The sequence below is a fragment of the Somniosus microcephalus genome, chromosome 22 (assembly GCF_052327205.1).
Source record: "Somniosus microcephalus isolate GS21.2 chromosome 22, FLI_Smic_1.0, whole genome shotgun sequence".
In the NCBI taxonomy this organism is placed as follows: domain Eukaryota; kingdom Metazoa; phylum Chordata; class Chondrichthyes; order Squaliformes; family Somniosidae; genus Somniosus; species Somniosus microcephalus.
In genome coordinates, this window is record NC_141008.1 from 31,818,634 (window position 1) to 31,962,812 (window position 144,179).

The following is a 144,179-nucleotide window of genomic DNA, read 5'->3' on the forward strand; positions in this document are numbered from 1 at the left end:
TGCAGATGTGGTTGCCGTGGATCAGACTGGGGTCCACCAGATCCCACATGCTGCAGCTGCAACACATCACCTGCCCTGCCATCTCTATTGTATTTTGTTTAACTAATTAGGTTTTCAAGTTTTGAAATATCACTCAATTATCTATGTATAGTTTTACTCTATGATATCGGCTCTTGGTTTAAACCAATGTCCCAGTTTAGAGAAAAAGAGAAAATAGAAGGATTAGAGGGGAGTTGAGGAGAACTTTTCTCACCCAGAGGGTGGTGGGGATCTGGAACTCACTGCCTGAAAGGCTGGTGGAGGCAGAAACTCTCAGTGCATTAAAAAAGTTCTTGGATATATACTTGAAGTGCCGTAACCTACAGGGCTACGGGTCAAGAGCTGGAAAGAGGGGTTAGGCTGGATAGCTCTTTTTTGGCCGGCACAGATAGGATGGACCGAATGGCCTCCTTCTGTGCTGTAAATTTATTCTGACTTTATGATTCTATAGGAAAGCTCCAAAAATACATGCAATGGACTTGTAAGTACTTCATGATCCCTTTAAGTAGCGCTGGTGGGAAGTCCTTCATGCTGTTTAACGTTGTGTTCAGCTGTGCGAGATTAATACAGGGCATCGGCTGGATCGTGGCGTTCAAAAATGGAAGCGACGGCGTCAAATCAACTTTGCACACTGATTGACGTCATAATCTGCCTGCTTTGAATGCTATCAGTGGTTGCTATGTGCGCACAAGAAAACCCTTTTACCAAGATGGCATCCGGCGCACTTCCCATCGGAAATGTGCGCGCACATCTTGGACGCCATTTTTAACTATTATGAGGCTATGTAGCACCTAAAAATATAGGCGCTATGGAGCCTAATTTCTCCCCCATAATCTATAAGCATAGAATCAGCTTCTGAGTGTACATCAACAATACCCAGCTTTATCATTGCACCAACACTCTCAACCTCTTTAGTTTTGCTGTTCTTTATGCCATGGCTGCCCAAACTGAAATCGTGGATGAGCCAGCGCTTTCTCCAGCTCGACACTGGCAAAACCAAGTAATGCTTTTGGGTGTTCTTGTACACGAATCACAGAAAGTTAACATGCAGGTACAGCAAGCAATTAGTAAAGTAAGTGGTATGTTAGCTTTTATTACAAAGGGATTGGAGTATAAGAGTAAAGGGAGGGAAAATTCAGTTGGTTAGCACCTCCCATTAGCGCCTGCAGCTGGTGCTAATGGGGTGCTGATGCAGTAGCGTTGGGGTGAATCCGGCGGCGCACCCCAAATCTGGATCCCCCCGTTGTGCTGCCAGTACGAGGTGCTGGCGGGGACTTCAACGCCAGGCAGGTTGTGACATCAGTGAGCATGCAACGCTCACTGGGCGCCCGATCTGCCAATTTCATTATGGATACTTATCTTTGCGCCTCGACCAGACAGTGACAGGGAGAGGAGGCGCACAGCTGCAGGACGTCGGCTCCAGGGACGTTATTTAAAGGCAGCTGCATTAATCACACCCAGCTGTCAGGGCAGGTTAGTTTCTGTGGTCTCTTGTCAGTTTCAGCTCGTGGATGAGCTGGCATGAGTAATTTCAACATTCTTCTTTATCATCATTGTTCTGGCATATCAAAAATGGTGGGGAATCAAGGGTCTAATGAGGGTGATTAACTTAACATAATTAATATAACTGGAGAAAAAGTACCTGAGAAACGAATGGGACTAAAAGCCGACAAATCCCCTGGACCTGATGGCCTACATCCTAGGGTTCTAAAATAGGTGGCTGAAGAGATAGTGGATGCATTGGTTTTGATCTTCCAAAATTCCATAGATTCTGGAATGGTCCCAGCAGATTGGAAAGTCGCAAATATAACACCGCTATTCAAAAAAGGAGGGAGAAAAAAAACAGGGAACTACAGGCCAGTTAGCCTGACATCAGTCATCGGGAAAAGGCTGGAATCGATTATTAAGGAAGTGGTATCAAGTCACTTAGAAAATAATAACATGATTAGGCAGAGTCAACATGGTTTTATGAAAGGGAAATTGTGTTTGACAAATTTATTAGAGTTTTTTGAGGTTGTAACTAGCAGGATAGATAAAGGGGAACCAGTGGATGTGGTATATTTGGATTTCCAAAAGACATTCGATAAGGTGCCACATAAAATGTTATTACACAAGATTAGGGCTTACGGGGTTGGGGGTAATATAGTAGCATGGATAGAGGATTGGTTAACAGACAGAAGACAGAGAGTCGGGATAAACGGATCTTTTTCAGGTTGGCAGGCTGTAACTAGTGGGGTGCCGCAAGGATCAGTGTTGGGGCCTCAGCTATTTACAATCTATAGTAATGACCTAGATGAAGGGACCGAGTGCAATGTATCCAAGTTTGCTGATGATACAAAGCTAGGTGGGACAGTAAGCTGTGAGGAGAACACAAAGGGCAGAATTTACATTGAGGAGTCAGGTTGGAGGCGGGACTACAACTTTCGGGGTTGTAGTCCCGCCTCCATCGAGATGCGGCCAATCCACGCGATTTTAACTTGATTGACCTTGTTGAGCCAGCAGATTGGAAAACCGCAAATGTAACGCCACTATTCAAGAAAGGAGGGAGACAGAAAGCAGGGAACTATAGGCCAATTAGCCTAACATCTGTCATTGGGAAAGTGCTGGAATCCATTATTAAGGAGGTAATAGCAGGACATTTAGAAAATCATAAGACAATCAAGCAGAGTCAACATGGTTTTATGAAAGGGAAATCGTGTTTGACAAATTTGCTAGAGTTCTTTGAGGACATAACAACATAACAAACAGGATGGATAAAGGGGAACCAGTAGATGTAGTGTATTTGGATTTCCAGAAGGCATTCGATAAGGTGCCACATAAAAGGTTACTGCACAAGTTAAGAGCGCACGGGGTTGGGGGTAATATATTGGCATGGATAGGGGATTGGCTAACTAACAGAAAACAGAGAGTCAGGATAAATCGGACATTTTCCGGTTGGCAATCAGTAACTAGTGGGGTGCCGCAGGGATCAGTGCTGCGGCCTCAACTATTTACAATCTATATTAATGACTTGGATGAAGGGACCAAGTGTACTGCAGCCAAATTTGCTGATGATACAAAGATAGGTGGGTTAGCAAGTTGTGAGGAGGACACAATGGGTTGGATTTTACCAGCCCCGAGGAGGCAGGTATGGAGGTGGGACTGCCGGAAAAGTGGTAGAATTTGGGGGCGGGTAGCAAACCTGCCCCCAATCTGCCTCCGTGCCCTCTTGCCAGGAAGCAGGAAGCCATCCCGCCCCGGGTCCCGTCTCCTTGGAGGCGGGAGGGATTAAAGCCTATTAACTCCCTATTAGCAGGTAGTTAATAGGCAGAAAATAGGATTACCCCATTTTTTATCCTGAAGTGTGGGCTTCCCAACCTGGGGGAACCCCGTTGGGGTGTAGGTGGTGAGTGGGAGGTCTGCGGGGGTCGGAGGGGTCTGAAAGTGCGATGTAGAGGTGAGTGATGGGTGCAACTGTGGAGTGGTAAGTAGGTGAGGTGAGTGTAAAGTGTTAGAAAATGTTAAGTTACCTTCATTTCTACCTACAGCCTTCAGCCGCTGTGGAGCCGGAGTCCCGACATCTCCATTGTAGAGATCACAGACTGGCTGTTGCATCCTCTGAACCAACAGCCAGCTGATTTCTGCAAAGTAGAAAGGTTTGATGAGTCCTGAACACAAGGCCTCATCAAACTACACAGAATGTTATTGTTTGGCAGCTTTACAGAGCTGTCAAATGATGACATTCCTTCTTTCAAAAATTCTTGACAGATGACACGTCATACGTTGACGTGCTCTGACACTGACTTCCCCCTAATTGGCCTGCTGAGCCTGCCGGGCGGGCTTAACAAGGTCAATCAACGGAAAGTCCCGCTGGTTGGCCAGAAGCTGATGGAGGCGGGACTGAAACACAGCAAACAGCAGTCCCGCCTCCAACACGTCTCCATTCATAAAATCCAGCCCATAACCTCTATTTATGAATCCAGGATCCCATAAGCCTTTTTAACTGCCTTCTCAACATGCCCTGCCACCTTCAATGATTTGTGCACACATACCCCCAGATCTCTCTGTTCGGGTACCCCCTTTAGGGTTGTAACCTTTAGTTTATATGTCCTCTCCTCATTCTTTCTACCAAAATGTATCACTTAACACTTTTCTGCGTTAAATTTCATCTGCCACATGTCTGCCCATTTCACTGGTTTGGAGTATAAATGTAGGGAAGTTTTGATGCAACTTTACAGGGCGCTGGTGAGACCGCACCTGGCGTACTGCGTGTAGTTTTGGTCTCCATATTTAAGGAAGGATATACTTACATTGGAGGCAGTACAGAGAAGGTTCACGAGGTTGATTCCTGGGATGAAGGGGTTGACGTATGGCGAAAGGTTGAGCAGGTTGGGCCTATACTCATTGGAGTTTAGAAGAATGAGAGGTGATCTTATTGAAACATATAACGTAGAAGATTCTGAGGGGAATTGACAGGTTGGATGCTGAGAGGATGTTTCCTCCAGTGGGGGTATCTAAAACTAGGGGGCATAGTTTCAGAATAAGGGATCGCCCATTTAAGATGGAGATGAGGAGGAATTTCTTCTCTCAGAGGGTTGTGAATCTTTGGAATTCTCTACCCCGGAGAGCTGTGGAGGCGGAGTCAGTGAATATATTCAAGGCGGGGTTTGACAGACATTTGAACTACAAAGGAATCAAGGGGTATGGGGAGAGAGCGGGAAAGTAGTGTTGAGGCCAAGATTTGATCAGCCATGATCTTCTTGAATGGCGGAGCAGGCTCGAGGGCCGATTGGCCGACTCCTGCTCCTGTTTTCTATGTTTTTTCTTATGTTCTTAAGTGCAGGAAGGTGGAGTTGAGGTAGAAAATCAGCCATGATCTTATTGAAGGGCCGATTGGCCTACTCCTGCTTCTATTGCTTATTTTGTTATGACCTTTGGCAGAAACATCTTTTCTTTGTTCTTAACTCCATCCTCCTCTTGGCTGCTTGCTCAATCAGAACCTGCGGGTACATTACCTTAGTGTCCAGTTCATCTTTGTAAAGGGCCATGTGGCAATTCAGTACATTTGCTGTAAAAGTGCAAATTATTCCAGTAACATTGCACTGCCTTTTCTACCACTTTCCCATTATCAGAGGAACGCATGTCCAATATTTGGTGTGGTGCTGTGTGTGGGGTTGCATAGAAAAAATTGTGTGACAGAATAGAATGGGACAGTGTTCATATGGGACACCACATGACTAATCTCAGTTGGGGTCACAAAAGCCCAAGGCTGTCTTTGAATGTGATGTGTTTCCATTCCTCACATCAGCTATCCTATGTCCTCTTGGAGTGAGATTGCCAATTTAATGCCAGATGAAAAGAGCACTAATTTAATGGCTGGTTTTGTTGCAGTGGTTAACCTGTGTACCCCAGCCCAGCAGAGATTACACACAAACCATCAGAGGGATATTGCAGTAGATTTTATTGTAACCAGAGCATTTTAAACATTATAAAATACAGAATGAAACACCAATTTCTGTTAACAGTCAGACATGTACCTCTCATTACATTTTCACATATCACCTGATTTTCAATCTAGGCTCTGGTTCCTGCCCATGGCTGGCATCCAGGGTGACAAAAATAAAGTGTCACATAACCGTCACAAAATTACACTGCTCTTTGAATTAGTCAGAACATTTGAATATTGTTATAAATGCAGTGAAGAAATCTGTAATTTCTGAAACACTAAGATCCAGCCTGGTATAAACCTGAGAGTGGCCTTTGAGCGTGGTTTTATGTGGTGATTCTGGTTCTTTGAGCAGTGCAGTAACAGCCAAGTGACAGTTCACAGGCCTGGGCTACTCTGCATTCTAAGTCTGTCTGTTTCACACAGAAATTCAGCTCCCCACTCTCAGAAGTCTTCCCCAAAAGAGTATTATAGGTAAAGTCCCGATACACAAAAAAAATCTATCCCAATCAATTTACTTTCTTGTAGACAGGCCAGAGACACTTTCAAAGCAGAGGGCACCGAGATAGGTCAGAGTGATGCACAGACTGACAGAGTAAGAGCCGTGTCTATATAAGGCACTCAGGGCTTCTCTCCCTGCACAAAGGTGAAGGGTCACCCTGAGCTCATCAGCTTTAAGCTACTTCCCTCTATGTCCCCGCCTACACACATTGTTTGGTTTGATCAGAATCTGAGAAGACCTGCAGTTGCCGTTGCAAAAGGGGTACCAGTAGATTGAATTCTTTACATTCAGTTTAACCCTGTAACAGTTATTAAACCAAAAGCCGCCCTTGTAGGAATTTGCACAGTTCAAACTTGACCTATCCTGGTCTCGGTCAAATGTTGAAAACTTCATGTTATCATGTATGTAGTTGTTCCCATATCCCATCATAGCATCGCCTGCATTTCCTGAGTATCTACCTAGATCCAACTTGTAACCATTTGCTTCATTCCCTATAGCGAATGACTCATAATCAGCATAACGTTGAACATTCCTTACATTCCTCAGCAAGAACTTTATTTTGTAAGTTCCCTGACTTATGATCTTATATATATATTCATTTCCCAGCCAGTGATCCCGAAGGATATTGCCAAAACCGTACTTGTAAGCCGTCCAGTATTCTGTCCAGGTAATTTTAGAAAGCCGATTGTTCCTTTGAATCATGGTCCATCCACCACCGTCTGTACTCATGTCACAATACACCACAATGGGGGGGCTTCTGCTGGGCTGGATAACGTAAATTCCACTTCTACCTCTGACACCACTGCAATCCTTGGGATAACCTGCAACATATAAGATCACTTGATGATGAAAAGAGAGAGAGTTGAGGGAAGCGGAGGGAGATGGAAGGGAGGGAGGGGATGAGGGAAGGAGAGGGGTGAGGGAAGGGGAGGGAGAGGGAAGGGAGGGAGAGGGAAGGGGAGGGAGAGGGAAGGGGAGGGAGAGGGAAGGAGAGGGAAGGGGAGGGAGAGGGAAGGGGAGGGAAGGAGAGGGGTGAGGGAAGGGGAGGGAGAGGGAAGGGGAGGAAGAGGGAAGGGAAGGGAGAGGGAAGGGGAGGGAGAGGGAAGGGGAGGGAAGGGGAGGGCTGAGGGAAGGGGAGGGAGAGGGAAGGGAGGGAGAAGGGAGGGAGAGGGAAGGGGAGGGAGAGGGAAGGGGAGGGAGAGGGAAGGAGAGGGAAGGGGAGGGAGAGGGAAGGGGAGGGAGAGGGAAGGGGAGGGAGAGGGAAGGGGAGGGAGAGGGAAGGGGAGGGAAGGAGAGGGGTGAGGGAAGGGGAAGGAGAGGGAAGGGGAGGAAGAGGGAAGGGAAGGGAGAGGGAAGGGGAGGGAGAGGGAAGGGAGGGAGGGAGTGAGGGAAGGGGAGGGAGAGGGAAGGGAGGGAGGTGTGAGGGAAGGGGAGAGGTGAGGGAAGGAGATGGAGAGGGAAGGGAGGGAGGGTGTGAGGGATGGGGAGGGAGAGGGAAGGGAGGGGTGAGGAAAGGGGAGGGGTGAGGGATGGGGAGGGAGAGGTGAGGGAAGGGGAGGGGTGAGGGAAGGGGAGGGAGAGGGAAGGGGAGGGAGAGGGAAGGGAGAGAGGGGATGAGGGAAGAGGAGGGAGAGGGGTGAGGGAAGAGGAGGAAGAGGGGTGAGGGATGAGGAGGAGAGGGATGAGGGAAGAGGAGGGAGAGGGGTGAGGGATGAGGAGAGGGGGGAGGGAAGAGGAGGGAGAGGGGTGAGGGAAGAGGAGGGAGAGGGGGGAGTGAAGAGGATAAGAGAAGGAGACGGAAGGGTGGGGGTGCAAGAGAAGGTGAGGGAAGGGGATGAGAGGAATGAAGGGAATGAGGTGGATGTAGTGTATGTAACCGTCCACCTTTAAGAGAACTATTTTAGGTGTGGCACTACTTTATCCTGGCTGCTGTATACTGTAATACCGACGGTGACCACACCGGTATATAAGTGCTGTGGCAGAATTTATTGGGCAGATTCGCCCTGATCTTCGAATAGTAAAGTCCTGTTTAAGTTACTCTTGTAGTCTGTGTATTACTTCGCTATACAACCCACAGACTTTACAGTGGCGACGAGTTCGATCTTACCCTGCGGCAACAATACTTCTGAAGAAGTAAACGAGCGTCGAGAAGAGGCACCCGCCCTCGTCATTTTGCTGAGTGAAAACTCGAGTCAGCAGACCAAGAAAGGAGGAAGATTTCAAACACGAAGTCTTCCATCAGCAACAGGCACGGATTGTCCCTTCTGCCACGGTGGTGAGTGAGCCGATCAACACAAGAAGCAAGTCGGCCACGGTGACTGTGAGTAAAGGGAAAATAGAAACAAATAAACGGAGGATAAGGGCGGTGCACTCGACCACGGTCGAGGGGGAAAGGAGCCGGACAGAAGTCGGGCCCAGAGGCACTGAGACTGGGGCAGCGTGGAGCAGAAGCCGCGGTACAAGCGGGCTGGGGAGCGTCGTGAGACGACTAGACCGCGACGGCGAAAAAGGCCGGACAAATACCGCGACCACGAGGCGCTGCGACCGGATCGCAAGGCGTGGGAAGAGATAAAAATAAATAAACCGCGGAGAACGCAGCCGCAGCCGGGGAGGAAGCACCGGACTGCGAGAGGCTGGGAGGAGCGATTGGGTGAAAAAGGTCGGACAGTGACCGAGGCCACGAAGCGCTGCGACCGGGATCGTAAGGCGCGGGAAGAGATAAAATAAATAAATCGCGGAGAACTCAGCCGCAGCCGGGGAGGGAAGCACCGGACTGCGAGAGGGCTGGGAGGCGCGATTGAGAGCCGCGTTAGCGGGAGAGACAGAGCCCGAGCGAGAGCCGCGCGAACGGGAGAGACAGAGCCTGAGAGAGAGCGAGCGAGAGCCGTGCAAGCGGGAGAGACAGAGCCCGAGGAAGACTGAGCGAGATCCAGCCCAGCGGCTGAAACTGTTCGCCGTCAACGGGTTGTACCCAGAGCCGGTTGCCCGGCCGAGAGAAGGGAACGCGCTGAAGCCGAAGAGCAGGCTGCGAACCCCGAAAGCCAGCGGCTGTCGCCCGAGGGAAAAGCTTACCCCTCCCGCCAGGGGAAGAAAAGCGGGAACCGCCATCTTGAAAGTGGGCGGGGAAAGAAGATAAGCGCGGGAAACCGCGGGAAGCCGCCAGTAGGCGGAGAAACAGACAGAAGCGGGAACCGCCATTTTGAAAGGGGCGGGGAAAGAAGATAAGCGCGGGGAAACCGCCATCTTGGAAAACATTAAAAAAAAGAGTTAAAGAAATATTTCATTGTTGTTTATCAGGGAGGTGAAGATGCCTAAGCGTGGTAACATCAACGATTTCGATTCCGAGGTAGAAGATTGGGCCACGTATGTAGAACGCATTGAGATATATTGTGAAGCCAATAAAATAGAGGATGATGATAAAGCTATAACCTTGCTAAACTCGATGGGGGCGAAGACATACGGGCTATTGAAGCATCTTCTAGCACCAGTTAAACCGGCGGATCAAACCTTCGATAATATTGTTGCTGTTCTGAAGGACCACTTGAACCCCACACCGCTGATGTTGGCGGAACGATTCAAATTTTATGCGAGAACGCAACGGAAAGAGGAAAGCAACGCGGAATACTTGGTCGAACTGCGTAGGCTAGCGAAATACTGCCAGTTTGGAGGAAATCTGACAGAGGCATTGCGAGACAAGTTCGTGTACGGGTTGTCGAAGGAAGGAACGCAAAAGCGACTGCTCGAAGAGAACGACCTTACACTGGATAGGGCTGTCCTTATTGCGGCATCACACGAAGCCGCAGTGAAAGGAACTGCGGAAATGCAGCTGAAGGCAGCGGTCCTCAGTGTGGATCAAATTACTTCGGGTGCAACGAAATGTTATCGTTGTGGGAAGACAACACACGACCAGAACCAATGCTGGTTTAAAAACCAGGACTGTAGGAAATGTGGCAAACTGGGTCACATAGCCAAAGTATGCCGGTCAGGGAAGAAGACCAACAACCAAAAAAAAAAGCCATCACAGGAAAAGTACAACAAAGTACACAAGGTGGTTGAGAAGAGTTCAGATGAACAGAATTCGGATTCAGACCCAAGCGGCCAGGAACTGGGTAGTCTGAGAATTCATAATGTGAGTAAGGAAGCTGACCTACAAACTATCTGGGTCATGCTAAAAATAGCCGGAGTCCAAGTGAGAATGGAATTGGACACTGGATCAGCCCTATCAGTCATAAATCGAAGGGATTACAACCGGCTATTCTCACATATACCCTTGAGAGATACCAAGTTCGTATTGCAGACATACACGGGGCATAAAGTATACCCCATGGGAAAGATAAGAGTCAAGGTGAGAGACAGGGGCAAAGAACACCCCGGAATGGACTTATACGTACTACCTGAGGGAGGACCACCACTTCTAGGACGGGAGTGGATCAAGAAAATAGACATGGAATGGCACTACCTCAAAGCAATAACGAGTGAGGACTCGGGGCAGACAATCAGCTCAGACTCTGAAACGGATGACGATAAGACCAGCCCAAGCATGGAAGACAAGTCTAAAATGAACTTGCTGACTAAGGTTGGTAGAACGAATGTGGGTATAAAGGCTTATGCTCCAGAGGAGAACAAAGTTTCAGAACAGAATTCCTCTGAACAACAACAACATAGCTTGACAGAGAATTCTGAGTCTGTTCAAGTTACAGACATATATATTACTGAGGAACATCGAGCTCGAACGCAAACTTATTTCAGATTACGACAGCAATTAGAACAATTGAATTGCCGTCTCGAGCAAGAGATGAAAGCAATGAAAAAGTTCTATGATACCGAATGGGAGAATCTGGAAAGACAACAGAAGCAGCTGGGGAAGAAAAGGGAGCAGGAGCACACAAACCGTCTGCACGAGGAGGCCAAACGAATCAAAGCTGATTCGGCTTCTGAAGGGGCGTGCTCCAATCCGGTGGAACAAGATGTGCCGCAACTGAAGGTGCTGGTTAGCAGGTTGCAGGCAGAAAAAGCTGAGTTGGTCGACATGACTTCCGAGCTCCTACTGAAGTTGGGTGCAGCATCACCGGACGATTCATTTGTGGAAATTCGAATGAGGGGGGCTGCGGATGATGGCGAAGTAGAAGCAGCAAAGGAGCCCCAGGACAAGGTTCTAAACAGCCCTGCAGCTAATGGAAAAGGGATGAGGACAGAAGAGTTAACAGTCAGCCAACTCCTCCAGGGCAAGGTTATAAACAGCCCTGTAGTTAATGGAAAAGGGATGATGGCAGAAGAGTTAACAGTCAGCCAACTCATTCATATGCTGAGGGATAAAACTCTAAAATGGGAAAAACTTAAATACGAGCCTCAATCTTCAAAGGGAAGGGAGCTCTCAAAAGTCTTTGGAAGAGCTGAGGTGGCAACCCAGACTGAGAAGTCTGCAGCAGAACAGCCCTTGGATGCCAAAAGTACGCTGACGCACGGCAATGTAGAACAACAGAATACTGAAACAGCTACTTCAGTAGAGGGATTGAATAGGCCGATCAATCAATCTCCGAATGAAGTTGAAGTATTGAAATCACAAATGAGGTCATTAGTAAAAGACTTGCAGGAAGCCCAGAAAAAGCGGGATGAATCTGAACGCATGATGAAGTCTCTTCAGGACAGATGTCGGGATTTGGAACAAAAGTCGGCTAACGTCCAACTGGGTAAGGAGGAAATAGAAGACCCTCTCGCTGGCCTAGCTCAGGACGACACCGAATATTACCATGATCTGTTGAGTGACACTGAATATTACGAGGACCTGGTCTGCCCAGCTTGTGCCGAGAACTCCCAAAGTGCCGAAATCAGGATGAATCACTTAAAGTCTAAGGAACATAGGGAGATGGTGGCGTTACAGCTGGCAGCTGACAATGGAGCCCCGAGAGTCTCCAAGAAGCAAAAAAGGAAAAGACGAAGCAGAAGATGATAACCATCTGAACCATTATTACCTCTACCCGATCACACACGTGGTCCCCCGAACGGAGCCAAATCAGTTGGAAAGTAGGAAAATTTCCCAAGGCAATCCAACTGTTTTTTGTTTTTTTTAAAAGTCAGCAATGCTGGTTCAGAAGTGATGGAAGTAAAGCTGTTAAGTCTAGGGAAGGACTATGGGATGAGTCCCTCTAGCAAGGTGACCCGACTACACCACGGAGGCGTGGTCCGGACCGAGTCAAGAAGATCAGAGACTGAATCTGTGAACTGTTTCCCGCAGAGACTGAATCTGTGAACTGTTTCCGCAGAGACTACCTCTGTGAACTGTTGTAACATAAAGTTGGATATGTTATGATGTTATGTTAATGGGGAATAAGTATGTTGTAAGCTAAAAAGGGAGGATTGTAGTGTATGTAACTGTTCTACCTTTAAGAGAACTATTGTATGTAACCGTCCACCTTTAAGAGAACTATTTTAGGTGTGGCACTACTTTATCCTGGCTGCTGTATACTGTAATACCGACGGTGACCACACCGGTATATAAGTGCTGTGGCAGAATTTATTGGGCAGATTCGCCCTGATCTTCGAATAGTAAAGTCCTGTTTAAGTTACTCTTGTAGTCTGTGTATTACTTCGCTATACAACCCACAGACTTTACAGTGGAGGAGTGAAGGAAAGGGACAAGAGAAGGAAAGGAGTGGGGGAAGGGGCTGAGAGGGGAGCAGGAAGAGGAGGGTAGGTGGCGGGGGTGAGGGAAATGGATGAGAAGGAAAGAGGGGGGAAAGGGGCTGAGAGGGGTGAGGGATGAGGATGAGGGGCAGTGGCAGGGGAAGAGAGTAGGAGAATGGAAGGTGCAAGGCAGGAGAGGGGAGGGTGGGTCAAGGTAATAAGGAGGTGAAGGTGGGACAGGGGAAGAGGGAGGAGTGGGTGAACAGGGGAAGAAGTGTGGGAGAAGGAATGGGGACAGAACATGAGGTGGATTGAATAGGGAAAGGGAGGGGAGAGACAATCAGCGATGGGAGAAGAGGAAACGGGGAATGGGGTGAGGGGAGGAATGGTGAGTGGAGGTGAAGAACATGGATATGGAGAGAGGAAGGGTAGGATCAGGTTGGAGGGGGATGGGTTGGGCAAGGAGGGTAAGAATGGTGGAGAAATGAGGGCAGAATAGGGGAGATGAGGGATAGGGGAGAGAAAAGGGCAGGTTGGGTGAGAGGTAGGAGGAACCGAGACAGGACAGGAAGAACGCAGGGAGCGGGGAATGGATGGGGAAATAAGGGACAGGGCTAAGGAGGGTAGTACGGGAAAGAAGAATGACAAAGAATGGCAAGCTGAAAGGAGGGCAGAACGAAGGAGCGGGGAGAGAGGAGTGTGGAATGGGGAAGATCAGAAGAGGGGTGAGTGGAGATGGAAGGGGAAGAGCATGGGGGAAGTGACCAAGGGAGGGAGGTGAAAGTGGAAAGGGAGAGTCTACCTCCGTGGCAGTCTGCAACCCATTCAAACAAGGGGGGTTTGCTGGTGATAATTTGGGGTCAGTGGGGAGGCGCGTCCAGTGGATGATTTCAGTGAAGTGCCAGGGGCCAATTTGTACATTGCCACTGGGGAAAGTCATGGCCTCATATTCACAAAGCTACCCCTGGCCAAGCTTTTAACTACAGGAGATGTTTTTGTCCCGAACCCAGGAATCTCTTACAGGGGCTGCAGCGATCTGCACCTCAACTCCATTTACCAGCCTTTGCTTCATAACCCTTGAGACCCTTACCTAACACAAATCTATCGCTCTCAGTCTTGAAACGTTCAATTGACTCAGCATCCACAGCCTTTTGGGGGAGAGTTGCAGATTCCCCCTATCCTTTATGTGAAACAAATGCAACTTGATTTCACTCCTAAATATCCTGGCTCTGGTTTTAAGATGATGCCCTTTTGTTGTGGATTCCCCCACCAGAGGAAATGGTTTCTCTGTATCTAACTTATCAAATCCCTTTATTGTTTTAAAGATCTTGATTTCAGCACCCCTCAACCGTCTAAACACAAGGGAATACAAACCAAGTTTATGCAACCGGTCATCATAATTTAACCATTTAAACCCTGGTATAATTCTGGTGAATCTGCGCTGTACCCTCTCCAAGGCCAGATATCGCTCCTAAGGTTCGCTGCCCAAACTGAACACATTAACCCAGATGGGGTCTGACCAAGGCTCTGTTCACTAAAGCATCACCTCCTCGCTTTTGTATTCCAAACCCCTTGAGATAAAGGGTAACATTCCAGTAGCTTTTTTGATTACTTTTTGAATCTGTGCACATGCTTTTAGTGATTTTTGTACATTTTTAAAAATTCGTTGATGGGATGTGGGCGTCGCTGGCAAGTCCAGCATTTATTGCCCATCACTAAATGCCCTTGAGAAGGTGGTGGTGAGCCGCCTTCTTGAACCACTGCAGTCCCTGTGGTGAAGGTACTCCCACAATGCTGTTAGGGAGGGAGTTCCAGGATTTTGACCCAGCAATGCTGAAGGAACGGCGATATACTTCCAAGTAAGGATGGTGTGTGACTTGGAGGGGAACTTAGAGGTGGTGGTGTTCCCATGCACCTGCTGCCCTTGTCCTTCTAAGTGGAAGAGGTCATAGATTTGGGAGGTGCTGCTGAAGAAGCCTTGGCGAGTTGCTGCAGTGCATCTTGTAGATGGTACACACTGCAGCCACGGTACGCTGGTGGTGGAAGGAGTGAATGTTTAAGGTGGTGGATGGGGTGCCAATCAAGCGGGCTACTTTGTCCTGGAGGGTGTCGAGCTTCTTGTGTGTTATTGGAGCTGCACTTATCCAGGCGTGGAGAATATTCCATCAGACTCCTTACTTGTACCTTGTAGATGGTGGAAAGACTTTGGGGAGTCAGGAAGTGAGACACTCGCTGCAGAATACCTAGCCTCTGACCTGCTCTTGTTGCCACAGTATTTATGTGGCTGGTCCAGTTAAGTTTTTGGTCAATGGTGACCCCAGGATGTTGATGGTGGGGAATTCGGCGATGGTAATGCCGTTGAATGTCAAAGGGGCGGTGGTTAGACTCTCGCTTGTTGGTTATAGTCATTGCCTGGCACTTGTGTGGCACGAATGTTATCTGCCACTTATCTGCCCAAGCCTGAATGTCATCCAGGTCTTGTTGCATATGGGCATGGACAGCTTCATTATCTGAGGAGTTGCGAATGGCACTGAACACTGTGCTCCTTCAATCAGTCGATCGCGATCGCAGGTTGGGACCAGCGCGGGGGGGTGGGTGGTGGTGGTGGCATCGGTGGTGACCAGAATATTGCGGGCTGGCTGAAGGAGCGGGAATGAGGGCAAGACGATCGCAGGCCGGCCAGGACCAACACGGGGGCGGGGGGGGAGCCAGGTGAGGATCGGGGTTGTAGGTTAGGCAGGGACCCTGGATTCAGGAGTTTAGTGCGATGGTCACTGACACTTTCCAACCATTTGAGAAAGATATATTTGCTGATGAAGGTCTGTGTCCACAGCATCAATTTCTCCTGCACCATTTGGTATGACTCACACAGCGTTCCAGCATTAGTTGGTATGCATGGCAGCTGCAGCCATTTAGCCTAATGCGCACGGCAACTGCAGCCTTTAAAGAGTCACTGTCGTCTGCTAACATCTCTTGAAGTGTCAGCCTTGAAATTATATTGTGGGTTAATCAAGTAGCAAAGTTTATTGCATTTGTTTGAAAGTCTTTATCCACTATTTTACTGGAAGTATTAACCTATTTAAAATAAATAGGTTATACTGTGGCTAAAATAGTGGAGATAAGAATTTCAGACAATTGCGTTGTTTTCCTACGCTGTTATCCTGCAGTGTAATTCCAACATCATGCAGGCGTATGGCTACTACCATTGTAGTTCTGACCTATTCAGATTGTCTATTCTCACAATCGGTTTTTTGGGTGAGGTCAGCCAAGTTTAGTCATTATCTCGTAAGAGTGCTCATAATTTGGAGAAAATACTGACCTCAAATACTAACCAGAACCCCATATACTAACCAGATGTAGGTGGCCTTCGGAAGGTTCTGACGGTCCTGTTTTGTTCATCCAACATATGCATGTTATTGATTTTTTCTTCTTTATCAGCTGCAGCACCCAACGCAAGAAAAATGATTGCAGTCAAGGCAGAACCTGAGATTTACAAAACAAACAAACCGCATTAATCAGAATCTTACCAATAATGAGACAGTTGCAAAAATCAGGGAGAGACGCTAAGAGTCAGAGAGAGAGTGAGAGTCATAGGGAGAGTCAGATAGAGTGACAGCACAAGAATGAGAGCAAGAGACGGAGAGACAATGCACGTCAGAGAGAGATAAGATTCAGAGAGAGTGAGTACGAGTCATAGAGGGAGAGGCAGTGTGTGTCAAATAGAGGCAATGCAAGAATCAGAGCAGGAGAGGGAGGGTTAGGTGTTAATTTAAAATGCTAAAAGTTTCAAATCCAACCCACCCACTTCTGGTTATAATGGAGGCAGGGCGGGCAGCCAATCCACTCTCAGGAGGTGGGTCGGTCGGTAAAAGCTTTTAAGGAGGCTGCGTGCATCCATTTTAACACGATTTCTATTTTTATCTAATGTCGGCTGGTTATCCCTGGCCTTGGGAACGTGGCAGGTAAAGGCAGGTGAGAAGGGCTGGTTCCATGAGGTAAGCGCCGTTACAGCACGGCTTGTTGGCCAGGAAGAGAAGGAATGTATCCTCCAGGTTCATCAAGCTACCCTATAAACGCCACCGCCCCCCTCCCCTCACCATATGATCTGTCTGACCCCGATCTTGCTCCGCCCCACCACAATCTTTTCTCTCCCACGATCTCCCCACTCCCCCTGCGATCTCTGAACCCACCGCTCCTCCGCCCCCACCACCCCTAGACCTACCGGTTGCAGCCCTGTGTCTGTCAATCAGGCTGGGTGTTGGGTGGGACACTTGCTGAAACAAATTAAAACACGCCCTGGATTTAAAACTCCACGGCTATCGGGGAAATCTATACTTTCAGGTTTCACAATCATAACTCCTCCTTCCGCTCTAGAATCGATCCTTGGTAAATATTGGGGCCAAAGTGAGAGAGAGAGAAAGAAATACTGTAAGTCAGAAAGAGAGAGTGAAACAGACAGAAAGAACAGAGTAAGAAAGAAAGAATGAGCGAGAGAGACAGTGAAATTACATGTGAGGCAGCCTGAGGAAGTGAAAGTTGGAGAGTATGGAGTTTAATAACAGGTTTATAGAATAACATGCTAATTTAAATCCATAGATTAGATTAACTAAACTTTCCTTTTTAGCTTAAATTTAGATTTTAAAGACAAAGAGGTGATCTGCTCATTGTGCTGGTATATTACAGCTTTCATTGTCCTCAATGTGAGCAGCAGAGAAGGCTGTCTAGATACAGTGGGTGCAATTTTCTTGTGCTCATCCTTCAATAGTTTGTGTAATTGAAACAACAAGCTGATGTCCTTTATTTCTGCCACTTCTCTTCTCCCTTTCTGCTCTCCTGAAGGTGTTTTACACTCCCACAAGCACCAGTCACCATCTGGTATCTTGCCCGAGTGGGTCATCCTTTATGTCTGAGCATAGTCAGTGAATTCAATAGGTCATTTCACTGCGGGCATCAAAGCCCTTCCCAATTCTGCCCTTATTGACATTGGCACTTACCTGTTGGATAACAGGTACAGGAACAACTGATTCTCCCCTTTATAACCCAGGGGTATTTGAGGCCAATTACAGCTCCTACTGCCCTGCTCCTGATTGCTATCCAGCATTCTTGCTGGGAAGTGCTTGTATTTGGGGATGTTGGTGATGACAGGATTGGGCTTGACCATGATGTCCTGCACAGTGAAATAGCCTACTGACATTCATTGTGTGGACCAACACGTGAAGAATGGTCTCTTGGGTGAGGTACTGAGGTACTGGGGATCGATGCGGCCTGTAAAATGCACCCCGCAAGAGTCAACAATGAGAACAAAATAAAACTCAATTTTAAGAATGTTTTCTTTAGCAGTATACACAGAAACTCGGACTCACCCATTTTGGTTGCCATCCTGTCTCCAACAGCACGGATTGAACTCAGCGCCAAATGCTCTGCATTTTATCCAGTCTGAAACCAATGTATTTGCATAGACACACCTACACATTACTTTCTGCAGTCTGCCCAGTGCGCACACTTGAGATATTTGGTAATTTGATATTGACACCGGGACAGAACCTGCTGAACAATCATTTTTTTAACTAGGTTGTATGATTAACCCTTTCAGCACCACAGTCATGATTGCTATTTGTTTCCCAACCTTCCTTGTTCTCTGGCTTATGCTGTGGCCTGGTTCCAGGGTACCAGCCATCTTCTGCCATCACACACAAGTGGCGAAGGTGAAATGTCTCACTGGAATAAAGATGTCTGGGGAGCGTGTGGTTGGATCCATGGAGTCTTAGAGGAAGTGAACCAGCGATGTGATTAGAACCCAGACCTTTACAACTTTATATCACTTAATGGATGATTCCTTTGCCCTGAATTAGTTGACATACGAAACAGATCATCGCCTGGCACAATGAATCAACAATAATTAAGCTCAAGCAGGTGGTTCTAAGGCAGAAGGGTAAGGACAGGGTAAGATGGATCGACGAACTTATTCTCATTTTTATATTATGCAATGTATGGGCACTGTGTCATCCATCATATTTATTAATACACTGCTTGTGTAAAGAAGACAAAGAGTTAATGTGCAGATTGTCAATTCCAGATGTGATATGTTTCTCATTTTCTTCCACCACTCAACATCCTAACCTGTGTAACACCAGAGAAGAAAGAAAATCACCGAATCTGTAAAGAATAGAACTGAGCATGAGCACAAGGGCGGCGAGCATGAGCACAAGGGCGGCGAGCGTGAGCACAAGGGCGGCGAGCGTGAGCACAAGGGCGATGAGTGTGAGTACAAGGGTGGCGAGCGTGAGCACAATGGCGGTGAGCGTGCGCACAAGGGCAGCGAGCGTGAGCACAAGGGCGGCGAGCGTGAGTACAAGAGCGGTGAGCGTGAGCACAAGGGCGGCGAGATTGCGCACAAGGGTAGCGAGCTTGAGCACAAGGGTGGCGAGTGTTAGATCCGTGTATCTTAATGTTGTGTCCTTCAATAATCAGACAAGAGACTGCAGGGAACGATCAGGAGGTGTTCACTGAATGAGGGTTACTCTAGAACTAATTGTACAGATCACTACTCAGGGTTTATATACAGGTGTGGTCACTGCCGGTACTACAGTATACAGGAGCTGTAAAAAGTAGTTCTCCCCTTAAAGGTACATACATTACAATTCCTCCCCTTTTAGATTAACAGTCCATAACACTCATTTAACAATTAAATATCAAACTAATTACAATTAACACTTTTAACATGCAACATTAGCTGAAAATAGTCTATTTATAAATTCAGTCTTTGGGGAGGCTTCCTGATCCTTTCTGGATAGCGCCTTTCCCGAGTGTCTTGCTCTTGGTGCGGAGGCGATTCTGGCCCCCTGTCGTCGGTTGGTTCATCCGCTTCCGATGCTACCTGTACGTCGGGTTCATCACCAGGTACGTATGGGCGAGACATGGGGTTGACTCGTTCCAGTGACTCTAGGATCTGGTCAGCATTGCGTCTCACAATGTTCTCCCCAACATCCACTGTGTACATTAATGGCCCCTGCCGTGTGCATATCGTTCCTGGTTGCCATTTCTCTGTTCGGTAGTCGCAGGCCAAGGCTGGTTGCCCTACATTGAAGCTCCTTGTCAGCTTCTCATTGATGTGCTGGAATTGCTTATTCTCAACATCTCTTCATACATTTGGTCTGAGCAAATCCAGACGAGATCTCAACCTTCGGTTAAAGAACATCATGGCCGGGGCCTGGTTGGTGACTGCATGTGTCGCATTTCTGTAGGCTAACAGGAAATTGTCCACCTTATGCTGCAGTGGAATGTAGTCATCGCACATGGCCTTTACTGCTTTTTTAAAGGTTTGTACGAACCTCTCAGCCAATCCATTTGTGGCTGGATGATGCGGGGCGGATGTGTAATGCCTTACCCCATTCCTTTTCATAAATCTTCGAAACTCTTCGGACACAAACTGTGGTCCGTTATCAGAGCAAATCTGCTCTGGCAAGCCGTTCCTGGCAAAAATGGTCCGTAGGACTGCAATAGTTTTCTCCGTGGTGGTGGAGGACATTTTGATCACCTCAGGCCATTTCGAGTGCGCATCCATGGCTATTAAAAACATGGAGTCCATGAATGGACCAGCAAAATCAATATGCACCCGTTGCCATGGAGATGAGGGCCACTCCCATGGGTGTAGAGGGGCATGTGGTGGTGCATTTTGGACCTTCTGGCATCCTGAGCAGCTCTTTGTCAGGTCCTTGATTTGCTGATCGATCCCTGGCCACCACACATAAGCCCTAGCAAGGCTTTTCATTTTCACCCCTCCCAGATAACATTCGTGAAGCTCAATGAGCACTCTCTCCCTTAACTTGGGTGTAATTACCACTCGGGATCCACACATCAAGGTCCCCTGGCATACTGACAGCTGTTCTCTTCTGGATGAGAATGCTGGCAACAGTGAGTCGCCATGTGCTGGCCATCCCTTCACCGTCAAATCATATACCCGAGACAGTGTCGGGTCATTTCAGGTCTCCTTCTCTATACCAGCGTTAGTTACTGGCAAGCATTCAATTATAGTCGAATGAAATATTTTGACAGGATCCACTGCTGGTGCTTCCTCCGCAGTAGGCAGTGGCAGGCGTGATTGCCCATCAGTGTTTCCATGCTGTTTCGTGCCCTTATACTCGATTTCATATTGGTGCGCCCCTAGAAAAAGGGACCATCTTTGTAGCCGTTGCGCAGTCATCATCGGAACGCCCTTCTTTGGATTAAAGATGGAGACAAGTGGTTGGTGGTCAGTCAGCAAGGTGAACTTCTGCCCATGCAGATAGTGATTGAACTTTTTCACTCCCCACACTAGGCTGAGGGCCTCCCTGTCAATCTGGGCGTAGTTACGCTCGGCTGAGGTTCGTGACCGAGACGCAAAGGCTACTGGCCTCTCCGAGCCGTCCGGGAAATTGTACGACAGCACCGCTCCAATGCCATAGGGTGATGCATCACACGCCAACCGAATTGGTAGTGCTGGGTTGAAATGAGCCAACACCTCTTCTGATGTGATCAATGCTTTGCTCTTCTGGAAAGCTCGTTTACATTCGTCACTCCACTTCCATGGTACCCCCGTTTGCAGTAGGGTGTTCAGTGGGTGTAGTACGGTAGACAAATTCAGCAAGAACTTATGGTAATAGTTCACCAGCCCGAGGAACGACCTCAGTTGTGACACATTTTCCGGTGCTGGAGCCTTGACTACTGCCTCAATCTTTTCAGGGGACTTATGTAGCCCCTCTTTATCAATAACATGGCCACAATACGAGATCTGCTTCTGGAAAAACTCGCATTTGTGGCGATTAGCTCGGAGCCCATATTCCTTCAATCTAGTGAGCACCTGCTCCAGGTTGGCGAGGTGATCACTGTCATTTTCGCCCGTGACCAGGATGTCGTCCAAATAACACTGGGTCCCTGAAATCCCTTGCAGGACTTGTTCCATTGCCCTTTGCCAAATAGCCGGAGCTGATGCTACCCCGAACACCAGCTGGTTGTATTGGTAGAGACCTTTATGGGTGTTGATCGTGAGGTATTGTTTCGAGGCTTCTTCTACCTCCATTTGCAGGTACGCCTGGGCCAGATCAATCTTAGTGAAGCATTTCCCTCCAGATAGCGAGGCGAAAATATCTTCAATCTGCGGAAGCGGATATTGTACAGTGTGAAGGACTGGGTTCACTGTCACCTTAAAGGCCCCACAGATGCAAGCCTTCTTTGGTTCCCCAGGCGTATTACTCAACGACCTCTTCATTACAGGAACGATGGGTGTAGCCCACTCGCTCCAGTCCACTTTGGACAGTACTCCTGAACATTCCAAACCTTCCAGCTCTGCTTCGACGGCTGGGCGGATCGCATAAGGTACCGGTCTGGCCTTAAAAAACTTTGGGCTTGCATTTTCCTCTATTTTGATCGTCGCTGTTATGCCTTTTAGTGTTCCGAGTCCCTGCTGGAACACTTCTTTTTTGACAGTCGTCCAGGTGTGACGTCGTCATCCTTTTTGGCATCTACAGTCAGTGCTTGTATGGAATGCCAATCGAGCTGTATCTTCCGGATCCATTCACGTCCTAGTAGTGGTGGTCCTCCATCTGGCAATACATATAGGTCCATTTTTGGTGTTTCCTTGCCGTTATATATAACGTTCACCCTTATTTTTCCTTTGGGGTAGACTTTTTGCCCCGTGTACGTCTTCAAGACAATCTTTGTATCTCTCAAGGGTATATGTGAGAATAGCCGCTTGTCGTCCCTTCGGTTTATGACTGTTAGTGCTAATCCTGTGACCAATTCCATTTTCATTGGACTCCTGCTATCTTGAGCGTGACCCAGATAGTTTAGTGATCCTCCGTTTTGATCACATTATATAGTTTCAGACAACCCAGCTCCTTGCTTCCGGAGTCTGTATCACTTTTCCGTTCGTCTGAACTACTCTCCGTCACCTTATGTACCTTCTTGTACTTCTCCTGTGGAGATTTCTTGCTGCTGGTTTTCTTTCCCGACCTGCAGACTCTTGCTATGTGTCCTACTTTTCCACACTGTCTGCACACTTTGTCCTTGAACCAGCAATCCTTATGGTCGTGTGTTGTTCTGCCGCAGCGATAGCACTTCACTGTTCCGTATGAGATTTCATTTGTGCCATATTCTTGCGGTCTCCATTGTATCGCTGCCGCACCCCGTGCTGCTGCTTCATGTGATACTGCAATGCTGAAAGCCTTGTCCCAGCATAAGATCCTTTTCTGATAGAAGCCGTTTCTGGGTTCCTTCACTTTGAAGCCCACACACAAACTTGTCCCTTAAAGTATCTGCTAGTCCCGTTCCAAACTGGCAGTGTTTCGATAGCTTGCGCAGTTCCGTTAAATACTCAGCATTATTTTCATCTTTATGCTGGTTCCTTTTGTGAAACTTAAATCTTTCTATCAGCAGCGGTGTGGGGTTTAAGTGGTCCTGTAGGATTGACACTATGTTTTCAAAATCCTTTTCTACTGGCTTCTCTGGGGTTACTAGGTTTTGTAGTAAGCCATACGTTTTTGCACCCATTGAATTCAACAGTACCAGCGCTTTCTTGTCATCTGGCACTTCATTCGCCTTGCAGTATACTTCTATGCGTTCGACATATGTCGTCCAATCTTCGACTTTATTGTCGAACGCTGTGATACTGCCACTCTTCGGCATTTTTGGGTGTGGTTAGACTGGCTTAAAATGGCATCTCCTGCGCTTTCTTTTCTTCCCCGCTGCGGCTTAAAATGGTGTCTCCCACGCTTTCCTTTCTTCCCCGCTGACGCTGCTCGGCCCTTGAACACCGGCTGCGCTCTGCGCGTTTTCCTGCGTGCCTCTCTCTCCCATTGACGCTGCTCGGCTCTTGAACACCGGCTGCGCTCTGTTCTCTTTCGCCTCTCTCCCCCATTGACGCCGCTCGGTCCTGAACACCAGCTGCGCCCTGTGTGCTCTACCCTCTCTCTCTCCCCCGTCGATGCTGCTCGGCCTTTTTCTGTGCCGTCGGTCGGCTCTAGCCGCCACTGTCCGGGAAGGGTCTGTGCAGTACCTGTTGCCAGCCCGTTTCGCTGGACCACCGTGACTGGAAAGCCAAGCCTGGCTCTCAACAGCCTCCCCTGTGATGCTCAAATCTCCGCTGGATGACTGGGGGGTTGCCCGTGGTCGACGCCTGTGCTTCTGGACTCGGCCTTCTTCCACTGTTCTCCAGGAGCGAATCCCTGGGAGGTGATGCAGAGTTGCAGGTAGGTTTGAATCTGCTCGTCGCCAATGTTAGATCCGTGTATCTTGATGTTGTGTGTCCTTCAATAATTAGACAAGAGTCTGCAGGGAACGATCAACAGGTGTTTACTGAATGAGGGTTACTCTAGAACTAACTGTACAGATCACTACTCAGGGTTTATATACAGGTGTGGTCACTGCTGGTACTACAGTATACAGGAGCTGTAAAAAGTAGTTCTCCCCTTAAAGGTACATACATTACAGTGAGCGTGAGCACAAGGGTGGCATGCGTGAGTACAAGGGCGGCGAGTGTGAGCACAAGGGTGGCAAGCATGAGCACAAGGGCGGTGAGCGTGAGCACAAGGGTGGCGAGTGTGAGTACAAGGGCAGCGACCATGAGCACAAGGGTGGCGAGTGTGAGCACAAGGGCGGCGAGTGTGAGCACAAGGACGGCGAGCGTGAGCACAAGGACGGCGAGCGTGAGCACAAGGGCGGCGAGTGTGAGTACAAGGGCAGCGACCGTGAGCACAAGGGCGGCGAGTGTGAGCACAAGGGCGGTGAGTGTGAGCACAAGGGTGGCGACCGTGAGCACAAGGGCAGCGACCATGAGCACAAGGGTGGCGAGTGTGAGCACAAGGGCGGCGAGTGTGAGCACAAGGACGGCGAGCGTGAGCACAAGGGCGGCGAGTGTGAGTACAAGGGCAGCGACCGTGAGCACAAGGGCGGCGAGTGTGAGCACAAGGGCGGTGAGTGTGAGCACAAGGGCTCCTACCCACCTCACCCACGAAGCCTCAGATCTCCGATGCCCCCTCCGGCCTTCTGACCCCGTCCCCAGCCTCGATCCCCCCTCTGGCCTTCCAATCCTCAGCCCTTCCGATCCTCGGCCCCCGACCTGCTCTCTGACCTCCATCCTCAGTCCCCGGCCCCCAACCCCCTCTTTGGCTGATCCTCGGCCCCCGGGTCCCATTCCGGCCTTCTGATCCCTTTCCCACTCCAATCCCCGGCCTTCCTACCTCCGCCCGCCCTGGATCTCTGGCCCCCTCTGATCCTTGGCATTCGTATCTCCCCCCCAGATTTCCAGTCTCCTCCGACCCCTGCCTTCCTACCTCCCCTCCCCGATCTCCATCCCCTCCAATCCCAGACCTTACTACCTGCCCCACCACGATCTCTGGCCACCAAACCATAGCCTTCTTACTTCCACCCTCACCACTCACCGATATCAGATCCCCCCTCTCTGCTACACGCCTGGCCAGCCAACCTCTAAATTAGGAATCAGAGAAATAAAATTTTAATCAGGCCCTGCCGTTAAATTCAACAGGGCCTGAGGGAAACCTATTTTCCCGACTGCATTTCAACACCCGGTCCCTACCCACCTACAAGTTAAAATTCCGATCATTGTGTATAAATTAGGAAGCTATTTACAGGTAAAATTGGCACTCCATTCAGCTTCAGGTCATTTGTCATAAATCATGAGCTAGATGGCAAAGTCAATAACAGGTTTTCAGTACAGTATTACACCGCCCTTAATGGCCTGAGTTCATGTCATATTGAGACAATTGACTGAAGTTGTCAGGGATACATTATCATAATATGATGGGTATCACACAGAAATTAATTGTCCACCCTAAATTCTTTGTTGAAAACAACATTCCAGTAACAAGGAAGACATTTCTGTTTTGATTTGAGGTTTTTCAGGTCTGACAGTAAGGAAGGTTTTAAATAATCCATTGGGTCTCAGGTCAAGGTATTTGAATTCTGTTTTGAAATTTCTTTGGGTGTGGTGCCATTTATGGTTAAATGAACAATACACAAATCTATATTTGTCAATACATTAAAAACAGTGACAGGTGCACATTTCCTGTCCCTCTGGTGTCACACCACTTGTGTCATACTCAGGCATTTAAAACATTTTTTAAAATTCTTTTATGGGATCAGGGCGTCACTGACAATGCCAGCATTTATTGACCATCCCTAGTTGCTCTTGAGAAGGTGGTGGTGAGCCGCCTTCTTGAACCGCTGCAGTCCGTGTGGTGAAGATACTCCCACAGTGCTCTTAGGTAGGGAGTTCCAGGATTTTGACCCAGCAACGATGACGGATTGGCAATATACTTCTAAGTCAGGATGGTGTGTGACTTGGAGGGGAAGTTGGAGGTGGTGGAGTTCCCATGCGCCTGCTGCCCTTGTCCTTCTAGGTGGAAGAGGTCACGGGTTTGGGAGGTGCTGCCGAAGAAGCCTTGGCAAGTTGCTGCAGTGCATCTTGTAGATGGTACACACTGCAGCCATGGTATGCCGATGGTGGAGGGAGTGAATGTTTAAGGTGGTGGATGGGGTGCCACTCAAGTGGGCTGCTTTGTCCTGGATGGAGTCGAACTTCTTGAGTGTTGTTGGAGCTGCACTCATCCAGGCAAGTGGAGAGTATTTCATCCCACTCCTTACTTGTGCCTTGTAGATGGTGGAAAGGCTTTGGGGAGTCAGGAGGTGAGACATTCACCACAGAATACCTAGCCTCTGACCTGCTCTTGTTGCCACAGCATTTATGTGGCTAGTCCAGTTCCGTTTCTGGTTAATGGTAACCCCTAGGATGTTGATGATGGGGGATTCGGCGATGGTAATGCCATTGAATGTCAAGGGGAGGTGGTTAGATTCTCGTTTGTTGGAGATAGTCATTGCCTGGCACTTCTGTGGCGTGAATGTTACCTGCCACTTATCAGCCCAAGCCTAAACGTCGTCCAGGTCTTGTTGCATGCGGGCATGAACTGCTTCATTATCTGTGGAATTGTGAATGGCGCTGAACACTGTGCAGTCATCAGCGAACTTCCCCATTTCTGACCTTATGTTTTAGAATGACAGTAAAAAGATCTACAGAAATTCTGTGACCGTGAGAAGGGGGTTACTGGACTTTAGCATGACAGTAAGAGCAATGCTCACAGGGAGTGCTGGTCAGGCCACAATGACTGATTCTTTATCCATTTAAATTAAGTGTAAAAATCAGACACTGTGAACGTGATTTGCTAATCAGGACACCCTGCGAGTACCACACCTTGCTGGGAGAACCCACTCATGGAATCAGCCCTTATATTTTTCTCCTCATTCAGACAAAGAGCATATCTGTTTTTCCCTTAATCTCTTCACTGCCCTCAATCCACATACTCATTTAACAGCACTCCAATTTCCCTAAATATAACTTAAATTTCCTGCTGCCTCAAACTTTTTTCATTCTGTACATTACACGCATTTCTGGGACGACATCCCCCGCCTGCCCCCCGCGGCCACGCCACTCCCACCTTTACATTTTTTGGGTGGCTGACCTTTGTCAGGGAAATTCCACAATACTGTAATGTATTAAAAATTGTGAGGCCAATTTTCCTGGGGCACCGTAAGTGTGATTCACCCGGAGTCAGTGACTAGCGGGCCCATTTCCCGCCAAGGGTCATCTTAATCTTGAAGGCAACCTGTGGCCAGGCACCACACATTGTGATTGAGCGAAGAGAAGCAGGGACAAATGAGAAAAACTCTGCAGAAATTCATCCTAAAGTCTCAGACTGAAAAATTAAATTAGTCATATTCAGGGACTAAAAGCAAATTGAACCAATGGAATGAGTGATGAGAATGAAATTGTTACAGTTGATGACTTGATTTAATGTATAACTGAACAACCACAGTATACTGTGAGAAGAATCTGACCAGGAGCAACACTAAAATATATTTAAATGGTATATGTCATTTTTTATAGTGCAGATGCAATTACTGCTGAGTTGGAAGGCAACAGCCGAGAATGGCCAGTGAACAATGTATTGCCCTCACCATCCAGGGTAGGAGGGGCGCCTTCAGCATTCACATCCCTTCAGGAATTTCTGTATTAACATTTACCAGTAGCTTTTCAAGTAGAACAGAATCTCCATCGATCTGTTAGCTGATGTAATTAACATGTTTTTATTTTGGTTTGTTTTCCATACTGTCAAGTAATCAGCTGGAGCAATGGCCACCGAACTCACGCCTCAGGTTGACAGACGTGGTTCCCGGTCTGTGTGAATCCCGTGGCCATACAGGGAAGTTTAGGGGTAGAAAAGGCTCTTAAGTGCCTGTAAAGTACCTCATAATGATTTCAATTGGGTCCCCCCACCCTCTTGTGCTGTACCCTGTGAGTAGATGGTTGAACTTGCAAATGCATTAATTACTTATATCATGCAGTGTGATTTCAGTCCAGTGTTTTCCACAGAGGACGCAAACACTGGGTCAGGACAAATGAACATTCATCATCTTATCACAATATGCACATTGGGGTCCCACAGGGAAACATGCTGGTCTCGACTCCGTTTTATTCACTTTACAGATGACAATCAATGGCTCCCTTCCAATTTGAAAAACAAGTCGTGACTCAATCACTGCAAGCAGAAACGGGCAGAATTGGACAGCGTGTGAACAATTGAAGGGAGATTTTCCTCTTTGTTGTGCCTGGGGAACATTACATTTCCGGGAGCAAAGCAGGGGATATTGGGACAGAAACCCAGTGGGGGAAATTTAATCCCCGAAACAGGTGGGTTTGGGTTGAGACGTAAAAAGTTACAAATCTTAATCCTGTCTCCAACCCACCCACTTCCGGTTTTAACGGAGGCAAAATGGAGGGATGGGCAACCATTCCGCTCCCAGGGGGCGGGTTAGCCATTTAAATATTGTAATGATGCTGCGTGCCTCCTATTAACTGCCATTTTAAATGTAACACTGGTGGCCGGATTTCCCGGGCCTTGGGGAAACCTGGCAGCTAAAGGGAAGCGATGACTGCTGGATCCAGGAGGTAAGTGCCTTTCTACTTACCTGCTGGATCCAGTTTACCTGCTTTACCCACCCCCCAGCAATCGGACCACCCCCGATCCTTCCGATCTCCCCACCAACCATTCCAATCTTCCCTCCAGCCTCCGATCATCCTCCGATCTCCCCGCTAGCCTCTGAGACCACACCTGGAATACTGCATACAGTTTTGGTGTCCATACTTAAGAAAAGACATACTTGCTCTCGAGGCAGTACAAAGAAGATTCACTCGGTTAATCCCGGGGGATGAGGGGGTTGACATATGAGGAGAGGTTGAGTAGATTGGGACTCTGCTCATTGGAGTTCAGAAGAATGAGAGGCGATCTTATTGAAACATGTAAGATTGTGAAGGGGCTTGATCGGGTGGATGCAGTGAGGATGTTCCCAATGATGGGTGAAACTAGAATTAGGGGGCATAATCTTAGAATAAGGGGCTGCTCTTTCAAAACTGAGATGAGGAGAAACTTCTTCACTCAGGAGGGTGGTAGGTCTGTGGAATTTGCTGCCCCAGGAAGCTGTGGAAGCTACATCATTAAATAAATTTAAAACAGAAATATACAGTTTCCTAGAAGGGGAATTAGGGGTTACGGGGAGCGAGTAGGAAATCGGACACGAGGCTAGGTTCGGATCGGTCATGGCCCTGTGGGTGGCGGAGCGGGCCCAGGGGCTGTGTAGCCTGGTCCTACTCCTACTTCTTGTATTCTAATTCTGTGTTAGATTTCAGGAGATGGTTCTATTCACAGGGATTAGTGGAGACCTCGGGAACAGGCTGCCAGCTAGGAGTCCTTCAAGAGTAAATTGGGCCTGTTCCTGGCTGGGGTGGAGATCACCTCTTACAGAAGGTAAGTACTGCAGGAAATACAGGGACAGAGTGATCTCCTGGACGAGTTTCGATCGCCTAGATAGGACGGAGAGGAATTTCCCAGATTTTTTCTCCCAAATTGGCCATTGGGTTTTTTATCTGGTTTTTTGCCTCTCCCGGGAGATCACATGGGTTCGGGTGGGATGGAGAGTGAAAGTAGATTTGAGGTTAGGATCAGATCAGCCATGATCTTATTGAATGGCAGAGCAGGCTCGAGGGGCCGGTTGGCCTACTCCTGCTCCTATTTCTTATGTTCTTATCTCCCCTCTGGCCTCCGATCTCCCCTCTGGCCTCCGATCATCCTCCGAACCCGGCCTCCGATCTCCCCTCTGGCCTCCGATCTTCGACCGACCCCAGCGTACGATCTCTCCCCACCCCCTGCTCCGGAGCTCGATCTTCCCCCGACCCCGGTCTCCAATCTCCCCTCTGGTCTCCGATCTCCCCTCTGGTCTCCGATCATCCTCCGAACCTGGCCTCCGATCTCCCCTCTGGCCTCCGTACTTCCCTCTGGCCTCCGATCTCTCCTTTGGTCTCCGATCATCCTCCGAACCTGGCCTCCGATCTCCCCTCTGGCCTCCGTACTTCCCTCTGGCCTCCGATCTCTCCTTTGGCCTCCGTACTTCCCTCTGGCCTCCGATCTTCCACCGACCCCAGCGTACGATCTCTCCCCACCCCCTGCTCCGGACCTCAATCTTCCCCCGACCCCAGTCTCCGATCTCCCCTCTGGCCTCTGATCTTCCCCTCCTGCGTTTACAATCCCTCCCTCCCTTCCCTCCGCTCTCCGGATGCGGCCTGGTGCCAAAGCGTACCCGCCTGCCCGACAGTCAGCCAGCCTCTCAATCTGGCTGGCTGCAGCTGGGAAACAGAAACCAAAAATAGTAATCAGCTCCTACCTTTAAACTCGGCAGGACCTGAGGGAAACCCTTTCCTCCGGGTTTCCAGACCACAAAACTGCCCTCCCGCTCCCTCGCCACCTCGAGATAAGATCGGGGCCATTATGTCAGATATCTGCCCCCCGCAACATTGCCCTGAGATTCCCTGGGCATCCCCCAAATAAACATCACTGGGCCGGCGGACAGGAGGGTCTGCAGCGATCCCTGGAGAAGCCCAAGAAGAAAAGCAGGCAAGTGGTCATTTAATTTTAATATTTCCCCATCTCCCTGGATGACCTTTGGGCCTTGGGAACTTCTGGCTGCTGCTTCCCAGGCCATACAGATGACCCAGACCAGAATAATCATGAGCACAACTCCTCCGGTATGCTTCACATGCCTAGCGAGGGACTGGAGAAGGAAATTGGCCCTATGGTGCTATCATTGACACAAAGACCAAATCAATAACTGTGTAGAAGCCACTAGAAGGTGCATTCTTTAGAGAAACTCTTTCTTCTTAGTCTTACTCGTTGACAACTTCTGTAAAACAAAATATGCCAAATATGCAATGGTCGAACAAAAGGAAAGCTGTTTTGAGGTAATGAGGAAGTTATGATAGATAATAATGTATGTAGAAGAATGCAATATAATTTATTGATGTGCCAAGAAATGACACCTGAAAATACCAGCAATGTCCTGTAACATTTCTTGCGGGTATTCCATGACCTAAAATTTAGTTTCGGTAAATGATCATACTCCCATGGGAGTGTAAACGTGGCAACAGTTCACCCATCATTGAAATACAGTAAATGTGGTGGAGCTACAGAACACATGACTGAGACAGGGCAAAAATATTACACAGCTCATTAATGCTGAAAGATACAGGGCCTCACAGATATAATATTTGCAATATTACCTTTACAAAATTTGCTTAAGGTGCAAGTAAATCCCCTCCCCAAAAAACAGTTACTGTAACCCAAACTACCCACTGTGGATTTCAGTGTCTGCATCAGAATCAGCTTTATTCTTCCTCCGTCCCAAAACCTCTTATTCCTTAATCTCAGTTATTTATGAAATGTGTCTTTGTCCCATAGTGAATTTGTGATGCACCACGAGCCAGTCTGGAGCTGTACAACCCCAGAAAACCATCGTATGGGTGGGGATGCAGTGGTCCCCATGTTTTCAATGGAGCTACTCTGGGACAGAGAAACAGCTCCTATCCGTGAGGCTGTGGAACGTCCTGGCTGGCAGGGAAGGACACCTGACCTGAGAGGCCTACCTACAGGAAAGAAAATAGGTTTTTTTAAAAACAGAAAGTCAGTCCCTGTTTCAAATCAGATTCTGTTCCTTTTACCATATTTACTATTCTATCTATAAAAAATGTTGAATTTAGGTCTTCTGTTCATTCGATTTTGCCCATTGAGTGCGTGTTACCTGTTAGGAGTCTAATTGGTTCATGGGAATCACGTGATTCACGTCTCCATTTCTCTATTAGCGGCCTGATTTGTCCCTGAAAGTCACGCAACCAATGCTTTAATAACACCTCTAATAATCTGATTGGTCTGTGATAACCATATAATCCACGATGTAAACTTGCTCAATTTTGCTTTCTTCCAATGATGGCGAGTGCTCTTTCACCTTTCCTCTTCCTGTGCCTGCTTCATACCTTGAGCTCACTAGCCCAAGGCTACAGATGTCCCACTTTGGGAATTCCAGCTGTCAGTCTCTTCCTCCCTGCCCTCCCCAGTTAATTAGAGCCATTGGCTTGAGCTGTAAAGGGGCAGAAACTCAGCCTCCCTTTGCTGTCTGCACCCTCCTGGCCAGCCAGCTATCTCTCTCCGAGCCTGGCCTCCCACTCTATCTCTCCCACCCAACAGCAACTTTAGGCCCAACCTCCCATTGCCCTCATCCAATGTTAAAATACTTTTTACAAAGAGAAATATATAAAAGTCAAAAGGTGAAAACTCAAAATAGATGCAAAGAATCATAGAATAGTACAGCACAGAAGAAGGCCTTTTGGCCCGTCGAGTCTACACTGGCTCTTTCGAAGAGCAATCCAGTTAGTCCCACTCCCCTGCTCTTCCCCATATCCCTGCAATTTTTTCTCCTTCAAGTATTATTTAATTCCCTTTTAAAGGCTATAATTGAATCTGTATCCACCACCCTATCAGGCAGTGCATTCTGAATCCTAACCACTCGTTGTGTAAATGTTTTCCTCATGTCGGCTCTGGTTCTTTTGTCAATAGCCTCTGGTTATTGACCCTTCAGCCATTGGAAACAGTTTCTCTTTATTTACATGATGATCTAAACCCTTCATGATTTTAAACACCTCTATGAAATCTCCTCTTAGCCTTCTCTGCTCTAAAGAGAACAACCCCAGGTTCTCCAGTCTATCCATGTAACTGTAATCCCTCATCCCTGGAACCATTCCAGTAAATCTCTTCTACATCCTCTCCAAGACCTTCTTGTCCTTCCTAAAGCATGGTGCTCAGAATTGGAAACAATACTCCAGCTGGGGCTGAACTAGTGTTTGATATAGGTTTAGCTTCCTGGCTTTTGTACTCTCTGCCACTATTTATACAGCCCAAGATCCCATATGCTTTATTAACTGCTTTGTTAGCCTGTCCTGCCACCTTCAAAGGTTTGTGCACACATACCCCCAGGTCTCTCTCCTCTTGCATCCCCTTTAAACATGCACGATTTAGCTTGTATTATCTACCAAAATATATCTGCGTTGAATTTCATCGGTCTTCTGTCCACCCATTCCACCAGGCTGTCTAAAGTCCTCTTGAGGTCTATTACTATTTTCCTCACTGTTTACTACACTTCCAAGTTTTGAAATTGTGTCCTGTACACCTAAATCCAAGTCATTAATGCATATCAAAAATAGCAATGGTTCTTGTACTGAACCCTGGGGAACACCACTGTATACCTGCCTCCATTCCGCAAAACAGCCATTCACCACAACTCTGTTTTCTATTCCATAGCCAATATTGTATCCACGCTGCTACTGCCCCTTTTATCCCATGTGCTTCAATTTTGCTAACAAGCTTAATATGTGGTACTTTATCAAACGCCATTTGAAATTCCACCCTCCAAAGTCCTCGAATGTAATAATCAGATGCACATCCTGAGGCTGTAAAAAATTATAGGTTTATATTGTCTAAGAGGCAGCCAGTCTCAGGATCATCCCTATAAAACCTGAATCATCACAATGCTGAAAGCCAATTGTCTAGTGAGAATGAACTTTAAAAAAACTAAGGGATTTTCTTGTATTCCAGACATACTCTGTTAGAAACAGAACTACCGGGTCACGGGATCCTTGTTCTACTGTCAATAATACGTTTATTAAAAGTACATTATTGCAAACAACCAGCATTTTAAACCAGGTTCATATTTTATTACAATGTGGAAAAGTTAGTTCTGACTTGAACCAAATTCACAATCCACCTCAAACCAAGTTTCTCCCGTGCACACATTCTACAGCAGTGAGACATTTCCATTCCTGGTTACTTCATTCTGGGGCCTCATAGACCAAGAGGGTTGAAAGGTTAATAAGAAGTGTCAGTTTCCACTGAGCCTTGTGTATTTGAAATAAATTTTACTGACACAATCCTACAATCGGGTTTGTATGATTTGTACCAAACCTGGAAAAAACATTGCAAAATGGAAGACAAGTTTCACCCTTTTTAGGGAAAGGGGAGGGGTATGTTGAAGGCAAATAGTCTTGTTAGGATCAAATTGGCTCCACCATAACAAGGCTGGTAATAGTAGAACGGAATCAAGCCAACCCTCCATAGCAAACTAGGTTACCCAACACCTGAGCCAGACAAGTCTACAGTACTCCAAGGCACTGCTGATGATTGACGTGCCAACCTGGCTCACCGATGGGAAATGGAGGGTAGACCTGTCACTGAGGGTTGGGATATTTCCCATTGGTTCCAAATAATCCTGCAAACCAAAGACTTAATGCAAGATGGTCCTTCCCAATTTGGAAAAGAAGTTGTGACTGAATCACTGTAAGCAGGAGTGGACAGAATTACACAGCGCATGAACAAATGAGGGGAGGTTTTCCTCTTTGTTGCGCCTGGGGAACACTCAGTTTCCTTTCTGTCTTTCAAGTGCAAGGGTCCTGTAGAGAGGAATGTGGGCTTTCTCAACCCAGTTCTTGTGATAGAAGTTTAATTCAAAGATATCATTAAGTTGGCTGTTGGGGAAATGGTAATGTCACACTGCTGCAAGTTCTTTTCTGACATTGGGATTAAAAAACATGTTGAGGTGCTGCAGGAAGAAGCTTTAGTCCAAATCAAATCCATGTTATATCTGACTTGGAAATGTTTGTGGCTGACACTGGGTGTGAAAAGTAGAAAAAATTTTCATTCCTCAGTGTTGGTGTCCCTCAACTGAGCACAAAATTCTACAAACATACAAATTTAACAGTCTTGTTTATTACCTCAACAATTTCCCAAATGTAGAAATTACCAAAAGATTGGTTGTGATGGAACTTTCTGTTATTATTCTTTGTTTTACTCCCCATTGAATGTGGTGATGACTGGTGACGACCATTGTTTTGCACCAGTTATGCACGGCATGGACCATCTGTGACCTGGACACTGAAGGGGGGTCATTTTGACTTTGTGTCATAGTGCAGAACGGGTGATAGCGAATTGGCATCACATTAAAATAGAAATCAAAATCAGGAGAGATGTAAAATGGGCTGTCAATTCACTATTGTAGTGTATGTACCTTTGGGAGCGGGCTGCTTTTGCAGCTCCTGTGTGCTGTGGTGCCGGCAATGACCACACCTGTATATAGGCCTTGAGCAGGCATCTGTACTGTTAGTCTTTAGACTACCCTCCTCCAGTAAACACCTGTTGATTGTTAATCTACAGCCTCCATCTAGTTATTCAAGAACACCATACCTTAAGAGTTACGGATTCAACAGTGGCGACGAGGTCGATTCGAATCTACCTGCAACTCTGCATTTCCTTCCAAGGATTCGCTCCGGGAGGACGGTGGAAGAAAGTCGAGGCCAGAAGCACGGGCGTCGACCACGAGCAACCGCCCAGTCATCCGGCAGAGAGAGTGAACATCGCAGGGGAGGCTGTTGAGAGCTGGGCTTGGTTCTCCAGCCACGACGATCCAGCAACAGACTGGCAACAGGTACAGCGCAGACCCTTCCCGGACAGCGGCGGCTGGAGCCGACCGACGGCACAGAAAAGGCCGAGCAGCGTCGACGGGGTAAGAGAGGGTAGAGCGCACAGGGCGCAGCCGGGGGTTGAAGACCGAGCGGCATCGATGGAAAACAAAGAGAGGGTAAAGCACAGCTGGGGCTCAGGGCCGAGCGGCGGCAACGAGAGAGGCGCACAGGAGAACGCGCAGAGCGCAGCCAGGGCTCAAGGGTGGAGCAGCGTCCACGGGGAAAAAAAGGGAGCACGGGAGACGCCATTTGAGCCGCGGAGAAGAAGGGAGAGCGTGCCATTTGAGCCGCGGAGAAGAAGGGAGAGCGCAGGAGACGCCATTTTTGAAGGCGCAGCGGAGAAGGGCAAGCGCGGGAAGAAAGGAAAGCACAGGAGACGCCATTTTGAGCCAGCGGAGAAGAAGGGAGAGCGCGGGAGACGCCATTTTAGAAAGTCAAACCATACCCAGGGATGCCGAAGAGTGGCAGTGTCACTGCGTTCGACAATGAAGTCAAAGATTGGGCGACATATGTGGAACGCATTGAGGTGTACTGCAAGGCGAATGAAGTGCCAGATGCCAGGAAAGCACTGGTTTTGTTGAATTCCATGGGTGCAAAAACATATGGCTTACTGCGAAACCTAATAACCCCAGAGAAGCCAGTGGATAACGATTTCAAAAGCATAGTGGAAATCCTACAGGACCACTCAAACCCCACACCGCTGCTGATAGCAGAAAGATTTAAGTTCCACAAAAGGAACCAGCATAAAGACAAAAGTAATGCTGAGTATTTAACAGAATTGCGCAAGCTATCGAAACACTGCCAGTTTGGAATGGGACTAGCAGATACGTTAAGGGACAAGTTTGTGTGTGGGCTTCAAAGTGAAGGAATCCAGAAACGGCTTCTATCAGAAAAGGATCTTACGCTGGACAAGGCTTTCAGCATGGCAGTATCACACGAAGCAGCTGCACGGGGCGCTGCAGAGATACAACGGAGACCGCAAGAATATGGCACCAATGAAATGTCATATGGAGCAGGGAAGTGTTATCACTGCGGCAGAACAACACACGACCAGAAGGATTGTTGGTTCAAAGACCAAGTGTGCAGACAGTGTGGAAAAGCAGGACACATAGCAAGAGTCTGCAGGTCAGGGAAGAAAACCAGCAGCAAGAAATCTCCACAGGAGAAGTACAAAAAGGTACATAAGGTGATGGACAGTAGTTCAGACGAACAGAAAAGTGATACAGACTCCGGAAGCAAGGAGCTGGGTTGTCTGAAACTACATAATGGGTCACGCTCAAGATAGCAGGAGTCCAAGTGAAAATGGAATTGGACACAGGATCAGCCCTAACAGTCATAAACCGAAGGGACTACAAGCGGCTATTCTCACATATACCCTTGAAAGCTACAGAGATTGTCTTGAAGACATACACGGGGCAAAAAGTCTTCCCCAAAGGAAAAATAAGGGTGAACGTGATATACAAAGGCCAGGAAATACCAAAAATGGACCTATATGTATTACCAGATGGAGGACCACCACTACTAGGACGTGAATGGATCCGGAAGATACAATTAGATTGGCATTCCATACAGGCACTGAAGGTTGAGGCCAAAAAGGATGATGACGTCACACCTGGATGACTGTCAAAAATGCTAACTGACGCACAAGAATTGTTCCAGGAGGGACTCGGAACACTAAAAGGCATAACAGCGACGATTAAAATAGAGGATAATGCAAGCCCAAAGTTTTTTAAGGCCAGACCGGTGCCTTATGCGATCCGACCAGCCGTCAAAGCAGAGCTGGAAGGTTTGGAACATTCAGGAGTACTGTCCAAAGTGGACTACACCCATCATTCCTGTAATGAAGAGGTCGTTGACTAATACGCCTGGGGAACCAAAGAAGGTCCGCATCTGTGGGGCTTTTAAGGTGACAGTGAACCCAGTCCTTCACATGGTACAATATCCACTTCCACGGATTGAAGATATTTTCGCCTCGCTATCTGGAGGTAAACGCTTCACTAAGATTGATCTGGCCCAGGCGTACCTGCAAATGGAGGTAGAAGAAGCCTCGAAACAATACCTCACGATCAACACTCATAAAGGTCTCTACCAATACAACTGGCTGGTGTTCGGGGTAGCATCGGCTCCGGCTATTTGGCAAAGGGCAATGGATCAAGTCCTGCAAGGGATTTCAGGGACCCAGTGTTATTTGGACGACATCCTGGTCACAGGCGAAAATAACAGTGATCACCTCGCCAACCTGGAGAAGGTGCTCACTAGATTAAAGGAATATGGGCTACGAGCTAATCGCCACAAGTGCGAGTTTTTCCAGAAGCAGATCTCGTATTGTGGCCACGTTATTGATGAAGAGGGGTTACATAAGTCCCCTGAAAAGATTGAGGCAGTAGTCAAGGCTCCAGCACCGGAAAATGTGTCACAACTGAGGTCGTTCCTCGGGCTGGTGAACTACTACCATAAGTTCTTACCAAATTTGTCTACAGTATTACACCCACTGAACACCCTACTGCAACAGGGGGTACCATGGAAGTGGAACGACGAATGTAAACGAGCTTTCCAGAAGTGCAAAGAATTGATCACATCAAAAGAGGTGTTGGCCCATTTCAACCCAGCACTACCAATTCGGTTGGCGTGTGATGCATCACCCTATGGTATTGGAGCGGTGCTGTCGCACAAATTCCCAGACGGGTTGGAGAGGCCAGTAGCCTTTGCGTCTCGGTCACTAACCTCAGCCGAGCGCAACTACGCCCAGATTGACAGGGAGGCCCTCAGCCTAGTATGGGGAGTAAACAAATTCAACCACTATCTGCATGGGCAGAAGTTCACCTTGCTGACTGACCACCAACCACTTGTCTCCATCTTTAATCCAAAGAAGAGCGTTCTGGTGATGACTGCACAACGGCTACAAAGATGGTCCCTTTTTCTAGGGGCGAACCAATATGAAATAGAGTATAAGGGCACGAAACAGCATGGAAACGCTGATGGGCTATCACGCCTGCCACTGCCTACTGTGGAGGAAGCACCAGCAGTGGACCCTATCGAAATATTTTATTTGTCGATAATTGAACGCCTGCCAGTAACTAACGCGGCTATAGAGAAGGAGAACCGAAATGACCAGACACTGTCTCGGGTATATGATTTGATGGTGAAGGGATGGCCAACACATGGCGACTCACTGTTGCCAGCATTCTCATCCAGAACAGCTGTCAGTATGCCAGGGGACCTTGATGTGTGGATCCCGAGTGGTAATTCCACCCAAGTTAAGGGAAAGAGTGCTCAATGAGCTTCACGAAGGCCATCTGGGAGGGGTGAAAATGAAAAGCCTTGCTAGGGCTTATGTGTGGTGGCCGGGGATCGATCAACAAATCGAGGACCTAACAAAGAACTGCTCAGGATGCCAGAAGGTCCAAAATGCACCACCACATGCCCCTCTACACCCATGGGAGTGGCCCTCCTCTCTATGGCAACGGGTACATATTGATTTTGCTGGTCCATTCATGGACTCAATGTTCTTAATAGCAGTGGATGCGCACTCGAAATGGCCTGAGGTGATCAAAATGTCCTCCACCACTACAGAGAAAACGATTGCAGTCCTACTGTAGTGTCCGTGTGTTGATAGAGACACTGAAGACAGGAGTTGGTTCATAGGTGTTTACTAAGCAAAGTCTGGGGGGGGGGGGTTCTAACGGATATACACAATATACAGGCTTATATAGCCCGAGTGGCCATTACCGGCATTACAGCACACCTGGGGCTCTTAAAGGCACATACACTACAATTCCTCCCCTTTTAGTTAACCAGTACATCATATTTTAAGTAATTATTAATTACATGTTATAAGAAAAATAATATACACATTGCTGTAGTTAATTAATTATAAGTCAGTCTCTCAGGAGGCTTCCTGACTCAGTCCGGATAACGCCTCGGGGGTGTAGTAGTTTCTGGTGGTGTAGTAGGTTCTTTTGGCAAGGCTGATTTGGCTTGAATGCCAGTGTCGGGTTCATCGGGTTCCAGTATCACTGGATCGGAGGTAGATATGGGTATCTCTACTTCATCGTTAGACGTATAGAGTTGTGGTGTAGGTTGTCCCTTTTCGGATGACTTTATGATTTGGTCAGCATGGCGCCTTATTATGCTTTCTCCGATGTCCACGGTATACATCAGTGGTCCTAGTCATGTGCAGATAGTTCCAGGCTGCCATTTCTCGGTACGGTAGTCCCGGGCCAAAACTTGTTGACCTATCTGGAAGGTTCTAGTTCGCCTTTCATTCATGCCTTGAAACTGCCGGTTCTCCACGTCCCTTCTGATGTTGGGCTTGACCAAATCCAGCCGGCATCTTAGGTTTCTATTGAAGAACATCATGGCGGGAGTTTGGTTGGTAACCATATGTGTTGCATTCCTGTATGCGAATAAGAAGTTATCCACCTTGTGCTGAAGTTTTATGTCTTCATTACCCATGGCCTTGATGGCCTTCTTGAAGGTCTGGACAAACCTTTCAGCCAATCCATTGGTGGCGGGATGGTATGGGGCGGACGTGTAGTGCTTAACCCCATTGTTTTTTAAGAACTTTCTGAATTCTTCGGACACAAATTGCGGTCCATTATCAGAACATATCTGTTCCGGTAGCCCATTCCTGGCAAATATGGTCCTTAATACTGTGATGGTTTTTTCCGTGGTGGTGGAGGACATCTTTATTACCTCCGGCCACTTGGAGTGTGCATCAACCGCGATTAAGAACATTGAGTCCATAAATGGACCAGCAAAGTTGATGTGCACCCTTTGCCAGGGAGATGAGGGCCACTCCCATGGATGTAGAGGGGCTTGTGGTGGAGCGTTTTGGACCTTCTGGCATCCTAGGCAGCTCTTGGTCATTTCTTCGATGTCTCCATCGATACCTGGCCACCATACAAACGCCCTAGCTAGGTTCTTCATTTTCACTCCACCCAGATGCCCCTCGTGAAGCTCCTTTAGCACTTTATCCTGGAGTTTGGGTGGAATCACCACTCTGGATCCACACATCAAGGTTCCTCGGCACACTGACAGCTGTTCTCTTCTTTGCGAGAATGCTGGCAACAGTGGTTCGCCACGTGCTGGCCATCCCTTCACTGTTAAATCGTAGACCTGAGAGAGAGTCGGGTCATTTCTCGTCTCCCTTTCAATGGCAGAATTTGTTACTGGTAGACATTCCACTATGGTAGAGTGGAACATCTCTACTGGGTCTACTGTAGGTGCCTCTTCTACCGTTGGCAACGGTAGGCGCGATAAACCATCAGCATTCCCATGCTGTTTTGATCCTTTGTATTCTATGTTGTATTGGTGTGCCCCTAGAAAAAGGGACCACCTCTGTAGCCTTTGCGCTGTCATAATGGGAACACCCTTTTTAGGGTTGAATATGGAGATGAGGGGTTGATGGTCAGTCAACAAGGTAAATTTTTGTCCGTGTAGGTAATGGTTGAATTTCTTCACTCCCCATACCAGGCTGAGTGCTTCCCTGTCGATTTGGGCATAGTTACGCTCAGCTGAGTTTAATGAGCGTGACGCAAAAGCTATCGGCCGTTCTGAGCCATCAGGGAATTTATGGGATAATACTGCTCCTATGCCGTAAGGGGATGCATCGCACGCCAGTCTGATTGGCAGTGATGGGTTGTAATGAGCCAAAAAAATTTCAGATGTGATTAAGTCTTTGCATTTATGGAAGGCACGTTTACAGTCTTTGTTCCATTTCCAAATCACTCCTGTTTGTAGAAGTTCATTAAGAGGGTGTAGAAGAGTTGATAAGTTCGGTAAAAATTTATGATAGTAATTTATTAATCCCCGGAAGGACCTTAATTGTGAAACATTTTCAGGTGCTGGGGCTTTTATGACCGCTTCAATTTTTTCAGGTGACTTATGCAACCCTTCATTATTAATTATGTGGCCACAATATGATATCTGATTTTGGAAAAATTCGCACTTGGGGCGATTTGCTCGTAGGCCCCGTTCTTTCAGCCTAGTGAGCACCTGCTCCAAATTGGCAAGGTGCTCGTTGTCGTTTTCTCCTGTTACAAGGATGTCGTCTAGGTAGCATTGAGTCCCCGGAATCCCTTGCAGCACTTGCTCCATAGATCTTTGCCAGATAGCTGGAGCTGATGCTACTCCAAAAACCAGTCGATTGTACTGGTACAGGCCTTTGTGTGTGTTTATCGTGAGATACTTTTTAGAGGCCTCCTCAACCTCCATCTGTAGATATGCCTGTGCCAAGTCAATTTTGGTGAAACGTTTCCCTCCGGATAGTGAGGCGAAAATATCTTCTATCCTCGGAAGAGGATACTGTACTGTGTGAAGGGCCGGGTTTACAGTCACCTTGAAGTCTCCACAGATGCGAATTTTTCTCTGTTCTTCAGATTTATCATTATTTAATGCTTTTTTCATGACTGGAACGATGGGTGTTGCCCACTCGCTCCAATCTATTTTGGATAATACGCTTGCCTTTTCCAAATTCTCCAGCTCTGCCTCGACTGCTGGACGAATTGCGTATGGCACCAGTCTTGCCTTAAAAAATTTGGGAATTGCTGCATCTTCCACTTTTATTGAGGCGGTGATGCCTTTCAAGGTTCCTAGTTTCTCTTGAAACACTTCTTTGGCATTGGCCAAGATGTCTTTTAATCGTTCAGGTATGATGTCATCATTGTTTATTTTCTTACTGGTCACCGTCAGTGCCTGAATGGAGTGCCAGTCTAAACGTATCTTTCTGATCCATTCACGTCCCAACAACGGTGGACCACCATCTTGTAGAATGTATAAATACAACTTTTGTATTTCTTTGCCGTTGTATACAACAGGCACCCTTATTTTTCCTTTGGGGTATACTTTCTGCCCCGTATATGTTTTTAAGATAATGGATGTGTCTTTTAGAGGTATATGCGAAAATAGCCTCTCGTAATCCCGTCGATTTATTACGGTTAGAGCTGATCCTGTATCTAGCTCCATTTTAACAGAGGACCCTGCTATCGTTAGGGTAACCCAAATGGTTTGGTAATCATCTTTGGCAAGTACATTATGTAATTTGAGACAGCTTAGTCTCTTGTTTTCGGAGTCGCTATCGCTCTTCTGGTCTTCGGAGCTACTGTCCGTCATCATTTGTACCTTCCTGTACATTCCTTTATTAATTTTTTTTTTTCTGTCTGTGGATTTATTTTGTCCAGATCAGCATACCTATGCAATGTGTCCAATCTTTCCGCATTGCCTGCATGCTTTGTCCTTGAACCAGCAGTCCTTCTGGTTATGGGTGGATCTGCCGCAGCGATAACATCTTTCGAAACCCTGTGTCATTTCATGGGTGCCGAAGTTCTGTGTCTTTCGTTGTATCTCTGCAGCTCCTCTTGCTGCTGCTTCGTATGATACAGCCATACTGAAAGCTTTGTCCAATGTTAAATCTTTTTCAGAAAGCAGCCTTTTTTGTGTTCCTTCACTTAAGAGACCGCAAACGAATTTGTCTCGACGATAATCTGCTAGTCCTGCCCCGAATTGGCAGTAGTTTGATAGCTTTCTTAATTCGGTTAGGTAATCAGCGTTACTTTCATTCTTGTGTTGATTTCTCTTGAAGAATTTGAATCGTTCCGCTATCAGCAGCGGTGTTGGGTTTAAGTACTCCTGCAGGGTATCAACAATTTCTTTAAAAATTTTTCCTTTGGTTCGGCTGGAGTGATTACATTTTGTAACAGCCCGTATGCCTTTGCGCCCATTAGGTTCAGCAGTACTGAAGCTTTTTTTTCATCTTCTATTCCATTTGCAGTGCAATATACCTCTACTCTTTCCACGTATGTGGTCCAATCCTCTATTTCGCTATCAAAAGCATCAATATTGCCAGACTTAGGCATTTCATAAAAGATATGGCGCTTCCTGCACTTTCCCGCCGCTGCTGCTGATGACAACACTGTTTCCCGCGGTTTCCGTTCTTTGTTTTTTTTAATTTGTTTACAGTTGGAGACTTGTTCCCGCCGGACTTTCTCTGCAGGTCTGAACGCTGACCTGCTTGCCGCGCCGGCCATCTCCCGAGTGCTCCCTCCCAGTCCGTTATTGCTTGCCTCCGATTTCGCTGCCTGTCTCAGCTGTAGAGCCAGCCGCTGGAGCCCCAGCCTGACGCCCAGGAAGGATTAGCGCAGTACCTGCCACTAGCTTGGCCAGCTGGTGAAACCACAGCTTCTCTCACTTTCTTGAGTCTTCTGGACGCCCGAGGAATCGATGTCCTGGAGGTGCTGCCAAATTGCAGGTAAGTCCGTTTCCACTTCGTCGCCACTGTAGTGTCCGTGTGTTGATAAAGACACTGAAGACAGGAGTTGGTTCATAGGTGTTTACTAAGCAAAGTCTGGGGGGGGTTCTAACGGATATACACAATATACAGGCTTATATAGCCCGAGTGGCCATTACCGGCATTACAGCACACCTGGGGCTCTTAAAGGCACATACACTACACCTACGGACCATATTTGCCAGGAACGGCTTGCCAGAGCAGATTTGCTCCGATAATGGACCACAGTTGGTGTCCGAAGAGTTTCGGAAATTTATGAGAAGGAATGGGGTAAGGCATTACACATTCGCCCCGTATCATCCAGCCACAAATGGATTGGCTGAGAGCTTCGTACAAACCTTTAAAAAGGCAATAAGGGCCATGTGCGATGATGACATTCCACTACAGCATAAGGTGGACAATTTCCTGTTAGCCTACAGAAATGCGACACATGCAGTTACCAACCAGACCCCGGCCATGATGTTCTTTAACCGAAGGTTGAGACCTCGTCTGGATTTGCTCAGACCAAATGTGCGAAGAAATGTTGAGGATAAGCAATTCCAGCACATCAATGAGAAGCCGACAAGGAGCTTCAATGTAGGACAACCAGTCTTGGCCCGCGACTACCGAACAGAGAAATGGCAACCCGGAACGATATGCACACGGCAGGGGCCACTAATGTACACAGTGGATGTCGGGGAGAACATTGTGAGACGCCATGTCGACCAGATCCTAGCGTCACAGGAACGCGTCAACCCCATGTCTCGCGTACCTGGGGATGAACCCGACATACCAGTAGCATCTACCCCAGAAACAGTAGCAGCGGAAACTGATGAACTAACCGACGAAAGGGGACCAGAATCGCCTCCACACCAAGAACAAGACACTCAGGAAAGGCGCTATCCAGAAAGGATCAGGAAGCCGCCCCAAAGACTGAATCTATAAATGGACTATTTCAGTTAAATGTGCATGTTAAAGTGTTAACTGTTATTTGAATGTTATGGGTACTGTTAATCTAAAAGGGGAGGAATTGTAGTGTATGTACCTTTGGGAGAGGGCTGCTTTTGCAACTCCTGTGTGCTGTGGTGCCGGCAGTGACCACACCTGTATATAGGCCTTGAGCAGGCATCTGTACTGTTAGTCTTTAGACTACCCTCCTCCAGTAAACACCTGTTGATTGTTAATCTACAGCCTCCGTCTAGTTATTGAAGAACACCATACCTTAAGAGTTACGGATTCAACAACTATCACTTGAATGAATGGGTGAATAGTGATTTTTATTCTGTAATTTATGACTTTTTTGATAAATTTGGTTTTGCATTTGGATTTGATGTTGGTATTTATCTTTGGAATGAAGTGAGGGCAAGAACAATCAGTGTGCAGTAAAGGAAATGAATGTGATGGAGGTTGTAAGAAGAGATGTGAGGATTTGGGGCTGTTGGTGAATGGGGAACGGGAGATCTGACTTGGTTCAGCTGCTCCTCGATGAGCTGGTCTCTGAGAGCTCGGCAAATAGGGGCTCTCTTGGTCACTGCCTCTCCTCCTCCTTTTCTTCTACTTCCTGCTTCTCCTCCTGAATTTGTTGGCCCATAGGTGATGGTAAGGGCTGGTCCCTCGTGATAGTGAAGTTGTCGAGCATGCAGGATACGATCACAAATCTAGATGCTCGCTCAGGTGTCACCACAATGAGGCTAATCAATGCTTTCCTTCACGGTTAGCAAGCTGGAGGCGATTTGCATCCCAGAATTTTGTAAGCCAGAGCCTGTATGGCAGCTGTCTGAGCTTCCATCAGAACTGTCACCACAGGCTCCATGACTGAGGACCCTGCTGCACTGTGTATAGACATCACCACATGCTCCATGGTTGACTGCATTGATTCAATGCCATGCATGATAATTCCAAACAAGTTGGAGGTGGCCTCCTCCACATGCTCCGACACTGCGCTGGCTTCCTGGCAGGCTGTCCAATTCATTGAGCAGTTGGTGGTGCACAGACATCAGCCTTCCGTTATAGGTTAGGCCCTGGAGATCTTCATCTGTGCCCTCTACAGCAGGGCAAGAAAGCAAGCTCGCCCTTCGGTGCCAATTTCTGAGCTGGTGCTTGCAAGGGTACGCTCCAGTGACTTTGAAAGAATTCTCCTCCTCTTCCTCTGCTCCAACTGGGCCTGTGACACAGTGGATCTGGAAACAGAAGAGTGTGCTAAGAGTTAACAGTTAGTAGTAATGGAAAGCAAGAAGAGATGAGCGGCAGTTCAGAGCGGTACCAGGTAATGCAGTGTGTGTGAGTGAGAGTTCAGTGAGAAGAGTAAAGAAATGTAATATGGCTGAAAACCCTGCGGAAGGTATTCTCCGGCCTTACCATACTTCTGGCTCATCCTCTGGCCACTATATTTATGGCAGCCTCTTATATTGGGGAGAGCACTTGAAACGATGCTGGCCCTCCTCCTGTGCCCGTCTATTCTCTATTATTGTGCGCCATCTTGTCCTGTAAGAAGAGAGGGTTAGTGTGTACGCTGCTGAAGAGTTGTGAAGATGTACATGTCAGGGTGGAACAGTGTGGATGGTGTGTGAAAGTTGCCACAGGTGTGGGAAAGTGAGGGGAGTAATTGTGAGGACAGGTGCCGAGTGTGCAGCAGCAGCAGAAGGAGGTGCAGTGATTGGAGGAGAGTGATGGGAATCAGGGGAGACAAGTAGCTGGGGCTGCAGGTGGTGCAGAGCTGAGCAGAGAGTAAAAGTGATGTGAGTAGAACTCTTACCTTATCAGCTCCGGTCTGATCATTGATTTTTTCTGCTCTTTCGACCAAAAGACTGTGGATGCTGGGTGAAATAAAAATTTCGAGAACGAGACCGATAGATTTTTGTTAGGTAAGGGCATCAAAGGATATGGAGAAAAGGCAGGTAAATGGAATTGAGGTACAGATCAACCATGATTTAATTGAATGGTGGAACAGGCTCGAGGGGCTGAATGGCCGACTCCTGTTCCTACCCCACCCATTGACCCCACAAACTCCAGCGGGATCAGTGTTGAAGGGTACTGACTGGTTCAATCCCAGTGTTACTGCTGTGGATTTTCAGCCGCAATCTGTTTGATAATATTCTCGGACTGCAGAGGGCTGTGAATGCTGAATGTTTGAGTATATTCAAGACTGAGATCGATAGATTTTTGGACTCTAGGGGAATCAAGGGATATGGAGATCGGGCGGGTAAGTGGAGTTGAGGTTGATGATCAGCCCTGATCTTATTGAATGGCGGAGCAGGCTCGAGGGGCCCTATGGCCTACTCCTGCTTATATTTCTTATGTCCTTATATAACTATATACTTAACACATCTGACAAAGTAGAACTGAACTTTCCTAACCTGACAGGAAATTTAAAACCTTCCTTACTGGAATCCTCTGAAAAACCAACAAGATAAAAATAAAACCTTACTATCCTCACAATGTTCTCTTAAGGAATGTAGCATGTTGAGATTTTTAATCAAGTCCATCATTTTAATCTCATTGGTTTCCTTTTTGTTATACGGAACACACCCTGAAAATTTGTGACAATGCTGCATATCTATTGGAGGAATTTGCTCTCTGTCTCTGTTGTTTGGGAAACAAACTCAACAGCCATTCTGCACACAGTGAGGCCCCACAAACAGCAAAGAGTGGATAAATGACCAGTTAATGGCCCTTAAATTAGCGTGGGAAAACGTGCGAGGTATTTGCTGTGCTCGGGGGTCGCGGTGCGCAGTTGACCTGCGCCATTTGTGAAAATACAGGCAGCACGTAAAATCCTTGCTGCCTGCTCATTTCCATGATGGCTGTGTGCAGCCAGCGCTAGCCGCGATGATCATTGGCTGAAAGCATAAAGGTGGGGTGACCGATATCAGGAGGCCACAACGCCAGTTAAAGGCAGCCGGCATCTCTTAAAGGGGAGGTGCATTCTGCCTGGAAGAACTGTTGTGGTACCTGATATTCAAATGGATGAAGCAAGGAGAGAACAGGTACGGAGGTTCTCTGATGCCGCATTGGAGACCTTGATGCAGGAAGCGGAAAGGAGGAGTGTCATCCTCTTTCCCCAGGAGCTTTTGGAAGGGGAATAGTGTTAAGTCTGTGTGTTCCAGTTATGGTTCATATGAATCACTGCACACAGACCACAAGAATAACTTTAACAGGTCTTTACTAGTCGAAGGTCAGGGCTGAACTGCCCAATAAATCATTACACAGCACTTATATACCGGTGTGGTCACCACCGGTATTACAGTATACAGCAGCCAAGATAAAGTAGTGCATCTCTTAAAATAGTTCTCTTAAAGGTGGAACGGTTACATACACCACAATCCTCCCTTTTTAGCTTAACAGTGTATATTTCCCATTAACATAACATAATAACATATATACACAACTTCATGTAAAAACAGTTCACAGATTCAGTCTCTGAGGAGGCCTCCTGATCCGAGACGGATAACGCCTCGGTGGTGTAGTAGTTTTCGGTGGTGTAGTAGGTTCTTTTGGCAAGGTCGATTCGGCTTGAATGCCAGTGTCGGGTTCATCTGGTTCCAGTATCACCGGATCGGAGGTAGATACTATGGGTATCTCTGCTTCATCATTAGGCGTATAGAGTTGTGGTGTAGGTTGTCCCTTTTCGGATGACTCTATGATCTGGTCAGCATGGCGCCTTATTATGCTTTCACCAATGTCCACGGTATACATCAGCGGTCCTAGTCGTGTGCAAATAGTTCCAGGCTGCCATTTCTCGGTACGGTAGTCCCGGGCCAAAACTTGTTGACCTATCTGGAAGGTTCTAGTTGGCCTTTCATTCATGCCTTGAAATTGCCGGTTCTCTACGTCCCTTCTGATGTTTGGCTTGATCAAATCCAGCCGGCATCTTAGTCTTCTATTGAAAAACATCATGGCGGGAGTTTGGTTTGTAACCGCATGTGTTGCATTCCTGTACGCAAACAAGAAGTTATCTACCTTATGTTGTAGATTTATGTCTTCATTACCCATGGCCTTTATGGCCTTCTTGAAGGTCTGGACAAACCTTTCAGCTAATCCATTGGTGGCGGGATGGTATGGGGCGGACGTGTAGTGCTTAACCCCATTGATTTTTAAGAACTTCCTGAATTCTTCGGACACAAATTGCGGTCCATTATCAGAACAGATCTGTTCCGGCAGCCCATTCCTGGCAAATATGGTCCTTAATACTGTGATGGTTTTTTCCGTGGTGGTGGAGGACATCTTTATTACCTCCGGCCACTTGGAGTGTGCATCCACCGTGATTAAGAACATTGAGTCCATAAATGGACCAGCAAAGTCGATATGTACCCTTTGCCATGGAGATGAGGGCCACTCCCATGGATGTAGAGGGGCTTGTGGTGGGGCGTTTTGGACCTTCTGGCATCCTAGACAGCTCTTGGTCATTTCTTCGATGTCTCCATCGATACCTGGCCACCACACAAACGCTCTGGCTAGGTTCTTCATTTTCACTCCACCCAGATGCCCCTCGTGAAGCTCCTTTAGCACTTTATACTGGAGTTTGGGTGGAATCACCACTCTGGATCCACACATCAAGGTTCGTCGGCACACTGACAGCTGTTCTCTTCTTTGCGAGAATGCTGGCAACAGTGGTTCGCCATGTGCTGGCCATCCCTTCACCGTTAAATCGTAGGCTCGTGAGAGAGTCGGGTCATTTCTCGTTTCCTTTTCAATGGTAGAATTTGTTACTGGTAGACATTCCACTATGGTTGAGTGGAACATCTCCACTGGGTTGGCAACGGTAGGCGCGATAAACCGTCAGCATTCCCATGCTGTTTTGATCCTTTGTATTCTATGTCATATTGGTGTGCCCCCAGGAACAGGGACCACCTCTGTAGCCTTTGCGCTGTCATAATGGGAACGCCCTTTTTAGGGTTGAATATGGATACCAACGGCTGGTGGTCTGTCAGCAGTGCAAACTTCTGGCCCTGCAGGTAATGATTAAACTTCTTTACTCCCCACGCAAGGCTGAGAGCCTCCCTATCTATCTGAGCATAGTTGCGCTCAGCGGAGGTCAATGATCTGGATGCAAATGCGACTGGCCTTTCCAAGCCATTTGGCAACTTGTATGAGAGTACTGCTCCAATACCATAAGGAGAAGCATCACAAGCTAAACGAATAGGTAGCGTTGGGTTGAAGTGAGCCAACACTTCCTCTGAGGTGATCAATGCTTTGCTTTTGCGAAAGGCCTTCTTACAGTCCTCGCTCCACTTCCATGGTACTTCTTTCTGCAAAAGAGCATTCAGCGGGTGCAGCACCATGGATAGATTTGGCAGAAACTTATGGTAATAGTTAATCAACCCTAGGAACGACCTCAACTGGGATACATTTTCCGGAGCGGGAGCCTTCACAATAGCTTCGATCTTGTCAGGTGACTTGTGCAGCCCCTCCTGGTCAATGACATGACCACAGTACGAGATCCGTTTCTGAAAGAACTCACATTTCTGGCGATTAACTCGAAGTCCATATTCCTTCAATCTGGTGAGCACCAGTTTCAAATTTGCAAGGTGTTCCTCATCGTCATCTCCTGTAATCAGGATATCGTCCAAGTAACATTGAGTGCTTGGAATTCCCTGTAATACCTGCTCCATGGCCCTCTGCCAAATTGCTGGAGCCGAAGCCACTCCAAAAACCAGTCTATTATATCGATACAAGCCTCTGTGCGTGTTGATTGTGAGATACTGGCACGACTCTTCCTCAACTTCCATCTGTAAGTACGCTTGCGCCAGGTCTATCTTGGTGAAGTGTTTCCCGCCAGACAATGAAGCAAAGATATCCTCAATCCGCGGAAGCGGATATTGCACCGTGTGAAGCACCGGATTAACTGTGATCTTGAAGTCTCCACAGATGCGGACCTTCCCTGGTTCCCCTGGCTTGTTACTCGATGAACGCTTCATGACGGGAACAATGGGCGTGGCCCACTCACTCCAGTCCACCTTAGACAGTACTCCTGAACGTTCTAGCCCTTCCAGCTCAGCTTCCACAGCAGGTCGTATCGCATAAGGTACCGGTCTGGCTTTGAAAAATTTGGGGTTTGCATGTTCTGCAATCTTGATTTTTGTCTTAATTCCTCTCAGTGTTCCCAGTCCCTGTTGGAACACCTCTTTAGCCTCATCCAATATTCTGGACAATCGTTCAGGTTTGACATCTTTTTTTCCGGAATCTACCGTTATTGCATTTAGGGAGTGCCAGTCCATATTTATTTTCCTGATCCACTCCCGTCCCAGAAGTGGTGGACCTCCCTCAGGTAGTACATATAAGTCCATTCCTTGGTGTTCTTTGCCCTTGTGTATCACCTTGACTTTTATCTTTCCGATGGGGTATACTCTTTGCCCCGTGTATGTCTGCAATACTATCTCCGTATCCCGTAGGGGAATATGTGTGAATAACCTTTTGTAATCTTGCTTATTCATGACCGTCAACGCCGACCCGGTGTCCAATTCCATCTTCACTTGAACTCCTGCTATCTGCAGTGTGACCCAGATAGTTTGTAGGTCAGCTTCCTTACTCACATTGTGAATTCTCAGACTACCCAGTTCCTTGCTGTTGGAGTCTGAATCCGAATTCTGTTCATCCGAACTCTTCTCAGCCACCTTATGTACCTTTCTGCACTTTTCCTGCGGTGACTTATTGTTGCTGGTCTTCTTTCCTGACCGGCATACTTTAGCTATGTGACCAAGCTTGCCACATTTTCTACATTCCTGGTTTTTAAACCAGCATTGGTTCTGATCGTGTGTTGTCTTTCCACAATGATAACATTTCACTGTACCCAAAGCCATTTGATCTACGCTGAGTACCGCTGCCTTCAGCTGCATTTCCGCAGTGCCTCTCGCTGCGGCTTCGTGCGATGCTGCAATAGTGACAGCCTTATCAAGTGTAAGATCATTCTCTTCAAGCAGCCGCTTTTGTGTTCCTTCTTTCGACAATCCACACACGAATTTGTCTCAGTGCCTCTGTCAGTCTTTCCCCAAACTGACAGCATTTCGCTAGCTTACGCAGTTCAATTAAATACTCCGCGTTGCTTTCCTCTTTCAGTTGCGTTCTCGCATAAAATTTAAATCGTTCCGCTAACATCAGCGGTGTGGGGTTCAAATGATTTCTCAGGACAGCAACAATATTAGCGAAAGCCTGATCCGCCGGTTTAGCTGGTGATAGAAGATGCTTCAATAGCCCGTATGTCTTCGCGCCCATTGAGTTTAGTAAGGTTAGTGCTTTATCTTCATCGGATATTTTATTTGCCTTACAATAAATCTCTATGCGTTCTACATACGTGGCCCAATCTTCAACATCGGGATCGAAATCATTGGTGTTACCACGCTTAGGCATCCTCGAAATCTTCTTGAGAAACAAAAAGAAATTTTTATTTATTTATTTTTTTTTGTTTCAAAATGGCGGTTTCCCGCGCTTGTCTTCTTCCCCCGCCTACGAAAATGGCGGCTTCCCGCATTTGCCTTTCTCCCCCGCTGGCTGTAATGGCGATTGCCGTATTGCTGCGTTCGCCCTCCCCAGCGGTTCTCAAATCGTGCCTCCCAGCCCCTCTTGCAGTCCAGTCCTTTCCCCCGGCTGCGGCTGAGTTCTCCGCGGTTTTTTTTAAATTTTCTCCCGCGCCTTACGCTGTCCCGGTCACTGCGCCTCGCGGCCTCGGTAGCTGCCCGGCCTTTTTCACCGGTCGCGGTCGAGCTCTCTCTCGACGCTGTTGCGTCTCCCAGCCCGCTTGCAGCCCGGTCTTTTACACCGGCTGCGTTTGCATTCACCGCGGCTCCCGTGCCTTACGCTGCCTCAGTCTCAGCGCCTCAGGCCCCGACTTCTGTCCGGCTCTTTTCCCCGGCCATGGTCGAGTTCTCCGCCCTTATATCCTCCGTTTTCCCTCCCCTACTTCACAGCCAACGTGGCCGACTTGCTGCTCGTCGCTGAGCGGCTTACCCACCACCGTGATAGAAGGGATGATCACTGCCTGTTGCTGATGGAAGGCTTCGTGTCAGGATTCTTCCTTCCTCTTCAGACCCGAGTCTTTTCTCAGCAGGATGATGAGGGCGGATGCCTCTTCTCGACGCCCGTTAAACTGCCTTGGATGTATCTCTGCCGCAGGGTAAGATCGTACTCGTCGCCACTGTTAAGTCTGTGTGTTCCAGTTATGGTTAATATGAATCACTGCACACAGACCACAAGAATAACTTTAACAGGTCTTTACGAGTCGAAGGTCAGGGCTGAACTGCCCAATAAATCATTACACAGCACTTATATACCGGTGTGGTCACCACCGGTATTACAGTATACAGCAGCCAAGATAAAGTAGTGCATCTCTTAAAATAGTTCTCTTAAAGGTGGAACAGTTACATACACCACAAATAGGACACCACAGGTGCCAGCTCACCCTGGGTGAGGCCGCATACTAGATCCGGTGCAGAGGACTCAAATGCAGATTTCGGTGGGCCAGGCTACCAGAGAAGGCTAAAGGGCATACATCAGGAAATGCTTGGTGAACTGGACAGCCTGTCAGAGAGATTGCCCACAATGTGACGGAGCATGGAGGAGTCACTCTCCAACATGGCGCAAGGCTTTGAGCAGAGCATGGAGCCCATTCATCCCAACTTAAAACTAGTGGTGAGCTCCATCAGCAATGGGGTGGAATCCACTGTATTGAAGTGTCTCACGAGAACTCTTGACAACTTCCATGACAGTACAGGCTGCTGCCTTGTAAGCTCAAATGGCTGCCATCTTGGCTCTGGGGCCCACAGTTGGAAGGGGCTTCCAGGGCATTACAACACTCCAGCACGGTATTTTGTAGCAAAGTACTAAGAGGGCTGAGCCACCGCTCCAGGAGACGGGATGACAGCATGTCTGTCACTGCCTTTGCTGGTGCCATCCAGCTAGCCATCCCAGACTGCTGCAGGCATGGCTGAGATGGTCCAATCTGCAGTAAGCCCATCTAGGCCCAGAGCTGCTCGAGGTAGTCCTCCAAGCCCATCTTCAGTGTCCTTAATGGAAGTTCAGGAGCTTTCTACCTCCCAAGCTGCAGCCATTGGTGAAACACTTCATAGAGGCACCAGGACAGGCAGAGGATCATAAAAGACAGGCATTAAGAGAATGCACAAGTGTGAATAGTGATTTTAATCTGTAAATTATGACATTATTTATTTGATAAATTTGTTTTGGTTTTGGTTTTGATCTTTGTCGTGAAGTGAGAGTGAGACCAATCCGTGTGCAGTGAAAGAAGGTATGTGATGGAGGTTGTAAGAAGAGAGGTGAGGATTTGGGACTGTTGGTGAATGCGGAATGGGAGATCTGACTTGGTTGAAACGTTCCTCAATGAGCTGGTCTCTGAGAGCTCGGCAAATAGGGGCTCTCTTGTTTGCTGCCTCTCCTCTTCCTCTTCCTCCTTGTTCTTTTCCTCCTCTTCCTGCTCCTCCTGAATTTTTTGGTCCATAGGTGATGGTAAGGGCTGTTCTCTCGTGATAGTGAAGTTGTGGAGAATGCAGCATACGATCACAAATCTAGATACTCGCTCAGGGGTGCAACACAAAGAGCTCCATCTGTGATTTCCTTCACGTATAGAAAGCTGGAAGCAATTTGGATCACAGAATTTTGGAACCCAGAGCCTGAATGGCAGCAGTCTGAGCTTCCATCACCATAGGCTCCATAAGTAAGGACCCTGCAGCACTGTGTATAGACGTCACATGCTCTACGGTTCAATGCCATGCATGATGACTCCACACAAGTTGGAGGTGGCCTCCTCCACACTGTCCGATATTGTGCGCTGGATTCCTGGCAGGCTGTCCAATTCAATGAGCAGTTCACAACCTTCTTTTATAGGTTAGTCACTGGAGGTCTTCATCTGTGCCCTCTACAGCAGGGCTAGAACTCAAGCTCACCCTCCGGTGTCAATATCTGAGCTGGTGCTTGCAAGGGTAAGCTCCGGTGACGATACACCTTCAAGAGGACTGTCCTCCTCTTCCTCTGCTCCGACTGGGCCTGTGACACGGTGGATCTGGAAACAGAAGAGAGTGCTATGAGTTAACAGTTAGTAGTAAGAACATAAGAACATACAAAATAGGAGCAGGAGTCGGCCATATGGCCCCTCGAGCCTGCTTCGCCATTCAATAAGATCATAGCTGATTTTCAACCTCAACTCCACCTTCACGTTTGATCCAAATATCCCTTAATTCCCTTAGGCCTAAAAATTCAGTTGCTTTGCGCCTCCCGTTAGTGCCCTAAGAGGCGGTGCCGCCAACGCCTCCCGTGAAATTTAGCGTGAGGTTAGCGGTGGCGGTAACCATTAGCGCCCCGCGGCAATGCGCCACTGGCAATGACGTCATCGCCGTGCGCAGTGCCCCGGCCCCGGCCTTCGGTAGCACTCCCTGACTTACCGCCGGACGCTACATCCGACGGGGTCAGGGGGATCTACCTACGGCTGGGGCAGCGCTAATTAAAGGCGAGGTGCCAAGCGGCCATTTCTGTTGCTGGCCGCCTGCCAACACCAGCCTGCTTTGCCGTCCCCGGCCTCCTGACCAGCCCCCCTGCAGAGTGCCGGCTGCGCTCTGTGAGCCCGGCACTTCTCGAGTGCTAGGCTCCTTTGCTGGCACTCCGATCCCTGGTGGCCCAGCTGGGCCCTGGATCACGCTGCGCAAGGCCCCTCCCTTTTAAGAAGGGGAGGAAGGCCTGCAGTACCGCGGTGTGACTTGCCACAGCACATGGTGCCATGACATTCCCTCGCAGCACCCCAAGAGGGAGGTGGGGCGCTTCCAGTAGCACCCCGCTTCCTTCTTGGGGCGCTACCGATACATTTCGGCTACGGGGGCGCTAATTTTTTCAGGGCACTAAAAGTAGCTCCCCGGTGAAATTAACGCCCCAAAGGGGGCGCAACTCAATTTTTCCCCCTTAGAGTCCAAAAATCTTTTCGTCTCAGCCTTGTAATGGATAGCAGGAAGAGATGAGTGGCAGCTCAGAGCAATACCAGGTGATGCAGCGTGTGTGAGAGAGAGATCAATGATAAGAATAAAGGAATGTGTTCTCCGGTCTTATCCCGCTTCTGGCCCACCATCTGGCCACTACATCAACGGTAGCCTCTTACATTGGGGAGAGCACGATGCTGGCCCTGTAAGAAGTAAGAGTGTGTTCGCGTTTATCCTGCTGAAGGGTTTTGAAGATGTAAATATCAGGATGGAACAGTGTGGATGGTGCGTGAAAGTTGTCGCGGGCGTGGGAAAGTGAGGGGAGTAATTGTGAGGACAGATGCTGAGGGTGCAGCAGCAGGAGGAGCTGCAGTGATTGGAGGAGAGTGATGGGAATCGGGGAGGGAAGTAGCTGGGGCTACAGGTGGTGCAGAGCTAAGCAGAGAGTAAGAGTGATGTGAGTCATACTCTTACCTTAAATGCTCTGGTATGATCAGTGAACTTTTTTCGACACTACTGCTGGGTCAAGGGTGCAATGTTTTCACCTGCTTTCTCGACCAAAAGGCTTTGGATGCAGGGTTAATTGACAATGTTAAGACTGAGGCCGATAGATTTTTTTTAGGTAAGAGTATCAAGGGATATGGAGCAAAGGCAGGTAAATGGAGTTGAGGTACAGATCATCCATGGTTTAACTGAATGGCGGAACAGTCTCAAGAGGCTGAATGGCCGACTCCTGTTCCTATCACCCTAACCTATCTTCCTACCTCCTCCCCCAAATATCTGGCAGGCACAAGAGTTTCCAGTAGCATTAGGCAGGCTGGTACCCAAGATGCGCGCATAGTGGTGTAGGTGTTCGCCAGCCCTATACTAATGAGGTGCCCACCCATTGACCCCACAAACTCCAGCGGGATCAGTGTTGAAGGGTACTGACTGGTTCAATCCCAGTGTTACTGCTGTGGATTTTCAGCCACAATATCTTTGATAATATTCTGGGATTGCAGCCCTGGATTCCATTTAATCACAGCTAGAGGTATCACTAGTGGAGGGCTTATGTAGTTTTTGTAACTTTTTGTGGTTTTGCCAGGGCGCCGGAAGTACCGCCCCGGAAGGAGTTGCGAACGCCCGCCGGAAATTCAGTTTCAGCGCCCCAGACGGAAGCACAACGCTACTCGAGGCGCCCCGCATCCCTCTTGGGGCGCTGCAACTGAAAATCGCAGCGCAACGTGCCGCAGCGTGGCACGCTGCGGTACTGCAGGCCTTCCTCCCCTTCTTAAAAGGGGAGGGGCCTGCTGCAGCGCGATCAGCAATTGCGAGTGCCAGCAAAAGAGCCCGGCACCGAGAAGTGCCGGGCTCTTGGGGGACAGCCGGCACAACGCGGGGGGGGGGCTCAGGAGGCCGGGGACGGCGGCGCGGAGAGGTGCTGGCAGGCTGCCAGCAAAAGATATGGCCGCCCCGCACCTCTACCGCCGCAGGTAGGCCCCCTTGAACCGGTCGCAAATTGCGACTGGCGTTACAGCAGGGGGCGCTACCAAATTTGGCGATCGGGGCGGTAGCGGGGCGCTGCGCACACTGATGGCGTCATTGGTGGCGGTGCAGCGCTACCGGCTAACGCCGCCATTAGTGCCCCGCTAAATTTCACGGGAGGCGTGGCCAGTGGCGCTAAGCCCACTGAGTGCCCTCTTTAGGCGCTAACTGGTGGCACAGACCACCGAATTTCTAGGCCTAATTGTTTTATTGGGAAGTTACTGTGGAACACCTCTTCGAGTCACTGTAATGACACATTTTCCCTGATACTAATTTTTATTCAGGGTCCTGAATTACGAGCACCATTATCGGTGTGCTTTCTTAACTGTTGGGAAAAGCTTTGCATGTATAAACTGAATGTTACATTGTTGGCCCGCAGTATACCTTTTCTCTAAGTCCATGACCCCCTTTGCAAATATTTCCCACACTAATTCTATGCTCCTATCACACACCAACACAGAGCATTGTCTTACCTGTGCCCCACAACACTGACAAAAGACAAAAAGCACCTGCAGAGCTGCATTGGTGAAACTGACTTTACCTGGCAGTTTCATACCCCAACCCACGAGTTGTGTGCTGTGGCCCAGTGGATTAATTACCTTTTTGCTATTGAAACCATTAGTGGGGTTGTTATCTGCTTCACAAGCATTGTTTATTCATGGAAGCTGAGGAGCGATCAATTCCCATCACTCATAGGAACAATTTTGCAGAATGACAATTTTGCCACATGAATTCAGCACACACCCACTGACCAGCTATTATACCATAGAAAGTTTGGGCAAACAGAGAAAGCAATTGGCCATGATGTTACCTGATTCAACAACGACAACTTGTATTTATATAGCGCCTTTAACGTAGTAAAACGTCCGAAGGCACGTCACAGGAGCGTTATCAAACAAAATTTGACACCCAGCTACATAAGGAGATATTGAGGCTGAAAACAGGAAGCTTGGTGAAAAGAGGCAGGTTTTAAGGAGCGTCTTAAAGGAGGAGAGGTGGAGAGGCGGAGAGGTTTAGGGATGAAATTCCAGAGCTGAGGGCCTAGGCAGCTGAAGGCACCGACACCAATGGTGGAGCGACTAAAATCGGGGATGCACAAGAGTCCAGAATTGGAAAAGCGCACATATTTCAGATAGCGGTAGGGCTAGAGGAGGTTACAGAGATAGCGTAAGGCGAGACCATGGAGAGGTTTGAAAACAAGGATGAGAAATTTAAAATTGAGCCGTTGCTCAACCGGAGCCAATGTAGGTCAGCGAGCACAGGGGTGATGGGTGAACGGGGCTTGGTGTGAGTTAGGACACGGGCAGCTGAGTTTTTGATGAGCTGCAGGTTATGGAGGATAGAAGATGGGAGGCCAGCCAGGAATGCATTGGAATTGTCAAGTCTCGAGGTAACAAAAGCATGGATGAGGTTTTGAGCACCAAATGAGCTGAGGCAGGGGTCGAGTCGAGTCGGGCGATGTTACTGAGGTGGAGGTAGGTGGTCTTGGAGATGGAGCAGATATGTGGTCGGATGCACAGCTCAGGGTCCAATATAACAAAAAGGTTGTGAAGAGTCTGGTTCAGCCTCAGACAGTGCAAACATTGGGCCTATCCGCAGGAAAAGGATCAAATTCAGATTCGAATAACTACAGACCAGTATCCTCACTGCTAATTATAAGCTTATGGAAATTATATACCAAATGAATAGTGTCTTGGGATATTTTCTATGTTGAAGGCACTGTATAAATTTAAGGGATTGCTGTTATTATTATTGCACTGTTATGATATCCCAATGCTAACAGTCTGCGATCTGGTCACTTTGTTGGTTTCAGAGCAAATCAGTTGACTTGTGAGAAGCTCATGGTGCACACAAAGGGATGCTCGACACAAAGTTAAAGTAGCAGTCCTTGACATTTCTAAACCACATATAGGGCGCGGCACCACAGCCTCCCTGAAAAGCTGCCCCCTTGTGCTGTACCCTGCGAGTAGCTGGTTGAACTTGGAAATGCATTAATTACTTATATCATGCACTGTGATTTCAGCTCAAGTGTTTTCCACAGAGGACACAAACACTGGATCTGAACAAATGAGCATTCATCTTCTTATCACTATGCATGCAGGGGATCACACAGGGAAACATGCTGGTCTCGACTCCATTTCAATCACATTGCAGATGACGAATAATGGCTACCATCCCAATTTGAAAAACAAGTCGTGACTGAATCACAGCAAGCAGAAATGGACAGCCTGTGATTTTCCTCTTTGTTGTGCCTGGGGAATAAAGCGGGTGATATTGGGGCAGAAACCCAGTGGGGGAATTTAACCCCCAAAAACGGGTGGGTTTGGGTCGATTGTGATGTAAAAAGTTACAAATCTTAATCCCGTCTCCAACCCGCTTCCAACCCATCCACTTCTGGTTTTAATGGAGGTAGAATGGGGGGTGGGCAACCATCCCGCTCCCAGGGGGTGGGTTGGCTATTTAAATATTGTAATGATGCTGCATACCTCATATATAACCACCATTTTAAATGTAACGCTGGTGGCGGGATTTCCTGGTCCTCGGGAAACCTGGCAGTTAAAGGGAAGCGATGACTGTTGGATCCAGGAGGTAAGTGTCTTTCTACTTACCTGCTGGATCCAGTATATCTGCTTTAACCACCCCCCGCAATCAGATCACCCCCGACACTTCCGATCTCCCTACCAACCATTCCAATCTTCCCTCTGGCCTCTGATCTACCCCGACCCTGGCCTCTGATCTCCCCTCCTCTCTCCAGCTTCGATCATCCCTCTGGCCTCCGATCTTCCCCCAACCCTGGTGTACGATCTCTCCCCACCCCCAGCTCCGGACCCTGATCTTACCCGACTCCAGCCCCCGACCTCCACTCTGGCCCCCGATCTTCTACTCTTGTGTTCCCGATCCCTCCCTCCCTCCCTCCCCTCCCCGCCTGCTCGACAACCAGCCACCCTCTTAATCTGGCTGGCTGCAGCCGGGAAATGGAGACAAAAAATAGTAATCAGCTCCAACCTTTTAATTAGGCAGGACCTGAGGGAAACATGTTCCTCTGGGTTTCCAGACCACAAAACTGCCCTCCCGCTCCCTCGCCACCTCGAGATAAGATCGGGGGCATTGTCAGATATCTGCCCCCCGCAACATTGCCCTGAGATTCCCTGGGCATCCCCCAAATAAACATCACTGGGCCGGCAGACGGGAGGGTCTGCAGCGATCCCTGGAGAAGCCCAAGAAGTAAAGCAGGCAAGTGATCATTTAATTTTAATACTTCCCCATCTCCCTGGATGACCTTTGGGTCTTGGGAACTTCTGGCTGTTGCTTCCCAGGCCATACAGATGACCCAGACCAGAATAACTCCTCAGATTTGCTTCACCTGCTGCGTGCCTAGCGAGGGACTGGAGAAGGACATTGACCGTATGGTGCTATCATTGACACAAAGACCAAATCAATAACTGTGTAGAAGCCACTAGAAGGTGGATTGTTTAGAGAAACTCTTCCTTCTTAGTCTGTTACTCGTTGGCAATTTCTGTAAAACAAAATATGCCAAATATGCAATGGATGCAAAAAAAGGAAAGATGTCCTGAGGCAATAAGGAAGTTAAGATAATAATGTATGCAGAAGAATGCAATATAATTTATTGATGTTCCAAGAAATTTCAGCTGAAAATACCCGCAATGTCCTGTAACATTTCCTGAGGGTGTTTCGGGGCCTAAAATTCAGTTTCGGTAAATGATCATACTCCCATAGGAGTGTCAACGTGGCAACAGTTCACCCATCATTGAAATACAGTAAATGTGGTGGAGCTATAGAACACATGACTGAGACAGGGTAAAAATATTACACAGCTCATTAATGCTGAAAGACACGAGGCTTCACAGATATAATATTTGTAAGATTATCTTTAAAAAAATTTGCTTAAGGTGCAAGTAAATCCCCTCCCCAAAAAACAGGCCGCGATTCCGTCATTGGAGGTGGGATCGCGGCATTTGATGTCGTTGGCGGGTCCCGCTCCCGGCTCCAGCCGCTCTGTGAAAAGGATTTTCCCCTGATTGGGCTTGTTAAGCCCGCCCTGCGAGGTTCCCGGCCAATTAAAAGGAAGTGGGTCTGATGATGTCATCTGATGACGCGTCATCAGCCGGTTTCCTTAAAGGGACCATGGCCACATTCACTTTGACAGTTGTTCTGTCAGTGTTCTGAAGCATTGAGGTGCATCCAGGCTCCTGCATGGCTCCCTCCATATGCTTATGGAGGGAGTCACAGCACACAGGGAGGTTGTCTTCCCTTCCAAGGGCGGAAGAGACCGCCCCAGGACACCGACGCAGCCTGGTTGCTCATTGCTCAGGAGGACACAAGCAGGGAAGTCATCAGGGGGACCAGGCTGCAGTGGCTCAAACCTTTCAATGATCTCAGTAGATCACGAAACATTACTGCAAATCCGCACCCAACCCCATCCTGCTGTACCACTCATCACATCCCCATCACTCTGCCTCCCCTACAGTATTCCTGCACATCCTTACTGACACCAACTTACCTTGCACCTCCATCCATCCCTCGCTATCTACATTATCACTTCCCCATCTCAGTAGCCACCCCTCACACTCACCCTCATCCTAGTGCAATCATACCAACTAACAACACACAAGGGTAGGTACTCGGGTGTTTTATGCAATGTTCATGTAAATTTTCTGTTAATGTGTTGTCCAACATTGAAATCTATATTTTCAACACTTTGCCTTATTGGACAGATCTGTACTCACCTTTGGATGTGTCTTAGTGAGTTCCAGTGAATGTTGAGACATAACTCTTCCCCCCCCCCCCCCCCCCGCCCCCCACCAATTCTGATGAGTGTGAAAGGAATGGTTTGGACATTGCAGGGATGCTTTATGGTGCTGGTGTGGGGTGGTGTCAACTTGGCGCATCATGTGGCAGCCAGGGTGTACATCATGAAGTGAAGTAAATCTGGCCATGGTGAGGCCATCTCTGGCCTCTCGGGAAGCAATGTTGTCGAGTGCTGATGCCCTGTGTCCTGTGCAGCATCAGGTGATGGCGGAGAAGGTTGGTGATGATGTTGGTGTGCCTGGTGATGTTGGTGTTGGGGCTGATTGTGGAGGGATTCAGAGGACCAAGGTGAGATTTTTTCAAGGGCACCGATGTTGCTGGAATAGATGTCAGCTGAAGTTGAGATGACAGAAGCGATCTGTCAATGGTGAGAGAGCTTGCTCCAAGGAGGTAACAGTAGATAGAGAGTTTACTCCAAACACTTCCAAACTCCATATAGCTCAGAAGTGTCTTCCAAGACCTGAAGGCTCAAGCTTCTGACATTGGAAAGTGAACAGCTGTGAAATGGTAGCTTTCACACCACTTTTGCAGCTGTCACCTATTCACAGCAATGGGGAGACATAGAGAACGCGAATACTTATCTGACGTGATCTCCGAACGACATGAACCTCGTTAAAGTGGTAAAATAGAAATAGGCTGGCAAAATAGTAGTTAACAAGCGTTGAACAAGCATTTAACTATCTTAAATGCCTCCCCCGCCGCTTGGTGTCGGGTCTGTTGTGAAATCGCAGACCCGACACTTTGGAAACTTACATGGAGGCGGGTTCGGAGTGAGCGTCCAACCTGCTGTCAATCATTTCGATTTTGACAGCGGACCTGCCTCTAAACTTTCCACAATTGAAAACTTCTACTCCTGGTCTATCTTTGTCCTTTTCCATAACTACACTAAGGGCCGCATTTTGCGACCCCCAATGGGTGCATACGAGGTGTGCACGTGCCCGTAGGGGTCGCGCAAGTTCGGGGTTTAGGCATGCGAAGCGCATGGGCTAAAACCCAGAACTTGCGATCCGTCAAGAATCTTGACAGATCCTCCGCATCCCCGGGAAAAGGGCCTCTGCGGATGGAGAGTTGCGCTATTTGCCCAACTTCTGCCCGCTGAATGCCTGTGAAATTCTTACGCCTGGTAAAAGCAGGTGTAAGAGTTTTTTTTTAAATAGACAAATTAAAATTTTATCACTCATTTATACATTAAAAACCTTGTCCAATAAGGTAAGTTTATTTTTAGCCCCATTAAAACATATAGGGGGAAAAATTTGGTTGGTTGCGCCACCCATTAGCGCCTAAAGAGGTCGAGAAGTGGGGCGCTAACCAACTAGCGCCCGGGCGCAGCGAACCCTCCGCCTCTTCCCAAATTGAGCGGACATTTAGCACTGGCGCTAAACCGTAGCGGCCGCTCATCGGCGCACGCAGATCATGATGTCATTTCAGTGTGCAACGCTCTTGGGGCACCCCGAACCGGAAATTCAGTGGCGCCCCCCTCCGTTCCGCCTGTCGCTACCAACGACAGGTTACCTGGAACATTTCCCAGTCGCTGTCGGGCTGGGGGGGCGCTATTTAAAGGGGACTCTTCCTGGATTATTAGTGGTAGCCATTTTTGGACCACACCTTCGGTGAGAGAGAGAGTTGCTCAGAGACAAACGGAGAGCCATTTCTGCAGTGAGCCAGCGCTGGCTGAGGAACTTTAGCCTTCTGAACATCACTTTGCAGTTGGTAAGCTTCTCAACCGGCATAACTTTCAGTGCGCACTTACTATGGTGGCTGCACTGAATGGGAACGTCGTCCTTCTCAATCATATTGACAGGGCACAGAGACGCAGGGATAGAGTGGCAGGCATGGCCAGACGGAGGAGGGCCAACAGACGTCGGCACACGAGACCTTACGCTGCCAGGGTTTTCCGTCAACAGTTTTCGTATATCAACATGTCGGAGGAGCAGTGTTTCCGAAGGCTGCGCTTCAGTAAGGAGGTGGTCACTGAGCTCTGCCACCTGCTTCAGCCAGATCTGCAGCCTCAACTAAGGTGCAGGACATCTGTCGGTGGCTGTGAAGATCACTGTAGCTCTAAACTTCTATGCCAGCGGCTCCTTTCAGGCCGCTGCTGGGGACATTGCCAACATCTCACAGTTCGCGGTGCATTGCTGCATCCGTCAAGTGACTAATGCCCTCTTAAAAGGAGACGGCAGTACATCTCCTTCCCAATGACCCCGGACAAGCAGCGAGAGCGTGCAGAGGGCTTCGCAAGGATAGCGGGCTTCCCCATGGTGCAGGGCGCCATTGACTGCACGCATTTGGCTTTGCGGGCGCCTCTAGCGAATGCTGAGGATTTCCACAACCGAAAGGGGTTCCATTCTTTGAATGTGCAGCTGGTCTGTGACCACCGACAGCTGATACTTGCTGTCAATGCCCACTTTCCAGGCAGCAGCCACGACGCCTTCATCCTGCGCCAGACTTCTGTGGCAGACCTTTTCAAAGCCCCGGCTCACCCAGGAGGCTGGCTTCTCGGGAACAAGGGCTATCCTCTGTGCACCTGGCTGCTGACCCTGCTCCGTTCACCCAGCACCCCTGCTGAAGAACGATACGACGAGAGCCATCAAGCGACCAGGAACATTGTGGAGCACACAATCGGCGTGCTGAAGCAACGGTTCCGCTGTCTGGACCATTCCGGAGGTGCCCTTCAGTACTCACCTGAGCGAGTCTCCCACTTCGTGGTTGTGTGTTGCATGCTGCATAACCTGGCAATCCTCAGGACCCAGCCAATGCCACCAGACATTGAAGCACCAACAGAGGAGGAGGAAGAGGAGGAGAAGCAGCACCAAGACGGGAGGGAGGCACAAACTGCAAGGGCCGTCCGTCAGAGGCTTATAGCAAGTCACTTCTAGGCCCCTCTGAGGGAATGCTTTCTGCCATTCCAAGAACATGAATGGAACCGTTCTGCTACCCCTAAGCTGGTCAAAGCAACAATTTGTGCAAAGAACAGACATGGACATTGTGAATAAATAAACTTCTTTATTTAACAAACTGTGTATCCTTCCCGCATGACAAAGCAATGGAAACAAACACCAAAACAAACAGACTGCCACATAACTGGCTCTCACACCCTGGAGACAATGTCCAAAACATAACTGGCTCTCACACCCTGGAGACAATGTCCAAAACATAACCAACATTCAGACCAGCATCCTTGGCCTTGAATGAAAGAAATAACATAATTTAGCAACACCTCCTACTTTTTGCCCCTCGATGGTGATCTTCTTCCCTTGCGGAATTGCCCGCTTCCCGCCCTGCAGCTCCTCCGTAATGGGACCCCAGTGGCTGCAGCAAGGCTGGGGGAGGCCTGCTGACTGTCCGAAACTGAGACCGCAGATGCCCTTGAGGGACGGCCTGGACCAGCTCTGGGCCTGGAGGGCCCGGCTGCTGACTGCTCCAACTCTGCATGGGCAGCAGCAGTCTGTCCTGCAGGTGGTGGCAGCTGCAGTGGAGAAGTGTCAGTGGTGGCATCAGGAATGCTGTCATCCTGAGAGCGGACAGCAGCTCCCTGGTCGGCCGACACACTGGCACTCTGACGGGGCAGCACCGCAGCAATCGGCTGGTGCACAGATTGCTGGCCTGCTGTGGCGCGGCGAGGGCCCCGGGGAATCCTGCCCGATCCAGCGAGGGTGGCAGCAGTCAGTGCTCGCGTGGCCTAAATCTGCGTCTGCATGAGACCAGCCACTGACTGCGTGGCAGCAGTCAGCGCTTGCGTGGCAGGTGCCAGTGCTTCGCCGAAGTCCTGGGCAATCCTTGCCAGTGCTGCGCCGAAGTCCTGGACAATCCTTGCTTGTGCTGCGCCGAAGTCCTGCACACTCCTTGCCTGTGCTGCGCCGAAGTCCTGGACACTCCTTGCCAGTGTCTCAATGGAATCGGGCATCCTTGTCACTGCAGCCATGAGCTCAGTGTGCCTCTGCCCAGCCTGGGCGCTCATTTCTGCGAGGGCACGCACCTCTTCTGCGTTCTGTGCAGCAGCACTCGCAGCCCGACTCGCCCTCCGGGGAGACGGCCCCCGAGCTTCCCTACCCTCCTCGCGTTGCTGCAGGCCGCTGGGTCCTGGAGCTGCATCCTCCTCAGACCATTCCCCCCCGCTTCCCTCCAGGGAAGGCGTCTCCCCAGTCTGGACATGGGCTGGCTCACCTGAGGGTGGCATGGATGGTCCAGCTTCATCCTCCTCGTCGCCTCCAGAGTCACTCGCACTGGCAGCTTGAGGGCCCGCCTCCCGAACTGGTAATGCAGCATCTGAAAGCAGGGAGGTTCAAGAGTGGCTTTAGCGAAAGGACAGGGTGGCAGCAAGGGATGCACGAGTGCTGCAATGCTCCGAGTTGGCTCGAGAGTGAAAAAGCATGCTGGTGTGGGGAACAAGTGGAAGGAGAGAGGTCAAAAAGGTGATGACCTTACCATTGCTGTCCACAATGGGGTCGGCGTCTCCAGAGGCGACGGGGCCAATCATCCGACTTGCCACAATCCGATGGACTCACTCCTCCAGGTCTGTGAGGGTCTGCAGGTGAGGCCGGCCTCCTCCGGTCCGATGCTGTTGCCTTCTATTATAGGCCAGCTTGGCCTGCAAGAGAAAGGACGGGGTGTGAGGAAACCTGCAGCCTTGATCTGGGATGACATGCCTCCCATGGTTGATTAGCCCTTACATTATGCTGCCCTGATCTGGGATGACATGCCTCCCATGGTCCAGGAGCCCTTACATTATGCACAGAGCTGAATGTGCATGTGTGTTTCCAGAAAGGGCCATGGGTGCTGGATGACAGCTGGCCATTGGGGCTTTGCACACCCTCTGGCCATAAAGTGAGGTCCAGATGGAGGGATGAAGATGATTCTGAAAAAGGCACTCACCCTGACGACCCGAGTGAGGTCGTTGAACTTCTTCCTGCATTGCACAGGAGTCCTGGGAACCATGCTGCTGGAGGTGACTCTGTTGGAAACCTCCCTCCAAGCTCTGCGATGGTTGCTGTGCTGAGGCCTCCTGCCATTCTCTGGGTAGAGTACAGATCGCCTGCGCGCCACCGCGCCAACCAGAGCATCCAATGCCCCCTCGCTGAAGCGCTGCGCTCTCTCCCTGGCCCTCTCCATGTTCAGGCAGTTGTCGACGCCACAGGTGCCGCCAAGTTTGAGGCCTCTGATGCGCAGGGTGCGGCTGGAGATGATGATTGATCCGCCCCTTTAAGAGCTGTCCGGCGCCAGTGTGTCTGGCCGCACTCGATAATTGACAGCACCTGCGCTGCGCCCGCGGAGATATTGCGTCGCGCCGCCGGGTTAGCGCCTTAAGACTGTCGTGCAGCGCCGCAATCACCTTCAGGGGCGCAGGTACCCAATATCGCTGGAGGTGGCGATAATTTGCGCCTGGCGCTAAACTTTGCGCACCACCAATACTAGCGCTCCAAACGGGGCGATACCAAATTTCTCCCCCATACATTTTTTATTCAAAAAATTACATTAAAAAAAAAATATTTAATTAAATGGCAATTGAATTAATTTAAAATATGTAATTTTTAAAAATGTATTTCATGTGTTCATGTATTTTTAAGTGATCCCCATTCATACTTATGGGAGTCCCGTACGTATGGAACTCCCATAAGTATGAATGGGGATTCCCTTCTTTTATGGATTGGGCCAGCCCATGTGATCCCAGGGGCGCTTGCGAACCGCATGCACCCCTGGGATATGTGGGCCTCTGCTCGCGCGTACCTGGGGAGGCCCAGGATCGCGAGTCTCCATACCTCCTGGGCCACCAGATAAATCCTTAGATTTTTTACAGGTTGGAGGCATCCGCCCGCAGGAAGCCTCCGATCGCAAATTTTGAGCCATAATCTAACTGAAGTACAATCATCACCACCACCAAAATGCTGTCACACTGATACCCCTTCCACCTACCCATCTTCATCCTCTAAAACTAAGTCCAGAGCTGCTCCCTCTCTTGTTGGGCTTGTTACGTACTGGCTAAATCATAGAATCAGAACTTACGGCACAGAAGGAGGCCATTTGGCCCATCTTGTCTGTGCCGGCCGAAAAAGAGCTATCCAGCCGAATATCACTTTTCAGCTCTTGCTCCATAGCCTTATAGGTTACGGTACTTTTTAAATACGATGAGTGTTTCTGCCTCTACCACCCTTTCAGACAGTGAGTTCCAGATGCCCACTGCCCTCTAGGTGAAAAAAGTTCTTGTCAACTCCCCTCTAGTCCTTCTACCAATTACTTTAAATCTATATTCCCTGGTTATTCACCCCTCTGCTAAGGGAAATATGTCCTTCCTAGCCACTTTATCTAGGCCCCTCATAATTTTATATAATTCAATCAAGTCTCCCCTCAGCACTTCTGTTCCAAAGAAAACAACCCCAGCCTATCCAATCTTTCCTCATATCTAAAATTATCTAGTCCTGGCAAAATCCTCGTAAATCTCCTCTGTACCCTCTCTCGTGCAATCACATCTTTCCTGTAATGTGGTGACCAGACCTGTACGCAGTGGCATAACTAGTGTTTTATGGAGTTCAAGCATAACCTCTCTGCTCATATTCTATGCCTCATCTAAGAAAGGAAAGTATCTCGTATGCCTTCTTAACAATCTTATCTACCTGTCCTGCTACCTTCAGGGATCTCCGGACATGCACTCCAAGGTCCCTCTACACTTCTCAGTGTCCTACCATTTAGTGTGTATTCCCTTGCCTTGTTAGCCTTCCCAAATGCATTACCTCACACTTCTCCAGATTGAATTCCATTTACCATTTTTCTGCCTACCTGACCAGTCCATTGATATCTCCCTGCAGTCTACCACTTTCTTCCTCACTATCAACCAGACGGGCAATTATTGTATCATCTGCAAACTTCCTAATTATGCCCCCTACATTGAAGTTTAAATCATTGATATATACTAAGAGGGAGGGACCTAGTACTGAGCCCTGCAGAACCGACTGGAAACAGTCTTCCAGTTACAAAAATACCCGTCAACCATTACTCTTTGCTTCCTGCCACCGAGCCACTATTGGATCTAACTTGCCACTTTCCCTTGGATCCCATGGGCTTTTACTTTTCTGACCAGTCTGCCTTTTGAGACCTTGTCAAAAGCTAAAAATGTTCTCCTGAATGCATTTTAAGTATTCTTAGCCCTGTATACATTTTACACTGATTTTATCCCAGATAATATTTGGGTAGTTGAAATCCCCTACTATTACTGCCCTGTTGTTCTTGCACTTCTCAGAAATTTGCCTACAAAATTGCTCTTCTATCTCCCTCAGACGATTTGGGGGTCTATAGTTTTTTTTTATTCGTTCATGGGATATGGGCGTCACTGGCAAGGCCAGCATTTATTGCCCATCCCTAATTGCCCTGGAGAAGGTCGTGGTGAGCCGCCTTCTTAAACCGCTGCAGTCGGTGTGGTGAAGGTACTCCCACAATGCTGTTAGGGAGGGAGTTCCAGGATTTTGACCCAGCGACGATGAAGGAACGGCGATATATTTCCAAGTCAGGATGGTGTGTGACTTGGAGGGGAACTTGCAGGTGACGGTGTTCCCATGCACCTGCTGCCCTTGACCTTCTAGGATGTAGAGGCCGCATGTTTGGGAGGTGCTGTCGAAGAAGCCTTGGCGAGTTGCTGCAGTGCATCTTGTAGATGGTACACACTGCAGCCACGGTGTGCCGGTGGTGGAGGGAGTGGATGTTTAAGGTGGTACATGGGGTGCCAATCAAGTGGGCTGCTTTGTCCTGGATGGTGTTGAGCTTCTTGAGTGTTGCTGGAGCTGTACTCATCCAGGCAAGTGGAGAGTATTCCATCACGCTCCTTACTTGTGCCTTGTAAATGGTGGAAGTGATTTGGGGAGTCAGGAGGTGAGACACTTGCCACAGAATACCTAGCCTCTGACCTGCTCTTGTTGCCACTGTATTTGTGTGGCTGGTCCAGCTAAGTTTCTGGTCAGTGATGACTGCTAGGATGTTGATGGTGGGGGTTTCAGCGATGGTAATGCCACTGAATGTCAAGGGGAGGTGGTTAGATTCTCGCTTGTTGGAGATAGTCATTGCCTGGCACGAATGTTACTTGCCACTTATCAGTCCAAGCCTAAATGTTGTCTAGGTCTTGCTGCATGTGGGCATGGACTGCTTTGTTTTCTGAGGAGCTGCGAATGGAACTGAACATAGTGCAATCATCAGCAAACATCCCCACTTCTGACCTTAAGATGGAGGGAAAGCCATTGATGAAGCAGCTGAAGATGGTTAGGCCTAGGACCCTGCCGTGAGAAACTCCTGCAGCGATATCCTGGGGCTGTGATGATTGACCTCCAACAACCACAAACATATTCCTTTGTGCTAGGTATGACTGCAGCCAGTGGAGAGCTTTCCCCCCGATTCCCATTGACTTCAATTTTATTGGGCTCCTTGATGCCACACTCGGTCAAATGCTGCCTTGATGTCAAGGGCAGTCACTCTCACCTCACCTCTGGAATTCAGCTCTTTTGTCCATGTTTGGACCAAGGCTGTAATGAGGTCTGGGGCCAAGTGGTCCTGGCAGAACCCAACTGGGCATCTGTGAGCAGGTTATTGGTGCATAAGTGCGCTTGATAGCACTGTCGACGACACTTTACAGATGATTAAGAGTAGACTGATGGGGCGGTAATTGACCGGATTGACTTTGTCCTGCTTTTTGTGGACAGGACATACCTGGGAAGTTTTTCACATTGTCGGGTAGATGCCAGTGTTGTAGCTGTACTGCAACAGCTTGGCTAGCAGTGCAGCTAGTTCTGGAGCACAAGTCTTCAGCACAATAGCCAGGATGTTGTCGGGGCATATAGCCTTTGCTGTATCCAGTGCGCTCAGCCGTTTCTAGATATCATGTGGAGTGAATCGAATTGGCTGAAGACTGGCTTCTGTGATAATGGGGACCACAGGAGGAGGCGGCTATGGATCATGCACTCGGCCCTTCAGCTGAATGCGAATGCTTCAGCCTTGTCTTTTGCACTCGTGTGCTGGGCTCTGCCATCATTGAGGATGGGAATATTCATGGAGCCTCCTCCTCCCGTTAGTTGTTTAATTGTCCACCACCATTCATGACTGGATATGGCAGGACTGCAGAGCTTTGATCTGATCCGTTGATTGTGGGATTGCTTAGCCCTGTCTATAGCATGCTGCTTCTGCTGTTTAGCATGCATGTAGTCCTGTGTTGCAGCTTCCCCAGGTTGGCACCTCATTTTTAGGTACGCCTGGTGCTGCTCCTGGCATGCTTTTCTACACTCATTGAACCAGGGTTGGTCCCCTGGCTTGATGGTAATGGTAGAGTGAGGGATATGCCAGGCCATGAGGTTACAGGTTGGGGTGGAATACAATTCTGCTGCTGCTGATGGCCCACAGTGCCTCAAATGACCAGTTTTGAGCGGCTAGATCTGTTCTGAATCTATCCCATTTAGCAGGGTGGTAGTGCCACACCTCACAAGGGAGGGTGTCCTCAGTGTGAAGGGACTTCATCTCCACAATGACTGTGCGGTGGTCACTGCTACCAATACTGTCATGGACAGATGCATCTGCAACAGGTAGATTGGTGATAACGAGGTCAAGTAGGTTTTTCCCTCGTGTTGGTTCTCTCACCACCTGCCACAGGCCCAGTCTGGCAGCCATGTCCTTCAGGATTCGGCCAGCTCGGTCAGTAGTGGTGCTACCAAGCCACTTTTGGTGATGGACATTGAAGCTCCCCACCCTGAGCACATTCTGTGCCGTTACTACGCTCAGTGCTTCTTCCAAATGGTGTTCAACATGATTCATCAGCTGAGGGAGGGCGGTAGGTGTTAATCAGCAGGAGATTTCCTTGCCCATGCTTGACCTGAAGCCATGAGACTTCATAGGGTCCAGAGTCAATGTTGAGGACTCCCAGGCCCACTCACTCCCGACTGTATACCATTGTGCTGTCACCGCTGGTCGGTCTGTCCTGCAGGTGGGATGGTGATGGAGGAGTCTGGGACATTGGCTGAAAGGTATGATTCTGTGAGTATGACTGTCAGGCTGGCACAAGTCCCCAGATGTTAGTGAGGAGGACTTTGCAGGGTCAACTGGGCTGGGTATGCTGTTGTCATGTCCAAAGCCAGTGCTTAGGTCGATGCTGGGTGGTTCATCCGGTTTTATTAATATTATTGTTGTTGCTCATAGCGGATTGTTACAGCTGAGTGGATTGCTAGGCCATTTGAGAGAGCAGTTAAGTGTCAACCACATTGCAGTTGGTCTGGAGTCACATATAGGCCAGACCAGGTAAGGATGGCAGATTTCCTTCCCTAAAAGACATTAGTGAACCAGATGGGTTTTTATGACATTGATAGTTTCATGGTCACCATTACTGATACTAGCCTTTTATTCCAGATTTATTTAATTAACTGAATTTAAATTCTCCAGCTGCCATGGTGGGATTTGAACTCCATTCTCTTGATCAGTAGTACCAGGCCTCTCGATTACTAGCCCAGTGACATTGTGAAGGAATAGCCATAATCAGAAAAATACACCATCCTATGAACAGAATTTTGACTTTATTAGAACATGACATACTGGGTCTGGAAGCCTTAACAATCAAAAGATGTAAACAGCATACAGGCTTTTGAGATAAGATAGGCTGTTGATACTGAAACAATAGCTCTATTGAAGCAGCAGGTTGGAGGTTCTAGGAAGTCTGCAGCTTGGAAAGAACACAATAGCTATACCCAGTTAAGTGTTATAAACCAACACTTTGGAAAGAAACACAGAATGATTAAAGAAACACGTGCCTTTGTAAAAATGACATCAAGTAAAAGAAACACCTGACATCAAATGAAACAGGAGACATGATATGTTACAACCAACTGAGGTAAATAAGAATTGCATAGATCACCCTAGTTGAGGTGTTTTTAATTTACATGTTGTAAAAAGAATTGCACAGAATGCCTTTGTAAAAATGACATCAAATGAAACACGGGAGGCAACACCCATCACATCGTTTTTGTGTTGAACTTGGAACACCTAGGAGACACGAAGTCTGTGGTACAACCAGTTGAGGTGTTCTAAATGCAAAAGATACAAACAGGAGACTTTGATAAAAATGAAATCAAATAGAACCACTGCTGTCACATTGTTTTTATGATAAGCTTGAGACACCTACACAGCAGACATAATTATGCAAGCTAACAGCTGAACTGATTGTAAGAATAGAAGTCAACAGAAAAATGACGAGATAATTAGCTTACATCAGCAGAAAACTTCAAAAGATATACCACTGCAGAAAGGGTACAAATATAGAACTTTCAAATGGGAAGATAGAATTCGCTGAAAGGGGCAAAGCGATTCTCACGCTTCAGAGGCAGGCTCTGTAAGTTTTTAACTCTGAGTCTCGGGGATCAAAGGTATTTGATTTTGGTGGATATTCTGGAATAGACTAAGAAATGTAAAACTGTAACGAAGTTAAGATTTGAGAATAAGGATCTCTGATAATAAGAATTGTAAGCTATTTGTATTTGGAACTGTTAATGTTGCGATTGAATCACCAGCTGTAAGTTACATGTCGGTTCTTAAATAAATCTATATTTTTTTAGAATTGTCTCACATAGTACTTCTGTATCAAACTCGCAAACTCAATCTCTGTATGCTCTTTGGTGAGGAGTTGCAGAATTCTGGAGGAGTTTTCCAGACCCTCATAATATCCGGAAGGTTACAGTCTAGTTAAACTTATTAAAAGTGCTATCTGGAGGATGTTAACATCTTCAGGTCATTCCTTTCCTTTAGGGAGAGATAGTCTGAACCTTTAGACCCAATTAAGCGTCTTTAGGATTCGGCTACCTCTAACTTTAGTTGAAGGATAACGTCTGGGGAATACGCCTGATCCGGGGTAGCCCTACAGGGGCTAGGACTAGTAATGATCCTTTCAGTTGGCGCCCAACGTGTGTGTTAATGAGTTGATACAGAACCTATACTTATATTTATATCTATATCCATCTTGTAGATTGTTAAGAACAGAAGGAGTGTTTTACTGACAGTGGTACTAAGACCCAGATTTAAACTCTAGAGAGGACATGTCCCTGATCAGGCCTTCTAGAACTTAAATCAGAACTCCCTCAATATACCACTGAGGTCTAGAAATTTCTTATAAAGTTCATATTAAACCCTAACCGAGGTTAGGTCCTGACGAAATGACAAAGCCTGTCAGAATTGGCCGTCGTTTTATTAGGAAATTCAAACGATTGCTTTATTAGGGGAAATAATCCTATCCTTGTACCTCCACAAAACCAAGTGATAATTTTTGAAATAGAAGGCTTTGATGCCAATGGAGCCGTTAGAACTCATGGCACAATTGATGATGATCCCCAGAACCAGGCGATACAGAATATCCAGTGGGATAATCAAACAAATACTCCAAATCCAATAAATTCCTTAATAATAAGGTGCACAACTGCACAATTGGGAGGCCTAATGAACGGTGCCCAACAAGGTGGTGGCAACCATGGCCAAATAGCAGGACCCGGAGCAGCCTATGCTCCTGGGGGCGATGGATTCCGGTTAAGGTGGCAAGCTCATGATGAAATAAATGACCAGAATCTTTGAGAAAACTATAGACAGCTTAGAATCCATTATAATCAATGCCGACAAGCACTAGCTCAATCTTATCTAAATGCTGGAGGCGCAATGATCACTGTTCCAGTAAGCCAACCCCAGCAACCACACATTGTGTCCCTAGGTCAAGTAAACCTGAGCTCTATCTACACAATGTGTAGTAGACTGGGAAACACCAGCCAGGAAAAAACCTGCTGGATTCTAACTAACCTTGATAAACTGGAAACCTGTTGCCAAGATTGGAACGCCCAACACCTGAGGCAACTACTGCAAATGATACTAAGTTTAGACTTAATTCCCCCATTAAACCAGTGAAACAACTGGGTTCAAATATACGCCTATGTTCTCACGGCAGCTCAGGGAGGGCATGTAATGAGTTCCATCAAGGAAATACTCACTAATACAGCCACAACTAAAGGGCTGGTAGCTGCCTACAGATTAGGCAAAGTACATACACAGGATAAATGGGACATTGTCCATGGTTGCCTGGCCAATCAGTACCAAAATACAGCCCGCAAACTTGCCTGTGAGGGTGCTCTAAACGATTATCGAGATAACCAACAAAGATGGGATAATGTCAATCACATTATCCAATTAAATCATGACCTCTTAGGTCTACCCCATTACCATCTATACTGAGATTCCTGATTTAAGATCAGTATTGAGGATGGCCTCTGATGAAAAAAGAGTCACCCAGATCCGATATGATAAATGGGCATTCGTTCTTGAATGATCCTACACTCATATTTTTAAATTCCTCTCCCCGGAAATGGACTTCGAGCATCTCCCCATCATGGAGGATGATGATACGGAGGAGGGAATCAGACAAATACCTATGAGACCGCTTACAGAGTACCATCAAGTCATTTACTGTGATGGATCATCGATGACGATTAGAAAAGGGACATCCCAACAATCCTCAGCTGGGATGGGGATAGTAGTAGGGACCTTTCGAGATTCCTATTCTTCTTATCCAGAAGAATTACTGCCTATACCCCTTGGACATAAGACAGCGCATTACGGTATGCTTTAGAAAAGGCAGACCTTATTAAACCCACACTAATCTGCACGGATAGTGACTATTGTAAAAGAGGATATAACCAATATCTAGTTTTCTGGGAACAAACAAATTTTACCAATCATAAGGGTAAACCCATAAAACATAAGTCACTGTGGGAAGACATTCTTCATTCAAGAATGGAGAAACAGAATTGTCAGGTGATTCATGTAAATGGGCATACCAATGGGACAGTACATTCAAAAGGAAACAGTCTTGTAGATGAAGTGAAACATTCGGTCTGCATGACACCCCCTCGAGAGGGGCCTGCCAATATTAATGTAATCACTAGGGCAGAACGGGCAGCTAATCAGGACGAGGAACTGATTCAGCTATTAGACCCAACAAAAGAGAATCCACCAGGGTATCCACCAAAGTACTTTTACTGGGAAACCCCTACGGGTATTGTGCTAGTTAAGTTGCCCAAGAGAAACCGAGAAGTACCCCCGAGACACAAACGAGAACAGCATGTAAAAGAAGCTCACGAGGGCATAAGTTCAAGCACATTGTGGTGCCAGAACAACATTCGGCAAATTGACATCCTTATATTGGTGGCCAGGCATGTTTAAGGCCTGTAAAACATACGTGGCAAATTGTGAGCCATGCAATTTAACCAATAAGTCATCACTAATTAAGCCACCACCATTGGCTCCTGTGAAAGCTGATGAGGCAATAGGAAAATTCTTTATTGACTTTATTGGACCACTTCCCCCGTCTTTGGGATACAGACATGTTCTCGTTTGTGTAGATGGATGCACTTCCTTCTGCTGGCTGGTCCCCACAAAAACTGTTTCGGAAAACGCACTTGCCAAGGCTATTTCTGACATAATTACTGTAGCTGGTGTACCCAAAATCTTAGATACAATGGCTCCGCCTTGATTGGAGTGTAAGGTCTTCAAAGACTACTGCGAACAGCGGGGGATTGAGTTAGAGCACAGCACGCCACGTCATCCGCAACCAGCAGGGCTGGTGGAATGTAAAAACCAGGATGTAAAAAAGCTATTGGTCAAATTGTTGAGAATCAGGGGGAATAAGTGGACCACCATCATTCCGGAGGTGCAGCTATCACTTAATAATGTGCCCGCATCTGCATCAGGGACAGTGTCCCCTAAAACTCCATATTATCTGATGTATGGGGTTGAGATACATACACCGCTTACCCGTAGTTCTTTTTTACCTCTACACTCTGAGTCCTTGATCCGACAGCGACAGTTAGATTTTAAAAAAGTAACATCGAATTAATCAAAGGATAAGGGAGGCAAGTAGGCAAAAAAAATTGACAAACAAGGCATGGCAACCCCTAGTAGGAGAATGGGTACAGGAAAAGAAGTTCGAGCAAAAACCTGGTTTAAGACCGAAGTGGAAAAAAACAGTTCCAATACATTGTTAGTAACGAAAGAAAAGTTAAAATACATACTAACCAGTCGAATGGCAAGCATGTTCTTAAAACCATCTCCATAGACAATCTCAAAAGATGTCCTGCGGGATACCGAAAAGGAGGAACAATACAAGGTGCAGTCGTACACTGTCTTTCAAGACCCAGCTTGGAGCACGACACAGGAAATGGATGCGATCGAATTACTGACTACGGTCAGTCAGACGGTGTCGCCGACTCTTCCACACGATGCTTGGCATCGCCTCAGGAATTGGATTCATGAAAAGCAACAACTGAAACAAGGAAAGATCAATGAGTTACTTCAACGAAGGAGGAAGACACAGCGGATGAAGAAGGAATCAACTGAGCGCCTGGTAAGGCCTTTACGGAAAAAAAAATCAATCCACACTCCGGATCGAAGGAACAGCGTGTCAAACTTCAGCTAGTTTCAAATGACATCTCCTTGACTCGTATGAATAACTCACCCCTACGGAACGAACATCTGCCGATTGGACATTCTAAGTACATGTTGTTTTACTAATTGCATGACAATGTACCGATCATCCTTTTAAATTGTGTTCAATTTAAAATAAGGCGAAACATTGTCCTAGGATGACTTAAAAGGAATTTTCATGTAGCACATGATTGTGCATCTCGTGAAATTAATGTGCCATTGAAACCTTATTAGGAACATTGATCAAACTCTGTCTAGATGCTCCAGCTCATTTTTTGGTCAAGAGGGGTGTGTGAAGGAATAGCCATATTCAGAAAAATACACCATCCTATGAACAGAATTTTGACTTTATTAAAACATGACATACTGGGTCTGGAAGTCCTAACAATCAAAAGATGTAAACAGCATACAGGCTTTTGAGATAAGTTGTTGACACTGAAACAATAGCCCTATTGAAGCAGCAGGTTGGAGGTTCCGGGAAGTCTGCAGCTTGGAAAGAACACAACAGCTATACCCAGTTAAGTGTTATAAACCAACACTTTGGAAAGAAACACAGAATGATTAAAGAAACACGTGCCTTTGTAAAAATGACATCAAGTAAAAGAAACACCTGACATCAAATGAAACAGGAGACATGATATGTTACAACCAACTGAGGTAAATAAGAATTGCATAGATCACCCTAGTTGAGGTGTTTTTAATTTACATGTTGTAAAAAGAATTGCACAGAATGCCTTTGTAAAAATGACATCAAATGAAACACGGGAGGCAACACCCATCACATCGTTTTTGTGTTGAACTTGGAACACCTAGGAGACACGAAGTCTGTGGTACAACCAGTTGAGGTGTTCTAAATGCAAAAGATACAAACAGGAGACTTTGATAAAAATGAAATCAAATAGAACCACTGCTGTCACATTGTTTTTATGATAAGCTTGAGACACCTACACAGCAGACATAATTATGCAAGCTAACAGCTAAACTGATTGTAAGAATAGAAGAAGTCAACAGAAAAATGACGAGATAATTAGCTTACATCAGCAGAAAACTTCAAAAGATATACCACTGCAGAAAGGGTACAAATATAGAACTTTCAAATGGGAAGATAGAATTCGCTGAAAGGGGCAAAGCGATTCTCACGCTTCAGAGGCAGGCTCTGTAAGTTTTTAACTCTTTGAGTCTCGGGGATCAAAGGTATTTGATTTTGGTGGATATTCTGGAATAGACTAAGAAATGTAAAACTGTAATGAAGTTAAGATTTGAGAATAAGGATCTCTGATAATAAGAATTGTAAGCTATTTGTATTTGGAACTGTTAATATTGCGATTGAATCACCAGCTGTAAGTTACATGTCGGTTCTTAAATAAATCTATTTTTTTTTTTTTTTAAGAATTGTCTCACATAGTACTTCTGTATCAAACTCGCGAACTCAATCTCTGTATACTCTTTGGTGAGGAGTTGCAGAATTCTGGAGGAGTTTTCCGGACGCTCATAATATCCGGAAGGTTACAGTCTAGTTAAACTTATTAAAATTGCTATCTGGAGGATGGTAACATCTTCAGGTCATTCCTTTCCTTTAGGGAGAGATAGTCTGGACCTTTAGCGTCTTTAGGATTCGGCTACCTCTAACTTTAGTTGAGTGTGAACGTCTGGGGAATACGCCTGATCCAGGGTAGCCCTACAGGGGCTAGGACAAGTAACGATCCTTTCAACATGGCCACTACGCTACTGTTCTAGTGTGATTGCATCTTTTTGGTTCTTCAGTTCAACCCTTGTGGCATCATTTGATGATCATTTTAACATATCATCCCTCCTCACAGCTGTAATTGTTTCTTTAACCAATATTGTGACAACCCCCCCTCCTTTTTTTTAACACCCTCTGTATCTCGTCTGAAAACCCTGTATCAAGAATGCTGAAATGGCATTCCTGCCCTTCTTTAAGCCATATTTCAGTAATAGCTATATCATCATACATGTCTATCTGTGTCCTCATCTCAACTGCCTTATTCACTTGACTGCTTGCATTAAAGTAAATACCATTAAGAACTGCCAAACTCACTTGTTATCTATTTTCTAGCCTTTGTTCCCTCTGCCTTGCAAATTCATTTACTAATTTTCTGCCTTTCACTTACGGCTTTGCTTCTCTCCCTTCTGAACCTAAGCTCAGATTCCTATCTCCCAGCGAAGCTAATTTAAAACCTCTCCAACAACACTGCCAAATCTCCCCGCATATTGATCCCAACCCTGTTGAGGTGCAACCCGTTCGGCTTGTACAGGTCCCATCTCCCCCAGAACCTGTCCCAATGCCTCAGGAACCTAAAGCCCTCCCTCCTACCCTGTTTCTCCAGCCAAGCATTGATCTGCACTATCCTCCTATTTCTGTACTCACTAGCGCGTGGCACCAGGAGTAGACCGGAGATTAATACCTTTGATGTCCTGCTTATGAATCTCTTTCCTAGCACCCTAAAATCTGCCTGCAGGAACTCATTCCTCTTTCTACCTATGTCATTTGTACCAAACCTCGATAAAACATTGGAAAACGGAAGACAAAGTTCACCCTTTTTGGGGAAAGGGGAGGGGTGTGGAAGGCAAACTGTCTTTTTTGGATCAAATTCGCTCCCACATGACAAGGCCGGCAATAGAAGATCGGAATCAAGCCAACCCTCCATAGCAAACTAGGTTACCCAACACCTGAGCCAGACAATTCTGCAGTACTCCAAAGCACTGCTGATAATTGACCAGCCAACCTGGCTCACTGATGGGAAATGGAGGGTAGACCTGTCACTGAGGGTTGGGATATTTCCCATTGGTTCCAAATAATCCTGCAAGCCAAAGGCTTAATGCAAAATGGACTTGCCCAATTTGAAAAAAATGTCATCACTGAATCACTGCAAGCAGAAACAGACAGAATTGGACAGCGTGTGAACAAATGAGGGGAGGTTTTCCTCTTTGTTGTGCCTGGGGAACACTCAGTTTCCTTTCTGTCTTTCAAGTGCAAGCGTCCTGTAGAGAGGAAGTGGGCTTTCTCAACCCAGTTCTTGTGGACAAGCAACACAAATCTATAGAAGTAATTGATAAAATTTCATTCAGAGATGTCATTAAGTTGGCTGGTGGGGGAAATGGTAATGTCACACTGGTGCAATAGAAGTGCTTTTCTGACATTGGGATTAAGAAACATGTTGTGGTATTGCAGGGAGAAGCTTTAGTCCATTTCAAATCCATGTCATATTTGACTTGAAAATGTTTGTGGCTGACGCTGGGTGTGAAAAGTGAAAATGTGTTTAATTCCTCAGTGCTGGTGTCCTGCAATTGAGCACAAAATTCTCCAAACATACAAATTTAACAGTCTTGTCTATTTATTCAACAGTATACCAAATGTAGGAATTAAGAAAAGATTGGTTGACATGGAAGTTACTGTTATTTGTTTTGCACCAGTCATACACTGCATGGAACAACTATGACCTGGACAGGGGCTGACAGGGCATTCCATCACTCCACACTCTATGCTGCAGCAGAGTACGAGGAGTGCTGAGGCACCACCCCAGGTGAGTTGCCCGGGCTCCATGACAGAAGAACCTGCTGTCCTCTCTCAGGAAGACAGCATGCCTGCTCCCCCACCAGCCTTTGCTAGTGCCATTCAGCCAGCCATCCCAGACTGTTACAGCCAAGGCTGAGATGGTGCAGGCTGCAGCCAAGGCAGCTAGGCCCAGAGCTGCTCGAAGTTATCCTTCAAGCCAATCTGGAGTGTCCACAATGGAAGCCCTGCAGCCTTCCACCTCCCAAACTGTAGCACTAGGGAAACACCTCATAGGAGCACCAGGATAGGCAAAGAAACATGAAAGACAGGCATTAAGGGAATGATAAGAAACATAAGAAGTAGGAGCAGGAGTAGGCCATACTGCCCCTCAAGCCTGCTCCTCCATTCAATAAGGTCATGGCTGATCTTTTACCTCAACTCCACTTTCCCACCCTATCTCCATATTCCTTGAATCCCTTAGAGACCTAAATCTATCGATCTCAGTTTTGAATATACTCAAAGACTGAGCAACTACAGCCTTCTGTCCATTAACCAATCCTCAATCTAAACTAATATATTACCCCCAATCCCTTGAGCTCTGCTCTTATCTAACATCCTCTTGTGTGCCAACTTATTGAATGCCTTTTGAAAATCCAAATATACTACACTCAATGGTTCCCCCTAATCTACCCTGCGAGTTACACCCTCAAAAATCTAATAGATTTGTCAAACAGGATTTTCCTTTCATAAAATGTGTTGACTCTGCCTGATCATATTATGATTTTCTAAATGACCTGTTACCACGTCCCTAATAATAAATACTAGGTGTTTCTCCTCTTCTTCACTCTCCTCTCCCCCTTCTTGACAAACCATTGGCTGGATAGGCTACATTTCATGGGTGTGTGAAAAGAGGAAGGCACAAGAGTGGAGTTGTGATGAGGGGAGGGCAGGAAAGCAAGAGGTGCATGCCAGAAGGAGGATACAAGCATCTTGCATTCTTTCTGCCCCACCACTGGCCAAGGGCTCAGCCTTGCCCCTGCCAAGAATGGTCTCTACCGTCTCCTCCAAGGGGGTGAGGTGAGGCTATGAATGGGAGATGTGCCTCGTGATTGGTACAGATTGTTGGTAGGTGAGTGATTGGGGAGGAAGGGGAGTCGTACATTGAACAGTGTGTGAGGCTAGTATAGCAGTTGGTAGGAGACGGCTTTTGAAGATGCATTTACTCACCTTGACCAGTGGTCTGAGGCCATGAAGCTTCTTTGGGCACTGGAGCCAGGTCATAGTGGGGTGACACTGCTGGCCTCGGTGATGTAGTCCCACATCATTCTTTCTGAAGGGCCTCCTGGCCTCTGTGGGTAGTGGTCCGCTTTGGCAGTGTTGACCCTCTGCACAAAGCAGGAGTGGTGACATTAAGTCGGCGTTGCTCGCCAATTAATGTCACCACGCTGGCATTTTGTTTCCAGGGCAATCACTTAACGGCAGCACAAAGGGAGGGAGGAAAATGGCGGCCGCCGCGGGAGCCGCCACCAGCTGGTGAAAGAGTGGCGACCGCCATTTTTTCGTGGCGCTACAGAGTGGTGGCAAGTACATGAATGTCTAGCTCCATGGACCAAGTGTGACCTGGACACTGAAGGGGTCATTTGGACTTTGTGTGATAGTGTAGAATGGGTGATAGCGATTCGGAAGCCCATTAAAATAGAAATCCAAGTTGGGAGAGATGAAAAATGGGCTGCCAATTCACTATCACCATTTTAAACTAGCACACAAAGTCAAAGTTGCCCCCAAGGAGTTCTAACTCAATGCTGGTAAAAACAAACATTTCCTTCTTGGCAATACAGTTGACATTTCTGCCTCATAACTATGAATGTCACAACTGACAAAGGAAAGAGGAACTATTTGAACCTGACAGGTGATTTGAAGCCTTCCTTAATGGAAACATCTGAAAAAGTTCAGAAGATAAACAAAGAATGTAACATGTTGAGATTTTTTAATCAAGTCCATCACTTTACCCTCATTGGTTTCCTTTCTGTTATGTGGAACACACCCTGTAATTTTGTGACAATGCTGCATATCCAGTTGGAGAAATTTGATCTCCGTCTCTGTTGTTTTGGAAACAAACGCAACAGCCATTCTGGTCACAGCAAGGCCCCACAAATGGCTAAGAGTGGATAAATGACCAGTTAATGGCCCAAAATTCATTAGCATGGAAAAACGCACGTGGGAGTTGCGGTGAGCGGGTGTCGTGGTGTGCAGTTAACCCACACAATTTAGAAGCAGTACAGGCAGCACATAAAATCCTTGCTGTCTGCTCATTTCCATGATGCCTGTGTGCAGCCAGCGCTACCCGTGATGTTCATTGGCTTTTCGAAGTGGTCAGCTCCATCAACAATGCATTGGAATCCAACATGTTGGAGAGTCTCATGAAAACTCTGACAGCTTCCATGACAGCCAAGCTGCTGCCTTGGAATCTCAGATGGCTGCCACTTTGGCTCTGGGGCCCACAGTTGAAAGGGGCTGACAGGGCATTCCATCACTCCACACTCTATGCTGCAGCAGAGTACGAGGAGTGCTGAGGCACCACCCCAGGTGAGTTGCCCAGGCTCCATGAGAGAAGAACCTGCTGTCCTCTCTCAGGAAGACAGCATGCCTGCTCCCCCACCAGCCTTTGCTAGTGCCATTCAGCCAGCCATCCCAGACTGTTACAGTCAAGGCCGAGATGATGCAGGCTGCAGCCAGAGCTGCTCGAGGTTGTCCTTCAAGCCAATCTGGAGTGTCCACAATGGAAGCCCTGCAGCCTTCCACCTCCCAAACTGTAGCACTAGGGAAACACCTCATAAGAGCACCAGGATAGGCAAAGAAACACGAAAGACAGGCACTAAGGGAATGATAAGAAACATAAGAAATAGGAGGAGTAGGCCATACTGCCCCTCGAGCCTGCTCCTCCATTCAATAAGGTCATGGTTGATCTTCTACCTTAACTCCACTTTCCCATCCTATCCCCATATTCCTTGAACCCCTTAAAGACCAAAAATCTATCAATCTCAGCCTTGAATATTCTCAATGACTAACCCTAACCCTAAATGACTGAGCAACTACAGCCTTCTGTCTGTTAACTAATCCTCAATCCAAGCTAATATATTACACCAAATGCCTTGAGCCTGATTTTATGTAACAACCTCTTGTGTGGCACTTTATCGAATGCCATTTGAAAATCCAAATATATTCCTCCTAATCTACCCTGCTAATTACACCCTCAAAAAACTCATGATTTTTTTTTCATAAAACTGTGTTGATTCTGCCTAATCATACTTTGATTTTCTAAGTGTCCTGTCCCTAATAATATATTCTAGCATTTTTCCTACTATTGATAGTGATGTATGTGCCTTTAAGAGCAATTATGGTGTATGTGCCTTTAAGAGCCCCAGGTGTGCGTAATGCCGGTAATTGCCACTTGGGCTATATAAGCCTGTGTATTGTGTATATCCTTTAGAAACCCCCCCCAGACTTGCTTAGTAAATACCTATGAACCAACTCCTGTCTTCAGTGTCTTTATCTACACACGAACACTACAGTGACGACGAAGTGGAAACGGACTTACCTGCAATTCGGCAGCACCTCAAGGACATCGATTCCTCCAGCGTCCAGAAGACTCAAGGAAGTAAGAGAAACTGTGGTTTCACCAGCTGGCCAAGCTGGTGACAGGTACTGCGCTAATCCTTCCTGGGCGTCAGGCTGGAGCTCCAGCGGCGGGCTCTACAGCTGAGACAGGCAGCGAAATCGGAGGCAAGCAATAACGGACTGGGAGGGTGCACTCGAGAGACGGCCGGCGCGGCAAGCAGGTCAGCGTTTAGACCTCCGTCGGGAACGAGTCTCCAACAGTGAATAAACAGCGTTGTTATCGGTAGCAGCGGTGGGAAAGCGCGGGAAGCGCCATATCGTTGCTACAGAGAGAAAAAAAAAAGCGCGGGAAGCGCCATATCTTTTCTGAAATGCCTAAATCTGGTAATATTGAGGCTTTTGATGGCGAAATAGAAGATTGGACCACATACGTGGAAAGAGTAGAGGTTTATTGCACTGCAAATGGAATAACAGATGAAAAAAAAGCTTCAGTACTTCTGAACTTAATGGGCGCGAAGACATACGGGCTGTTACGAAATTCAATCACTCCAGCCAAACCAAAGGACAAGACTTTTAAAGAAATTGTTGATACCCTGCAGGAGCATTTAAACCCAACACCGCTGCTGATAGCGGAACGATTCAAGTTCTTCAAGAGAAATCAACACAAGAATGAAAGTAACGCTGATTACCTAACCGAATTAAGAAAGCTATTAAAGTACTGCCAATTCGGAGCAGGACTATCGGATTATCTTCGAGACAAATTTGTTTGCGGTCTCTTAAGTGAAGGAACACAAAAAAGACTGCTTTCTGAAAAAGATTTAACATTGGACAAAGCTTTCAGTATGGCTGTATCATACGAAGCAGCAGCAAAAGGAGCTGCAGAGATACAACAAGAGACACAGGACTTCGGCACCCATAAAATGACACAGGAGTTCGGAAGATGTTATCGCTGCGGCAGATCCACCCATAACCAGAGGGACTGCTGGTTCAAGGGCAAAGCATGCAGGCAATGTGGTAAAATTGGACACATTGCACGGGTATGCCAATCTGGACAAAATAAATCCACTGACAGAAAACAACAAAAAATCAATAAAGAAAAGTACAGGAAGGTACAAATGATGGCGGACAGTAGCTCCGAAGACCAGAATAGCGATAGCGACTCCGGAAACAAGAGACTAAGCTGTCTCAAATTATATAATGTACTTGCCAAAGAGGATTACCAAACCATTTGGGTTACCCTCACAATAGCAGGGTCCCCAGTTAAAATGGAGCTAGATACAGGATCAGCTCTAACCGTAATAAATCGACGAGATTACGAGAGGCTATTTTCGCATATACCTCTAAAAGACACATCCATTATCTTAAAAACATATACGGGGCAGAAAGTCTACCCCAAAGGAAAAATAAGGGTGCCTGTGGTATACAATGGCAAAGAAATACAAAAGTTGTATTTATACATTCTACAAGATGGTGGTCCACCGTTGTTGGGACGTGAATGGATAAGGAAGATACGTTTAGACTGGCACTCCATTCAGGCACTGACGGTGACCAGTAAGGAAAAAAACAATGATGACATCATACCTGAACGATTAAAAGACATCTTGGCCAACGCCAAAGAAGTGTTTCAAGAGAAACTAGGAACCTTGAAAGGCATCACCGCCTCAATAAAAGTGGAAGATACAGCAATTCCAAAATTTTTTAAGGCAAGACCGGTGCCATACGCAATACGTCCGGCAGTCGAGGCAGAGCTGAAGAATTTGGAAAAGGCAGGCGTATTATCCAAAATAGATTGGAGCGAATGGGCAACACCCATCGTTCCAGTCATGAAAAAAACATTGAAAAATAACTCTGACGAACAGAAAAAAATTCGCATCTGTGGGGACTTCAAGGTGACTGTAAACCCGGTCCTTCACACGGTACAGTATCCTCTTCCGAGGATAGAAGGTATTTTCGCCTCACTATCCGGAGGGAAACGTTTCACAAAAATTGACTTGGCACAGGCATATCTACAGATGGAGGTTGAGGAGACCTCTAAAAAGTATCTCACAATAAACACACACAAAGGCCTGTACCAGTACAATTGACTGGTTTTTGGAATAGCATCAGCTCCAGCTATCTGGCAAAGAGCTATGGAGCAAGTCCTGCAAGGGATTCCGGGGACTCAATGCTACCTAGACGACATCCTTATAACAGGAGAAAACGACAACGAGCACCTTGCCAATTTGGAGCAGGTGCTCACTAGGCTGAAAGAACGGGGCCTACGAGCAAATCGCCCCAAGTGCAAATTTTTCCAAAATCAGATATCATATTGTGGTCACATAATTAATAAGGAAGGGTTGCATAAGTCACCTGACAAAATTGAAGCAGTTATAAAAGCCCCAGCACCTGAAAATGTTTCACAATTAAGGTCATTCCTGGGATTAATAAATTACTATCATAAATTTTTACCGAACTTATCAACTATTCTACACCCTCTTAATGATCTTCTACAGACAGGAGTGATTTGGAAATGGGACGAAGACTGTAAACGTGCCTTCCATAAATGTAAAGACTTAATCACATCCGAGAAAATTTTGGCTCATTACAACCCATCACTACCAATCAGACTGGCGTGCGATGCATCCCCTTACGGCATAGGAGCGGTATTGTCCCATAGATTCCCTGATGGCTCGGAACGGCCGATAGCTTTTGCGTCACGCTCATTGAACTCAGCTGAGCGTAACTATGCCCAGATAGACAGGGAAGCTCTCAGCCTGGTATGGGGAGTGAAGAAATTCAACCATTACCTACATGGACAAAAATTTACCTTGCTGACTGACCATCAACCCCTCATCTCCATATTCAACCCTAAAAAAGGTGTCCCCATTATGACAGCACAAAGACTACAGAGGTGGTCCCTTTTTCTAGGGGCACACCAATACAACATTGAATACAAAGGGTCAAAACAGCATGGGAATGCTGACGGTTTATCACGCCTACCATTGCCAACGATAGAAGAGGCACCTACAGTAGACCCAGTAGAGATATTCCACTCTACCATAGTGGAATGTCTACCGGTGACAAATTCTGCCATTGAAAGGGAGACAAGAAATGACCCTACTCTCTCACGGGTCTACGATTTAACAGTGAAGGGATGGCCAGCACATGGCGAACCACTGTTGCCAGCATTCTCGCAAAGAAGAGAACAGCTGTCAGTGTGCCGAGGAACCTTGATGTGTGGATCCAGAGTGGTGATTCCACCCAAACTCCAGGATAAAGTGCTAAAGGAGCTTCACGAGGGGCATCTGGGTGGAGAGAAAATGAAGAACCTAGCTAGGGCGTTTGTATGGTGGCCAGGTATCGATGGAGACATCGAAGACATGACCAAGAGCTGTCTAGGATGCCAGAAGGTCCAAAATGCTCCGCCACAGGCCCCTCTACATCCATGGGAGTGGCCCTCATCTCCCTGGCAAAGGGTGCACATCGACTTTGCTGGTCCATTTATGGACTCAATGTTCTTAATCGCAGTTGATGCACACTCCCAAGTGGCCGGAGGTAATAAAGATGTCCTCCACCACCACGGAAAAAACCATCACAGTATTAAGGACCATATTTGCCAGGAATGGGCTGCCGGAGCAGATATGTTCTGATAATGGACCGCAATTTATGTCCAAAGAATTCAGAAAGTTCTTAAAGAACAATGGGGTAAAGCACTACACGTCCGCCCCATACCATCCCGCCACCAATGGATTGGCTGAAAGGTTTGTCCAGACCTTCAAGAAGGCCATCAAGGCCATGGGTAATGAAGACATAAAACTTCAGCACAAGGTGGATAACTTCTTATTTGCATATAGGAATGCAACGCATATGGTTACTAACCAAACTCCCGCCATGATGTTCTACAATAGAAACCTAAGATGCCGGCTGGATTTGGTCAAGCCCAACATCCGAAGGGACGTGGAGAACCGGCAGTTTCAGGGCATGAATGAAAGGCCAACTAGGGCCTTCCAGATAGGCCAACCGGTTTTGGCCCGGGACTACCGTACTGAGAAATGGCAGCCTGGAACTATCTGCACACGATTAGGACCACTGATGTATACCGTGGACATCGGAGACAGCATAATAAGGCGCCATGCTGACCAAATCATCAAGTCATCCGAAAAGGGACAACCTACACCACCACTCTATACATCTAACGATGAAGTAGAGATACCCATATCTATCTCCGATCCGGTGATACTGGAGCCCGATGAACCCGACACTGGCCTTCAAGCCGAATCAGCCTTGCCAGAAGAACCTACTACACCACCAGAAACTACTACACCCCCGAGGCGTTATCCGGACCGAGTCAGGAAGCCTCCTGAGAGACTAACTTATAATTAATTAATACAGCAATGTATATTATTTTGCATATAACATGTAATTAATAATTACTTAAAATATGATGTACTAGTTAGCTAGAAGGGGAGGAATTGTGGTGTATGTGCCTTTAAGAGCAATTATGGTGTATGTGCCTTTAAGAGCCTCAGGTGTGCGTAATGCCGGTAATTGCCACTTGGGCTATATAAGCCTGTGTATTGTGTATATCCTTTAGAAACCCCCCCCAGACTTGCTTAGTAAATACCTATGAACCAACTCCTGTCTTCAGTGTCTTTATCTACACATGAACACTACAGATATCAGGCTAACTGGTCTACACCTCCCTGTTTTCTCTCTCCCTCCTTTCTTGAATACATTTGCTACCTTCCAATCCGCGAGGACTATTTCCTCCCTTTCTCCTGGTGACTCCTACAAAATGTCCAATAAGGTGGATGAGCACAGCACTTACTCTTTTTAGGTGAGGTTCCCTGGAATAAATGTTGCTCGAGTGTTGGTGAAGTCTCGACAAAGTGTCCCAGAAAGTCTCCCGATGTGTTTCAGAGGTCCTTTTCACATGTGCATCAGCTTTAAGTAGCGCATTATATCGACATCAACGCTGCGTTTACTCCCAAAAAGCTGGTTGCTGTTAGGAGAGTGCATTATTTGAAACGCTAACCACAAAAATGCCATGTAACCTCTTTAATTAGCACTAGCAGGTATTTTAAGTGGTAATCAGCTGTTCCTAGCGCCATTCCTCGCGCTGGCTTTAACGCCTTTACTAAGATGGCATCTTGCGCTAAACCAGCATTTCAGCTAAAGACCCCATTTTGGCCACCTCTTTACCGCCTAAAGTATTCAGCGAAAATCGCTCCCCTGCTGTTTAAAATCTACTGCCAATGATACGTTTGTTAAAAGTACTTTGTTGCAAACAACCAGCATTTCAAAGCTGGTTCATATTTTATTACAATGTGGAAAAGTTAGTTCTGACTTGAACCAAATTCACAATCCACCTCAAACCAAGTTTCTCCCGTGTACACATTCTACAGTAGTGAGACATTTCCATTGCTCATTACTTCACCCTGGGGCTTCATGGGCCAAGAGGGTTGAAAGAGGTGTCAGTTTCCACTGACCCATGTGTATTTCAAATAAATTTTACTGACACAATCCTACAGTCGTTGGTTTGTATGATTTGTACCGAACCTGGAAAAAACATTGGAAAATGGAAGACAATGTTCACCCTTTTTGGGGAAAGGAGAGGGGGGTATAGAAGGCAAATAGTCTTTGTAGTTCAAATTGCTTCCACAATGACAAGGCTGGCAACAGAAGATCAGAATCAAGCCAACCCTCCATTGCAACTAGATTGTCCAATACCTGAGCCAGGCTAGTCTAGAGTACTCCAAGGTACTGCTGATGATTGGCCAACCAACCTGGCTCACCGATGGGAAATGGAGGGTAGACCTGTCACTGAGGGTTGGGATATTTTCCATTAGTTCCAGATAATCCTGCAAGCCAAAGACCTAATGCAAGATGGCCCTTGCTGCACAATCAGCAAGAAGCTGCCCGGTGCTGTGCTGGTAAACTCTGCCATTTTAGCTAAACTCCTGCAGAACCACTGCACACACTTCGGGGCCCTTAAACATTGGCTTTTGCCAAGCTCTCTGGACTTAGGTGAGCAGGGAGTGTCCTTATAGGGAGAGAGTCTATTACATATTGGGTAAACGGAAAATCTATAAACTTGGTAGCTGGATTTGGAGACTCTTAAGTCAGATGATGGTTTTCTGTGTGTATCAGACACTTATGATCAAAAGAAAAAGCAAGGTTCAAACATCCTGCAGAAACCTCTGCTCCAACTCACTCTTAATGCACTTTTACATTCTACAATCAGTTTCTGTAAAGCAGTCTCTCAGATTTTCCTCATTTATACTTCCTCCTAGCACCATTCTCCTCAGTTTACATTTCCATGTACATTTAATAAAACATTTCAGTAAAAATCATGCTCTAGCAAAGCTTGTTTGACAGGTGGTGGAGAGAATGTCAACGCCTCTATTAGACGTCACATGCATAAGACTTCAATATTAATCACCCAACCCTTTAAAATAGAGTGGTGCTTTCCAATTCCTCAGTGTCTGGAATCCAGTTCACAATGTAAGTAACTCAGGTATCTCTGTAGCCTCTGCTGTTGTTCTGAGGAGTAATTGACAATCTGCTGTATAGTCACAGATCTGAAGGTACGGTGTGGTCAGAGCCTGACCCTGGGTTACAACCCCTACCTGCATGTGGCTTGTGAACCCTGTTCAAGGTTCAGGATTTACAGAAATGTTCTCAGACAGATCGGAGTTCTGATCCATACATGTTTGCTGGTTGTTATTAAATTGTTAACTCATTGTTGGTGTATGTTTGATGTAGTCTTTACACACAGGAGGCAACATTATAGGGTTATACTTTAACAGTAATGAGTCATTTGATATAGGATTATATGGTAATGAGGTGATTAAGCAGTATTACTGGGTTATACTGTACTGAGGCATTTAATTAATAAAGGATATGATAAGGGATTTAATTCATTGGATTACATGAGAATGTGATATTTAATCAGTAATAAAGGGTTATGCTGTAATGAGGCATTTAGTTACAGGTTTATATGGTAATGAAGTATTTAATAATATAGGAGTATATGCTAATGAGCTATTTAATCGGTACTACAACAACAGCAATAACTTGCATTTATATGGCACCTTTAACGTAGTGAAATGTGACAAGGTGCGTCATAGGATCATTATCAAACAAAATTTGACACAAAGCCACGTAAGATGATATTAGGACAGGTGACCAAAAACTAAGGAGCATCTTAAAGGAGGAGAAAGCGCTAGAGAGGCAGAGAGGTTCAGAGAGTAAATTCCAGAGCTTAGGGCCTAGGCAGCTGAAGGCACGGCTGCCAATGGTGCTGCAATTAACATCGGAGATCACAATTAGACCAGCGTAGAGATCTCGGAGGTTAGTGGGGCTGGAGGAGGTTACAGAGATTGGGAAGGGCCAGGCCATGGAGGGCTTTGAAAACAAGGATGAGAATTTAAAATCGAAGCATTGCTGGACCGGGAGCCAACGTAGGTCAGTGTGCACAGGGGTGATGGGTGAACGGGACTTGGTGCGAGTTAAGATATGGGCAGCAGAGTTTTGGATGAGCTCACGTTTATAGATAGTGGGTTGTATTGTAATGAATAATTTATGGCTTAGTTATACTGCATAAAACTGGGCAATGAATAGTCTGTCTGATGGAGCATTGAATTTTAGCAAACGATGTGAAATCACCTTGAGGAGACAATCTGACACCACTTGGGCTTCAGAGCTGCCACAGTATAACTGTAAACAGCTGCCTTTTTAAATGTAAACTTTTAAAATGATCCCAGGTAGGTTGCAGCATCACCAGCAACAGGAGAGTCAGCACTTCATTTACTGTAGAAATGGAAGGGGCATCCTGGGCAGAACTCTGAATATATGTTTAAACACGTGTACAAAGCAGCGTGTTGCTGCATGGAGGGTCATGTGACTCAGTAACCCTGCATTATTCTGGCAGCTCTGCAGCGGATGCGTGCCTCTCTGATGTGAGTAAAGCCAAGTCTACTATAGGATAAATTTTACAAGGTTCCTGGCGTGGAGTCTCATGAATGATCTTTTCTTTCCAGGAGAATGATGAAAATGGAGCAAGGAACCCTCTTTCAGATTAGTTTCTTCCTCTTACTTATAGTGGCAACAATTTCAGCAGGTAAGAAATACTATTACAAATATGAGCATCAGCACCAATCACTCGTATTTCTGCATCTTCTACTGATAATGATCCTGTTCACATTAGTGCCGTCATTCACTTGGGGTTTATTATTGCATTGTCTGGAATGGGTTCTGATTCACTCTGGCGAAGTGTCTAAATTGGTCAGTCCTGGGACAATTGCGAGGAAGGAGGTAAAATGGAGGAAGAGAGGCGGGAGGCACCAGCTCTCTCGCACAATCATGGGAATCACAGCCCAGCCACAGGCAAAGATCCCAAGGTCTCCAAACTTTACAGGGAGTAGCAGAACAGAGCAGAACACTGGGGCCCCACTTCTGCCCTCCTTATCACCAGAGCCACCACTGGGAGATGCTATCCTGGCCAGTAGAGGGTCAAGCATAACATACCTACAACAATACTCAACTAGAGGGAGCCAAGTGTAAAGAGGTTTATCCTGCCAGAATGGAATCAGAAACAAAGTTTTCTCCAACTGTAACATTTTATCATTACTTCTTTACTCTGGTACTCTACATTCATATTTACAAAAGGCAATCTCCTTGACTTCTATGGTTTCTGACATTAGACTAATTGATCTATTTTTAACCAGTTTATCTTTCTCTCACTTCTTGAATACAACCAGCTGACAACACTAAGATAGAGCAATAGAGATAGAGGATGGAACAAACGATTTACAGAATTCGTTAGGAAAACGTATTCACTTGGGCAGATAAATGGCAGATGAAATTCAATACTGATGAGTAAAGTAATGCATATTGTTTGAAAGAATATGCACCATAAATATACAATGGGCCAGTAATTCCGGTCCCAACGCGTGAGTACGGATGGGGTACTCACGCGTGGGCCGTTGGAAGTGCCAGATTTCAGCATGCACAGCGCATGCGCGGGAAACCGGCATTTCCTCCAAGGGGTTCAGAGGTCCAACGCGTGCGCGCAGAGAACTTCCTTCTTTTTGACAGGTTTGCCCGTGTGTAAGGGCCTGAACTTTTTAGACATATAAAAAGGAGGCGTAAGGACTTGATTCTTTAAGGTAAGTGGTCTATTATTTAAAATTATAACATTTTTTCCACAGCTTTATTGTTTTTAAGGACTTTACCATAAGGTAAGTTTATTTTTAGACCCGATTTCTTAAAAAAAATATTTTTTTCAAAACTTTGATTAATTGTTTAAAATAGTTTTTTAAAGTTATTTATAGTTCATTTAATTAGTGGGATGTTTTTTAAAATTTTATTTAAAGTTTAAGTAGTGTTTTGGGCGCCCGTAGTTTTCATGAGTTTGACAGTTCTTACTATCAAACTCATGAATGAAGTTTCCCCTCCCGATTGGCTGCCCAGTGCTCACCTGATCCCAGCCGGCACATTGCACTAACTACGCCGCTGGATCGGGCAAGCACAGCGCGCCAACAGCTGAACCGGGCCAGTGACAGGAATTCCAAGCAGTCCCAGGCTTCAGCTGTCGGCGCGCCGGGTAAGTGCACATCGGGGGCTTGCACGCACAGCAAGCCCCCGATCCTAATTTCTGGGCCAATGAATCAGAAGGAATTGGCAAAGGAAGACTAAGAAAGCATCCTGGGAGTAATAGTTAACTGATCACTTTTACAATCAAGACAATCTGGATATTTTTAAAAATACAACAGTAGAGAACAAGTCTACAGAGGTTATTCTGGGGGCTCAATACTGCACTGAGCAGACTACATGGAGTCTTGTATTCAATTACATACTTCCAGTCCCCACACCACAAAATCATATACACGTGCTGAACTGGATGCAGAGAGGAGCATGTCTGCTTCCAGCGTAAAGCAGATGAGCTGTGAAAGAAGATTAGGAGGGAGAAATTGAGTCGTGCCCCCTTTTAGGGTGCTAACAGGAGGTGCAAAGCAACCGAATTTTTCCCCTAGAGGTCTACAGTCCAAAGACCAAATGGCAAAGGGAGGGACTTACTGAGATCTAAAAAAAATTAAATGTTACATATCAGCTAAACACAGATTATTACTTCAATAAACCAGGATTGAGGGCCAGAGGGCATGAATTTAAATAAGAGAGAAATAGTTTTAAAACAGATATTAGAATAAACTTCTTTGCAGAAATAGAAACAAATACTTGGACCAGTTTCTCAGGCAAAGTAATGCAAAGTAATGCAGTAATACATCAGAGACTGTAATGAGAGAGTTAGGGTACCAGGTGATAAGCTTCAAAGAGCTTAATTCCAATTGGGCTTTTTCATGCTTGGCTTTTCTTATAAAAAGAGGAACAGTCAGGACTCTTTCAGAGTATTGTATTTATTTAAGAGACCCTTCTACTAAGAACATAAGAATATAAGACATAAGAGCAGGAGTAGGTATTTGGCCCCTCGAGCCTGCTCCGCCATTCAATAAGATCATGGCTGATCTGATCTTGGCCTCAACTCCACTTCCCTGCTCACTCCCCATAGCCCTAGACTCCCTTACCTTTCAAAAATCTGTCTATCTCCACCTTAAATATATTCAATGACCCAGCCTCCACAGCTCTCTGGGGAAGAGAATTCCAAAGATTCATGACCCTCAGAGAAGAAATTCCTCATTTCCAATTTAAAAGGGTGCCCCTTTATTCTGAAATTATGCCCCCTAGTTCTAGATTCCCCCACAAGGGGAAACATCCTCTCTGCATCTACCCTTTCAAGCCCCCTCAGAATCTTATCTGTTTCAGTAAGATCCCCTCTCATTCTTCTAAACTCCAATGAGTATAGGCCCAACCTGCTCAACCTTTCTTCATAAGACAACCCCTTCATCTCCGGAATCAACCTCGTGAACCTTCTCTGAACTGCCTCCAATGCAAGTATATCCTTCCTAAATAAGGAGACCAAAACTGTATGCAGTACTCCAGGTGTGGTCTCATTAACACCCTGTACAGTTCTAACAGGATTTCCCTACTTTTATACTCCATTCCCTTTGGAATAAAGGCCAACATTCCATTTGCCTTCCTAATTACTTGCTGTACCTGCATGCTAACTTTTTGTGATTCATGTACAAGGACCCCCAGATCCCTCTGTTCCTCAACATTTTGTAATCTCTCCCCATTTAAATAATAATTTGCTTTTTTATTTTTCTTACCAAAGTGGATAACCTTGCATCCCTTTGGAGATTCTTTGCATCCTCCACACAATTTGCTTTCCCACCTATCTTTGTATCATCAGCAAATTTGGCTACATTACACTCAGTCCCTTCATCCAAGTCATTAATATAAATTGTAAATAGTTGAGGCCCCAGCACTGATTCTTGCAGCACCCCATGTTACAGTTTGCCAACCTGAAAATGACCCATTTATCCCGACACACTGTTTTCTGTTAGTTAGCCAATCCTCTACCCATGCTAATATATTACCCCCAACCCCATGAGCTCTTATCTTGTGTGGTAACCTTTTATGTGGCACCTTATCGAATGCCTTCTGGGAATCCAAATACACGACATCTACTGGTTCCCCTTTATCCACCCTGCTTGATACATCCTCAAAGAATCCAGCAAATTTGTCAAACATGATTTCCCTTTCATAAAACCATGCTGACTCTGCTTGACTATATTATGATTTTCTAAATGTCCTGCTACCACTTCCTTAATAATGGATTCCAGCATTTTCCCCATGACAGATGTTAGGCTAATGGGTCGATAGTTGCCTGCTTTCTGTCTCCCTCCTTTCTTAAATAGGAGCGTTTCATTTGCGGTTTTCCAGTCTGCTGGGACCTTTCCAGAATCCAGGGACTTTTGGTAGATTACAACCAATGCATCCACTATCTCTGCAGCCATCTCTTTTAACACTCTAGGATGCAGGCCATTGGGTCCATGGGACTTGTCCACCTTTAGTCCCATTAGTTTGCCTAGTACTTTCTCTCTAGTGATAGTGATTGTTTTAAGTCCCCCCCCCACCCACCATAGCCCCTTGATTATCCATTATTGGGATGCTTTTAGTGTCTTCTACCGTGAAGACTGATACAAAATATTTGTTCAAAGTCTCCGCCATTTCCCTGTTTCCCATTATTAATTCCCCAGACTCATCCTCTCAGGGACCAAGCTTTACTTTAGCTACTCTCTTCCTTTTTATATACCTGTAGAAGCTCTTACTGTCTGTTTTTATATTTCTTGCTAGCTTAATCTCATAAGCTATCTTCTCTCTATCATTTTTTTTAGTCGTCCTTTGCTGGTTTTTAAACATTTCCCAATCCTCTGGCCTTTCACTATTCTTCTCAACATTGTATGCTGTTGTTTTCAATTTGATACCATCCTTTACTTCCATAGTTAGGCTAACTAAATTGTCCCCTACCACTACCACATTTCTTTTTGCTCTCCCCACTTGAATGGCTCCCTGTACCACAGTTTGCTCATCCTCCCTGCAGTCCCTGCTCTCGTCTACACGGAGTAAGAACCTTGTAATTGTTGGACAAGAGGAAGGGCTGAGGCCGAGTAAAAAATTTAAAACTTAAAAACAGTAAATTTAAGTTAAATGCTAATTGCAAGCATCTGAGAGTGACCAGAGACCGAGCTCTCCTGTATCTATGCAGGATTGTGGTGTATGGAATAAAACTGATGACATGACTGTGTTTGTCTTTAGTGCCACATGACTGCGGAGAGATTCAACAAAAGAACAAAAGGGCTACTTCAGGGCTTTACGTCATCAAGCCTGTAGGATCCCCACTACTTGTGGTCAACTGTGTCATGAGACGCAACGATAGCTGGACAGTGATTCAGAAAAACACCAGAGGCAACACGATCACCTGGCCAGAAAGCTGGACCACATACAAATTTGGCTTTGGTGATATAGTGGGTGATCACTGGCTGGGCAATGAGTATATCTACCTTCTGACCAAGCAGGCTAGATACAAACTGAGAATAGAGTTTACAGACAATAGACGGGTTACTCGATATGCAGAATATGCCTCTTTTTACATAGAACCTGAGAATGGGAAGTATGTGATCAGACTTGGCAGATTCTCTGGGAATGTTGTTGACCGAATGACCCAACTTATAACCAATGCAATGATTGATAACCAGAAATTTGGTACAAAGGATAGAGATAATGATAACTACAGGTATAATTGTGCCTCTAGTCGTGGTGGATGGTGGTTTGACGCCTGTGGAAGTGTGTACTTGAATCACAAGTACCCATACTGGGCTGGAACAAACATCCAGAATGTCACCATGATGATTCAACCAACATGTTAACAGGGGCGTTGAGGAAAGATATCAGGTTGTGTGACACTGTTATTTATTCAGTGGCCATTAACATCATAGTTATAGGAGAAATAAAATTATTTCCATTATTACAAAATGCCAGTAGTGTGCAGTGTCCACTCCACTCTTAGTTACAACTATAGGCCCAAGTAATCAATCCCACAGGGAGCCTTAAATATACAGCACTCTACTCTTCTCCCCCTATCCAGCTGCCCCATTAATCACCACCCCATAGTCCCAAATGCATCTACTATCCCCAGTTGTTGCTATTTATACCACTCTCTCAGCAACTCATACACACCGTCTTACCTAGTTACTATTCCCTCTGAGCACCACAGTATCCATCATTCCGCCCGTCCATATACTGTTTCCCCAGCCCCTGGTTAATGGTCACAGAATAAACTGAATCAGCCTCCCCGGCAGTGGTGATGTCCAGAGTTATTTCAGGGTGCTGAAGACTTTTATAATTCTGGGATGTTCATGAATTCTGAGTCTTTCACATGACCTAAATAATCCTGCATCTCATTACATGCATGGCCATCTTGATATCTTTCACACCACAATCAGCCTTTGCAAAATTCTAATGCAGCAAATTATACAACGTAAGCACATGTTTGCAGTCTTGGAAATACTGTACAGCAAAGTGTAACCTTGTAAGCAGAGTTTACAGACTGCGACCTGGGTTGTTTCTACTGGGGCTAACATGGCATTCTAACGCAGAGAGAATTGCATGAATCTCCTTCTGCTCCAGCTTTTCTACAGATCTGCTGTACTTTAATAATCAGTGTATGTTTGATTAATGTGATCTTATCCAATAAACTTGCTTCAGCAAAGAGTTTGTGTTTGTATCCTCAGAAACTACAAACATTTCTTGCCTGATTTGGGCATGAAAGGACTCAGTATTGTCAACAGTTCACATATTTAAACTATTTCATTTACAACTGATATCATCAGCGTTGGCGTGTCACTCCAGCACTCAATTCATTCTCTCACTGAAACCCTTCCTGCCTTGGTTAGTTGGTGTGTCTGAGCCAACACCAACATCAACAGAAAGAGTGGCAGACTCAGAATCAACATGAACCCCCCGCCCTCGTGACATCTTCCCAGAGAGTGAAGAATCCATTACGAAGCACAGTTAAATACCAGGACTGTGGAGGAAATACTGACAGAGGGGGTTGTTAAAATACACAGATTGGTTCCTGTAGCAAAATAGTGCAGAGCAGAATTTGGTACGAGCACGTTAAGTGCTTGCACAAGAGCAGAGCCAGTCGTCATTTCATTCCTGTACTGAGAGAGAATTACTGTACTGCACAGAAGTAGGCCATTCAGCCCATCAGTTGTGAAAGAATAGCCATGATTCAGAGAAATACACGATACCATGAACAGATTTCTAATATTAATAAAAGACACTTAGTTTTAAAGACACGAGTCTCAGCAGACACAGGCTGTAAACAGAAATACAGGCTTCTGAGAAAAGATCAGTTGATAACAAAGTCGTAAACAAGCTTTGAAATGGGAATCCCGCCATCGGGAACATCCTTCCTGCATCTAGACTGTCCAGTCCTGTTAGAATTTTATAAGTTTCAATGGGATCCCCTCTCATTCTTCTAAACTCCAGCGAGTATAAGCCCAATCGGCCCAATCTCTCCTCATACGCCATTCCTGCCATCCCAGGTATGGCACAATGGATTGTCTGTTGTTTCCTTTTAAGCAGGGGGGCCAGATGAGTGTTGATGGTGCAAGATTACCAGGTGGGTAGAAGTCATCCCGTGCAAGTCAACCACAGCCCCATGGACAGCTAATACGCTAGATAAAGGGATATTCGCCAGATGGGAATTTCATCGCGTGATAGAATCAGATCGGGGAGTCATTCCACGGGGCAAGTCATGCATAACACCCATAAGCTCTTAGGAATTGAAGGGAAATGGCATGTGGCACACAACCCACAATCATCGGAGATTGTGAAAATGAAATGTACGTTGAAGTCGGCCCTGCGAAAGGAATTAAACAAACACACTAAATGGGATGAGGTACTTCCCCTAATGAATTGGTAACGAGGAGACCCATGCGAACCCCCTCCTCATCCCTCTGCACACATGCTCCCGTATTTCTGGCTGCCTTCATTCTCTCCGCCATAGATCCTGGAGGGCAAGGTGGCATGCCAGTATAGCCCCCATTAATGTTGCCAAGTGTCGCAGTTTGAATCTTTGAACAATAAATATAGCCACTTTGCGCTTGCCAGAACAATGATGATATATAAGAACGTTGAAATTACTCATGCAAATTCATCCACTAGCTGAAACTGACAAGAGACCACAGAAACTAACCTGCCCGGACAGCTGGGAGTGATTAATGCGGCTGCCTTTAAATAACGTCCCTGGAGCCGACGTCCTGCAGCTGTGCGCCTCCTCTCCCTGTCACTGTCTGGTCAAGGCGCAAAGGTAAGTATCCATAATGAATTTAGCAGATTGGGCGCCCAGTCCGTGTCACGATCTGCCTGGCATTGAAGTCCCCGGCAGTAGCTCGTACTGGCCGCGCGCCGCCCCGGCGCTACTGCATCAGCACCCCATTAGCACCAGCTGCAGGCGCTAATGGGAGGTGCTAACCAACTGAATTTTCCCTCCCTTTACTCTTATACTCCAATCCCTTTGTAATAAAAGCTAACATACCACTTGCTTTACTAATTGCTTGCTGTACCTGCATGTTAATATGATTCGTGTACAAGAACACCCAAAAGCATTACTTGGTTTTGCCAGTGTCGAGCTGGAGAAAGCGCTGGCTCATCCACAATTTCAGTTTGGGCAGCCATGGCATAAAGATCAGCAAAACTAATGAAGTCGAGAGTGTTGGTGCAATGATAAAGCTGGGTATTGTTGATGTACACTCAGAAGCTGATTCTATGCTTATAGATTACAGGGGGAGAAATTGGGTTCCATAGCGCCCATTTTTTTAAGCTGCTACGTAGCTTCCTAATCCCCAATGGTTGAAAATGCCGTCCAAGATGCTCGCCGGATGGGAAGTGCGCTGGACGCCATCTGGGTAAAAGGGATTTCTTGTGCACACATAACAACCGCCGATAGCATTCAAAGCAGGCAGATTATGACGTCAATCAGTGTGCAATGTTGATTTGACGCCGTCGCTTCCATTTTTGAACGCCACGATCCAGCCGATGCCCTGTATTAATCTCGCACAGCTGAACACAATGTTAAACAGCATGAAGGATTTCCCACCAGCGCTACTTAAAGGGATCATGAAGTACTTACAAGTCCATTGCATGTATTTTTGGAGCTTTCCTACAGAATCAGAGAAATTTACAGCACAGAAGGAGGCCAATCGGTCCATCGTATCTGTGCCGGCCGAAAAAGAGCTATCCAGCCTAACCCCTCTTTCCAGCTCTTGACCCGTAGCCCTGTAGGTTACGGCACTTCAAGTATATATCCAAGAACTTTTTTAATGCACTGAGAGTTTCTGCCTCCACCAGCCTTTCAGGCAGTGAGTTCCAGATCCCCACCACCCTCTGGGTGAGAAAAGTTCTCCTCAACTCCCCTCTAATCCTTCTATTTTCTCTATTTTCTCTAAACTGGGACATTGGTTTAAACCAAGAGCCGATATCATAGATTAAAACTATACATAGATAATTGAGTGATATTTCAAAACTTGAAAACCTAATTAGTTAAACAAAATACAACAGAGATGGCAGGGCAGGTGATGTTTTGCAGCTGCAGCATGTGGGATCTGGTGGACCCCAGTCTGATCCACGGCAACCACATCTGCAGTAAGTGTCTGCAGCTCAAGGAACTTCGGCTCAGAGTTGATGAGCTGGAGTCCGAGCTTTGGACACTTTGTTCCAGGAGGCAGTCTTCGGTAAAATACTTCAATTTTGGGCCATTGTCAGGGGCAGGACGGTGTGACTACGAGTGAGGCAGGTATGGGGATCCAGAAGGTAGCATTGGAGGAGCCTCAGCCCTTGCACTTGTCCAACAGGTACGAGGTTCTTGCAGCCTGTGTGGACGAGAGCCTGAACTGCAGGGAGGATGAGCAAACCTTCCACAGCACTGTGGTAAAGGGGACCATTCAAGTTGGCGGAGTAAAAAGGAATGTAGTAGTGGTAGGGGACAGTATAGTTAGGGAGATAGATACTGTTCTCTGCAGCTGAGAGCGTGAGTCCCGAAGGCTGTGTTGCCTGCCCGGTGCTAGGGTTAAGGAGATCTCCTCGGGGCTGGAGAGGAAGTTGGTTTAGGATGGGGAAGATCCAGTTGTCGTGGTCCACGTAGGTACCAACGACATAGGTAAGACTAAGAAAGAGGTTCTGTTGAGGGAGTATGAGCAGCTAGGGGCTAAATTAAAAAGCAGAACCACAAAGGTAATGATCTCTGGATTATTACCTGAGCCATGAGCATATTGGCATAGGGTCAATAAGACCAGAGAGTTGAATGCGTGGCTCAAATATATATATATTTTTAATTGGTTTATGGGATGTGGGTGCCGCTGGCAAGGCCAGCATTTATTGCCCATCCCTAATTTCCCTCGAGGTGGTGGTGATGAGCCACTTTCTTGAACCGCTGCAGTCCGTGTAGTGAAGGTACTCCCACAGTGCTGTTAGGTAGTGTTGTATCCGTGTGTTAATGGAGACACGGAATGCAGGAGTTGGTTTAACAGGTGTTTACTGAACAAAGTCTGGAGGTGAACTAAAAGATACAAGACGCTATACAGGCTTATATACCCGAGTGGTCACTACCGGTATAACAGTACACGGGGCTCTTAAAGGTACATACACAACAATTCCTCCCCTTTTAGACAATTAGTACATAACATTTTAAGTAATCATTAATTAACATGTTTACAAGAACAATAATCTACACATTTGCTGCAGTTAATCAATTATAAGTCAGTCTCTCTGGAGGCTTCCTGACTCGGTCCGGATAACGCCTCGGTGGTGAAGCAGTTTTCGGTGGTGTAGTAGGTTCTTTTGGCAAGGTCGATTCGGCTTGAATGCCAGTGTCGGGTTCATCTGGTTCCAGTATCACCGGATCGGAGGTAGATACTATGGGTATCTCTGCTTCATCATTAGGCGTATAGAGTTGTGGTGTAGGTTGTCCCTTTTCGGATGACTCTATGATCTGGTCAGCATGGCACCTTATTATGCTTTCACCAATGTCCACGGGTATACATCAGCGGTCCTAGTCGTGTGCAAATAGTTCCAGGCTGCCATTTCTCGGTACGGTAGTCCCGGGCCAAAACTTGTTGACCTATCTGGAAGGTTCTAGTTGGCCTTTCATTCATGCCTTGAAATTGCCGGTTCTCTACGTCCCTTCTGATGTTTGGCTTGATCAAATCCAGCCGGCATCTTAGTCTTCTATTGAAAAACATCATGGCGGGAGTTTGGTTTGTAACCACGTGTTGCATTCCTGTATGCAAACAAGAAGTTATCTACCTTATGCTGTAGATTTATGTCTTCATTACCCATGGCCTTTATGGCTTTCTTGAAGGTCTGGACAAACCTTTCAGCTAATCCATTGGTGGCGGGATGGTATGGGGCGGACGTGTAGTGCTTAACCCCATTGTTTTTTAAGAACTTCCTGAATTCTTCGGACACAAATTGCAGTCCATTATCAGAACAGATCTGTTCAGGCAGCCCATTCCTGGCAAATATGGTCCTTAATACTGTGATGGTTTTTTCCGTGGTGGTGGAGGACATCTTTATTACCTCCGGCCACTTGGAGTGTGCATCAACCGCGATTAAGAACATTGAGTCCATAAATGGACCAGCAAAGTCGATATGTACCCTTTGCCATGGAGATGAGGGCCACTCCCATGGATGTAGAGGGGCTTGTGGTGGGGCGTTTTGGACCTTCTGGCATCCTAGACAGCTCTTGGTCATTTCTTCGATGTCTCCATCGATACCTGGCCACCACACAAACGCTCTGGCTAGGTTCTTCATTTTCACTCCACCCAGATGCCCCTCGTGAAGCTCCTTTAGCACTTTATCCTGGAGTTTGGGTGGAATCACCACTCTGGATCCACACATCAAGGTTCCTCGGCACACTGACAGCTGTTCTCTTCTTTGCGAGAATGCTGGCAACAGTGGTTCGCCATGTGCTGGCCATCCCTTCACCGTTAAATCGTAGACTCGTGAGAGAGTCGGGTCATATCTCGTTTCCTTTTCAATGGTAGAATTTGTTACTGGTAGACATTCCACTATGGTTGAGTGGAACATCTCCACTGGGTCCACTGTAGGTGCCTCTTCTACCGTTGGCAACGGTAGGCGCAATAAACCGTCAGCATTCCCATGCGGTTTTGATCCTTTGTACTCTATGTCATATTGGTGTGCTCCTAGGAAAAGGGACCACCTCTGTAGCCTTTGCGCTGTCATAATGGGAACACCCTTTTTAGGGTTGAATATGGAAACGAGGGGTTGATGGTCAGTCAACAAGGTAAATTTTTGTCCGTGTAGGTAATGGTTGAATTTCTTCACTCCCCACACCAGGCTGAGTGCTTCCCTGTTGATCTGGGCATAGTTACGCTCAGCTGAGTTCAATGAGCGTGACGCAAAAGCTGTAGGCCGCTCCGAGCCATCAGGGAATCTATGCGATAATACTGCTCCTACGCCGTAAGGGGATGCATCGCACGCCAGTCTGATTGGCAGTGATGGGTTGTAATGAGCCAACACTTCCTTGGACGTGATCAAGCCTTTGCATTTATGGAAGGCACGTTTACAGTCTTCGCTCCATTTCCAAATTACTCCCGTTTGTAGCAGTGCGTTAAGAGGGTGCAGAACAGTTGACAAGTTCGGTAAAATTTATGATAGTAATTTATCAATCCCAGGAACGACCTTAATTGTGAGACATTTTCAGGTGCTGGGGCTTTTATGACCGCTTCAATTTTTTCAGGTGACTTATGCAAGCCTTCTTCGTTAATTATATGGCCACAATATATTTGTTTCTGGAAAAATTCGCACTTGGGGCGATTTACTCGTAGGCCCCGTTCTCTCAGCCTAGTGAGCACCTGCTCCAAATTGGCAAGGTGCTCGTTGTCGTTTTCTCCTGTTACAAGGATGTCGTCTAGGTAGCATTGAGTCCCCGGAATCCCTTGCAGGACTTGCTCCATAGCTCTTTGCCAGATAGCTGGAGCTGATGCTACTCCGAAAACCAGTCGATTGTACTGGTACAGGCCTTTGTGGGTGTTTATCGTGAGATACTTTTTAGAGGCCTCCTCAACCTCCATCTGTAGATATGCCTGTGCCAAGTCAATTTTTGTGAAACGTTTCCCTCCGGATAGTGAGGCGAAAATATCTTCTATCCTTGGAAGAGGATACTGTATCGTGTGAAGGACCGGGTTTACAGTCACCTTGAAGTCCCCACAGATGCGAATTTTTCTCTGTTCTTCAGATTTATCATTATTCAACATTTTCTTCATGACCGGGACGATGGGTGTTGCCCACTCGCTCCAATCTACCTTGGATAACACGCCTGCTTTTTCCAAATTCTCCAGCTCTGCCTCGACTGCTGGATGAATTACGTATGGCACCGGCCTTGCCTTAAAAAACTTGGGAATTGCCGCATCTTCCACTTTTATTGAGGCAGTGACGCCTTTCAAGGTTCCTAGTTTCTCTTGAAACACTTCTTTGGCGTTGGCCAAGATGTCTTTTAATCGTTCAGGTATGACGTCATCATCATTTTTTTTCTTACTGGTCACCGTCAGTGCCTGAATGGAGTGCCAGTCTAAACGTATCTTCCTGATCCATTCACGTCCCAACAGCGGTGGACCACCATCTTGCAGAATGTATAAATACAACTTCTGTATTTCGTTGCCGTTGTATACAGCAGGCACCCTTATTTTCCCTCTGGGGTATACTTTCTGCCCCGTATATGTCTTCAAGATAATGGATGTGTCTTTCAAAGGTATATGCGGAAATAGCCGCTCGTAATCCCGTCGACTTATGACGGTCAGAGCTGATCCTGTATCTAGCTCCATTTTAACTGGGGACCCTGCTATCGTGAGGGTAACCCAAATGGTCTGGTAATCTTCTTTGGCAATTACATTATGTAATTTGAGACAGCTTAGTCTCTTGTTTCCGGAGTCGCTATCGCTCTTCTGGTCTTCAGAGCTACTGTCCGTCATAATTTGTACGTTTCTGTACTTTTCCGTATTGATTTTTTTTCTGTCAGTGGATTTTTTGTTTCCAGATTGGCATACACGTGCAATGTGTCCCATCTTTCCGCATTGCCTGCATGCTTTGTCCTTGAACCAGCAGTCCCTCTGGTCATGGGTGGATCTGCCGCAGCGATAACATCTCTCAAAACCCCGTGTCATTTCATGGGTGCCGAAGTCCTGTGGCTTTTGCTGTATCTCTGCAGCTCCTCTTGCTGCTGCTTCGTATGATACAGCCACACTGAAAGCCTTGTCCAGTGTCAAATCTTTCTCAGAAAGCAGCCTTTTCTGTGTTCCTTCACTTAGGAGACTGCAGACGAATTTGCCTCGTAGAGAATCTGCCAGTCCTGCCCCGAATTGGCAGTGCTTTGACAGCTTTCTTAATTCGGTGAGGTAATCAGCGTTACTTTCATTCTTGTGCTGATTCCTCCTGAAGAATTTGAATCGTTCCGCTATCAGCAGCGGTGTTGGGTTTAAGTGCTCCTGTAGGGTATCAACAATCTCCTTAAAATTCTTGTCCATCGGTTTGGCTAGAGTGATTAAGTTTCGTAACAGCCCGTATGTCCTTGCGCCCATCAGATTTAGAAGTACCGATGCCCTTTTATCATCCTCTACTTCATTCGCTGTGCAATATAACTCCACTCTTTCCATATATGTGGTCCAATCCTCTATGTCACTATCGAAAGCAGTAATATTGCCAGTCTTAGGCATCCTGAAAATCAAAAATGGCGCCTCCCGCGCTTTCCTTTCTTCCCTGCCGAGAAAAAATGGTGCCTCCCGCGCTTTCCCGGCGCTGCCGCTGCTGACAACGCTGTTCTCCGCGGTTTTTTATTTACACAGATATTTTTAATAGTTGGAGACTCGTTCCCGCTGGACTCTCTGGGACTTTTCCCTCCCTCTGCTTGGTCCGAATGCCGACCTGCTTTGCAGCGCCGGCCATCTCCCGAGTGCTCCACCCTCCGTCTTTGTTTGCCTCCGCCTTCCGACTCGCTGCTCGGCCCCGCTGCAGAGCCACCCGATCGAGCCCCAGCCCGCCGCCCAGGAAGGATTAGTGCAGTACCTGCCACCAGCCCGGCTAGCTGGTGAAACCAGAGTTGTTTTTTTTTTCTTTGACCTTCGTCTGAGGAATCGATCTCCTTGAGGTGCTGCCGAATTGCAGGTAAGTCCGTTTCCAATTCGTCGCCACTGTTGTATCCGTGTGTTAATGGAGACACGGAATGCAGGAGTTGGTTTAACAGGTGTTTACTGAACAAAGTCTGGAGGTGAACTAAAAGATACAAGACGCTATACAGGCTTATATACCCGAGTGGTCACTACCGGTATTACAGTACACAGGGGCTCTTAAAGGTACATACACTATAGGTAGGGAGTTCCAGGATTTTGACCCAGCGACAATGAAGGATCGGCGATATACCTCTCAGTTAGGATGGTGTGTGACTTGGAGGGGAACTTGGAAGTGGTGGTGTTCCCATGCGCCTGCTGCCCTTGTCCTTCTAGGTAGAAGAGGTCGTGGGTTTGGGAGATACTGCCGAAGAAGCCTTGGCGAGTTGCTGCAGTGCATCTTGTAGATGGTACACGCTGCAGCTACGGTACGCCGGTGGTGGAGGGAGTGAATTTTTAAGGTGGTGGTTGGGGTGCCAATCAAGCGGGCTGCTTTGTCCTGGATGGTGTCAAGCTTCTTGAGTGTTGTTGGAGCTGCACTCGTCCAGGCAAGTGGAGAGTATCCATCACACTCCTGACTTGTGCCTTGTAGATGGTGGAAAGGTGCGGGAGAAATGGGTTTCAATTCATGGGGCACTGGTACCAGTACTGGGGAAAGAGGGAGCTCTTCCGTTGGGACGGGCTTCACTTGAACCATGCTGGGACCAGTGTACTGGTGAATCGAATAACTAGGGCTGTAGATAGGGCTTTAAACTAAATAGTGGGGGGGAGGATTCAGCTGAGGGGAAATTTAGAAAGTTAAAGAGAAAGGATAAGGCAATAGTGCAGGGTAGCCATAGGGGTAATGACAACCAGAATGTGATAGGAAGGACAGAGCATACAATTATAAGAGTGCACCAGAAAATACGGTCAGAGTAGGGGAAAATGGCTTTTTAGCTGAATGCATGCAGCATTCGTAACAAGATAGATGAATTGACAACATTAATAGAAATAAATGGGTATGATCTGATAGCCATTACAGAGGCGTGGTTGCAAGGTGACCAAGGCTGGGAACTGAATATTCAGGGGTATTTGACATTTTGGAAGGATAGGCAGAAAGGAAAACGAGGTGGGGTAGCTCTGTTAATAAAGGATGAGATCAGTACAGTAGTGAGAAATGATCTTGACTCGGAAGATCAAAATGTAGAATCAGTTTGGGTGGAGATAAGAAATAGTAAGGGAAAGAAATCACTGGTGGGAGTAGTCTATGGGCCCCCTAACAGTAGCTGCACTGTAGGACAGGGTATCAAGAAATAATGGGGGCTTGTAAGAAAGGTACTGCAATAATCATAGCTGATTTTAATCTTCATAGAGATTGGACAAATCAAATTGGCAAAGGGTAGCCTTGAGGACAAGTTCATAGAGTGTATTCAGGGTGGTTTCTTAGAACAATACATTGTGGAACCAACCAGGGAACAGGCTATTTTAGATCCAGTAATGTGTAATGAGACAGGATTAATTAATAATCTCATAGTAAAGGATCCTCTAGGGAAGAGTATACCTAACATGATAGAATTTCACATTTAGTTTGAGGGTGAGAAACTTGGGTCTGAAACTGGTGTCTTAAACTTAAATAAAGGCAATAACAAAGTTGGCTAAAGTGGACTGGGAAAATAGATGAAAAGGTAAGATGGTAGATAAGCAGTGGCAGACATTTAAGGAGATATTTCATAACTCTCAACAAAGATATATTCCAGTGAGAAAGAAATACTCTACGAGAAGGATGAACCATCCGTGGCTAACTAAGGAAATTAAAGATGGTATCAAATTGAAAAAGGAATACACAATGTTGCGAAGATTAGTGATAGGCCAGAAGATTGGGAAATTTTTAGAAACCAGCAAAGGATGACGAAAAAATAATAATTCAGGGAGAAAATACATGATGAAAGTAAACTAGCACGAAATATAAAACCAGCAAGAGATTCTAGAAGCATATAAAAAGGAAGAGAGTAGCTAAAGTAAACGTTGGTCCCTTAGAGAATGTGACTGGGGAATTAATAATGGGAAACAAGGAAATGGCAGAGACTTTGAACAAATATTTTGTATCTGTCTTCATGATAGAAGACACTAAAAGCATCTCAATAATAGTAGATAATCAAGGGGCAAAAGGGAGGAACTTAAAACAATCACTATCATGAGAGAAAAAGTACTTGGCAAACTAATGGGACTAAAGGTTGACAAGTCCCCTGGACCTGATGGCCTGCATCCTAGGGTCTTAAAAGAAGTGGCTGCAGGGAAAGTGGATGCACTGGTTGTAATCTTCCAAAATTCTCTAGATTCTGGAAAGGTACTAGCAGATTGCAAAACCGCAAATGTAATGCCCCTATTCAAGAAAGCAGGGAGACAGAAAGCAGGAAGCTATAGCCCAGTTAGCCAAACATCTGTCATTGCGCTTATTAAAGGAGTAGCAGGACATTTAGAAAATCATAATGCAATCAAGCTGAGTCAACATGGTTTTATGAAAGGGAAATTATGTTTGACAAATTTATTAGAGTTCTTTGAGGATGTAACAAGCAGGGTGGATCAAGGGGAACCAGTAGATGTAGTGTATTTGGATTTCCAAAAATCATTCAATAACGTGCCACATAAAATATTACTGCACAAGATAAGAGCTCACGGTGTTGGGGGTAAAATATTAGCATGGATAGAGGATTGGCTAACTAACAGAAAACAGAGAGTCGGGATAAATGGGTCATTTTCAGGTTGGCTAACTGTAACTAGTGGGGTGCCACAGGGATCAGTGCTGGGGCCTCAATTTACAATCTATATTAATTACTTGAATGACGGGACTGAGTGCACTGCAGTGAAATTTGCTGACGAAATAAAGATCGGGAAAGCAAGTTGTGAGGAGGACACAAAGAGTCTGCAAAGGGCTATAGATAGGTTAAGTGAGTGGGCAAAAATTTGGCAGATGGAGTATAATGTGGGATAATGTGAGGTTCTCCACTTTGTTAGGAAGAATAGAAAAGCAAAATATTATTTAAATAGAGACTACAGAATACTGCGGTACAGAAGGATTTGGGTGTCCTCGTACATGAAACACAAAAGGTTAGCTTGCAGGTACAGCAAGTAATTAGGAAGGCAAATGGAATGTTGGCCTTTATTGCAAGGGGGGGGGGGGGGAAGGAATATAAAAGTAGGGAAGCCTTGCTATTTGGTCTCTTTATTTAAGGAGGGATATACTTGCATTGGAGGCAGTTCAGAGAAGGTTCACTAGGTTGATTCCTGAGATGAAAGGGTTGTCTTATGAGGAAAGGTTGATCAGGTTGGGCCTATACTCATTGCAATTTAGAAGAATGAGAGGTGATCTTATTGAAACATGCAAGATTGAGGGGGCTTGACAGGGTAGATGCTGAGAGAATGTTTCCCCTTGTGGGGAATCGAGAACTAGTGGCATAGTTTCAGGATAAGTGGTCGCCCATTTAAGACGGAGATGAGGAGAATTTCTTCTCTCAGAGGGTTGTGAATCTTGGGAATTCTCTATCCCAGAGAGCTGTGGAGGCTGAGTCAGTGAATATATTCAAGACAGATATTTGAGCTAAAGGGGAGTCAAGGGTTATGGGGAACAGGCAGGAAAGTGGAGTTGAGGCCAAAATCAGATCAGCCTTGATCTTATTGAATGGTGGAGCAGGCTTGAGGGGCGGAATGGCCGACTCATGCTCCTATTTCTTATGCTCTATGTACCAATTACTTTAAATCTATGCCCCTTAGTTATTGACCTCTCTGTTGAGGGAAAGAGGTCCTTCCTATTTACTCTATCTAGGCCTCTCATAATTTTATACACCTTAAGTAGATCTTCCCTCAGCCTCCTCTGTTCCAAAGAAAACAACCCCAGCCTTTCCTCATAGCTAAAATTCTCCAGTTCTGGCAACATCCTCATACTCGATACCCTCTCTAGTGCAATCACATCTTTCCTGTCATGTGGTGACCAGAACTGTATGCAGTACTCTAGCTGTGGCCTAACTAGTGTTTTATACAGTTCTATAACCTCCCTGCTCTTATATTCTATGCCTCGGCTAATAAAGGAAAATATCTCATACGCCTTCTTAACTACCTACCCTGCTATCTTCAGGGATCTGTGGACATGCACTTCAAGGTCCCTCTGTTCCTCTACACTTCTCAGTATCCTACCATTTATTGTGTATTCCCTTGCCTTGTTAGCCCTTCCCAAATGCATTACCTCACACTTCTCTGGATTGAATTCCATTTGCCACTTCTCTGCTCACCTGACCAGTCCATTGATATTCAGTCCACAGCTTTCTTCCTCACTATCAATCACACGGCCAATTTTTGAATCATCTGAAAACTTCTTAATCATGATCCCTACATTGAAGTCTAAATCATTGACATATACCACAAAAAGCAAGGGACCCAGTACTGAGCCCTGCAGAGCCCCACTGGAAACAGTCGTCCAGTCACTAAAACACCCACTGACCATTACCCTTTGCTTCCTGCCACTGACCCAATTTTGGATTGCCACTTTCCCTTGGATCCCATGGGCTTTTACTTTTTTGACCAGTCTGCCACGTGGGACCTTGTCAAAAGCCTTGCTTAAATCCATGTAGACTACAAAAAACGTGCTACCCTCATCGTCCCTCCTTGTTACCTCCTCAAAAAATTCAAACAAGTTGGTCAGACATGACCTTCCCCGAATATATCCATGCTGACTGCCCTTGATTAATCCGTGCCTTTATAAATGACGATTAATACTATTCCTCAGAATTTTTTCCAATAATTAGAAAAGATGGTCAGAGCCTCCGCTATTTCCTCCCTTGCTTCTCTTAACGCCTTGGGATACATTTCATCTGGGCCTGTCTACTTTCAAAGATGCTAAACCACTTAATACTTCCTCTGTCACTATGTTTATCTCATCCAATATTTTACACTCCTCCTTTACTACAATGTCTGCATTGTCCCACTCTTTTGTGAAGACAGATGCAAATTATGCATTTTTGGTTACCTTTTTGGTCTCCAATAGGCCCTACTCTTTCCTTAAGTTATCCTCTTGCTCTTTATGTATTTATAAAACATCTTTGGGTTTTCCTTGATTTTACTTGCATAAAGTTTCAATAGTCTACAGAGACTGGTCTGGCTGGTGCTAAAGTAATTTTTTGTTGATTTAAAAGCTTGTGTTGAAACAGGTTGCTTCCAGACATGAGTGGCCTAGTCGGCCTTCCTCTTGGAATTGAGTTTGACTGGGAGAATGAACAAAAGCCACGCAGAGCAGAAGCTGACAGAAGAGGCAGGAGGAGGGAGAGAAGGACTCTGAGCAGGCCATATCCACTGAGAGACTTTAGGGAACAATTCTCTCACCTCGACTTCAGCGAGGACCAATGCTTGAGACGTCTTCTCTTCACAAAAGAGGTCATGACTGAAATCTGCCGACTGCTGCAGCCACAACTGCATCCACAAAGCAGGGCAAGGACCACAGTGCCTGTGGCTGTCATGCTTGTTAGATCCGTGTATCTTGATGTTGTGTCCTTCAATAATTAGACAAGAGACTGCAGGGAACGATCAACAGGTGTTTACTGAATGAGGGTTGCTCTAGAACTAACTGTACAGATCCCTACTCAGGGTTTATATACAGGTGTGGTCACTGCCGGTACTACAGTATACAGGAGCTGTAAAAAGTAGTTCCCCCCTTAAAGGTACATACATTACAATTCCTCCCCTTTTAGATCAACAGTACCATAACACTCATTTAACAATTAAATATCAAACTAATTACAATTAACACTTTTAACATGCAACATTAACTGAAAATAGTTTATTTATAAATTCAGTCTTTGGGGAGGCTTCCTGATCCTTTCTGGATAGCGCCTTTCCCGAGTGTCTTGCTCTTGGTGCGGAGGCGATTCTGGCCCCCTGTCGTCGGTTGGTTCATCCGCTTCCGATGCTACTGTTTCTGGGGTAGATGCTACCTGTACGTCGGGTTCATCACCAGATACGTATGGGCGAGACATGGGGTTGACTCGTTCCTGTGACTCTAGGATCTGGTCAACATGGCGTCTCACAATGTTCTCCCCAACATCCACTGTGTACATTAGTGGCCCCTGCCCTGTGCATATCGTTCCTGGTTGCCATTTCTCTGTTCGGTAGTCGCGGGCCAAGACTGGTTGCCCTACATTGAAGCTCCTTGTCGGCTTCTCATTGATGTGCTGGAATTGCTTATTCTCAACATCTCTTCATACATTTGGTGAGAGCAAATCCTGACGAGATCTCAACCTTTGGTTAAAGAACATCATGGCCGGGGCCTGGTTGGTGACTGCATGTGTCGCATTTCTGTAGGCTAACAGGAAATTGTCCACCTTATGCTGCAGCGGAATGTCGTCATCGCACATGGCCTTTACTGCTTTTTTAAAGGTTTGTACGAACCTCTCAGCCAATCCATTTGTGGCTGGATGTGTAATGCCTTCCCCCATTCCTTTTCATAAATCTTCGAAACTCTTCGGACACAAACTGTGGTCCGTTATCAGAGCAAATCTGCTCTGGCAAGCCGTTCCTGGCAAAAATGGCCCGTAGGACTGCAATAGTTTTCTCCGTGGTGGTGGAGGACATTTTGATCACCTCAGGCCATTTCGAGTGCGCATCCACGGCTATTAAAAACATGGAGTCCATGAATGGACCAGCAAAATCAATATGCACCCGTTGCCATGGAGATGAGGGCCACTCCCATGGGTGTAGAGGGGCATGTGGTGGTGCATTTTGGACCTTCTGGCATCCTGAGCAGCTTTTTGTCAGGTCCTCGATTTGCTGATCGATCCCCGGCCACCACACATAAGCCCTAGCAAGGCTTTTCATTTTCACCCCCACCAGATGACCTTCGTGAAGCTCATTGAGCACTCTCTCCCTTAACTTGGGAGGAATTACCACTCGGGATCCACACATCAAGGTCCCCTGGCATACTGACAGCTGTTCTCTTCTGGATGAGAATGCTGGCAACAGTGAGTCGCCATGTGCTGGCCATCCCTTAACCGTCAAATCATATACCCGAGACAGTGTCGGGTCATTTCGGGTCTCCTTCTCTATACCAGCGTTAGTTACTGGCAAGCATTCAATTATAGTCGAATGAAATATTTTGACAGGATCCACTGCTGGTGCTTCCTCCGCAGTAGGCAGTGGCAGGCGTGATAGCCCATCAGCGTTTCCATGCTGTTTCGTGCCCTTATACTCGATTTCATATTGGTGCGCCCCTAGAAAAAGGGACCATCTTTGTAGCCATTGCGCAGTCATCACCGGAACGCCCTTCTTTGGATTAAAGATGGAGACAAGTGGTTGGTGGTCAGTCAGCAAGGTGAACTTCTGCCCGTGCAGATAGTGATTGAATTTTTTCACTCCCCACACTAGGCTGAGGGCCTCCCGGTCAATCTGGGCGTAGTTATGCTCGGCTGAGGTTAGTGACCGAGACGCAAAGGCTACTGGCCTCTCTGAGCTGTCTGGGAATTTGTGCGACAGCACCGCTCCAATGCCATAGGGTGATGCATCACATGCCAACCGAATTGGTAGTGCTGGGTTGAAATAAGCAAACACCTCATTTGATGTGATCAATGCTTTGCTCTTCTGGAAAGCTCATTTACATTCGTCACTCCACTTCCATGGTACCCCCGTTTGCAGTAGGGTGTTCAGTGGGTGTAGTACGGTAGACAAATTCGGCAAGAACTTATGGTAGTAGTTCACCAGCCCAAGGAACGACCTCAGTTGTGACACATTTTCCGGTGCTGGAGCCTTGACTACTGCCTCAATCTTTTCAGGGGACTTATGTAACCACTCTTTCTCAATAACGTGGCCACAATACGAGATCTGCTTCTGGAAAAACTCGCATTTGTGGCGATTAGCTCGGAGCCCATATTCCTTCAATCTAGTGAGCACCTGCCCCAGGTTGGCGAGGTGAGCACTGTCATTTTCGCCCGTGACCAGGATGTCGTCCAAATAACACTGGGTCCCTGGAATCCCTTGCAGGACTTGATCCATTGCCCTTTGCCAAATAGCCGGAGCTGATGCTACCCCGAACACCAGCCGGTTGTATTGGTAGAGACCTTTATGAGTGTTGATCGTGAGGTACTGTTTCGAGGCTTCTTCTACCTCCATTTGCAGGTACGCCTGGGCCAGATCAATCTTAGTGAAGTGTTTCCCTCCAGATAGCGAGGCGAAAATATCTTCAATCCGTGGAAGCGGATATTGTACAGTGTGAAGGACTGGGTTCACTGTCACCTTAAAGGCCCCACAGATGCGAACCTTCTTTGGTTCCCCAGGCGTATTACTCAACGACCTCTTCATTACAGGAACGATGGGTGTAGCCCACTCGCTCCAGTCCACTTTGGACAGTACTCCTGAACGTTCCAAACCTTCCAGCTCTGCTTCGACGGCTGGGCGGATCGCATAAGGTACCGGTCTGGCCTTAAAAAACTTTGGGCTTGCATTTTCCTCTATTTTGATCGTCGCTGTTATGCCTTTTAGTGTTCCGAGTCCCTGCTGGAACACTTCTTGTGCGTCAGTTAGCATTTTTGACAGTCGTCCAGGTGTGAAGTCGTCATCCTTTTTGGCATCTACAGTCAGCTTGTATGGAATGCCAATCTAGCTGTATCTTCCGGATCCATTCACGTCCTAGTAGTGGTGGTCCTCCATCTGGCAATACATATAGGCTCATTTTTGGTGTTTCCTTGCCGTTATATATAACGTACACCCTTATTTTTCCTTTGGGGTAGACTTTTTGCCCCGTGTACATCTTCAAGACAATCTTTGTATCTCTCAAGGGTATATGTGAGAATAGCCGCTTGTAGTCCCTTCGGTTTATGACTGTTAGGGCTTGTGCTGCCTCTCCCTCTAACTTAACCTCACTGTATGTATTTAACTTACTTATATATGTATAACCTACCTGTTGGGGCCGTTGCCCCTTTAACTTACCTTTTAGGGCCATTGCCCCTTTAAGACGTGCCTTAGCGTGCTGACGTCACGTCACGTACGACGTAGCGTGCTGACGTCACGGCACGTACGACGTGACGTGCGTGAGGTGGCTGCCGGCCCGACTCGGCCTTCCAGAAAGGCCGCCGGCACAGCCCGGCCTAGCGTCTTCGGCCGCATCTACCAGCCGCCGGGAGCGACGCGATCTTCCGCTCCCGCGGCAAGCACCGGCTCAGCCTGGCCTCCAGCTCCCGCTCCCGACTTCGGCCCCAACGGCCAGCGACGCAACGACTGGCAAACGTGATGACGTCACAACCCCGAGCGCGATGATGTCATCACGCTCCCCACGGGACTGCGAGCTCATTCCTCGTGGAGCCTCCGCCGGAACAGGACCTGCGCCACGGTGCTCCTCAGTTGTATTGTCCCCACGCTTGAGTCTTGGAAATTGTTTGTCTGTAAGTATTTTAGAATGCTATAGATGATTAGCATACACTATGTTGTAGAAAATGTTTAGTTGTAACTTTTCTCTGTTTAGCTGGTTAACTAGTAGCTGTATTTTGATACACTGTGTACAGGGCTAATTTAAAGAGAATGCCTTACAGTTTGCTAAATGTATATTCGTTGCCAAATGTACTGTGCTGCCCAGGCGTACCTAAATTTGTGTATACATATCAGTTATGCGTTTGTATACTAATGTGTGCTTCCATTTCTGTGTTGTATTTCAGTTTTACAATAATAAGAATCTTTCAATAAAGCGTTACAAGAAAAGTCAAGCCTTGTGATTTTATGGGAAGATATCAAGTTGTTCGCTATCTGTCTAGCTCTGCATAGGATCGCGTTGCGAGGGCAGAATAGGGCTGATCCTGTGTCCAATTCCATTTTCACTTGGACTCCTGCTATCTTGAGCGTGACCCAGATAGTTTGGTGATCCTCCGTTTTGATCACATTATGTAGTTTCAGACAACCCAGCTCCTTGCTTCCAGAGTCTGTATCACTTTTCTGTTCGTCTGCACTACTCTCCGTCACCTTATGTACCTTCTTGTACTTCTCCTGTGGAGATTTCTTGCTGCTGGTTTTCTTTCCCGACCTGCAGACTCTTGCTATGTGTCCTACTTTTCCACACTGTCTGCACACATTGTCCTTGAACCAGCAATCATTATAGTCGTGTGTTGTTCTGCCGCAGCGATAGCACTTCACTGTTCCGTATGACATTTAATTTGTGCCATATTCTTGCGGTCTCCGTTGTATCTCTGCCGTGCCCCGTGCTGCTGCTTCGTGTGATACTGCCATGCTGAAAGCCTTGTCCAGCGTAAGATCCTTTTCTGATTGAAGCCCACACACAAACTTGTCCCTTAAAGTATCTGCTAGTCCCGTTCCAAACTGGCAGTGTTTCAATAGCTTGCGCAGTTCCGTTAAATACTCAGCATTATTTTAATCTTTATGCTGGTTCCTTTTGTGAAACTTAAATCTTTCTGCTATCAGCAGCGGTGTGGGGTTTAAGTGGTCCTGTAGGATTGACACTATGTTTTCAAAATCCTTTTCCACTGGCTTCTCTGGGGTTACTAGGTTTCGCAGTAAGCCATACATTTTTGCACCCATTGAATTCAACAATACCAGCGCTTTCCTGTCATCTGGCACTTCATTCGCCTTGCAGTACACTTCTATGCGTTCGACATATGTCGTCCAATCTTCGACTTCATTGTCGAATGCTGTGACACTGCCACTCTTCGGCATCCCTGGGTGTGGTTAGACTGGCTCAAAATGGCATCTCCCGCGCTCTCCCTTCTTCCCCGCTGCGGCTCAAAATGGTGTCTCCCGCGCTTTCCTTTCTTCCCCGCTGACGTTGCTCGGCCCTTGAACACCGGCTGCGCTCTGCGCGTTTTCCTGCGCGCCTCTCACCCCCGTTGACGCTGCTCAGCCCTTGAACACCGGCTGCGCTCTGCCCTCTCTCGTTGACGCCGCTCGGTCCTGAACACCGGCTGCACCCTGTGCGCTCTACCCTCTCTCTCTCTCCCGTCGACGCTGCTCGGCCTTTTTCTGTGCAGTCGGTCGGCTCTAGCCACCGCTGTCCGGGAAGGGTCTGCGCAGTACCTGTTGTCAGCCCGTTTCGCTAAGCCTCCCCTGCGATGCTCAAATCTCTGCTGGACGACCGGGGGGGTTTCCCATGGTCGACGCCCGTGCCTCTGGACTCGGCCTTCCTCCACTGTTCTCCAGGAGCGAATCCCTGGGAGGTGATGCAGAGTTGCAGGTAGGTTTGAATCTGCTCGTCGCCAATGTTAGATCTGTGTATCTTGATGATGTATCCTTCAATAATTAGACAAGAGACTGCAGGGAACGATCAACAGGTGTTTACTGAATGAGGGTTACTCTAGAACTAACCATACAGATCCCTACTCAGGGTTTATATACAGGTGTGGTCACTGCCGGTACTACAGTATACAGGAGCTGTAAAAAGTAGTTCTCCCCTTAAAGGTACATACATTACAATGGTGACTGTGGCTCTTAACTTTTATGTATCTGGCTGCCCCCAGGCTGTTGCTGGAGATGCAAGCAGCAGCTCACAGTTTGCAATACAGTGCTGCTTAAGGGAGGTCACTGAGGCTCTCTATACAAAGTGGGACAGCTTCGTCTCATTGCCCCTTGCCAGAAACAAGCAGGCGGGGCGAGCACAAGGGTTTGCACGGATTGCAGGCTTTCCCATGGTGCAGGATGCCATTGACTGCACATACATTACCTTGCAGCACCTCATGTCTACTTGTCCATTTTCATGAACCGGAAGGGATTCCAATCCTTCAATGTGCAGCTGATAAGCGACAATAGGCAGCACATCATGCCCGTTATCCTGGCAGTAGTCACGATTCCTTCATTCTGTGGCAGTCCTCTGTGCCAGCTGTATTTGACCCAGCATGGCAAAGGCTGGCTACTGGGCGACAAGGGTTATCCACTGATGACATGGCTCATGACTCCGGTCCGGAGCCCATGCTCATGTGCACAGCATGCCTACATTGAGAGCCATACTGCCACAAGGAACATTATAGAGTATATCATCGGCGTCCTCAAGCAACGCTTCCGCTGCCTGGACTGCTCTGGAGGAGCCCTACAGTACTCAGCTGAGCGGGTATCAATATTGTGGTAGCATGCTGCACAATCTGACCATTATGAGGTAACAGCCCTGCCACCCTCTATTAGGCAAGAAGCTGAGCAGCAGGAGCACGAAAGAGGAGGAGGAGGAAGAATAAGTTGAGGAGGAAGTGCAGCAGGAATTGGAGGAACAGGAAGAAGAGAAGATACAATGCAGACAGCCCCTTTCTGCCAATGATGAAATAATTAATGAGCAATACCAGTAACCTCAACCACACCAACCCATTCACTATCATTCCCACGCTCCTTACCTTTCCTCTAACACTGACCAATACATCATCATCTTTCCGACAACACACAGATAAAAACAACCAGAAAATGCACATTCCAATCCAAATTTATAAATTCAATAACATAATGCATACAAAAATAAACCAATCATCCTTGTATTCCCTTAGTGCCGGTCTTACATGTGCATTTGCCTCTTCTAGTGCTCCTACGAGGTGCTTCCCCAGTGGCTGCAGTATGGGCAGTGGAAGGCTGCTGACCTCCAATTGAAGAGAATACAGATGGCCTTGGAGGGCGACCTCAAACTGCTCTGGGCCTAGAAGGCCCGGCTTCAGACTGCACCATTTCGGCCTGGGTTGCAGCAGTCTGGGCTGGTTGGCTGACAGGCAACAGCAAAGGTACTGGCGGAATGGCAGGAGTGGGAGCAGGAACGCTGTCATCCTGAGAGGAAAGCAGGTTCATATGTACCTGTGCCGCTGTCACAACCTACCTTGAGAGTTCGAACTTCTGTAAATACTATTTGTCTGCCAAAGCAAGTTATGTTTACCTCTATCTGAAGACACAGGTATGAGGATAGCCGGGGCTGGGCACAGAGCACCTTTTGTGCAACCTGACCCGTTTGGCATCCTTCTACTGATCCTCCTCTTTGTCCAAACACGTCAAATTGGGGTATTCTGATTAGGCAACCCACTGGTGTCAGTAATGGTGCTGGGACAAAAAGCAAAAATTTACATCAATCAGGCTCATGAGGAACTGACCGTCAGCAGAAAAAAATATAAATATATAGAAGTAAAACAGTGCAGAAATTACCTTGAAACTGTTGAATTAATCTAACTAAGCCCTTTAAAAACTTATTTTCTTACACAGCTCAGCTCCCAGCAACCCTGCACAGCCATTACCTATGGGCAGAAATGTCAAGGGGCATGGACCCAGCTTTAGGGCTAGAATAAATACATTATGGTGTTACGCCTTCATTATTTTAAATATTATAATGAAGTTTCTGCTGCTTGTCTCCTGGAATTGTGCATCATGTGCAATAGGAGTGGAAATCTGGCATTAGAGCTCTTCTTTTTCCACGCTGTTTCATCCTATGAATTGGTTGACTCTTAACTGCCCTCTGAAATGGCCTAACAAGGCACTCAGTTGTACCAAATAGCTGCAAAGAAGTATACAAAGAACAAAACCGGATGGAACACCCGGCATCGACCTAGGCACCGGACACGACAAAGGCGCACCAAGCCCAGTCAACCCTGCAAAGCTCTCCTCATGAGCAACTGGGGACTTGTGCCAAAATTGGGAGAGCTGTCCCACAGACTAGTCAAGCGACAGCCTGACATAGTCATACTCACAGCCAAATCATACCTTTCAACTAATGTCCCAGACTCCTCCATCACCATCCCTGGGTATGCCGTCCCACCGGCAGAACAGACCCACCAAAGGTATACAGTCAGGAGGGAGTGGCCCTGGGAGCACTCAACATTGATTCCAGGCCCTATGAAGTCTCATGGCATCAGGTAAACATGGGCAAGGAAACTTCCTGCTGATTACCACCTACCACCCTCCCTCAGCTGATGAATCAGTACTCCTCCATGTTGAAGAAGCACAGAGGGCACAGAACGTGGGGTACTTTAATGTCCATCACCGAGAGTGGCTCGGTAGTACCTCTACTGACCGAGCAAGCTGAGTCCTGAAGGACATGGCTGCCAGACTGGGCCTGCAGCAGGTGGCGAGAGAACCAACACGAGGGAAAAACCTACTTGACCTCGTTCTCACTAATCTCCCTGTCATATATGCATCTGTCCATGACCACCAAGTGATGGTGGTCATGGACAGATGGAGTGACCATCACACAGTCCTTGTGAAGACAAAGTTCCGTCTTCACACTGAGGATATTCTCCAATGGTGTTGTGTGGCAGTACCACCGTGCTAAATGGGATAGATTTAGAACAGATGTAGCAGCTCAAAACTGGGTGTCCATAAGGCGCTGTAGGCCATCAGCAGCAGCAGAATTGTATTCCACCACAATCTGTAACCTCATGGCCCGGCATATCCCTCACTCTACCATTACCATCAAGCCAGGGGACCAACCCTGGTTCAATGAGGAGCGTAGAAGAGCATGCCGGGAGCAGCACCAGGCGTACCTAAAAATGAAGTGCCAACCTGGTGAAGCTACAACACAGCACTACCTACATGTTAAACAGCAGAAACAGCATGCTACAGACAGAGTTAAGCAATCCCACGTTCACGGATCAGATCAAAGCTCTGCAGTCCTGCCACATCCAATCGTGAATGGTGGTGGACAATTAAACAATTAACGGGAGGAGGCTCCCTAGACATCACTATCCTAAATGACGGTGGAGCCCAGCATGAGTGCAAAAGACAAGGCTGAAGCGTTCGCAACCATCTTCAGCCAGAAATGCAGCGTGGATGATCCATCTCAGCCTTCTCCTGAGGTCCCCACCATCAAAGAAGCCAGTCTTCAGCCAATTCGATTCACTCCACATGATATCAAAACTGGCTGAGCGCACTGGATACAGCAAAGGCTGTGGGCTCTGACAACATTCCGGCTGTCGTGTTGAAGACTTGTTCTCCAAAACTACCCGTGTCTCTAGCCAAGCTGTTGCAGTACAGCTACAACACTGGCATCTACCCGACAATGTGGACAACTGCCCAGGTATGTCCTATCCTCAAAAAAGCAGGACAAATCCAATCTGGTCATTTACCGCCCCATCAGTCTACTCTCAATCATCAGCAAAGTGATGGCAGGTGTTGTCGACAGTGCTATCAAGCGGTACCTACTTACCAATAACCTGCTCATTGATGCTCAGTTTGGGTTCCGCCAGGACCATTCTGCTCCAGACCTCATTATTGCCTTGGTCCAAACAAAGACAAAAGAGCTGAATTCCAGAGGTGAGTTGAGAGTGACTGCTTTTGATATCAAGGCAGCATTTGACCGAGTGTGGCATCAAGGAGCCCTAATAAAATTGAAGTGAATGGGAATCGGGGGGAAAACTCTACTGGAGTCATACCTAGCACAAAGGAAGATGGTTGTGGTTGCTGGAGGCCAATCATCTCAGCCCCAGGACATCGCTGCAGGAGTTCCTCAGGACAGTGTCCTAGGCCCAACCATCTTCAGCTGCTTCATCAATGACCTTCCCTCCAACATAAGGTCAGAAATAGGGATGCTCGATGATGATTGCACAGTGTTCAGTTCCATTCGCAACGCCTCAGATAATGAAGCAGTCCATGCCCGCATGCAAGAACTGGACAACATTCAGGCTTGGGCTGATAAATGGCAAGTAACATTTGCGCCACACAAGTGCCAGGCAATGATCATCTCCAACAAGAGAGTCAACGGCATTACCATCGCTGAGTTCTCTGCCATCAACATCCTGGGAGTCACCATTGACCAGAAACTTAACTGGACCAGCCGCATAAATGCTGTGGCTATAAGAGCAGGTCAGAGACTGGGTGTTCTGCGGCGAGTGTCTCACCTCCTGACTTCCTAATGCCTTTCCACCATCTACAAGGCACAAGTCAGGAGTGTGACGGAATACTAAGCACTTAACTGGACGAGTGCTTCAACAACACTCAAGAAGCTCAACACCATCCAGGGCAAAGCAGCCCGCTTGATTGGCAACCCATCCACCACATTCACTCCCTCCACCACCGGTGCACCATGGCTGCAGTGTGTACCATTTACAAGGTGCACTGCAGCAACTCGCCAAGGCTTATCCGACAACACCTCCCAAACCTGCGACCTCTACCACCTAGAAGGTTAAGGCCACCACCTTCAAGTTCCCCTCCAAGTCACACACCATTCTGACTTGGAAATATATCGTCGTTCCTTCATAGTCACTGGGTCAAAATCCTGGAACTCCATCCCTGGGAGTACCTTCACCACATGGACTGTAGCAATTCAAGGCGGCAACTCACCATCACCTTCTCAAGGGCAATAAGGGATGGGTAATAAACGCTGGCCTTGCCAGTGATGCTCACATCCCGTGAACACATAAAACAAACCCGGGTATTAAGGACACAAAGTGATCCTTTGAACTCTGTGGGCTGAACTGACATTTCAATTGCCCACGTACAGCATCCCATCTGGAAGGCCTACTGAGAGACAAACCTTACTGCTTCATCTTAAATTCTTTTTACTTTTCGATATCAATCTTTGTGAATCAATTCTAATTTCACTGTTTACATTAGTGCTACTCCACACGTTACTGCACCTTTTGCTTATCTACATTATTTCTTCTGTAAATAATCTTGGGCCTGAAATTTGGCCGCTTATCGCTAGTTGTTCAAGCTGCTTTCATGGAAAAAATGGCGTCGGCCTCACTTCCGCCCATTTCCAGCGCAGGCCACGCCGGACGCCATATTGGTGAGGGCAAAAAAAGGTGTCGTTTACCTTCGTCTCAAGCCGGCGTTTGACCGTTAACATGTTCAAAGAAAGGGCCTAACACCTGCTTCTGCTACCTCTTACAAATTTGGCTTGTCTGATGTAGCCAGCGCCTGATGCAGCCAGCGCCAGCGATCTTTACTCGCAGGAAAACAAATGCTATAAAGCGCCTAATGAAAGAACGCTCACTCCCGACTCCGACCTTCCCCCCGATTCCGGCCCCGACCTCCAGGTCACCTCGATTCCGGCCCCGACCTCCAGGTCACCTCGATTCCGGCCCCGACCTCCAGGTCACCTCGATTCTGGCCCCGACCTCCAGGTCACCTCGATTCCGGCCCCGACCTCCAGGTCACCTCGATTCTGGCCCCGACCTCCAGGTCACCTCGATTCCGGCCCCGACCTCCAGGTCACCTCGATTCTGGCCCCGACCTCCAGGTCACCTCGATTCTGGCCCCGACCTCTAAGCACCCCCGATGCTGTCCCCGACCTCTAGGTCACCCTGATTCTGGCCCCGACCTCCAGGTCACCTCGATTCTGGCCCTGACCTCCAGGGCCTCCCCCAGTGTCCTTGCTGAGCATTCAGCCGTTCAGTGCTGGGCTGAACGCCACAATAATGCTAATCAGCAGGCAGCACCAAAATAACGGCGCTGCCTGCCATCTTTTTACAGGTGCAAGAAATCTCGCCCCGCAGTGGAAGCGCCTGTTTTCCGGCCTTGTCAAATTTCTATGCTTGTCTTGGTAGTTTTAGCCTGCACAAATTCATCATTTAGCATGTTATTCTCCAGCTTTCAAAGGACATGGTGGGAGGGTTGTCTCAAGTGCACTAAATATTATGAATAGAGGTTGTTAAAGTTGGGTACATTATCACAATTCTGCTATATATATATATATATGACTACTGCTTTCACTTCTGGGGCGCTAACGCGGGCGCAAAGGGGTTATTGCCCGCCCGGGGGGGAATGCGCCTCCCACAAAATTCGGCGGGGCGTTGCTGAAGCGCTACACGATAGCGCCACGCCCCTACTGGTAATGCCCCGGGCCGCTGTGCCCCCAGCAATGACGTCATTACCGTGCACCGCGACCACTTAGTGCCCCGCCGCATCCCCCTACTGCCCCGCAGCAGAAATTCGGCTGCATCCCGAGAACGGTGTCAGTGCCAGCCTCACAGGTCACGAGCCAGGCCGACCTCCGCTCGTGGGGTGGTAGCTAAAGGGGATATGCGGCTGCGACCCGCACCACCATTTTCTTTTATTGGCTGACCTCCATGTTGGCCCTCCGTGGTGGGCCGTGGCATGGTTCTGGCCACCATCGTGCAGCCCGGCGTCAGGCTGCTGTCATGGCACCATGTCGCCCTGGTAACCCAGTTGGGCCATTGGAGGCCCTGCAGGGCGCTCAGTGTCCCTCCCCTTTAACTGAAGGGGAGGGCCCTCGAAACGCGGAGCCTCTACCGAGCCCTGCCCCGACATCACCTTGGTTACCGCCCCACCAGGAAGCAGAGCGCCCGAGATTGCGCTCCATTTCCTGGGCGGAGCGGTGGCGAATTTTGCGGCCGGGACAGAACTTCCTCGCCGGGCGTAGGATGTCCCACCTCGCCAGTGTCACCGGCCCGCAATGGGGAGCTACCGAATTTCACGCCCTTGGTCTGTTGATGAAAATTACTTTTTACTGTGACAAGACAAGACAAAATGTTTCAAAAAGCTGCAACTGTCACAGGGGGACTTGGGCTTGTCCTTGCCCTGCAAGATGATCTGAGCAGTAAGAGGATTTGGGCCCGAGAGGAAGAGATGGGTCTTGATTTTCCTCTGAATTACTCCCCGCATCCTCCCCCACACCCACACACATTTTGGGGTAGATTTGGTGCAGTAAACAGAGTAAAATGCATTCTTAAAAATCACCATCTGAAATCTGCCCCCCCCCCCACCCCCACCCCCAAAAAAAATTCCCCGCCCCAGATGCGGCCAGATTCAATGAAGGGCTGCCGAGAGCCAGTTCTGCCACATCTAAATGGAAGGCAAAGCCAGGGTGCGTGGCTAACTTCTTCATCACATTTCCTTCCACTTCCATCGTAAACCATTACCACTGCTGTATCAGGTATCCCTGAGGCAGATACCACGCTGAGGAGGCCATTTTAGATGCTGCTATTGAAGGTTGGTGTTTCTTTGCCTGCAGAGAGATATTTTGAATACTTTGGGGGTTGAGTCAGGGCTTTTGATGCTATCTTTACTCAGCCCTGCTCAAAGTAGTGCTTTGTACTGTAGACATGGGAATTCGATTATTTTGATGTTATGCAGAGGAGGGGAATAAAGACATGGAGCAGGCAAGGTTGGAGGCTCAGAATTATGTGCCATCGAAGCTCTCTCTTCCCTACATGCAGACCCTCTCTCATCAGGGTCTGCGGACCAAGAAATCTCAACAAAAATACATTCCATTGAGAAACAAAAACTCCACGGGAAAAATGATCCAACCGTGGCTAACTAAATAAGTTAAGGATAGCATTAGACTGAAAGAAGAAACTTATGTTGTAAAGAATAGTAGTAATCCTGAAGATTGGGAGAGTTTCAGAAACCAGCAAAGGATGACCAAAAAATTGATAAAAAGGGGAAGAAATAGAATGAGAGAAACCCAACAAGAAATATAAAAGCAGATTGTAAGGTTTCTACAAGTATGTAAAAAGGAAGAGAATAGCAAAAGTAAACGTTGGTCCCTTAGAGGCTGAGACAGGAGAAATTATAATGGGGAATAAGGAAATGGCAGAAATGTCAAACAAATATTTTGCATCTGTCTTCACAGTAGAAGACACAAAAAGCATACCAAAAATGGTGGGGAACCAAGGGTCTAATGAGGGTGAGGAACTTAACATAATTAATATAAGTAGAGAAAATGTACAAGAGAAACTAAGGGACTAAAAGCCAATAAATCCCCTGGACCTGACGGCCTACATCCTAGGGTTCTAAAATAGGTGTCTGAAGAGATAGTGGATGCATTGGTTTTGATCTTCCAAAATTCCCTAGATTCTAGAACGGTCCCAGCGGATTAGAAGGTCACAAATGTACCACCACTATTCAAGAAAGGAGAGAGAGAGAAAACAGGGAACTACAGGCCAGTTAACCTGACATCAGTCATCGGGAAAATGCTGGAATCCATTATTAAGGAAGTGGTATCAGGGCACTTAGAAAATCATAACATGATTAGGCAGAATCAACATGGTTTTATGAAAGGGAAATTGTGTTTGACAAATTTATTAGAGTTTTTTGAGGATGTAACTAGCAGGGTAGATAAAGGGGAACCAGTGGATGTAGTATATTTGGATTTCCAAAAGTCATTCAATAAGGTACCACATAAAAGGTTATTACACAAGATTAGGGCTCATGGGGTTGGGGTAATATAGTAGCACGGACAGAGGATTGGTTAACAGACAGAAGACAGAGAGTAGGGATAAACGGATCTTTTTCAGGTTGGCAGGCTGTAACTAGTGGGGTACCGTAGGGGTCACTGTTGGGGCCTCAGCTATCTACAATCTATATTAATGACCTAGATGAAGGGGCTGAGTGTAATGTATCCAATTTTGCTGATGATACAAAGCTAGGTAGGACAGTAAGCTGTGAGGAGAACACAAAGGGGTATAGATAGACTAAGTGAGTGGGCAGTAAGGTGGCAGATGGAGTATAATGTAGGGAAATGTGAGGTTATTCACTTTGGTAGGAAGAATAGAAAAACAGAATATTTTTTAAATGGTGAGAAACTTTCAAATGTTGGTGTTCAGAGAGATTTGGGTGTCCTCATGCAAGAAACACAGAAAGCTAGCTTGCAGGTACAGCAAGCAATAAGGAAGGCAAATGGCATGTTGGTCTTACTACAATTGTACAGGGCCTTGCCGAGACCACACCTGGAGTACTTTGCACAGTTTTGGTCTCCTTATCTAAGGAAGGATATACTTGCCTTGGAGGCGGTGCAACGAAGGTTCACTAGATTGATTCCTGGGATGAGGGGGCTGTCCTATGGTGAGAAATTTCTTAGGCATCTCCACAGCACAATAAGGTGCATAAGGAGGAGAGGAAGTGGAACTGGAGAGTCAGCATGGTCAGCACTACTGATAGCCCACAGCTTTCAATAAAGGTTCACTAACCAAATAAAGTCACTTCACACATGCATGTGTTCCTCCCCCACCCCTACACAAGCTCACAAAGTCCAACTCTATGTCATCAAGTTGCCCTTACTTTAAACATTCATTATCTCTTTCTATAGCTACTTCTTAGCACTTTGGCTACCTTTTGTGTTGGCTAACTTACTCTAGATCCTAAGCTGCTATTCCTATGAAGTGCCCCTGTGTCAGATACGGTTGAGTGGTGGGTGACTAGGATGGTTCCACAGGAGACTTAGAGTTGCGTGGTGGCTCTCATCTCATAGGGCCAGTTTGTGGCAGCTTTAAGTAGCAAGGGATGTGGGGATCCTGTCTGTAACTCCTTCACATGAAGGCATTGGAGGGGGGCTTATGGAAGCAGGTCCATTGCCACTCTCTGGAGAGACAGCCATATCTGCACCCACTCCTTGCAGTACATTAATGTTGGGCACAAGTTCAGAGATGCTAGCGAGTGATGTCATCACAGACCAAATTGTCCTAGTCAGACCTTGGAAATCCTGTGTATGTGCGACGTTCAGTCTTACCCACAAGGCATCTACTGAAACATTGGTAGCTGCCACTCTGGAAGTGACCAATGTCCTTAGAGTCATACAGCACAGAAAGAGGCCCTTCGGCCCATCGTGCCCACGCCAACCATCAAACCCCGTCTATTCTAATCCCATTTTCCAGCAGTTGGTTCATAGCCTTGTATGTTATGGCGTTTCAAGTGCTCATCTAAATGCTTCTTGAATGTTGTGAGGGTTCCTGCCTCTACCACCCTTTCAGGCAGTGAGTTCCAGATTCCAACCACCCTCTGGGTGAAAAAGTTTTCCCTCAAATCCCCTCTAAACCTCCTGCCCCTAATCTTGAAACTATGCCCCCTGGTTATTAACCCCTCTACTAAGGGGAAAAGTTCCTTTCTATCTACCCTATCCATGTCCCTCATAATTTTGTACACCTCAATCAGGTCCCCCCTCAGCCTTCTCTGCTCTAAGGAAAACAACCACAGCCTGTCCAGTCTCTCTTCATAGCTGAAGCACTCCAGCCCAGGTAACATCCTGGTGAATCTCCTCTGCACCCTCGCCAATGCAATCACATCCTTCCTATAGTGTGGCGACCAGAACTGCACACAGTATTCCAGCTGTGGCCTAACTAGCATTTTGTACAGCTCCATCATAACCTCCCTGCTCCGGTTAACTCTGTTTCTCTTTCCACGGAACTGCCCTGGGCTGAGTTTTTCCAGTGTTTTCTGTTGTTATTCCTGTATTCTATGCCTCGGTTAATGAAGAGAAGTATCCCATATGCCTTTTTAACCACCTTATCTACCTGTCCTGCTGCCTTCAGGGATCTATGTACGTGCACACCAAGGTCCCTCTGATCCTCTGTCCTTCCTAGGGTTCTGCCATTCATTGTGTATTCCCTTGCCTTGTTAGTCCTCCCAAAATGCATCACCTCACACTTTTCAGTGTTAAATTCCATTTGCCATTGTTCTGCCCATCTAACCAACCCGTCTATATCGTCCTGTAGCCTGAAGCTTCCCACCTCGCTATTTACCACTCCACCAATTTTCCTGTCATCTGCGAACTTACTGATCACATACCTCCTACATTCATATCTAAATCATTAATATACACTACAAACAGCAAGGGACCCAGCACCGATCCCTGCGGTACACCACTGGGCACAGGCTTCCAGTCACAAAAACAACCTTCGACCATCACCCTCTGCCTCCTGCCACTAAGCCAATTTTGGATCCAATGTGCCAAATTGCCCTGGATCCCATGGGCTCTTACCTTCTTGACCAGTCTCCCATGTGGGACTTTGTCAAAAGCCTTACTGAAGTCCATGTAGACTACATCAACTGCACTACCCTCATCCACACACCTAGTCACCCCCTTGAAAAATTCAATCAAATTGGTTAGACATGATTTCCCCCTGACAAAGCCATGCTGACAATCCTTGATAGAAACATAGAAGATAGGAGCAGGAGTAGGCCATTCGATCCCTCGAGCCTGTTCCGCCATTCAATGAGATCATGGCTGATCATCCAAACTCAGTACCCCGTTCCTGCCTTCTCCCCATATCCCTTGATCCCTTTAGCCTGAATAAATATATCCAACTCCTTCGTGAATATATTTAATGAATTGGCCTCCACTGCCTTCTGTGGTAGAGAATTCCACAGGTTCACCACTCTCTGGGTGAAGAAATTCCTCCTCATCTCAGTCCTAAATGGCTTACCCCTTATCCTTAGACTATGACCCCTAGTTCTGGACTCCCCGGCCATCAGGAACACCCTTCCTGCATCTAGTCTGTCCAGGCCTGACAGAATTTTATAGGTTTCGATGAGATCCCCTCTCAATCTTCTAAACTCCAGTGAATACAAGCCCAATCGACCCAATCTCTCCTCGTACGTCATTCCTGCCATCCCAGGTATTAGCCTGGTGAATCTTCGCTGCACTCCTTCCATGGCAAGAACGCCCTTCCTCAGATAAGGCGACCAAAACTGCACACAATACTCAAGGTGCGGTCTCACCAAGGCCCTGTACAACTGCAGCAAGACATCCTTGTTCCTATACTCGAACCCTCTTGCTACGAAGACCAACATACCATTTGCCTTCTTAACCGCCTGCTGCACCTGCATGCTTACCTTCAGCGGCTGGTGCACAAGAACACCCAGGTCTCTTTGCACTTCCCCTTCTCCCAATCTATTGCCATTCAAATAATAATCTGCCTTCCTGTTTTTGCCACCAAAGTGGATAACCTCACATTTATCCACATTATAGTGCATTTGCCATGTTTCTGCCCAATCACCCAACCTGTCCAAATCGTACTGGAGTTTCACAACATCCTCCTCACAGCATACCCTCCCACCCAGCTTTGTGTCGTCTGCAAATTTGGAGATACTACATCCAATTCCCTCGTCCAGATCATTATGTTAATCCTTGCCTCTCCAAGTAGAGACTAATTCTGTCCCTCAGGATTTTCTCCAATAATTTCCCTACCACACCTGTCATATTGATGCTGCAGCAATTACTCTGTCATCGTCTCGAGGGCGTCTGCACGTCCGGAGAAACTTAGCGCAATGTGTTGAAGATGCGTGTAGTAGACTCCTCCCATTTATCCATATGCATGGGAACCCTCTCCACTGCCTCCACATGAAACCAATGTTCCCAAATCACTGATCTTTTGAAGGTTGGGCTCCTAATACTGGGTCCAAAGGTGCCTCAGCTGAGGGCAGTTGTTTCTCCCCGCTTGTGGAGGAAAACACTCTCACGTCCAAGCCCTCGCTCTCGTTGTGCTCACTCATCTAGAAACAATCCTTCAGGCTATCTAATTCATCGCCAGTGGGTGTCTTTGTGCTGGTGCTTGCAAGGTAAGATGCCAGGACAGAGTTGGTGAGGACAGGGCAACAGCTTTGGAGCTGGAAGTGGCTGGGCAGTCATTGGAGTGGTTGGCCTTTGATGTGAAAGACAAGCTTGTTTACCTGTGCACAGTGATAATTCCCTTTGAAGAAATAGCGGGCGACAGTAAGGGCATTGCACTTCTTCTGAGCAACACATGAACTGGAACTACAGAAGATGAACCTTGTCCAACTTTACCAACCTTCTCTTGCCAGCAACCCTCCAACCAAGGCCAAGTGAACTGAGAAAGTGATTTTGATTGAAGAAGTGAGTCTTTGGAGAGTTTACCCTTTTCAGAAGTGGGTTTCCCTGACACCCAGGAACTGAGAGAAAGAGTATGATAGGTGAGGGCGTGACTGTTGGAGGATGCATACTGGCACCCGCTGGGGAAAGGGGTGGTGTGTAGATCAGATATGGTCAGGGTGACTACTGGGGTGACAGGGTCTAATGTAGCCAGCAGGGAGAGAGCTCCATGGAAGTCAGAACCACAGCCAGCATTAGAATCTTAAAAAATCACCATGTATCAGGCTGGAACAGTGGGGAACAGGTAGCAGTGGCCGAAGGCCAGCACCAACAGCTGAGAACAGGTCAACTGGTTGGAAGCTCGGATCAGCAGAGCGGACAATAGGTGTGCAGCCAGTACATCCAGTAGGGTTGGAGCTGGGCGGGGCTTAAAATATTGGTAGCCACTAGTGAAATAATGGGCAACACCAGGGGCAACAGACAGCCAAGCACTGTTTGATATACTTATTTGAAACATAAAAAGATACTTAACTGTCATTCCCATAATTACTGTAGGCCTTTAATCCAAACGGATTCCTTCGCTGTCATCCAGTGGCTTCAGCAGGCAGACTCACGGTTCAAAAATAGTGAACCAGTATTGGGTCTGGCGTTAACTAAACGTGACAGGCATTTCTTCATTGTAAATGTTTATCATAGTGCCACCTACAGATATAGTTGGTACTGTAGGTAACGATTGACACTTAAAATTGGTTTTCTTATTGACAAAGGTTGAAATATGATTTTCAATATATTTGAGATGGAATGCTGCAAGTCACTCAGCATTTTTAAAGACTTGCATTTATATAGCGCCTTTCATAACCTCTGGACATCCACAAGTGCTTTACAGCCAATTTCAATTTGCGTACAGCAAGCTCCCACTAACAGCAATTAAATAAATGACCAGATCATCTGTTTTGGTGTTGGTTGAAGGACAGCGGGAGAACGGCCCTGCTCTTCTTCAAATAACACTGTGAATCTTTTACGTCCGCCTGAGAGGACAGGTGGGGCCTCTGTTTAATGTCTCGTTTGAAAGGTGGCACTTCTGACTGTGCAGCATCCCCTCAGTACTGAACTGAAGTGCCTTCCTAGAGTAAGTGCTCAAGTCTCTGGACTGGGGCTTGAACCGAAAACTGTCACACTCAGAGCTGTGAGCGCTACCACTGAGGAACCGAAAACTGTCACACTCAGAGCTGTGAGCGCTACCACTGAGGAACCGAAAACTTTCACACTCAGAGCTGTGAGCGCTACCACTGAGGAACCGAAAACTTTCACACTCAGAGCTGTGAGCGCTACCACTGAGGAACCGAAAACTTTCACACTCAGAGCTGTGAGTGCTACCACTGAGGAACCGAAAACTGTCACACTCAGAACTGTGAGCGCTACCACTGAGGAACCGAAAACTGTCACACTCAGAGCTGTGAGTGCTACCACTGAGGAACCGAAAACTGTCACACTCAGAACTGTGAGCGCTACCACTGAGGAACCGAAAACTGTCACACTCAGAGCTGTGAGCGCTACCACTGAGGAACCGAAAACTTTCACACTCAGAACTGTGAGCGCTACCACTGAGGAACCGAAAACTGTCACACTCAGAACTGTGAGCGCTACCACTGAGGAACCGAAAACTGTCACACTCAGAACTGTGAGCGCTACCACTGAGGAACCGAAAACTGTCACACTCAGAACTGTGAGTGCTACCACTGAGGAACCGAAAACTGTCACACTCAGAACTGTGAGCGCTACCACTGAGGAACCGAAAACTTTCACACTCAAGAGCTGTGAGCGCTACCACTGAGCCAAGGCGGACATCTTTTATATGTTTCTCTTTTTTTTTTACATTTGACATTTTATACCTTGCTCTCATTGGGCGCCCTGGTCTTTTTCCTTCATGCAAATTTTCTACTCATTCAGAGGAAGGATGTTGGTGCTGGAGATTAGACACTTCCCACTTGGCCAGGCGGTGTCAGCATCAATTACTCAAGGCCTGTTATGGCATGGGTTAGATTCAGAATTAAGCTCACTCCACACTGTCACAATAATCACTCCCAAGTTGGATAAAGCTCTTGTGTTCTGTCCTATCAACTGCCCCAGGTTATGTATAGTACAAATTAGATCCAGTGAAAAGCTTAACTCTTTGTGCAAACAATGTGCCTCAGTAGAGTCCCTACTGCACCAATGCAATATTTTTCCATTTCCTACATTAGCCTTCCTGTGCCTTTTCTGAGATTGCCAATTTAGTGTTGAATTAAGTGAGATTTTGCATTGTGAGTCTATGTCCATTAGAAACTGGATTGAATCCATGTAAAAGGCTAGGGTCTAAACTGCAGCAACAGCTTATCCCCTAGTTTCCAGCTCTTTCTGTTTAGGGCTGTGGTAGCGTTACCAATGGAGAAAGGAATTGCATCGACACAATGAGAAGCGATTTGTTCCATGACAAGTCATTAATGTTTGCGTGTCAGGACGAGGAACGTTAAATCATCTCACTGGAAAGTTCATTGTTTTCTGTCAATACCTTGGGTAGCTATTGTTAAGCATCATAACCCAGAGACCGACTGCTCTCAGACCAACCGTCCAGAGACTCGTCCTGACAATCACTGACCTGAGGCTCATTGTCTTGAGATCTATTACTCTAAGAACAATCATCCTGAGTCTCATTGTCTTCAGAACAATTGGCCTGTCACCCATCAAGAGATCTATTTACCTGACACTCATTGTCTTGAGACCCATCATCCTCAGTCCCACTGACCTGAGACCTGTTGTCCTCAGATCAATTGACCCGATCATCATTCAGACCCATTAACCGGAGATTTACTGTCCTGAGACTCATTATCCTGAGATCCATCGTCCTGTGATCCTCTGACCAGAGACCCATCGTCTTGAGATAATTGACCAGAGGCCAATGTCCTGAGATTCGTTTATATTAATCAGTATTAATGGCCTTTGATTTTTAAAGGGGTCAGTAGATCCAATCCTAGCTCATTCTGGTACTCTGCTCTGACTATTGCTACTGGAACATTGGGACAACTTTTGCGATCGGAGGCTTCCCGCGGGCGGATACTTCCGACCTGTAAAATTTCTACGAATGTACCTGGTGGCCCGGGAGATATGGAGGCTTGCGATCCTGGGCCTCTCTGGGTCCGTGCGGGCAGAGGTCCCGTACGAACATCAGGTGCCCCTGGGATCACGTGGGCCAGCCCAACCAATAAAAGAAGGGAATCCCCATTCATACTTATGGGAGTTCCATACATACGGAACTCTAAAGTATGAATGGGGATCACTTAAAAAATATAACACATTAAATAAAAAAATTTTAAAACGTACATATCTAAAAATTAATTAAAATGCCATTTAATTAATATTTTAAACAAAAATAAAAAAAATTTGGGGAAAAAAATGTTTTTAAAGGCCTAAAAATAAACTTACCTTATTGAAGAGTATTTTTCATTTATAAATGAGCGATCAAATTTTATTTTTCTATTTTTTTTTAAAACTTGGGGAAATATTCGGTTGCTTTGCGCCTCCCGCGGCGTAAAGCAACTAGCGCCTGGGCGTGGCGCCGCTAACACAGCTCGTGAAATTCAGCGGGAGGTTAGCAGCGGCGGCAACTAGTAGCACCCCGTGGCGCTGCGCCTCTGGCAATGACATCATCACCGTGCACAGCGCCCCGGCAGCAAACTTGGCTCGCGTCCCCTGCCCTACCACCAGACGCTATGTCCGATAGGGTATGGGGGGCATTTTTGTGGCCGGGGCAGCGATAATTAAAGAGCAGGTGCCGGGCGGCCATTTTTTTGCGAGGTGCTGACCACGATCTGTCAGCCCGGCACTCGAGTGGCTGGCTCTTTTGCCGGCACCCGGCTCCATGGTGGGCCAGCAGGGCCCTGGTGCGTGCTGCGCTAGGCCCTGCCCCTTTAATCTGCTGCACGTATTTAATGGGAGCCCCCCAAGAGGGAGAGGGAATGCTTCCAGTAGCGATCCGCCTGCTGCTTGGGGCACTACCATTCAATTTCGGGCACGGGGGCGCTAACTCTTTCAGGGCGCTAAAAGTAGCGCCCCGGCGAAGTCATCATCCCAAAGGGGGCATGAGCCAATTTTCCCCCTCATGCTGGTAAAAGCTGGACTTACGCCTGTTTTTTCTAGGCGTAAGAATTTGACATGCATTCAGCGGGCGGAAGTTGTGCAAATAGCGCAACTCTCCACCCGCATAGGCCCGTCTCCTGGGGGTGCGGAGAATCCTTGACAGAGCGCAAGTGCCAGGTTTTAGCGCATGCGCTTCACATGCCTAAACCCAGAACCTGCGCGGTCCCTACCTCGTACGCACCCGTGGGGCGGGGGGCCGCAAAATACGACCCATTATTTGATCGCTTCATGGAATTCTGGTGCTAAACTGAATTGTAAAGCACCAACCAATTGGGAAGGCGGGTGTGGAATTAACAAGCTAACATCAAGTTATGACCCAAAGCACCATTATGCCTGAACACCTAACACTGGAGCCTATAGTCAGGGGAGATATTCCAGGTTTGATATCATTCAGCATTGCAGAGTCTGAGGAAAAATATTTGCATTAGAAAATAGATTAAGGGGAAAGCGACACAATTCAAAATGATAAAGTAATCAAAGGAATCCATAAATGTAGGGGAACCAGAGACCATGGTTATAAATTATCTTCACACTTAAGATTTGCGGACTGAAAGAATAGATTGTCAGTTGCTGGCTTTCAGACTATGCTGCCATCTAGTGTTTACAAGTGGGAAATCAAATTCATTTTCCAAATCTGGCAACAAGCAGAGGAACAATGATTTGCGGCCGGAAAAAGGTGATGGAACAACGCCATGGGCCAGAATTTGCTGTAGCAGGGCATCGAACAGCATCTACCCTTAGTTAGACTTGCCCCTGCAGCCTTCAGTTCAAAAAAGAATTTGCCCACAAAATTGGTGAAAGTGCGAGCTTAACGGTGCAGCTAGGGAAAGAGGTCATCTGGGACCTGAGTGAACAGGGAAACCACCCGGGTATCTGCTTAATACAGAGATTGAGGGTTTGGGAAAGAAGCACAGGAAGGACTAAGGAGGAGAGTGAAATAAAGGGGGTGAATTCAATGTAAAATCAGGTACAGAAAGAAATAAGAGGGAAAGTAAGGTTGGATTATGAGAGGAAAAAGAGACACAGTAAAAGTAAGAATAAAAAATTGATTTTAAAATTTGACATCTGTTAAATCTCCGGAAAAATTCAAAAGCTTATGGAATGAGACTCCACATTTGTAATAGTAAATTTTCGGTGCCAGAGAGGTTAATTGGCAGTCATTAACTTATCATGTTGTTAACATAAGAAATAGGAGCAGGAGTTGGCCATTTGGCCCTTCGAGCCTGCTCCACCATTCAATAAGATCATGGCTGATCTTCTACTTCATCTCCACGTTCCTGCACTTTCCCCATATCCCTGGATTCCCTTAATATTCAAAAATCTATCGATCAAAAGCGTACTTGTTTGAAATGACCAGACCTAACTTTCTGTGGTGAGTTTAATGGACAAATACAGCAAGTTCCTAAAAAAGGCCACGGGTGAGATGCTGTTTTCACGAAACTAATGGCGGAGTAGCGCAACTCAGGCAGCAAGTTTTGGATAGTCACATCTAACCACGCATCTGCTTCTCGCCTGAAGTTGCTGTAACATTTACCCAAAAATAATGGCGAGCACCATTAGCAGTGCCATCATCTTGACAGCAACTTCTGGCCCAATGCTTGAATGGCCTTTACTGCTCCTACACTTTAATGTTCCAGTGAGATAGCCTAGATTATGATGTTTGGTCCACCAATGAATGATGAGTAACTAGTTCCAAAATGAATTCAGACCACAGACTGATCATTTACAGAGTCAAATGCTGAAAACACTCAACAGGTCAGGCAGTATTCTGTGGAGAGAAGAAGGTAGGATTAATTTTGAGGTCAATGATTGTCAAAATCCATTTTCTGTTTTTATGTCAGATTTCCAAAATGTGCAGTATTCTGTTTTTCATTTCAATCACTGGTTAAGCCTCAGCTGGAGTATTGTGCCCAAACCTGGGCACCACACTTTGGATGTCAAGGCCTTGGAGAGGTTGCAGAGGAGATTTACTAGAAGGACACCAGGGATGAGGGACTTCATTTATGTGGAGAGACTAGAGAAGCTGGGATTTGTCTCCTTAGAGCAAAGAAGGTTAAGGGGAGATTTAATAGAGGTGTTCAAAATGATGGTAGTGTTTTGATAGATTAACAAGGAGAAACTGTTTCCACTGGCAGGAGGTTTGGTAACCAGACACAGATTTAACAGATTCAACAGAACTAGATGAGAGAGCAGTGGATTTTTTTTTTTTTTACGCAGCAAGTTATGATCTGGAATCACTGCCTGAAAGGGTGGTAGAAACACTAGATTCAATAGTAAGTTTCAAAAGGGATTTGGATATATACTTGAAAAGAAATAAATTGCAAAGCTATGAAGAGAAGGGAAGTGGGACAAATTGGTTGGGAGTTGAGATTTGGAGGTCGCAGAGATAACGTGGACTGAGACTGAAGATGGATTTGTAAACAGGGATGAAGGTTTTAGAATTCTCGCACAAAGGAATGGAGAATTAGTGACGATTGGAGAGGACCTGCTAATAAATGAATACTTTTATGGTATGAGTGTGTCATATTTTTGGATGCGTTGGGAGTTTGCGTAGCTTAGTGAGGAGAAAGTTGGGGAGTTGCACTTGGTAGCAACAAAGATGTAGCTTTTACAGTGATGGTGGGGGCGAGGTAGACACTGAGTCACAATATTTCAGAAGTGGGAAATATACAGTCTTGGTGATAGTCTGGATATGGGGTTTTAAGCTCAACTCAACATCGAACAGCACTAGATTATGCGCCCGAGTAGCTGTGGAGGGAGATGGAATTGGAGGTGAAGGTGCAGAGTTTCAGGCGAGAAGCAAACAGGTTCTTCCATTCTTGGCAATGTTTGTGGAAATTCTGGCTCATTCACAACTTGATCTGTGGACTCACGGATGATTGAGAAGCAAAGAAAGATGACCCAATGTTTACAGATAATAACACAGAGGTAGTATATAGATAATGACTAGGAGAGTGCCAAGTATGGAACCTTGAAGCACACTGGAGGAGAGCATGTGGGCAGGGGAGAAAAAGCCATTACGAAAGATGTGCTGACTATCCTGGGGCAGCTGGTAATGGAAACATAAGAGGCAGCGTCACAAAGGCGGACCACAGTGGAGAAGGAAGGAGAAAACAACCAATTGAAGAGAAAGCAACAGAGAGGTTGGGGATAATGAGGAGAGGTAACATTTCAGTCACACAGGTGACTTGGATCTAGTCTGTCTTTGTGGGATGGAAACCAAACTGGAGAAGAATGGATGCAGAGTTGGGCAACAATGATATATTCCAGGATCTCAGAGAAAGATGATTTAAGAGATGAGGTGATAGCTGCAGAGGATGTAAAGGTTGAGTGTAGATTTTTGAGGAGGGAGTAACAGCAGCAGTTTTGAAGGTAGCAGAAGTAACTCTTGAAGTAAGCACTTACACGAGAAAAAACAGTAGAGTGGTTAGGAGCTAGTCAATTCAATGGAGTCATTGGTTTTTCTGATGAGGGCTAGAGATAGGATAGGTGATGAATATTCTGCGGTTGTTGCTGGGTATGGAGAAGTCTTGAAGGTAGTAAGACAGTAGGTAACTGAGGCAGTCTAGCAAATGACCAATTTTAGAGACTAAGAAATTCAGGAGTTTCTTATTAGGTGTCCGAGGTGAGGATGAAAATGTAACAGAGGCAGTTTGGTGGTGTCCTTTCCCTCCAGCACGCTCCTGAAATAATAGGAGGCCTTGGCAGCAGAGGGTCAATATCATACTGCTCAAGGTAATGAGGCCAGATTATGCATTGGATCATCAGGCTGGTTGGGTGCCATTTATCTTCAAGCCTACGCCCTCAGTTTAGCTGTTACGAAGATAGGTGACATACTGGGGGCAAAGCAGAGACGGGATACTGTGAAGCAATCTGGCAGGGACAAGTGTATCAAAAGTGAAGAGAAGATACGTGCTGAGAACATTAATGGAGGTGGTGATATCTTGGCTGATTAAGGGTAGGAGTAAATTGGGAGTCAGAATGCTTTTGAGGGAGTAGGGGGCAGTTTTTCCAAGAGTGGAGGGTGAGTAGAACAGATGGGGTGGGCGTGGGGATGTAGATAGTGAGGGAGACAAAAGTGAGCAGAAGTCATATGGTTGAGAGGGTGGTCGTGTGTATTTAAGGAATCAACTAGCTGGGTAAGATCGAGTGGTGCGCTGATGTGGGGAGTGTTAAAATGAAACTGGGAGAGGCATAGCAGAAAAAGAGGGGAGCAGAATGGGACCAAACAGGAAGAGAGCTTCAGTCCAGATTAACAGCTTGTTATACGAGAGTGGACAAAGTGAAATCCTTGTGTACAGATCTTGAGTTAACTGTTGACTACATAAATCCTTGAGATGTAGTTTGGGACAGTCAGTTGGAGTCCAGGACCTCTCAGATGGTAGGAATCCAGGAGTTGTTTGACAGTGGAGTTCAGGGTTTGCCTACTGGTTAGAAATACAGGGTCCGTGTAATGATTGAGAGTCGGACCCAACCAGGTGTCCAGGGTCAGGCAGCCAACATCTGGCACGTAAACAGTAGTTCAGGTCTGAGGCTGCCTGGCTGGTAAGAATCCATGGTCAGTAACTAAATACACACTCACTATGACATTAGTGACAAAACCAACTTTGTGATTGTGTTTCACTGGTACTGGTCACAATCCTCTACCATACCCCAAGCAGGGAGGAAAAATGGCAGCAGAGGCACTCCAAGGTGGCTGCGATAACACACTTGCTGGTTTCAGAGAACTTATTTATCCCTGGGACAGGTCACCTGTATTACCAGCAGGGGGTAGTACATGTTGTGGCAGAGGTGAGAAAGAGCAAACAGAGAAAATACCTAAAAATGCATTGTTTCAAAGCATTATTCTAAGTAGATCGAGTGCCATAAGGTTGCACAACAATGGAATTTACATATTTTAAGAAATAGGAACAACTTGTGTGTGTATACCTTTAACGTAGTAAAAGGTCCCAAGGCACTTCACAGGAGCGTTATCAAACAAAATTTGACACTGAGCCACATAAGGAGATATTAGGACAGATGACCAAAAGATTGGTCAAAGAGATAGTATTTAAGGTGTCATGAATCTTACCATTCATGTAGAAATGACTCATGAGATAACACTGGGCGGCCAGCTGGTGGCGCTGTCCAAGGAAAGTATAAATACTCGGGCGTGGGCCCAGCTTGCTCAGGATGTTTTTGTAACCAGGAACTAGTGATGTAACTAGAAACTCATGGTTGTGAAACAGTTGATTAAAGCCTTGTTTTATACTCAAACCAAGTGCTGAGTAGTTTTCTTACGTCAAGGTGCATCTTAGAGGAGAGAGAGGAAGAGCGGCGGAGGGGTTTCGGGAAGGAAGTCCAGAGTTTAGGGCCGAGGCAGCTGAAAGCACAGCTCTCAATGGAGCAATTAAATTGGGGATGCGCGAGAGGTCACAACTGGAGGAGCGCAGTGACCTCGGAGGGTTGTAGGGCTGGAGGAGGTTACAGAGATAGGGAGGGGTGAGGCCATGGGGTGCTTTGAAAACAAGGATGAGAATTTTAAAGCCTAGTTTGGATGAGCTCAAGTTGATGGAGGGTGGAAGGTGGGAGGCTGCAGGGAGAGCGTCGAAATAGTCAAGTCGAGAGGTAACAAAGACATGGATGAGGGTTTCAATAGCAGATGAACTGAGGCAGGGGAGGAGTCAGATGATGTTACGGAGGTGGAAGACGACGGTCTTGGTGATGGCGTGGATATGTGGTCAGAAGCTCATCTCGGGGTCAAATACAACACCAAAGTTGCAAACGGTCTGTTCAGCCTCAGACAGTTGCCAGGGAGTGGGATGGAGTCGGTGGCGGGGACCGAAGACAATGACTTTGGTCTTCCAATATTTAGTTGGAGAAAATGTCTGCTAATCTAGTACTGGATGTCGGATAAGCAGTCTGATAATTTAGAGACAGTGGAGGGGCTCAGAGAGGTGGTGGTGAGGTATAGCTGGGCATTGTCAGCCTACATGTGGAACCAATGTTTTGTTTTTGGATGATGTCGCCGAAGGGCTGCATGTAGATGAGAAATAGGAGGAGGCCAAGGATAGATTCTGGGGAACTCCAGAGATAATTTGCGGGAGTGGGAAGAGAAGCCATTGCTTCTGGGGAAGGTGGGACCTGTACAAGTCGGACGGGTTGCACCTGAACCGGAACGGGACCAACATCCTTGCGGGGAGGTTTGCTAGTACTGTTGGGGTGGGTTTAAAAGGGGGCAAGCACTTTGCTGGGTGTACTGTAGGCCCCCAAACAGTCAAGGGGAGATAGAGGAACAGATAGGTAGGCAAATCTCAGAGAAGTGTATAAATAATAGGGTAATAATAGTAGGGAATTTCAACTTCCCCAATATTAACTGGGATAGTCAGAGTGTGAAAGGCTTAGAGGGTGCGGAATTCTTAAAGTGCATCCAGGAGAGCTTTTTGAGCCAGCGTGTAGAAAGTCCTACAAGAGAGGGGGCGGTACTGGACCTAATTCTAGGGAATGTAGCCGGGCAAGTGGTAGAAGTGTCAGCAGGAGAACATTTTGGTGACAGTGACCATAATTCGGTGAGATTTAAGGTAGTCATGGAAAAGGACAAAGATGGACCGGAAATAAAGGTTCTAAATTGGGGGTAGGCTGATTTTAATAGGATAAGGCAGGATCTGGCCAAAGTGGACTGGAATCAGCTACTTGTAGGGAAATCCACATCAGAGCAGTGGGAGTCTTTCAGAAAGGAAATAGAGTACAACGCCAACATGTTCCCGTAAAGGTCAAGGGTGGGACCAACAAACCAAGGATGTCAAGGGATATACAAGAATGGATTAGGAAAAAAAGGGAGGCTTTTGGCTGATACAAAGGACTAAAAACAGTGGAAGCCCTAGAGGAGTATAGCAAGTGCAGGGGGGGTACTTAAAAAAAAAGAGCGAAGAGGGGGCATGAAAAAACACTGGCAGGCAAAATAAAAGGAAAATCCCAAGGTGTTTTAGAAGTATATTAAGGGCAAGAGGATAACCAGGGAAAGAGTAGGGCCCATTAGGGACCAAAGTGGCAATCTGTGTGTAGAGCCGGAAGATATAGGTGAGGTTTTAAATCAATATTTTGCATCTGTGTTCACTATGGAGAAGGACGATGTAGGCATACAAATCAGGCAGGGGATTGTGATATACTTGAACAAATTAGTATTGAGAGGGAGAAGGTACTAGCGGTTTTAGCGGGCTTAAAAGTGGATAAATCCCCAGGCCCTGATGGGATATATCCCAGGCTGCTGTGTGAGGCAAGGGAGGAGATTGCAGGGGCTCTGACACAAATTTTCAGAACTTCTCTGGCCACAGGAGAGGTGCCAGAGGACTGGAGGACAGCTAACGTAGTACCATTGTTCAAGAAGGGTAGTAGGGATAAACCAGGGAATTACAGGCCAGTGAGCCTAACATCAGTGGCAGGGAAATTATTGGAAAAAATTCTGAGGGACAGAATTAGTCTCCACTTGGAGAGGCAGGGATTAATCAGTGATAGTCAGCATGGCTTTGTCAGGGGGAGATAATGTCTGACCAATTTGATTGAATTTTGAGAGGGGGTGACTAGGTGTGTGGATGAGGGTAGTGCAGTTGATGTAGTCTACATGGACTTCAGTAAGGCTTTTGACAAAGTCCCACATGGGGGACTGGTCAAGAAGGTAAGAGCCCATGGGATCCAGGGCAATTTGGCACATTGGATCCAAAATTGGCTTAGTGGCAGGAGGCAGAGGGTGATGGTCGAAGGTTGTTTTTGTGACTGGAAGCCTGTGTCCAGTGGTGTACCGCAGGGATCGGTGCTGGGTCCCTTGCTGTTTGTAGTGTATATTAATGATTTAGATATGAATGTAGGAGGTATGATCAGTAAGTTCGCAGATAACACGAAAATTGGTGGAGTGGTAAATAGCGAGGTGGGAAGCTTCAGGCTACAGGACGATATAGATGGGTTGGTTAGATGGGCAGAACAATGGCAAATGGAATTTAACACTGAAAAGTGTGAGGTGTTGCATTTTGGGAGGACTAACAAGGCAAGGGAATACACAATGAATGGTAGGACCCTTGGAAGGACAGAGGATCAGAGGGACCTTGATGTGCATGTACATAGATCCCTGAAGGCAGCAGGACAGGCAGATAAGGTGGTTAAAAAGGCATGTGGGATACTTGCCTTCATTATCTGAGGCATAGAATACAAGAGCAGGGAGGTTATGATGGAGCTGTACAAAACGCTAGTTAGGCCA

At 46.9% G+C, this 144,179-nt stretch overlaps 2 protein-coding genes and 1 long non-coding RNA gene across 6 annotated transcripts; 1 reads left to right on the forward strand and 2 right to left on the reverse strand.

Moving 5' to 3' along the window:
* Positions 1-5,462: 5,462 nt before the first annotated feature.
* On the reverse strand, positions 5,463-18,025 carry LOC147102146 (fibrinogen-like protein 1-like protein). 3 transcript variants are annotated; one of them, XM_085964405.1, is made up of 3 exons: positions 17,954-18,025; positions 15,942-16,073; positions 5,463-6,787 (listed from the first exon to the last, which is right to left on the reverse strand). In XM_085964405.1, the coding sequence occupies exons 1-3, from the start codon at positions 17,967-17,969 to the stop codon at positions 6,144-6,146; spliced, it is 792 nt and encodes a 263-aa protein (XP_085820531.1). In that variant the 5' UTR covers positions 17,970-18,025; the 3' UTR covers positions 5,463-6,143. The 3 variants fall into 3 exon arrangements, with proteins under 3 accessions (XP_085820531.1, XP_085820532.1, XP_085820533.1); XM_085964406.1 differs by lacking the exon at positions 17,954-18,025 and adding an exon at positions 16,392-16,525; XM_085964407.1 differs by lacking the exon at positions 17,954-18,025 and adding an exon at positions 16,396-16,504.
* On the forward strand, positions 16,499-98,819 carry LOC147102147 (fibrinogen-like protein 1-like protein). 2 transcript variants are annotated; one of them, XM_085964408.1, is made up of 3 exons: positions 16,499-16,585; positions 92,689-92,768; positions 97,367-98,819. In XM_085964408.1, exons 1-3 carry the CDS (start codon positions 16,581-16,583, stop codon positions 97,975-97,977), a joined length of 696 nt encoding a protein of 231 aa, XP_085820534.1. In that variant the 5' UTR covers positions 16,499-16,580; the 3' UTR covers positions 97,978-98,819. The 2 variants fall into 2 exon arrangements, with proteins under 2 accessions (XP_085820534.1, XP_085820535.1); XM_085964409.1 differs by lacking the exon at positions 16,499-16,585 and adding an exon at positions 91,124-91,150.
* On the reverse strand, positions 72,580-80,193 carry LOC147102148 (uncharacterized). Its single transcript, XR_015073218.1, has 2 exons — positions 77,125-80,193; positions 72,580-73,103 (listed from the first exon to the last, which is right to left on the reverse strand). It is a non-coding gene; the product is annotated as an uncharacterized LOC147102148 (long non-coding RNA).
* Positions 98,820-144,179: the final 45,360 nt, after the last annotated feature.

Bases quoted from the DNA above. Each gene is read 5' to 3' on its own strand.
- LOC147102147 (XM_085964408.1), top strand. The intron at 92,769-97,366 runs GTAAGAAATACT...GTTTGTCTTTAG, and splicing joins AGTGGCAACAATTTCAGCAG to TGCCACATGACTGCGGAGAG.
- LOC147102146 (XM_085964405.1), bottom strand. The intron at 6,788-15,941 runs GTTAGTATATGG...TATATGTTGCAG, and splicing joins CCGAAGGCCACCTACATCTG to GTTATCCCAAGGATTGCAGT.